Here is a 118,768-nt window from a genome sequence, read left to right on the forward strand (position 1 = left end):
CACCCCAGGATACCATTGGCCTTCTTGGCCACAAGGGCACATTGCTGCCTCATGCTTAACTTGGTGTCCACCAGCACTCCCAGGTCCTTCTCCGCAGAGCTGCTTTCCAGCAGGTCAACCCCCAACCTGTACTGGTGCAGGGGGTTGTTCCTCCCTAGGTGCAGGACCCTGCACTTGCCTTTGTTGAACTTCATGAGGTTCCTCTCTGCCCACCTCTCCAGCCTGTCCAGGTCTCTCTGAATGGCAGCACAGCCCTCTGGTGCATCGGCCACTCCTCCCAGTTTTGTATCATCAGCAAACTTGCTGAGGGTGCACTCTGTCCCTTCATCCAGGTCATTGATGAAGAAGTTGAACAAGACTGGACCCAGTACTGACCCCTGGGGGACACCGCTAGCTACAGCCTCCAACTAGACTCTGTGCCACTGATCACAACTCTCTGAGCTCTGCCATTCAGCCAGTTCTCAATCCACCTCACTGTCCGCTCATCCAGCCCACACTTCCTGAGCTTGTCTATGAGGATGTCATGGGAGACAGTGTCAAAAGCCTTGCTGAAGTCTAGGTAGACAACATCCACTGCTCTCCCCTCATCTACCCAGCCAGTCATTCCATCAGAGAAGGCTATCAGGTTGGTTAAGCATGATTTCCCCTTGGTGAAGCCATGCTGACTACTCCTGATCACCTTCTTGTCCTCCACATGCTTGGAGATGGCCTCCAGGATGAGCTGCTCCATCACCTTTCCAGGGATGCAGGGGAGGCTGACTGGCCTGTAGTTCCCTGGGTCCTCCTTCTTGCCCTTTTTGAAGGCTGGGGTGACATTGGCTTTCTTCCAGTCCTCAGGCACCTCTCCTGTTCTCCATGACCTTTCAAAGATGATGGAGAGTGGCTTAGCAATAACGTCCGCCAGCTCCCTCAGCACTCGTGGGTGCATCCCATCAGGGCCCATGGATTTGTGGGTGTCAAGTTTGCTTAAATGATCTCTAACCCACTCCTCCTCCACCAAGGGAAAGTCTTCCTTCCTCCAGACTTTCTCTCTTGCCTCCAGGGTCTGGGGTTCCTGAGGGCTGGCCTGAGCAGTAAAGACTGAAGCAAAGGCGGCATTCAGTAACTCTGCCTTCTCTGCATCCTTCGTCACCAGGGCACCCACCCCATTCAGCAAAGGGCCCACATTTTCCCTAGTCTTCCTCTTGCTACTGATGTATTTGAAGAAGCCCTTCTTGCTGTCCTTGACATCTCTAGCCAGATTTAATTCCAAACAGGCCTTAGCCTTCCTCGTCGCATCCCTGCATACTCTGACAACATTCCTGTATTCCTCCCAAGTGGCCTGTCCCCCTTTCCACTTTCTGTATACTTCCTTCTTCTGGTTGAGTTTTGCCAGGAGCTCCTTGCTCATCCATGCAGGTCTCCTGCCTCCTTTGCTTGACTTCTTACTCATAGGGATGCACCGCTCTTGAGCCCGGAGGAGGTGATGTTTGAATATTAACCAGCTCTCTTGAACGCCCCTTCCTTCTAGGGCCCTAACCCATGGGATTCCTCCAAGTAGGTCCCTGAAGAGGCCAAAGTTTGCTCTCCTGAAGTCCAGGGTTGCAATCCTACTTAGTGCCCTGCCTCCTCCTCGCAGGATCCTGAACTCCACCATCTCACAGTCACTGCAGCCAAGGCTGCCCCTGACCTTCACATCTTCCACCAGTCCTTCTTTGTTTGTTAGTACGAGGTCCAGCAGCACACCTCTCCTTGTTGGCTCCTCCACCAGCTGTGTCAAGAAGTTGTCACCAATGCTCTGCAGGAACCTCCGGGACGGTTTGTGCCTAGCTGTGTTGTCTCTCCAGCAGATATCGGGGTGGTTGAAGTCCCCCATGAGAACCAGGGCCTGGGATCGTGAGGCTACTTCCAGCTGACTGTAGAAGGCCTCATCGACTTCCTCTTCCTGACAGGTGGCCTGTAGTAAACACTCACAACAGTTTCACCCATGCTAGCCTGCCCTTTAATCCTTACCCATAAGGACAATGACTCAGGTCACCCTTTTAAACAGACCGATAATTTTTTTCCTGGATTTTCAGTTCCATGACTGACTGCAAGCAACAGCTGCTGCCGAAACAAAGAAGGGAATGGGGAACTTGGAGTGGAAGAAAGGGCAGGACCATTTTATTGAATGCTGTTGTACTTCTGCTTCTGGTGGCCTGGAGTTCCAACATGGTATCTAATGCAGTGTATACATTTATTTTTAAAAAGTGGAAGTACCTAAAAGGTTGTAGGCCTAGGTAATGGCATCACCAGGAATTACTAGCAGTGATTATACTTAGGACAGCAACAAAACATAAGCAAAAAATAATCTTCATGTGTGCTAAAGGAGAACAGATAGTTGGTAGCCCTTATAAGGTCTTATTCTCTATTAATGGGCATTTTAAAAAGCCTGGAAGTGATTTAGTAGCTCTCACATTTTCAAAAATTATTTAAGCACAGAAAATTGGTGGAATTTGGGAGCCAGATTTCAAAGATACCTCTGCACCCATCTGTGTGTCTGATAGGCACCCTATGATCTGTTCAAAAAATTGCAGCTTATGTTCCAAGATTCTAAACTTTTGGAAGTCCTGTCAGAGGACTGTCTGCATCTTTAAGCACCAAAGCATCTTTGAAAATATGACTACAAGTCTTAAATCATGTTGAAAATTGAGTTTATGTGTGTATCATTTAGATGCTTTGAAAAATTTAATTCTCCATTATTTATCTATCTGTCCACTGAGAAGGGATCTAATATGTGCAGCTTTTGCATTTACCAGTTGGGGACCTGTAAGCAGTTAGGATACATATGTGTTCAGGATCCATACACTGTGCATATATCAGATATTATTACATCCTTGTCATAGTCTCAGAAGAAGCAGGTACCTTCTGCTGTTGAAAACATGTGTATATGTATACCCCTTTTCTTTAAAAAACAGTTTGGGCTTCATTTGTTTCCTCTAAGGAGCAATTTGCTTAATCATTCTTTCAGTATATACGTTCAGAGATACAGTAAATTTTCAAATCTGACTGTGAGCACAAGTTTGAAATGGATGTAGATGTAATGAAGGGAGAGCAGTGGATCTCCTTTTCAGTCTCTGGGTTTTTTTTCCTTGGTGGCTAAACAGCCACACAGGTGGTTGCTTTGCTGTGAGATTTCAGGGGATATAAACTGCACCCCAGAAGCTAACGTTGCTGCCTCGCACAACTTCATTAGAGTGTTCTCATCAACTGGTTAAAGGTCTTGGAGGCCTTCCAGTTGAAGAGCTATCAGTTTCTTTCTCTGTCTTTGAATTAGCTCTTTAGAATATAAATAATAATTTGGAAAGAAATTAATCATTCAGAGACCAGTAGAGCTAGATACTAAACAGGCTTAAAAAGCTAAAGTGGGACTCAGATGGAAGTTATGTGCCTAAGTCTAACATGATACTCAAAACCCATTCAGTTATCGCATAATCTTGGAACTTCCACAGGCGTTTTTAAAATGCAGACCAGAAAGGAAGCACAGTATCTGTTTCTCAGGCAATAACATCAACTGAAGTTTAAACACTTGTCTGGAATGTGGGAGCTCCAAGACCAATGATTGCAACTGAAGGGAATTCAGCCTCTCCCAATTTAACGCTGTAACCAGCAACCTTTACGCAGTGCTTGGTATGGTGAATGAGTGAGGAATGAAGCAGGACACAGGGCATGACAGGGAAGTACTGTGCACTTGCTTGTTAAAGTTGCTACTGTAAAGAAAAGAAGGTAATAGCCACTGATCAGAGAGAAAGCCTGAGGGAGATTATAACTGCCTGGAGATTCAGTCTGGGCTCCCTAAACCGTTTCTCCATTTTACTCAGCAACTGTTTGACATCTGACTCTCTCCTTGCACTATACAGAGCTATAATGGCTAGACATAACTACTTGAATACCACCCCAGGATCAGGCACCTAAGACATACAGCAATGCTTGTTGATGGGATGGGCATTTGAATTTGTATATTAAGAGAGCTGATTCTATTTCAGTAGTGATGTACAGTCCTAAAACCTGCAGGAAATGATAATGATGAGAGAATGCCATAAACAGTTCCGGTGTAATGAGGTGGCAGAATGCAAACCATTCTCAAAGGAAGTAAAAAGTTTTACTTAGCAGGTAAAAGCTTGTAATTATTCACTGCGTTTTTTTCTATGGCATCACTTTTCAGTTTGTCTGCTGTTTTCAGTAAGTGGTCCAGGCAAAAAGAGACTATGAGTCTCTTCTAAAAGTCAGAGACTATGACACTTAAGCAAGCAGATGATTTTACAGATTATAATCTGCCTTTTTCTTGGTCCTAGTTACTACAGATTTACAACAGTAGAGCTAAAATCAACATCCTGGTTTGCGCTCTTCCCTAGGGCAAGGAAACTACACGGAGGTGGCCTCAGCTAAACTGAACCACACCTCTGTAGGGTACTGACTGCTAGAAGAAGAAAGCACAAGACGGAAACATCAGTTTTGTTTCTTTGGTGTGAGTAACAGAGGTTTTGAAAAATCTGCTAGAGATCAAGTTAATCTTAACAGAAGCCTGTATCTCTTTTCAAACCCAAGCATATATTTTACTTCTGTAGTCCTGCAGTTACAATCCAGTACAATAACTGGATTTCCCAATTTACAGCTGCCATCAAAGCCTTCTTAAAAGAATCTAAAGAAACCACAAGAAAAAATTATTTTGGTATGTATCAGGAGCTGAGAGAATCTGCCTCTTCCACCCTGCTAGAGAAATTCTTAAATACCTTAATTAGGACAAATTTATATACAAAATCTATTAACTAACTATGATTGAGGCATGATTATTCTCTCTCATCATGCCTCCATGGATATAATTCCATTGATTTCTCTAAACTGTTCCTAAACAGTATGAGTGAAGATCAGTATTTAATTCTGAGGTGTAGTGCACTGATAGTTACATTCACATAAAAGGTTGCTTAATGCAGTAGGGATGGGGAAAGGGTACTTCATCAGTTCTGGCACTTAAATGACGATGGAAAATGCCATCTTAAGATAAGAAGTTGCACTATTTTAGTAAATTCATTTACTGCCCGTGCTTTCTAGTGCAATCATCCATTTTCTCAGTTTTCCTATTATAGACAATTTAGTTTGTCAGGGTTTAGTGCCCTCTGGTGGTAATAGTGAAACTGGGTCATGCTGACACCTCATGCTTTGTATTTTTTTCCTGTATCTGTTGATTATCCTAGAGTGATAAATGGATAAAATAAAGTGGCATTATATTGGGTTTTTAAACACAGAGGATTGTGGAGTGAGTAAATGAGGCTGGTGTGTGAAAGCCAGAGCATTACAATGATGTGGGGCAGTAAATAGCTCTAACAAAAATACAAAAAACCTCAGTGTGTGTATTAATCAGCTTAGACAGTAGAGCAGAACTGAATTTAAAAGGGACACTGTAAAGCTACAAGAGAACAAAACAGTGCAGCTATGTATGAGATAAAGTGTAGCCTCCCACAAAACTTTGTACACACCTTTTTAATGACATGTTCATCTCTTGTACATGAATATTTGTAACTGCCCTGGTTACATATTTTATTGCAAAGAGTATTAAAATGATACAAAGAGATTAGTAGCTTTGTCAAGAAAATCTAGAAAAATGTAAAACCTTCAATATACATACTAATAAGGCAAGATATTCAAGCACAATTTATTTAGCTGACAGGCTGGTGAGAATAATAAAAATAATAATACAAGTGATTATCTAGTCCTTTGCACACTGTTGAATGTGTTCTCTGCTGTTTATAAAATTCTTAATGAAGAATAACAGTTGTTATAATAAGATCTTTAAGAAACATTTCACGTTCATTATTGTAAATTATCATTGATTCTGCACATGTAGTAGCCTCACACTTCCATTCAGTGCAGTGCACATGCACAGCTTTCCTAGAAACTGTTGATACAAAGGAAGCATCTTTGGATGTCGGTTTCTCTGACATCAAACCATCAGCCCACACCATCCTTTTCAGCCCATCTCCTTGGGTAGGTTCTGCAGGTTAGTTCCAATGCCTTGGCTGAGGATTTCCATCCTTCACAAGATCATCCAGCTTCGTACTGTCCCCTTTGCCAGCAATCTCATTTTCCACCTCCTCTGCAAAAGCAGATAGAGGTAGCTGCAAAGGCGTACTATCTTACCTAGCGGTCTAGGTGTAGAGCTGGAGGCAGCACTTCTAACCGGAAATGAGTGAAGACAGATGGGCCAGGAAAGAAGAAAACACGCAGTTTCCCATCAAGACAGAAAAGGCAGGAGAGAAGGAGAAAAAGTTAGAAACTAGCATTTATAGGAGCAAGCCAGATGAGGGTGTGTAGGGCTGTCTGCCTTAGGAAACATGCCTATGTGATGGTTATAGACAGGAAAGAAGGTTGCTCCACGGTGTTTGTGCAATAACCAACCATACCCAAGCACACACAGGTTTTCCCAGATTCCTAGAGCTGTGGACTGGCTGATACGATCTCACAACCCAACTGTTTGAAGGTGTTGTTGGCTGAAGATGTTGATTTCTGTGCTGGCCTGTACCCTGATGGATGTACATTAATACATGCTGGAAGAGAGCCTTTCTCAAAAGCGGTAAATTAAATAGCGAATGACACCAGCATTGATCCAGTGCTAATGGATACTGCCTTATTTTTAATTGTAATAAAACTGGAAAGTGAGCTGATAGTTCTTGGTTGTAGGAGCCCTTCAGCTTCCTTTTGGACCCATTTTCACAGCTGTTCCATGCGACTGTGTGAGATATAGTGATAGTATGGCAAAATGTTTCCAGACTTTCCCCAATCTCTGTTTACCATTCCCATTTTCCAGCCCTAGTTGATCCCCAGTTCCTGTCTAAATAATGAACTTGCCTTCCCCCACACAGGAACCTTGTGTAAAGCTGTAAGGGTTGCCCCAGCTGGCCTGTTCATCCTCATCACAGTTCATACTAAGCAGATATATCAGTTGTGTGAGCTCTGTGAACATGATAAGCATCCAGGATCAGCAGGACTGGTAAAACACATGGGCACCCTCAGCCACATCAAACATAATTGGGAGGATCAGGCAAAAAGTAAACTGACAAATTTAAGCAGAAAAGATGTCTCTAAAAATCAATACTGAATAAATAAGATAGAAGTATAAATAGTATCATGAAATCCATATAAACTAATAAAATATATTCTCATTCTAAACAGGAAAAATCAGAGCCTGTGAGGAAAAGAAGTGAAAAAAAAGTTAGAAACAATAGATATGAAAAATGTAGTATCTAATTAGAACTTTCCTTGCCTGGAAAGTATATATAAAATTTCAATGGAATGGAGGAAAGCCCTCAGACTACCAGGTGCTGCTTTGTTTCATCTGGCTTCAAAGAGGCATAGGAGTGCCAACAATATAAATTCTTTTTCATGCCATTTACCTCTGTTTCCAAGTAAGAAAACCAAAGTGTAATACAAATAGGCCAGGGCATAATTCTGTAATTTTTGTACAGTAAATCTGGTATTTGAACACTTTTTCTGTGGCTACCTCTAAGAATGTTACTTTTACTTTCTTGTCACACTGTTAAATTCATAACAGGAGCTATGCCATCTTTAACAAAAAATCAAGTCTGTTTTCTTGAGATCATTGCTATTGTCTATAATACAGGTCTTCTTATAAATTGTATATTGCATTGTTTATCAGAAGACAAAATAGTTGTGCCTTCTAACTATAGCCTCTTGGATAACCATTCAGGTACATAGTATATGAGGGGGAGTCTCTTCTGTCATTCCTTGTTTTCCTCACTTTAAAAATTCTATTGTTTCATACATTAGCTCAAACTTGAAAAGAGGCAAGAAGATATTGTGGTAGTTACTTATGTGGAAATTACTAATCAGATCACTTATAAAATCCGGAAAACTTACTGTCTTAATTGTGAACATTTTTCCTGATTTTTAAATTCATTACTTCTCTTATTAATCAATGTACAACATGTAGTTTTGGATGATTCCCTTTAAGTTAGATCCTCAAGCTAGGTCTTCTAAGAGGGCTGATAATAGTGTATCTGTCAAATGCATGGAAATATTGGGCTTGACCTTATCACTCTCACTGTCATATATTTTTTCCCCAATTATTATTCAGTGTCCCTGTCCCCAAAGCTCTGAAGAACACTTTTATAATTTGATAGTACTCACTTGCTTTACCTGAGTTGGTGGGAAACCACAGGCCAAAAAGACTACTGTTTTTATTCTGAGCAAGTCATTAAACATAAAGGAGGGAAATGAAGCCGTTCATTGATAGCCCTCTGTATTTTAGAGTCAGGGAGAGAAAGATAGATTGCTTAATATTTGTTACCTGATACATAAATTTTGGCACTGCAAATATATATTAGTAGATCTATTTTTAAAATATTTTAAGAACTCCTGTTGTTTTTTTCAAACCAGACCTTTAAGTCTGGATTAACCTTTCCATTTCACAGATCAAACTTGATCCTAGATTTTCTCATGTTTTGCCAGCACAATCATACTTAGCTTCTCAGAGGCACAGTCCATGCTTTACAATTTTAAATTGTTCATGAATCAAGAACTGGGCTAGTATAAAATCCATGGCACTTTCTGACCTGCCTTTTAAAGCCAGTCAATTGCACAAAGACTCAATGATCATAATACTTTCCTTCATGCCCTTCCATGAGTTACTGAAGGAAGCTGCATCATCAGCACATGCCAGTGTAGTGATCTTTCTTTGAATTGCCTCATATCCTGCCCCATCAGTTCTAATTTGCCCATTAGAGGAGTGAATTTGACTTTAAATAGGAGTGGTAGCATTGGCTCTCCCTGATCCCTTCCTACATTAATTAAGCCAAGTGATGTTACTTCCTTCTTCAGTTCAGAGCATGTCTGCATGTTTCGATAGACATCTTCAATGATTTTATTAATATGAATATCAAGGTCCTTTACTTTTCAATTTCCAAGTGATCTTTGGAAAGAGAATCAAATCCTTGTGCAGTATCTGTAAATACAACAGTTCTTAGTCCATTTTTGCCCAATGTTGTGATAAAACTTGTCTGTCTCAAGTTTAACAGAGGCAGCTTTAGTTAATCTCTCTGTTAAAATTCTGGAGAAAAAGTTTTATGAAAATTGGCCGTTTAGTAATAGGTCTGTGGTTTCTGACGTGATTTAATTTTTCTGGGTCTGACATCTTGAGAATTAAAATAGAATGACAATTTTTAAAACTGCCAGTAATCACTGCTCTTATCAATCATTAGCCAGTGAGGCACCATCTGTGTCAGCTAACTTTGGCTTGGCCTGCAGCAGCTCTTTTCTTCATTTCCTTTGTATTTTTAATCACCTCTTTCAATGTATTAAGCTTCATCCCTCCATTTCTTTTTGTAAAATTGATAGCTCCTCATATTCTTCCTGTTATGCTCGAATTAAAACTGAAACAGGTAGAGCATTTCTCTTTTCCTTGCACTTAAGAGCATCCACACTATTTTTCTTAATATTTCTGAATGTCTGCTTCTGGTTTAGTATTTAGTATTAAGAAATGCTAATGTTCTAAGAGTCCATCATTGTTTTTCTATCTGCATGCCACAGGATTCATGCTGAAAACCTCATATGATTCTTCTGTTATCATGTTGTCTTCCAGACATCTAATAATCCTTGTTCTGGATTCATTTTCAAGATCATGCTTTGATTCTTTCTATTGCTTTTCTCTCATAAGAAATACTAAGAGACAATTAGGCGCCCCACCATGATTATGTGGTGCATTGAATATAACCACCATGACTGCGTACTATATGAGAAACTAGATTTGAAGCTTTCCCTGCGTGGATCCCAAACACTTCCCATTTCACCGCTGATTTTCATTCAGATCAAAAATGGGCCCAGACAGTGATGGGATAAGCATTCTCATCAGTGGTGTGCAAAAACAGTTCTCCTTGTCACTACCTAATCATTATTTTTCAAAGAAACAGTCCAGTGATAATCTGTCACTGGATTCAAACTAAAGTTTGAATGATAAGATTATTAACATTAGGAACACTGCTCCATGTTTTTACACTATACAGCTCAGAAGTTGTTTAGCTAGCAGTTAACAAGTATGTCAGGAAGTAGGATCCTGTGTGAGTTGTATGAAAAATATGACAGAGACTTTCCTTAGTTCTGTCACACCTATACTAAGGGATGCCAACTGAACTTGGCTTTGAGCAATGTATTACTAATATTTTCCAGTGACAGGTTTCATTTTGAGATGCTGCCAATTTGCCAGTGAAATCAGTTGGTTCAGCAGAGCATAAACATATCTGAGCTAAATCCAAACAAATGGCTTGTCTGGAGTCCAGTTCTACTATTTCAAAATGGAAAGTAACCAGCAGGGATCACAAGGAGGTAATGGGGTTCACAGTTACCTCAGTGTTATGATCCATAGTAGCACTGTAGTTACTCCTGCCAAAGCAACCTGACTGCAGCTTAGTTCCTCTCTCCTACCTAAATTTCTACATTTATCTCTCAGCTCATACCTATCTAGATTATCCTAAAACCTCAACAACCTTATGTACAATCTCATGACTGCCATATATAAAAACCTAACCTATTCTCTTGCTAGTTCTTTTGTGATTTTTCACCCATGCTAATCCAAAAGACACTGCTTTTTTATGGCTTAGTTAGCCTTGTCCCTTTGGTAGCTTTAATTCCAGCATACCTTCCAGTGGGCCTGCTGTGTTGCAGGCATGACTAGAAATAAGGGCTTTTCTCATGGTAAGTGATATTTAGACATCTCCCAGTACACAGCCTGAATGAGACTTAGTTACCAGAGTTGGCAGGGAGGTGGATCTTATATACATGACAGGTATACTTAATAGTTAGGGATCATTAGGCATATACATCTAAAATATAGATTTAGATGTTGAAAGAGTAGTTGGAAGAAGGAGAAGGAACAGGTAAGACAAATCATGGAGCAAGATGTATTTGCATAAAACAGTCCTAGACAGCTAACTTAGGGTAGATGAATCCAAGTTCAAGTCATACACAGGCCTTCAGTAATGCTGTGGTACTTTGAGAGAAATAGGTTTTGTCATCTATTAACAGAATGTTCATTTGTAAAATAATACTAAGGCAGGAACCTAACATACTCTTTGTAATTTCCCACAAAATTCAAGACATAAAGCCCACTTTCTGAAGCAAATATAGCTGTGTAGAAGCTGAGTTTCATCAATTTTCATTGCAGCATTAGTAGTAGTAATAGCCGTACATAACATGAATAGTGGTAGTACATTAGAACCACAGTCCTGAGCCAGGATATCTCCGTGCTAGAAGTTGTTTTGAAAATTTTGCTTTATATCACAAATCTATATTCACAGCTGCTTCTGATTAACAGTTATTAATAGCAGGGATAATGGAAATTTTTACAAATTGTAAAATGTTCATCAAAAAGAACAGGAAAAACACATAAAAACATATTTCACAGTGTTCCAGACAATTTTCCCTGGCTACTGTAATTGTGTAGGAAGACACATATACAGCCAAACAAGTGGATCAAAGAGCGAGGTAGAAATATTGTATAATAGGAAAGATTATGGATAGTAGAAATACTTCCTGCTTCCATGGTTGGCCTTATGCTTTTCCTCCATAGCCAAATATACTTCCTTCTTCTTCTTAGCAAAAGTAGATTTCCTGCTATCTGAAACTGAGATTTCTGGTTCAAGGGGCAGGTGCTCTAACAGTAGTCTCCTGGTGTCCAGCAGTTACCTTTGGGGAGCAACTAGCTTATGCCACCTTTGAATGCATCCTTGTCTATTTGTCTACAAGTATTTTGACATTTTACATTGGAATATATAAAGTGTTTCAGCATCAGACTACTAAGGGCCAGTTTCTGATACTGCTGTCCTTTGTTCCCAGAACAGTCCCTTTGGAAGTGTTAGGATATCATTCACAGTGAATAAATATTTAACTCCTTGAATCTAATGATGATTTCTATGGACCTAATCCTGAAATGCTTAGTTTGTCCATTTAAAAATGCCTATTAAAGTTAATGGCTCAGGATTTTTGCTGTTATAATATCATTCATTTTTAGATAGCAATATTTCTTTTTCTTCAGTGAGAAAGGAGAATCAACCAGAAAACAAATATAATTGAGAAGGTCTTTAGGCATTAGAGGCATTACACAGTGAATGAAAATGCTTTTATATCAGGTTTTGATATGGCAAGTTAGAAATCATTTTCATTTCTTTTAAATTAGTGTCTTACATTCCCAGAGGCTTTGTCTTAGGTTTAAAAAGCACAAGTGAGAATACTGTCCCCAGAAAAGCTATCCTGTGTAATTTCTTTCTTCTTTGCTTGCAATCAATCATTCTTTCAGTGAGGGTGATCTTATGTGCTGCTTCTTGGTTTCAGAATACTTATTGCTGTGTGATACCCATGACTGTAGCTTTCCATAATATGATTATCCAGTTTGCTAGATGTAGTCATCTGTAGCTAGGTTCTTGAACAAAGTATTTTGATTTGACTTAATTTGAAGAAGTGTGTTCTTCCCTTGCTTCATTGTTAAATGCTTTTCAAGAAGTATCCCTGCTTTGTCTCTTTCTTTCACACAGGTATTATAGTGTGTAATGAACGGAATTGCACTAAATTACCCCAAGGAAGACTCTTGAATTTTTCTTCCTGTAAGTGGACTAGCCAAGAGTTTGGTTAGGAAGATGTGCAAAGCTCTTATTTGGGAAGCAAACTGCAATACCGTTTCTGCCTATTTTAGTTACCTTTTAGAGATTCACAATCACTCACTGACTTTTTTGGTCTCTGGCACCACAGGCATATCACTCAAATTGGACAAGGAGATTTGAACATTGATTTTCTTCAGCAACTGTTAACCATGTAAAACTGATGATTCTATCAAGAAATTTGCCATTCTTATGACTCCTTTTGTTCTAGAAAGATTTCTCTGGTTCTGGCCAAAATAAGAGAAAATTACCACAATGTAGTTGAATAGGCCAGTGATCAGGATACTAACCTGGCAATGGAGAAACATGACTTAGAGCTATTGCTTGTGACTTTCTCCCATCCCATGGACTCTCTTACAATTAAAACTGTTTAACTTTACAGACTCATTGATGGCAGAGTCAAGGAGAAGGAAAGTGACTCTACTCCACCGTTTTGGACATTCATCTGGCATATTGGAAAACCAGCTCTACATTCCAGCCCCACAGGCATAATGCCATTAGAAAGGAAAGCGTGAATTATGGATGACTCAACCACAGTACAGAAAATTACATTAGCATATATAACACAGAGAGGTTTAAGTATAATTATGGTAGCTGTACACAGCAAAGTATAGACTGGTAGGAAAATAGTGGGGCAAAAGCTATTCCTGCTAGGTAACCTTGGTTTGCTTGGAGAAACAGATTTCAGGCTTCCTTTGCTTTGTATAATCTGAATATTTGCCTGGCACACTATTGTGCCAAAGCCCAGTATATAGCACAGATGTGGGGTTAATACTAATCATGATAAATTCAAACTGAGCCTTAAATGAGCTCTAACATAAGACAGTTCGGATCTGATATGCCCCCAAATGCTCACAGACTGAATAAAGCCTTTTGCTTCCTTCACAGGGTATTTTTTCAGCCCCTCGCATCTCAGTGGTCCCAGTTTGGAATGGCAGCGATGATCAACCAGGTCGCTAAGAGGATACCTTTGCTGGGGGGGCAGGAGGATAAATATGTGCGGCTAGGGAATTTCTGGCAAGCTTGGAACCGTGGAGGAGTTTCCTAGTCTAGAATCTGTACAGTGCTGCCTCTGCAGCAGAGACTTCATCTGTGATTGAAATATCTCAGACTTTTTGAGGTAGTTTTTTTAAGGACATGTTTTAATTGCTTTTACAAAATCTTCAGCTTTTGCTTTAAGCTTTTGATGTAAGTTGATCTTTGAGTTCATTATATTCCTCCGCTACTTACAGTTTCTTGGTTTCACAGGAATATTCACCAGCCATTTCTCTCTTTGGTATTGGCTTTACAGATCCTAGCAAACCCTTTCTTTGGAGATGAATGCCAGTTTGATACCAGGAATACTACTTTACACTGTTGTGACTATCTAAAATGTGAGACTTACGGATTACTGCAATTAGCAAAAGATGTTGGTGGTGTAAACAGATAAACTTGATGCACTCCTGCTTTTCTAACAGTAGCGTAAAAAGTTCTTTTCACCAGAATACTAGAGGGATCTTGTGTCTTTACACATAGCTCTGTAAGTGCTTTGGTGTCTGGATGAATTAATTAGACCTGTGGTTTCTCCTCTCTCAGCTTTCCTAGGCTGTCTCTGTTTTTTTCTCATAATCACCCAGAAAACACAATTACAATCTTATCAGTGCTTAATCTTGTGTTTTGTTACTTGTTAGGTAGCCTTGTGTTTTGTAGTTTAGTCCCAAGAATACCTCTTAGGCTGCATGACTAATTCACCCTGTGTTTGCATTCTCAGTAGTGCTTCTATTGTTTGAATGTCCAGCTCATACAAGAATGTTTCATGGTTTCCTTATATTTGTCCTGGAAGAAAGATATCTGTTACATTCATGAGCTTTAAGAAGATAAAACTCTCCTGTCTCTCCTTCTCTCCCCACCCCTCAGGCACAATAATACATTAATGGAGTGATATTATAAATATCAAACACAGAGGTTTTAGGGTCAAGTCATGATGCTTCCTCCCCATAGTAATCCAGCTCTAATAAAATAATCCAGCTCTATATAGTAATCCTACTGAAATGTAGTGCCTCCTGGGGGGTGACAGCCATATGCACTATGAGACTATAGGTTCTAGCAGCAGCCCAAGACAGACTCCTTTGTGTATACAATTCAATGGAAACTAAATGCATCATGCTAAAATCAAATCAATGTCCTCCATATCAGTCACCAGGGGTCACTTGATCTCTTCCTAGCAAGGATTTTGTTATTCACACATTCCACAGAAGCTGTCAAATGGTCCAACTCAATAACAACTAATAAAGCAAGCACCCCCTAAAAATTTCCCTAGGGAGTCTTTTTAAATTGAACAGGGAGTAATAAATCTTGGAGTGTCAATAATGGTGAAAATGCTAATTTTGTTGACTCTACTGCATGCCTCCTCAACTGAGTCAAAGCATGACTCTCAAAGAAGTTTTTCCAGCGCAATGTTTTTCTTTTTTTTTTTTTTTAATACTGAAGGATCTTTCTGAAAATATCCATGTACAATCTCATATCTGACTGTTGCTTTGTGTTGCCAGGCGAGGTACCGACACATACACACTTGGCATTTACGCAATCTCGCTTTATGAAAGCATAAGATCACCGCGTTAACTATAAATAATCACGCCAAGTACCGACACGAGCTGGAAACCGTTGCCACGAGCAGACCCCACCGCCAGCCGCGCCGCACACCGCGAACCTGCGGGAAACTGACCGGGCGCCGCGGGCGAGGGCTGCCCACGGCTGCCCGCTTCCGAGGGAGCGGGCAACGGACCGTCGGTCCAACCGTTTCGTTAACCGCCACCGCTCCGGGACCCCGAGTCACGGGGCCGAAAAGCCCCGCCGCCGGGCGGGAAGTGGCGCCGCGCCCCGCTCCGCGCTCCCCCGGCGGCACCTACCGTCGGCGGTCAGCGCCATCTCTATGAGGGTCTCGCCCGCCTTCCTGCCCAGGCGGCTCATGGCGGCTGCCGCCCCCTCCCCGGGCGGCCTGGGCGCGGCGCGGCGCGGCGCAAGTCAGGGGCCGCACGCCACCGCGGCGGCGCTGTGCAGCCCCGCGTGCATGCGCACTGCCCGCCCCGGCGGCGGGGGGCGCCGCGGCCCCGCCCCGCCCCGCCCCGCCCCGCCCCGCCCCGCCCCGCCCCGCGCGGCGCTCCGCGGCCGTTGGCGCGGCGGGAAGCGGGGCGGCGCCGTTGCTCCTCGGGCGGGGCGGCGTGAGGGGCAGCCGGCGGGGCGGGTGGCGGCTCCCCGCTGCCGGCGGTGGCTGCGGCGGGGCGCGGCGCCGCCGAGGGCTGGGAAGGCCGCGGGGCCCCGGGCGGGAGCTGAACCGGGACTTGCCGCTTCCCTGCCGCGCTGCGGAGCGCCGAGCGCTTTTCTGTTCCCTCTCGAACGCTTTTTGTGCCTTTCTTAGCCGAAATGTTCCCGTAAAACAGGGCTGTGTCGAGACGAGCAGTCTCTCTGCAGTTTCGTGTTGTCTAAAGTCTTGAAGAGAGACATTTTGGTTGATGCAGTCTCTGGGTAAGGACTCTGTTAAAATCTTTGAATTTGTGCTGACAATACTGAAATAACTACAAAAAAACAAACAGAGAAAGCATTTGAAACATGAATGTTACACAGAACTCCAGTTTTAACAATGTGCGTTTCAACGTTGCCTGTCTTGAAGCGTTTTAGAAGAGCAGCCCCCTTTGGCGGTGTTACTTGCCAGGCTGGATCCAGCAGAGGAGTTGTCCTTCTGGCTGGAGCTTTTATAACAGTGAACCTTCCGTGAGCGAAGAGGAGAAGCTAAAGGAAGTGGGATAGAATAATATTCCCTTTGTTAGGTTCACATTTCTCTTTACTGAGGACCAGCTTGCGCTTGCTTTTGATGGTGCTGCAAGGATGAACCGTGCAGTGCACAGGGCTCTCGCGTGCTCGGAGGGCTTGTTTGTGCCGGTATCAGGCAATGTGGGAAGTTGCTATTAGATGTCCTAATGACAGATTTTCCATGTGTGAAGCAGCCTCGCTTTATCGTCATTTTCTTCAATAGCTAGGGGTGGTTTCCAATACTCTTTTCATTTATTTCATATACCTTTTGTTCGCTAACATCATTTCAGGGCAGACCCTGAGGCCTTTTCTCAGATCAACTTTGCATATTCACCTTTTATTGACTAAATAACAACTTCACACAACAAACTGATTTGCATTTCTGTTACTTGGGCAACTGATGCACAACAGCTGTGTCATGATGGGATTTCTCAAGCATGAAGTTAATCAAGTATGGTGAGTCAAAGTTACTCAAGGCGTTGGGGTTGTGTTCAGGTCTATATGTCGTATTAGGCCTTTATTTTTCATGTAATGTGTAACTGCTTCTAGAAATGTATTTTTAGTCAAAAGAAGGACTAAAAACATACTTGGTTGCTTTCCAAAGTCTGAAATGTTTAGCTTGGATTTTAATCTGAAGATACAGGGTAATGGGAACAAAGAGTACAGAAATGGCATACCAAAGGAGGCATTTATGAACTTGAAATTGCATACAATTCACTGGGTCAGAATGATTACTTTAAAATCTGCATTTCTAAGCCTTTAATTTTATCACAGCTTTATATGATAGGATAAAAGCTTTTATGCCCGTAGAAGATGCAGTTAGAAGCCAGTATTTAATAAGAGCCAGGAATAGCAAGGATTTCAGTGGCCAAGGCTAGGTTTTGCCTTCCAATTATGTGCTCGCCCTTCCCAGCTCCACCCTGCATGTGCAGCAGTGAAGCTGACCATATCTAAAGCTATAAGTACTATATCTAGAATGCTAAAGATGCTTTTGCAAATCTCTGTAATTGGACAGGCTCATAGTTTGTTGAGGCACTGAATTTGTGTAAATTACACACTGACCAATGTTAGAGACAGGTCAGAAATCTGCTGTCCCAGAAAGAGCTATGAAGGCCTTGTGCCCTTAGCAGGCACACATAAGCTGAGTACATGCAACACCCAGCTTTTAGGTTTCCTGTATATTCAGAGTTTAAGCAACTATTGTCTCACACTCTGGTTTCACAGTATGCTTAAGTGATCCAGGACCTTGCTTCCTTCAAAAGGCACAAACCTTTTTTCCTCCCACCTTGTATTTTCACTGGTGATCATAAGGCTGTACAGTCACAGAGTCACAGAATCACAGAATCGCTGAGGTTGGAAGGGACCTCTGGAGATCATCTAGTCCAACCCCCCTGCTCAAGCAGGGTCACCTAGAGCACGTTGCACAGGATTGCGTCCAGGCGTGTTTTGAATATCTCCAGAGAAGGAGACTCCACAACCTCTCTGGGCAACCTGTGCCAGTGCTCTGTCACTCTCACAGTGAGAAAGTTTTTCCTCATGTTCAGATAGAATTGTCTGTGTTTCAGTTTGTGCCCGTTGCCTCGCGTCCTGTCGCTCGGCACCACTGAAAAGAGTCTGGCTCCATCCTCTTGACACCCTCCCTTCAGATACTTGTACACATTGATAAGCTCTCCTCTCAGCCTTCTCTTCTCCAAGCTAAACAGGCCCAGCTCTCTCAGCCTTTCCTCATAAGAGAGATGCTCCAGTCCCCTAATCATCTTTGTAGCCCTTCGCTGGACTTGCTCCAGTAGTGCCACATCCCTCTTGTACTGGGGAGCCCAGAACTGGATGCAGGACTCCAGACGTGGCCTCACCAGGGCTGAGGAGAGGGGCAGGATCACCTCCCTCGACCTGCTGGCAACACTCTTCCTGATGCACCCCAGGATACCATTGGCCTTCTTGGCCACAAGGGCACATTGCTGCCTCATGCTTAACTTGGTGTCCACCAGCACTCCCAGGTCCTTCTCCGCAGAGCTGCTTTCCAGCAGGTCAACCCCCAACCTGTACTGGTGCAGGGGGTTGTTCCTCCCTAGGTGCAGGACCCTGCACTTGCCTTTGTTGAACTTCATGAGGTTCCTCTCTGCCCACCTCTCCAGCCTGTCCAGGTCTCTCTGAATGGCAGCACAGCCCTCTGGTGCATCGGCCACTCCTCCCAGTTTTGTATCATCAGCAAACTTGCTGAGGGTGCACTCTGTCCCTTCATCCAGGTCATTGATGAAGAAGTTGAACAAGACTGGACCCAGTACTGACCCCTGGGGGACACCGCTAGCTACAGCCTCCAACTAGACTCTGTGCCACTGATCACAACTCTCTGAGCTCTGCCATTCAGCCAGTTCTCAATCCACCTCACTGTCCGCTCATCCAGCCCACACTTCCTGAGCTTGTCTATGAGGATGTCATGGGAGACAGTGTCAAAAGCCTTGCTGAAGTCTAGGTAGACAACATCCACTGCTCTCCCCTCATCTACCCAGCCAGTCATTCCATCAGAGAAGGCTATCAGGTTGGTTAAGCATGATTTCCCCTTGGTGAAGCCATGCTGACTACTCCTGATCACCTTCTTGTCCTCCACATGCTTGGAGATGGCCTCCAGGATGAGCTGCTCCATCACCTTTCCAGGGATGCAGGGGAGGCTGACTGGCCTGTAGTTCCCTGGGTCCTCCTTCTTGCCCTTTTTGAAGGCTGGGGTGACATTGGCTTTCTTCCAGTCCTCAGGCACCTCTCCTGTTCTCCATGACCTTTCAAAGATGATGGAGAGTGGCTTAGCAATAACGTCCGCCAGCTCCCTCAGCACTCGTGGGTGCATCCCATCAGGGCCCATGGATTTGTGGGTGTCAAGTTTGCTTAAATGATCTCTAACCCACTCCTCCTCCACCAAGGGAAAGTCTTCCTTCCTCCAGACTTTCTCTCTTGCCTCCAGGGTCTGGGGTTCCTGAGGGCTGGCCTGAGCAGTAAAGACTGAAGCAAAGGCGGCATTCAGTAACTCTGCCTTCTCTGCATCCTTCGTCACCAGGGCACCCACCCCATTCAGCAAAGGGCCCACATTTTCCCTAGTCTTCCTCTTGCTACTGATGTATTTGAAGAAGCCCTTCTTGCTGTCCTTGACATCTCTAGCCAGATTTAATTCCAAACAGGCCTTAGCCTTCCTCGTCGCATCCCTGCATACTCTGACAACATTCCTGTATTCCTCCCAAGTGGCCTGTCCCCCTTTCCACTTTCTGTATACTTCCTTCTTCTGGTTGAGTTTTGCCAGGAGCTCCTTGCTCATCCATGCAGGTCTCCTGCCTCCTTTGCTTGACTTCTTACTCATAGGGATGCACCGCTCTTGAGCCCGGAGGAGGTGATGTTTGAATATTAACCAGCTCTCTTGAACGCCCCTTCCTTCTAGGGCCCTAACCCATGGGATTCCTCCAAGTAGGTCCCTGAAGAGGCCAAAGTTTGCTCTCCTGAAGTCCAGGGTTGCAATCCTACTTAGTGCCCTGCCTCCTCCTCGCAGGATCCTGAACTCCACCATCTCACAGTCACTGCAGCCAAGGCTGCCCCTGACCTTCACATCTTCCACCAGTCCTTCTTTGTTTGTTAGTACGAGGTCCAGCAGCACACCTCTCCTTGTTGGCTCCTCCACCAGCTGTGTCAAGAAGTTGTCACCAATGCTCTGCAGGAACCTCCGGGACGGTTTGTGCCTAGCTGTGTTGTCTCTCCAGCAGATATCGGGGTGGTTGAAGTCCCCCATGAGAACCAGGGCCTGGGATCGTGAGGCTACTTCCAGCTGACTGTAGAAGGCCTCATCGACTTCCTCTTCCTGACAGGTGGCCTGTAGTAAACACTCACAACAGTTTCACCCATGCTAGCCTGCCCTTTAATCCTTACCCATAAGGACAATGACTCAGGTCACCCTTTTAAACAGACCGATAATTTTTTTCCTGGATTTTCAGTTCCATGACTGACTGCAAGCAACAGCTGCTGCCGAAACAAAGAAGGGAATGGGGAACTTGGAGTGGAAGAAAGGGCAGGACCATTTTATTGAATGCTGTTGTACTTCTGCTTCTGGTGGCCTGGAGTTCCAACATGGTATCTAATGCAGTGTATACATTTATTTTTAAAAAGTGGAAGTACCTAAAAGGTTGTAGGCCTAGGTAATGGCATCACCAGGAATTACTAGCAGTGATTATACTTAGGACAGCAACAAAACATAAGCAAAAAATAATCTTCATGTGTGCTAAAGGAGAACAGATAGTTGGTAGCCCTTATAAGGTCTTATTCTCTATTAATGGGCATTTTAAAAAGCCTGGAAGTGATTTAGTAGCTCTCACATTTTCAAAAATTATTTAAGCACAGAAAATTGGTGGAATTTGGGAGCCAGATTTCAAAGATACCTCTGCACCCATCTGTGTGTCTGATAGGCACCCTATGATCTGTTCAAAAAATTGCAGCTTATGTTCCAAGATTCTAAACTTTTGGAAGTCCTGTCAGAGGACTGTCTGCATCTTTAAGCACCAAAGCATCTTTGAAAATATGACTACAAGTCTTAAATCATGTTGAAAATTGAGTTTATGTGTGTATCATTTAGATGCTTTGAAAAATTTAATTCTCCATTATTTATCTATCTGTCCACTGAGAAGGGATCTAATATGTGCAGCTTTTGCATTTACCAGTTGGGGACCTGTAAGCAGTTAGGATACATATGTGTTCAGGATCCATACACTGTGCATATATCAGATATTATTACATCCTTGTCATAGTCTCAGAAGAAGCAGGTACCTTCTGCTGTTGAAAACATGTGTATATGTATACCCCTTTTCTTTAAAAAACAGTTTGGGCTTCATTTGTTTCCTCTAAGGAGCAATTTGCTTAATCATTCTTTCAGTATATACGTTCAGAGATACAGTAAATTTTCAAATCTGACTGTGAGCACAAGTTTGAAATGGATGTAGATGTAATGAAGGGAGAGCAGTGGATCTCCTTTTCAGTCTCTGGGTTTTTTTTCCTTGGTGGCTAAACAGCCACACAGGTGGTTGCTTTGCTGTGAGATTTCAGGGGATATAAACTGCACCCCAGAAGCTAACGTTGCTGCCTCGCACAACTTCATTAGAGTGTTCTCATCAACTGGTTAAAGGTCTTGGAGGCCTTCCAGTTGAAGAGCTATCAGTTTCTTTCTCTGTCTTTGAATTAGCTCTTTAGAATATAAATAATAATTTGGAAAGAAATTAATCATTCAGAGACCAGTAGAGCTAGATACTAAACAGGCTTAAAAAGCTAAAGTGGGACTCAGATGGAAGTTATGTGCCTAAGTCTAACATGATACTCAAAACCCATTCAGTTATCGCATAATCTTGGAACTTCCACAGGCGTTTTTAAAATGCAGACCAGAAAGGAAGCACAGTATCTGTTTCTCAGGCAATAACATCAACTGAAGTTTAAACACTTGTCTGGAATGTGGGAGCTCCAAGACCAATGATTGCAACTGAAGGGAATTCAGCCTCTCCCAATTTAACGCTGTAACCAGCAACCTTTACGCAGTGCTTGGTATGGTGAATGAGTGAGGAATGAAGCAGGACACAGGGCATGACAGGGAAGTACTGTGCACTTGCTTGTTAAAGTTGCTACTGTAAAGAAAAGAAGGTAATAGCCACTGATCAGAGAGAAAGCCTGAGGGAGATTATAACTGCCTGGAGATTCAGTCTGGGCTCCCTAAACCGTTTCTCCATTTTACTCAGCAACTGTTTGACATCTGACTCTCTCCTTGCACTATACAGAGCTATAATGGCTAGACATAACTACTTGAATACCACCCCAGGATCAGGCACCTAAGACATACAGCAATGCTTGTTGATGGGATGGGCATTTGAATTTGTATATTAAGAGAGCTGATTCTATTTCAGTAGTGATGTACAGTCCTAAAACCTGCAGGAAATGATAATGATGAGAGAATGCCATAAACAGTTCCGGTGTAATGAGGTGGCAGAATGCAAACCATTCTCAAAGGAAGTAAAAAGTTTTACTTAGCAGGTAAAAGCTTGTAATTATTCACTGCGTTTTTTTCTATGGCATCACTTTTCAGTTTGTCTGCTGTTTTCAGTAAGTGGTCCAGGCAAAAAGAGACTATGAGTCTCTTCTAAAAGTCAGAGACTATGACACTTAAGCAAGCAGATGATTTTACAGATTATAATCTGCCTTTTTCTTGGTCCTAGTTACTACAGATTTACAACAGTAGAGCTAAAATCAACATCCTGGTTTGCGCTCTTCCCTAGGGCAAGGAAACTACACGGAGGTGGCCTCAGCTAAACTGAACCACACCTCTGTAGGGTACTGACTGCTAGAAGAAGAAAGCACAAGACGGAAACATCAGTTTTGTTTCTTTGGTGTGAGTAACAGAGGTTTTGAAAAATCTGCTAGAGATCAAGTTAATCTTAACAGAAGCCTGTATCTCTTTTCAAACCCAAGCATATATTTTACTTCTGTAGTCCTGCAGTTACAATCCAGTACAATAACTGGATTTCCCAATTTACAGCTGCCATCAAAGCCTTCTTAAAAGAATCTAAAGAAACCACAAGAAAAAATTATTTTGGTATGTATCAGGAGCTGAGAGAATCTGCCTCTTCCACCCTGCTAGAGAAATTCTTAAATACCTTAATTAGGACAAATTTATATACAAAATCTATTAACTAACTATGATTGAGGCATGATTATTCTCTCTCATCATGCCTCCATGGATATAATTCCATTGATTTCTCTAAACTGTTCCTAAACAGTATGAGTGAAGATCAGTATTTAATTCTGAGGTGTAGTGCACTGATAGTTACATTCACATAAAAGGTTGCTTAATGCAGTAGGGATGGGGAAAGGGTACTTCATCAGTTCTGGCACTTAAATGACGATGGAAAATGCCATCTTAAGATAAGAAGTTGCACTATTTTAGTAAATTCATTTACTGCCCGTGCTTTCTAGTGCAATCATCCATTTTCTCAGTTTTCCTATTATAGACAATTTAGTTTGTCAGGGTTTAGTGCCCTCTGGTGGTAATAGTGAAACTGGGTCATGCTGACACCTCATGCTTTGTATTTTTTTCCTGTATCTGTTGATTATCCTAGAGTGATAAATGGATAAAATAAAGTGGCATTATATTGGGTTTTTAAACACAGAGGATTGTGGAGTGAGTAAATGAGGCTGGTGTGTGAAAGCCAGAGCATTACAATGATGTGGGGCAGTAAATAGCTCTAACAAAAATACAAAAAACCTCAGTGTGTGTATTAATCAGCTTAGACAGTAGAGCAGAACTGAATTTAAAAGGGACACTGTAAAGCTACAAGAGAACAAAACAGTGCAGCTATGTATGAGATAAAGTGTAGCCTCCCACAAAACTTTGTACACACCTTTTTAATGACATGTTCATCTCTTGTACATGAATATTTGTAACTGCCCTGGTTACATATTTTATTGCAAAGAGTATTAAAATGATACAAAGAGATTAGTAGCTTTGTCAAGAAAATCTAGAAAAATGTAAAACCTTCAATATACATACTAATAAGGCAAGATATTCAAGCACAATTTATTTAGCTGACAGGCTGGTGAGAATAATAAAAATAATAATACAAGTGATTATCTAGTCCTTTGCACACTGTTGAATGTGTTCTCTGCTGTTTATAAAATTCTTAATGAAGAATAACAGTTGTTATAATAAGATCTTTAAGAAACATTTCACGTTCATTATTGTAAATTATCATTGATTCTGCACATGTAGTAGCCTCACACTTCCATTCAGTGCAGTGCACATGCACAGCTTTCCTAGAAACTGTTGATACAAAGGAAGCATCTTTGGATGTCGGTTTCTCTGACATCAAACCATCAGCCCACACCATCCTTTTCAGCCCATCTCCTTGGGTAGGTTCTGCAGGTTAGTTCCAATGCCTTGGCTGAGGATTTCCATCCTTCACAAGATCATCCAGCTTCGTACTGTCCCCTTTGCCAGCAATCTCATTTTCCACCTCCTCTGCAAAAGCAGATAGAGGTAGCTGCAAAGGCGTACTATCTTACCTAGCGGTCTAGGTGTAGAGCTGGAGGCAGCACTTCTAACCGGAAATGAGTGAAGACAGATGGGCCAGGAAAGAAGAAAACACGCAGTTTCCCATCAAGACAGAAAAGGCAGGAGAGAAGGAGAAAAAGTTAGAAACTAGCATTTATAGGAGCAAGCCAGATGAGGGTGTGTAGGGCTGTCTGCCTTAGGAAACATGCCTATGTGATGGTTATAGACAGGAAAGAAGGTTGCTCCACGGTGTTTGTGCAATAACCAACCATACCCAAGCACACACAGGTTTTCCCAGATTCCTAGAGCTGTGGACTGGCTGATACGATCTCACAACCCAACTGTTTGAAGGTGTTGTTGGCTGAAGATGTTGATTTCTGTGCTGGCCTGTACCCTGATGGATGTACATTAATACATGCTGGAAGAGAGCCTTTCTCAAAAGCGGTAAATTAAATAGCGAATGACACCAGCATTGATCCAGTGCTAATGGATACTGCCTTATTTTTAATTGTAATAAAACTGGAAAGTGAGCTGATAGTTCTTGGTTGTAGGAGCCCTTCAGCTTCCTTTTGGACCCATTTTCACAGCTGTTCCATGCGACTGTGTGAGATATAGTGATAGTATGGCAAAATGTTTCCAGACTTTCCCCAATCTCTGTTTACCATTCCCATTTTCCAGCCCTAGTTGATCCCCAGTTCCTGTCTAAATAATGAACTTGCCTTCCCCCACACAGGAACCTTGTGTAAAGCTGTAAGGGTTGCCCCAGCTGGCCTGTTCATCCTCATCACAGTTCATACTAAGCAGATATATCAGTTGTGTGAGCTCTGTGAACATGATAAGCATCCAGGATCAGCAGGACTGGTAAAACACATGGGCACCCTCAGCCACATCAAACATAATTGGGAGGATCAGGCAAAAAGTAAACTGACAAATTTAAGCAGAAAAGATGTCTCTAAAAATCAATACTGAATAAATAAGATAGAAGTATAAATAGTATCATGAAATCCATATAAACTAATAAAATATATTCTCATTCTAAACAGGAAAAATCAGAGCCTGTGAGGAAAAGAAGTGAAAAAAAAGTTAGAAACAATAGATATGAAAAATGTAGTATCTAATTAGAACTTTCCTTGCCTGGAAAGTATATATAAAATTTCAATGGAATGGAGGAAAGCCCTCAGACTACCAGGTGCTGCTTTGTTTCATCTGGCTTCAAAGAGGCATAGGAGTGCCAACAATATAAATTCTTTTTCATGCCATTTACCTCTGTTTCCAAGTAAGAAAACCAAAGTGTAATACAAATAGGCCAGGGCATAATTCTGTAATTTTTGTACAGTAAATCTGGTATTTGAACACTTTTTCTGTGGCTACCTCTAAGAATGTTACTTTTACTTTCTTGTCACACTGTTAAATTCATAACAGGAGCTATGCCATCTTTAACAAAAAATCAAGTCTGTTTTCTTGAGATCATTGCTATTGTCTATAATACAGGTCTTCTTATAAATTGTATATTGCATTGTTTATCAGAAGACAAAATAGTTGTGCCTTCTAACTATAGCCTCTTGGATAACCATTCAGGTACATAGTATATGAGGGGGAGTCTCTTCTGTCATTCCTTGTTTTCCTCACTTTAAAAATTCTATTGTTTCATACATTAGCTCAAACTTGAAAAGAGGCAAGAAGATATTGTGGTAGTTACTTATGTGGAAATTACTAATCAGATCACTTATAAAATCCGGAAAACTTACTGTCTTAATTGTGAACATTTTTCCTGATTTTTAAATTCATTACTTCTCTTATTAATCAATGTACAACATGTAGTTTTGGATGATTCCCTTTAAGTTAGATCCTCAAGCTAGGTCTTCTAAGAGGGCTGATAATAGTGTATCTGTCAAATGCATGGAAATATTGGGCTTGACCTTATCACTCTCACTGTCATATATTTTTTCCCCAATTATTATTCAGTGTCCCTGTCCCCAAAGCTCTGAAGAACACTTTTATAATTTGATAGTACTCACTTGCTTTACCTGAGTTGGTGGGAAACCACAGGCCAAAAAGACTACTGTTTTTATTCTGAGCAAGTCATTAAACATAAAGGAGGGAAATGAAGCCGTTCATTGATAGCCCTCTGTATTTTAGAGTCAGGGAGAGAAAGATAGATTGCTTAATATTTGTTACCTGATACATAAATTTTGGCACTGCAAATATATATTAGTAGATCTATTTTTAAAATATTTTAAGAACTCCTGTTGTTTTTTTCAAACCAGACCTTTAAGTCTGGATTAACCTTTCCATTTCACAGATCAAACTTGATCCTAGATTTTCTCATGTTTTGCCAGCACAATCATACTTAGCTTCTCAGAGGCACAGTCCATGCTTTACAATTTTAAATTGTTCATGAATCAAGAACTGGGCTAGTATAAAATCCATGGCACTTTCTGACCTGCCTTTTAAAGCCAGTCAATTGCACAAAGACTCAATGATCATAATACTTTCCTTCATGCCCTTCCATGAGTTACTGAAGGAAGCTGCATCATCAGCACATGCCAGTGTAGTGATCTTTCTTTGAATTGCCTCATATCCTGCCCCATCAGTTCTAATTTGCCCATTAGAGGAGTGAATTTGACTTTAAATAGGAGTGGTAGCATTGGCTCTCCCTGATCCCTTCCTACATTAATTAAGCCAAGTGATGTTACTTCCTTCTTCAGTTCAGAGCATGTCTGCATGTTTCGATAGACATCTTCAATGATTTTATTAATATGAATATCAAGGTCCTTTACTTTTCAATTTCCAAGTGATCTTTGGAAAGAGAATCAAATCCTTGTGCAGTATCTGTAAATACAACAGTTCTTAGTCCATTTTTGCCCAATGTTGTGATAAAACTTGTCTGTCTCAAGTTTAACAGAGGCAGCTTTAGTTAATCTCTCTGTTAAAATTCTGGAGAAAAAGTTTTATGAAAATTGGCCGTTTAGTAATAGGTCTGTGGTTTCTGACGTGATTTAATTTTTCTGGGTCTGACATCTTGAGAATTAAAATAGAATGACAATTTTTAAAACTGCCAGTAATCACTGCTCTTATCAATCATTAGCCAGTGAGGCACCATCTGTGTCAGCTAACTTTGGCTTGGCCTGCAGCAGCTCTTTTCTTCATTTCCTTTGTATTTTTAATCACCTCTTTCAATGTATTAAGCTTCATCCCTCCATTTCTTTTTGTAAAATTGATAGCTCCTCATATTCTTCCTGTTATGCTCGAATTAAAACTGAAACAGGTAGAGCATTTCTCTTTTCCTTGCACTTAAGAGCATCCACACTATTTTTCTTAATATTTCTGAATGTCTGCTTCTGGTTTAGTATTTAGTATTAAGAAATGCTAATGTTCTAAGAGTCCATCATTGTTTTTCTATCTGCATGCCACAGGATTCATGCTGAAAACCTCATATGATTCTTCTGTTATCATGTTGTCTTCCAGACATCTAATAATCCTTGTTCTGGATTCATTTTCAAGATCATGCTTTGATTCTTTCTATTGCTTTTCTCTCATAAGAAATACTAAGAGACAATTAGGCGCCCCACCATGATTATGTGGTGCATTGAATATAACCACCATGACTGCGTACTATATGAGAAACTAGATTTGAAGCTTTCCCTGCGTGGATCCCAAACACTTCCCATTTCACCGCTGATTTTCATTCAGATCAAAAATGGGCCCAGACAGTGATGGGATAAGCATTCTCATCAGTGGTGTGCAAAAACAGTTCTCCTTGTCACTACCTAATCATTATTTTTCAAAGAAACAGTCCAGTGATAATCTGTCACTGGATTCAAACTAAAGTTTGAATGATAAGATTATTAACATTAGGAACACTGCTCCATGTTTTTACACTATACAGCTCAGAAGTTGTTTAGCTAGCAGTTAACAAGTATGTCAGGAAGTAGGATCCTGTGTGAGTTGTATGAAAAATATGACAGAGACTTTCCTTAGTTCTGTCACACCTATACTAAGGGATGCCAACTGAACTTGGCTTTGAGCAATGTATTACTAATATTTTCCAGTGACAGGTTTCATTTTGAGATGCTGCCAATTTGCCAGTGAAATCAGTTGGTTCAGCAGAGCATAAACATATCTGAGCTAAATCCAAACAAATGGCTTGTCTGGAGTCCAGTTCTACTATTTCAAAATGGAAAGTAACCAGCAGGGATCACAAGGAGGTAATGGGGTTCACAGTTACCTCAGTGTTATGATCCATAGTAGCACTGTAGTTACTCCTGCCAAAGCAACCTGACTGCAGCTTAGTTCCTCTCTCCTACCTAAATTTCTACATTTATCTCTCAGCTCATACCTATCTAGATTATCCTAAAACCTCAACAACCTTATGTACAATCTCATGACTGCCATATATAAAAACCTAACCTATTCTCTTGCTAGTTCTTTTGTGATTTTTCACCCATGCTAATCCAAAAGACACTGCTTTTTTATGGCTTAGTTAGCCTTGTCCCTTTGGTAGCTTTAATTCCAGCATACCTTCCAGTGGGCCTGCTGTGTTGCAGGCATGACTAGAAATAAGGGCTTTTCTCATGGTAAGTGATATTTAGACATCTCCCAGTACACAGCCTGAATGAGACTTAGTTACCAGAGTTGGCAGGGAGGTGGATCTTATATACATGACAGGTATACTTAATAGTTAGGGATCATTAGGCATATACATCTAAAATATAGATTTAGATGTTGAAAGAGTAGTTGGAAGAAGGAGAAGGAACAGGTAAGACAAATCATGGAGCAAGATGTATTTGCATAAAACAGTCCTAGACAGCTAACTTAGGGTAGATGAATCCAAGTTCAAGTCATACACAGGCCTTCAGTAATGCTGTGGTACTTTGAGAGAAATAGGTTTTGTCATCTATTAACAGAATGTTCATTTGTAAAATAATACTAAGGCAGGAACCTAACATACTCTTTGTAATTTCCCACAAAATTCAAGACATAAAGCCCACTTTCTGAAGCAAATATAGCTGTGTAGAAGCTGAGTTTCATCAATTTTCATTGCAGCATTAGTAGTAGTAATAGCCGTACATAACATGAATAGTGGTAGTACATTAGAACCACAGTCCTGAGCCAGGATATCTCCGTGCTAGAAGTTGTTTTGAAAATTTTGCTTTATATCACAAATCTATATTCACAGCTGCTTCTGATTAACAGTTATTAATAGCAGGGATAATGGAAATTTTTACAAATTGTAAAATGTTCATCAAAAAGAACAGGAAAAACACATAAAAACATATTTCACAGTGTTCCAGACAATTTTCCCTGGCTACTGTAATTGTGTAGGAAGACACATATACAGCCAAACAAGTGGATCAAAGAGCGAGGTAGAAATATTGTATAATAGGAAAGATTATGGATAGTAGAAATACTTCCTGCTTCCATGGTTGGCCTTATGCTTTTCCTCCATAGCCAAATATACTTCCTTCTTCTTCTTAGCAAAAGTAGATTTCCTGCTATCTGAAACTGAGATTTCTGGTTCAAGGGGCAGGTGCTCTAACAGTAGTCTCCTGGTGTCCAGCAGTTACCTTTGGGGAGCAACTAGCTTATGCCACCTTTGAATGCATCCTTGTCTATTTGTCTACAAGTATTTTGACATTTTACATTGGAATATATAAAGTGTTTCAGCATCAGACTACTAAGGGCCAGTTTCTGATACTGCTGTCCTTTGTTCCCAGAACAGTCCCTTTGGAAGTGTTAGGATATCATTCACAGTGAATAAATATTTAACTCCTTGAATCTAATGATGATTTCTATGGACCTAATCCTGAAATGCTTAGTTTGTCCATTTAAAAATGCCTATTAAAGTTAATGGCTCAGGATTTTTGCTGTTATAATATCATTCATTTTTAGATAGCAATATTTCTTTTTCTTCAGTGAGAAAGGAGAATCAACCAGAAAACAAATATAATTGAGAAGGTCTTTAGGCATTAGAGGCATTACACAGTGAATGAAAATGCTTTTATATCAGGTTTTGATATGGCAAGTTAGAAATCATTTTCATTTCTTTTAAATTAGTGTCTTACATTCCCAGAGGCTTTGTCTTAGGTTTAAAAAGCACAAGTGAGAATACTGTCCCCAGAAAAGCTATCCTGTGTAATTTCTTTCTTCTTTGCTTGCAATCAATCATTCTTTCAGTGAGGGTGATCTTATGTGCTGCTTCTTGGTTTCAGAATACTTATTGCTGTGTGATACCCATGACTGTAGCTTTCCATAATATGATTATCCAGTTTGCTAGATGTAGTCATCTGTAGCTAGGTTCTTGAACAAAGTATTTTGATTTGACTTAATTTGAAGAAGTGTGTTCTTCCCTTGCTTCATTGTTAAATGCTTTTCAAGAAGTATCCCTGCTTTGTCTCTTTCTTTCACACAGGTATTATAGTGTGTAATGAACGGAATTGCACTAAATTACCCCAAGGAAGACTCTTGAATTTTTCTTCCTGTAAGTGGACTAGCCAAGAGTTTGGTTAGGAAGATGTGCAAAGCTCTTATTTGGGAAGCAAACTGCAATACCGTTTCTGCCTATTTTAGTTACCTTTTAGAGATTCACAATCACTCACTGACTTTTTTGGTCTCTGGCACCACAGGCATATCACTCAAATTGGACAAGGAGATTTGAACATTGATTTTCTTCAGCAACTGTTAACCATGTAAAACTGATGATTCTATCAAGAAATTTGCCATTCTTATGACTCCTTTTGTTCTAGAAAGATTTCTCTGGTTCTGGCCAAAATAAGAGAAAATTACCACAATGTAGTTGAATAGGCCAGTGATCAGGATACTAACCTGGCAATGGAGAAACATGACTTAGAGCTATTGCTTGTGACTTTCTCCCATCCCATGGACTCTCTTACAATTAAAACTGTTTAACTTTACAGACTCATTGATGGCAGAGTCAAGGAGAAGGAAAGTGACTCTACTCCACCGTTTTGGACATTCATCTGGCATATTGGAAAACCAGCTCTACATTCCAGCCCCACAGGCATAATGCCATTAGAAAGGAAAGCGTGAATTATGGATGACTCAACCACAGTACAGAAAATTACATTAGCATATATAACACAGAGAGGTTTAAGTATAATTATGGTAGCTGTACACAGCAAAGTATAGACTGGTAGGAAAATAGTGGGGCAAAAGCTATTCCTGCTAGGTAACCTTGGTTTGCTTGGAGAAACAGATTTCAGGCTTCCTTTGCTTTGTATAATCTGAATATTTGCCTGGCACACTATTGTGCCAAAGCCCAGTATATAGCACAGATGTGGGGTTAATACTAATCATGATAAATTCAAACTGAGCCTTAAATGAGCTCTAACATAAGACAGTTCGGATCTGATATGCCCCCAAATGCTCACAGACTGAATAAAGCCTTTTGCTTCCTTCACAGGGTATTTTTTCAGCCCCTCGCATCTCAGTGGTCCCAGTTTGGAATGGCAGCGATGATCAACCAGGTCGCTAAGAGGATACCTTTGCTGGGGGGGCAGGAGGATAAATATGTGCGGCTAGGGAATTTCTGGCAAGCTTGGAACCGTGGAGGAGTTTCCTAGTCTAGAATCTGTACAGTGCTGCCTCTGCAGCAGAGACTTCATCTGTGATTGAAATATCTCAGACTTTTTGAGGTAGTTTTTTTAAGGACATGTTTTAATTGCTTTTACAAAATCTTCAGCTTTTGCTTTAAGCTTTTGATGTAAGTTGATCTTTGAGTTCATTATATTCCTCCGCTACTTACAGTTTCTTGGTTTCACAGGAATATTCACCAGCCATTTCTCTCTTTGGTATTGGCTTTACAGATCCTAGCAAACCCTTTCTTTGGAGATGAATGCCAGTTTGATACCAGGAATACTACTTTACACTGTTGTGACTATCTAAAATGTGAGACTTACGGATTACTGCAATTAGCAAAAGATGTTGGTGGTGTAAACAGATAAACTTGATGCACTCCTGCTTTTCTAACAGTAGCGTAAAAAGTTCTTTTCACCAGAATACTAGAGGGATCTTGTGTCTTTACACATAGCTCTGTAAGTGCTTTGGTGTCTGGATGAATTAATTAGACCTGTGGTTTCTCCTCTCTCAGCTTTCCTAGGCTGTCTCTGTTTTTTTCTCATAATCACCCAGAAAACACAATTACAATCTTATCAGTGCTTAATCTTGTGTTTTGTTACTTGTTAGGTAGCCTTGTGTTTTGTAGTTTAGTCCCAAGAATACCTCTTAGGCTGCATGACTAATTCACCCTGTGTTTGCATTCTCAGTAGTGCTTCTATTGTTTGAATGTCCAGCTCATACAAGAATGTTTCATGGTTTCCTTATATTTGTCCTGGAAGAAAGATATCTGTTACATTCATGAGCTTTAAGAAGATAAAACTCTCCTGTCTCTCCTTCTCTCCCCACCCCTCAGGCACAATAATACATTAATGGAGTGATATTATAAATATCAAACACAGAGGTTTTAGGGTCAAGTCATGATGCTTCCTCCCCATAGTAATCCAGCTCTAATAAAATAATCCAGCTCTATATAGTAATCCTACTGAAATGTAGTGCCTCCTGGGGGGTGACAGCCATATGCACTATGAGACTATAGGTTCTAGCAGCAGCCCAAGACAGACTCCTTTGTGTATACAATTCAATGGAAACTAAATGCATCATGCTAAAATCAAATCAATGTCCTCCATATCAGTCACCAGGGGTCACTTGATCTCTTCCTAGCAAGGATTTTGTTATTCACACATTCCACAGAAGCTGTCAAATGGTCCAACTCAATAACAACTAATAAAGCAAGCACCCCCTAAAAATTTCCCTAGGGAGTCTTTTTAAATTGAACAGGGAGTAATAAATCTTGGAGTGTCAATAATGGTGAAAATGCTAATTTTGTTGACTCTACTGCATGCCTCCTCAACTGAAATTTCAAGTGCTGCTCTGGGAAGATGGCTGCTACTTACATTCAGCCTGCTGCTGTCTGCCTGCAGCAATGTTTTCTGAGCTGTGGAAAGGGCTGTTTCACATGGGCTGTGCAACAAAACACTGTTCTGGCGGTCTGATTTTTTTCTGAGCCTTGTAAATCTCAGCTACTGGTTTTAGTGATGCCCTTAAATATGAGTTAGATGACAGTGATAAAGGTGCAGATAAGGCTTTCTCAAATGGCTGATACGGTCCCTACCATGTAACAGAAATGCGTCCCTGTGTTTAGGATAGCATGAGTCTTATTTACCATGTCACACAAAACTGGTTTAGCATTAGTATCAATAATATAATTTTTTCCATTATACAAACTGGATAGAATAGGGCTTTTATGGTGTAAATTTAGTGTATTAAAGGCATCTCTGTGAATAAATTGTACTAGATGTTCTTTTCATCCTTTTTAGCACAGATTTTTTTTGTGACAGATGTCATTTTTGGTCTTTAGGCAATTTTTTCCTCTTACTGTTGTGAAAGTGGAACTGCAAGTACTGACATTAAACATTTGGGGAAATTTGTTCTGTTCTTTTTATAATACATGAAAGCAGTCCTGCCAGAACCCAAAGCTTCCCATGCCTTTGATCTCTGTTTTACTGAGTGTACAATTTCTCAGGTACTTGATACCCTCTTAAGGTAATTATTTAAGGGACTATTTCCAGAAGTCCCAATTGCATGCCTACTCCATGTACTCATGCTTGCACTCTTCCTCTTGTTTTTATTTTACATCCACAGTGGAAACAGGAGTGCGGGGAGCCCCGGCGGGCCCCAGTGCCCGCGTGCGCTGCAGTGCGCTGCGGTGCAGAGCAGAAGCCATGAGCTGCGTGTAAACAGCAGCGTGCACACACACATTTACCGAACGTGTACTCTTACTTGTATGTTCGTGCACCTGCAGCCTCCAACCAGACTGCGATGCTAAAACGATGACAAAGAGCAGGGCAGGGTGCAATGGCCTCATGGTGCGCACCAAGTGCCCTGTGCAGGTAGGGCAGGCAGCGCTTAGAGCCCCCCCATTGCACAGGCAGGAGACTGGAGCAAGGGCACGCTGTAAATCTGCAGGCACGTCGGTAGCATCTGGGAATGAAACCAGGTCTCTCGGGCAGCGGTTACGGTTGCTCTTACAGATTACCCTGTTAATATAGGCACCTATTGGTAGGTGCGCAGCACCAGCGGGGCTTTTCTGGCCAGCGAATATTTAGAAACGGTGGAACATGTGCAAACATACGCAGCTGTGCATACATAGAGCAGACACACTATCTACATGCGCCCCTATACGCACCTCTGCGCAGCGGGCTCCTCCTCGGCGGGGCGGAGCGGAGCGGAGCGGAGCCAGCAGGGGGCGCCGGCAGCCCGCGCTCGCCCCCGCCGCCCGCCCCCAGCGCTGAGCGGGAAGGAGACGCTCCGCCCCGCCCCGCTCCGCCCCGCCCCGCTCCGCCCCGCCCCGCTCCGCTCCGCCCCGCTCCGCCCCGCCCCGCCCCGCTCCGCCCCGCCCCGCCCTGCTCCGCACCCCCCCGCCCCGCCCCGCTCCGCCCCGCCCCGCTCCGCCCCGCCCCGCTCCGCTCCGCCCCGCTCCGCCCCGCCCTGCTCCGCACCCCCCCGCACCGCCCCGCTCCGCCCCGCACCGCCCCGCTCCGCACCGCCACGCCCCGCCCCGCCCCGCTCCGCCCCGCCCCGCACCGCTCCGCACCGCACCGCCCGCGGGAGGAGTTGCAGCGGGCTAGGTTTTAGACGAATGTTATTTAATATTACCCCGGGCTTGTTAATCATTAGATTGCAGGGCATTTTTAAAGTTTAATTGTTAATACAGTGCATGTAGTGTTTATGCTTTGCAAGGTAGAACTAAACACTCCCATTCATTTTACGTTTTCTCAAAGGCTCGAGGTGGCTCAAGGCGTATGACTACTTCTAATTGGAATAGAAACCCTTTAATCCTGCCACGTGATTTCCCGGACTGTCTGTAGAAAGACTGAACATTGATCATCATCTGCAGAGTTGATTATTTTTCCAGGAGAAGAAAGCTATGAAAAATGTCAGAGCTGTGTTCGTTTTTGTTTTGTTAATATTTGCACCACCGAAGCCCAGAGCCTCAATCATGAAGCAAGACTGCTTTCTGTTCAGTGTTGCATAATAATAATATGCAGAGCAAGAATATGGTCCCTGCCACAGTGAACTTACAAGCGCCTGCTTGCCAAAAGCGCTATGTCCCTGGGTAACTGCCAGCTTTCAGAGGAGTGTGTTGCAGGTACTGTCTCAGGTGCTTTGTTGTTTGTCTGTAGATGTCACTGACATAATACTGTCTTTGCACAATATTACCCTGAGGCAGTAAGCTGTAATTTACTACTAGTGATGTAAGTCTTTCAGGACGTACAAGTTCTTTCACTGTTTCATTATTGAAGGCTTTCTTGGTAGTGCTTGCAAGGTTTGAAACTTTAAACTTCTTCTGCTTAGGTGAATGTAAAAGTAAGTAAAACAGTTAAATGTAGAGCTTCCTTTCTGAATACATTGTGACCCTTTATAGGAATGCAGGACTAGAGAAGAGTTCCTACATCATTGGTTCCAGCTATCTACAGCTGCAAGCAGCTTTGTTTTATAATCTGTTTTACAAAGTAGTACTGATTGCTGCATGCTGGTAGTCATCTTCTTTTACAGGTGTAGCAAAAACAAAAAGAGCAAAAACACTTCTTCTAGAGCACTATTCTTGGCAAGAAATTTCTATAGTGGAAATTCTGAACATAACAAAGGAGAGTGATGGGTTTCTGCTTCGTCTTTCTTTCCTGTGCTGTTAGCTTTGAAACAGCATCAACACTGTTTGGGATGGCTTCTCCTGACCTACTATATAGTACAATACTCCATCTTTTACATGCAGCATGTTTATACAATATCACCAATATCAGCAAAAGCTTGTGAGAAAGAATGTCCTAATTTTCAAGTAGCATGATGCTACTGAAGACCTTCTGTTTGTCTCCTTCCCATGAAATCATCAGCTTTAGGTGATCATCAGTTTCTGTTCCTCCAAACTCTAGCCTTTGGCTGAAAAAAATTTCTCAGTGTACTCTCACTAAGTGATTCTCTGCAATTAGAAAAATTTAAAGTAACTCCTAGATCTAATGTAGAAAAGGGCAAAGAATCAGGGTTAATTGCTCTTCTGCCATTGTAGAAACTGGACACATATGAGGGGAAAAAGAAAGTAGTAAAGGACAAATATTTGCTTTTAGTTGGGGGAATCCTATATCTGTGCAGAGGTTCTTGCCTCTCTTGTCCATATCTGATAATTTTTGTTAGGCAATTATTTGGCCTCCATTTTAATCATATCTGAGCATTTCCCAGATTTTAAAATATATTTATGCATGTAATCTCATGGTTTTCTCTTGCTTTTGGTACTGCAGCAGAGTTTTGTCAGGTTCTGTTTGTTTTAGAGAAATCTTGCTGTGCATTTCAAAGAGGTATTTCCAGTCTTCCTCAGGCTGTTTCATCAACAGCTTGAGAAACAGCAACAGCAATGCTTACATGCTCTGATCAGACAAAGCAAGGAGGGCATATACTGTAATGTCCGAAAGGCTACACGCATCATTAAGTTCCAATACCACAGCAGTGCTTATTGATTTAAACTTACTATTGGCAACCAGTTGTTTTCACACTTACTCTTGGGAGTATTCTTCCGTAAGATACATTTGCAAGCTCAGGATCTGTATTTTTATGTGTGGGTACATTACTTAATGCTTTAAGTGATCCCGCTGGATTTGCAAACATTGTGTCCTAAGTTTCTGTTTTCCAAATTCAGGTATGATTCATGGTATTAGTTTATCACAATGTATTTGTTATATGAAATGGGGAAAGGGGGTTCTTCAACAGATTAGATGAGTGCAGCTCATTTAGATGAGGGACCTAATACGATTTGAAAATAAAACTATGAATTCATAGAACCAGATTGGTGTCACTTTCTGTGAGCTAATACATTTGTATTATTGTGTCAACTGGATCTTTAGGGATCTGCTAGATCCTTAAATGTTGCTCTGCTGTAGAGGATTTTTTCGGAATAACAGGTTGTTAAGGACTCAGCACAGATGGAAATGCCCAAGTCTGTGAAATGACTCTTTAAAGTTACAGACTTCAGAGTCAAGGGACCATTAATGTAATTAGACCCCTATTGTGCTGTACAAAAATGAAGAAAGTCTCTGCTCAAATAAGTAATCATCTGCTCCAGAACTCAGCAGATTGCTGAGTGTTAGAAGATGGCTGGGAACATTTTTTGGAGTGTTTAGCTGATGGAAAATCTTCTTTTCTAGAGGAGAAATTCAAGGCACTGAAGATACTTCTGGCTGCAGGGGAAAAGCAAAATAGAAAGGAAAGCCCCTATGTTCGGGCCGAGGAAGCAGCCAGTCTGGCCTCTTTCTGAGCAGCAGGGCAAGGGAAGGAAGAAAGGAAGGAAGGAAGGGTTTGATTGAGTGTGTTGGCTCACTGCTTCCCTTGCAGCCTGTTACCTGGCAGAAGGGGAGTGGGGCTTGTATGCTAAGATTTTGCCAAACTACCAAGAATAGTTCTTCAGGAAAAAACTGAACTTACCATTCTTTTTTCCCAGCCAGCTAGAGGGTGAGAACACAGGTATTCCCACCTTCCTTCTTTTCTGGCAATCCCTTCCTGTGGAAATAGTTCACATTTTTTAGCTATTTGACACATTCTAAATATAAACATTTTTCAAAATACAGATTTGTATTCTCTAGATTGTTTTTGATGCTCTTCGAAAAGTCTACTACAAACTGTCCACTGCAGTGGAAATGACCTTGCTCAAATTATTATAAATAAGAGGGAAAAACAACTGCCTTCTAAGAAACTGCAAGCAGATAAAATTTCAGTCCTAAAGATTAACTTTGTGTTATTTATGAACACATAAAAATAGAGTTTGTAGAAATATATGTAATCTTTTTATTCACTTGAATCTCAGCAGAAAAACAGTTCAATTTCCAAGAATTCTGTGTTTTTTTGTTTGTTTTTTTTAATAAAAAAGCTTAATTTACCTTGGTTTTGTGCATGAGAATTGGAGATTTACTATGCTGAGCTACATATATTTTCAGAAGAATTAAGCTTGTAAGTGCCCACCTCATTTTTGAAAAGGTAGTTTATGTTCCTAAGTCATTAATGTGCTTATGAAAATTTTACTATAATTGGCTTTTCCAGGAGCTCAGTGGTTCTGAAATGTGAGTGTTTCTAAGTTGCAACCATATTTCTGAAAATCCTGGAAAAATTAAAGATGTCATATAAGTGGACCCCCTACATATCTTTTCCTCCAGGAAGTTCAGTTAAATTACATTTGATTTTAGCCTTTAAAAATTTGCAGCATAATCTGATAAGTATTACTCTGAAACATTCCATATAATCATAGCTTAACTGCTAGTCAAAGTGTTTTCTAAGATAGATTTATGACTGTCCTGAAATTTAATATAGAAATATTCTGAAAATTATGTAGTTTGTACTTCGAAAAAGAAAAGTATGCCCCATTAATAAGCCAAAAGCTTTTCAGTGTTTTTCAAAGTCAGAAAAAGGAGACGGTAAGTCATGTTTTTAGCAGTGGGATCAGTTTGGCGGTACTGTTCCCAATTACGTTGAACTGTGAAAAATACTTGGTTCTGACAGCCTGCAATTACAGATTACAATTTGCTTCTTGTCTCGGGCAATGGTAATTTAAATCGCAAAAAATACCGTTTTTATTACAATGTTTTGTCCTGTAGAATAACCTGACCTCTATACCCTTCTTTAGGCAACACAGAGCTGAGACATTGAGGGTAGACTCTCAAGGGGATTCCCGTCGTTGCAGTACTAACCTACATAATTCTGAACCCTTCAAACTCAGAGGGCTAGAGGAATTCACAACCCTGAAGTAAATGTATAAATTCTGTCATCCAGTGCTTGGATCGAATATTCACCTAAAAATAGGTTTTATAAAAGTCAGCATGCAGAAACAGCAGAACAACTAGCTGATGGGGAAAGGCTAGTAGAGTGGAGTGCCCAGACTTACATTCCTTGTCAGTGCCTTTGGTGACCTCCCTGTTTCTCATAGCCCTCCTTAGCTTCCCTGGTGAAACTGTCCTACTTTTTAAGAAATATTACTTTTCCCAGGGACTTCAATTCATTTTGCCTTTATCCTGTATGAATTCCAAGAATCTATCTCAAACTAATGACAAATATTTATTTTTTCTATGCAAAAAAAAAAAAAAAAAGAGCTTCACAAGGAAAAACTGAGAACCACTTGCCTTGCAGTTTCCAGGGGGTTACTGTCCTACTGGTAAGGTTGATAGGTTAAAGTTTTCTAATGCAATGAATTTTTTTAAGCTGAATTTTCCAATACCCAAATACATCTTCTAATGGGTTTATAGAGAGTGCTTCTGCTGTCTTTCATATGGAGTTGAACATGCTCAGAACATATCCTTTAGGCCCTATCAGTGAGAAAAAAACGTGAATGTCAGTGTTGTAAATCACAGTGGTTTTTAAGCATGAAATACCATAGAATTACACTGGAACATAGAAACAGGAAAGTGGAAAGGAATTCCAACCTCAGAGAGGTCAGGAAAGCCCCATGCACCATTTCTTTATCAAGTCTAAACCTTTAGACAACTCATATTTTTTCAGTTCCATATTGCAGTGATAGAAAATGAAACAAAGCATCAAGACAAAGAATGTTTAATTATTTCAGAATGTAAGAGAATAAAAATAATATTTTTTTAAAAAAACGGCTTGCTAAATGCCACTTGAAGCCTTGTGCTTGCTAAAATTCTTGGAACTTGGTATTTTATTTGTTCAGTGAAATGGCATAGTTAAGTTATTTGTTCTTTCTCACTGTGATTGTTTTTATTCACTGGGAGCTCATATTGTTACTGTGGTGTTATATCTGAGTTTTACCAGTTAAGAATTTGGCTTGAGATTTGAATTTACCCACTTGAATCCATTCAGTATAACTGAAGTTTTATATTATTAACATAAAGGGGAGAAACCAAACTCCATGCCTGAGCACATTTCTTCATTCCTTGTAATTTAGTACCAGATTTCAATGTCAGTGAGTTCTCTATTTTTTGTAGGTAAAATCAAAAACCTGGATCAGGTTGGTACACTGCACTCATGTTTTGAAGATCTGAGATCCAGAATCAGATTCAGATTTTTAAATTAAAAAAAAAAAATCCTATCTGTAATTTTGCATCAAATTTCTTGAAGAGAAAGGACTGTCTGTTGGATATTGCTGTATATTGCTATACTGGATACATTTTCTGTGCTGTCTGTAGTGATTCCTGTGAAATGCTTTTAACAGCAAGAGATTACTCTGCAAAGTTTATGATGGTAGTCTTGCTGATACAGGCAAATGCTTTATATTACATTATTGTTCCATTTAAATAACAGATTGCCAGCCACAAACTTTATATATCTTATTCCCCATACAGGCAATATATGGATCTGTGAGTGTGGTTTTGTAGATTTATTTAGCACCTAATACACTTTTAATGAAAGATTTTCTTCAACATTTCTTTGTAAGGCTTGTGATACCATGAATTTTCATAGTGCTTCATAAAAGAGATATTTATAATTTTCAAAATAGTTATGAAAGTCAGATATTAGGTTTACTGAGGCATACTGCACTGGGCGGCAGGGGGAAGAAAAATTAAAGTGAATTAGATCAGGAAACCTTTCAAGTAATCCAGTACAGCCTCATGACATTTCATCCTGCTCTTTCTGCTGAAATGTATCAGCTAAACTGATGAGCTGTTTCTGCTGAAGAGCACAGATGCAGAACTAGTCAAATATCCTTCCAGCTACTCATCTCATCAAAATCTATTTGACAAAACAGCTAATCAAGGCGAGTGATTTCACAATTCCAGAAGAATGGAAGTAAGTGTGGAGAGAAATCAGTTCTCCAAAAAATTAATGTTGGACAGGATGCAAAAATTCATTTGCATGACAATGTTTGGCTAACCAGTAAGAAGACCTACTACTTATGTTGCAAATCCATGCTTCGTTTCTCCTTTAGAAAGCGTAATGGGGGGCTGGGGGGGAGAAATTTATCTGAGCAGAACAGCGAAGAGGAAAGGAGGCAATGTGAGGGATTTGCATCTGACTTTGGGAATCAAAATCAAAAACGACAGACAGCTGTTAAACTGAAAGCCAACAACTTGCTCTTTGAATACAGACTGTAGTTACTATGGTGTGAAATATTAGACAAAATAAGTTTAACTCAAAAAATTGATGATAATGGTTCTCCAGCTCTTTATTAAAGAAACCTCTTTGATGATAGTTTGGATATTTTTTAATATAATTAATGTATTAGATTACATTTGTTTCTGGGAGATGGAAAGAGAGCCTGTTTCCCAAGTAAAACGTGCTGGGCATGTGTGTGTGTCAGATGCTGATGAACTGGGAGAGAGCAACACGGGAGTGAAATGTTGCTTAGAAATATATGAATTGAAGTGGTCCCAGTATTATCAAACTACTAGAACTAAAATTAGAAAGAACTGACAAATATTAATGGAGTACAATATTTAAAAGATTATCAATCATGATGTTTCAGGGCATATTAGTCCTAAGTTTGGGGAAGAATTTTCTTACTGATGCTGCTATTCAAAACTTTTTTTATTAGATTTTCTTGTACCTCTTCCATCCTATTGTGTGAGAACTAACTCGTATTGACCACTAGCAAGGATAGGACATAAAACTACATGAATTGCTGGTTTGGTTCAGAAAAGAATACTTTTCTCCCCTTCAGCAGCAAATGCTTCCAGAGCATATGAAGTGAAATGGCAAGGAAGACAAGTGGAAAAATTCAGCCAAAAGTCTGTAGCAAGTAGCAGTTCTTCCTTTTCTATGAGATAAATTTATCATGTGTTTCTTTTTGTAGACCATGAGACAGCAGGTAGGTATTATTAAGATGAAATGTTTAATAGCTTCTTTCTCTATTAAGACCCTTCATAACCGTCTACAGTAGGTGAGAGTGCCTAATGACTATTGTTCCCAGCAGAATTTTGAGCCAAGATTTACCTAACATATTAACTAGTGAAACAGCACTACAGATTATACTTGCTTTGCTGGATCACACTTACTTAACAGGAAATTTAGAAGTTTGCTACTCGTGCCATTTTTATTATATATTTTCCCTTTTTTGGTTCTCTTTTTTTGGTGAGCTTAAATATGCCGTGAACTTCTTTACTTTTCCTTCTGTGTTTCAGGGTCTGAACACTGACCCCTTGGCTGCTGTTGGCTTTTGGAAGGTAGCTGCAACTGATTGTACTTCAGTATGTTTCTGTTCCCTCTTTTTCTAGAGTTCAGATTTAGTTAGTCTTGCCCAGATACCAAGCTAAAGTAACAATGGGTTGTTAACTTGGGTTTCATGGGCTTCACATTCAACATCCAGAATTTAGGTGATCTTGTGATTAAATCTCAAAAGGGATTCCATCTAGTCAGTGTCTTGAGAACTGGGAAAATTGGACAAAATGCAGTAGGGGATGTCACTATCCTTAAATAGGAAAATAGTTTCACTCTACCCTTTCTCTTACATGTAATAGCCTATAATTGTAAAAGAGCTAGGTTCACCTGTTCTTCACCTGTCCCTCTCTTACTGAATTCAAACCCACATCTCCCATTTCCTGGCCCAGTTTTCTTGCCAGTAGTTAATCTGGGTATATGCACAGGCAGTGCTGTCCAGCCATCCTGTTGAATCTGGACTGTTGTACAGAAATGAATTCAAGATTCACTGGACCAGTAAGATAATAGGAATATGATTGTAGTTTCATGGGTAGGGCACTACATTATAGATGGATGGCTTGAGTTCTGCTCTAAGGATTCATATTTTATTCAGTGCTGTTTCATCTTCTCCCCTTTCAGCTGTATTTTAAAAGAAAAAGGAATGGTCCCTGCTTAGCTGTTTCGAAGACAGGTCATAGACCCCTTCTTTCAGGAAAGGGCTAAAAGCTGTGGATCCGCTGTAGATAAAAGCATTTCCCTGCAAAATGCGAAGCATAGAATAGGTCAGGGTCACATTTCAAACACATCCTTGTGCTTGGTGTTTCCTGAAACAGCAGCTTTCAAAAAGCACTTCCTCCCTTTCCTTCCCCCATAGCACAGAATAAATTCTTGAAATATATTCTCAGGAATGTGAGAAGGCCTGGGGAAAGACCATCTGATCACTGACTCTACCTTTCCCTTTTTCCTCTTTCTTTTCCCCTGGCAACCATGTGAAAAGTGTATATACTATTCAGTGTGGGCTAGTCATTCTGGAGGAACAGGGCATGAACAGGACCCAAGGCTTCAGCATGTTCTGCCCATGCGGCAGCAGTTGGGTGAGTGCAGGCGTCTCTCCTGCCCCTCTCCAGTCTGTCTGTCTGTGTGCTGGCAGCATTAGTGCCACCAGCAGATCTGAGTTTACTGGTTAAGGTAAGACTGCAATGAAGCTGGGCTGTGAGAGAACAGTTTGTACAACAGAAAGGCAGTTTTCCAAGAAAACTCTGTATGAATGGAGACACAAGGACTGAGGTGAGTGATGGGAGGCCATACTAGTCTTTAGTGCAAGTTTGGCAGTGTTTTAGCTCCCTTGATCCCTATGTAGGCAAGCATCTCCCAGATGAGAGCTAGGTGCAAGATCTGCTCGACTGGAGTTGGGAGTATAAGAATTTTTATGCAGGAAAGAAAATAGATGGTTTGGATGGTTATGCTGGTGGAGGGCTGGTGGAATGGAAGATGAGGTGGATAGCTGCAGCATGCCTCAGAGAGAAAATATGTGAGTTCATGAGAGGGTGGACAGTGGAACACTTCTGAAGAAAACAAGAAGTATTTTACTTTAGGACTGAAGTACCTTGAGAACCACCAGAATCCTAGTGTCTAGCCTTAGTACCACCTACACATTCTAAGCTTCTCTGGATGCCTGTTCTGAGGTACTTCACGCTCCCTGTACACTGTGTGTAGAGCAATGACAGGTGTTTGGATTCCTTTTGGAAAGCTGGACACTTGTAAGTGCAAGTTTGACTGTGGAGTGCCTGACTTGCAGGTGCTTGCTCCCCTTTTTAGCTTTGGCTTTGACAAGCTAAAGGTAAAACAAAAGCCCTTCTCAGCTTTGTTAATGCACATTGTCATTGTCTGTGTGCCATTTAGTACCAGTTGCTGTTCAGCTACTGGTTATTTTCTTCAGATTTTCATTTTCTCTGATGCTTATCAAGTGCTGCTCAGTGCTTACCCTCCAGCCTCACAAAACCCAGTCACACTACCTTGTAGTTGTGTTAGATGAAGGAGAGCATCTTTTTTTTACATTTTTCCAAATCTTCCCCCTCCAAATCAGATATTCTGCCAGCAAGCAGAGAGGATAAGGCTAATGCATCAGCTTCAACCTGATAGCTGACCTACATTGTGTAAGTAAACAGAGAATATCAATTTAATTGACTGTGTAAGTGTGTTGAGGGACTCTGACTACACCACAAAGCACTTTGAGAAAATGAGTTTTACTAGTTCAGCTGACATACATGTGTGACTGTGAAGGTGATTAGGATATTCAAATGAAGGCTGAATGACTTGAAATGTGATAAATAAAAAAAGGTTATTTCAATGAGGATATTCTAACTTCACTGTGCTTTGTGTTAGACTTTAAATATTAATGGCAGGAAAAGTGGTATAGTAACAAACAGTGAAGGGCAAAACTGCATGTTTCTTCTAATTTACTTTGTGTCCTAAAATACCTGCTTTATCACACAAAACAGTGCAAGGGCATGTGATGTCCTTGAAATATTTTTCTTATACTACAAAAAATATTTTCTGATAAATTTCCTTCTTATGTATGAAGGTTTTGATCCTTGCATAAAATATAAATATATACATTCAAATATTGATATAGATAAAAGTGTGATGATCATGAAAATAACTGCCAAAGTGGACTGTGCTGTCTTTGAAAACTGATAGAACTCTGGAAAGACACTTCCGTAGCAACAGCTAACTCCTGCCTCTCTTTTGACGTATGGATGGAGAACAGTCTGAAGCAATGTAATTTTTCTAGCTGTGTAAGTAGAGAAAGGTGCTGGCACATGTTGCATATGTTTGTGAGAGTTGTGCTTGTCCTCAGTTTTGCTCCTTTGTAGGTTCTTGCCGTTATATTGGAGGGAAGGAAAAGGGAAGGGCAATGAGAAAGAAAGCTAGACATATCTAAGTCCTTAGTATCTGTACACAGTTCAGGGACACTATATGCAGACACTTTGCTCTCTGAATATATGTATTTGTATTTGTGAAGATTTGAGAAGAATTTGAGTTTCCTGTGTTCCAGTCTCCATACAGGCATAATATGTCTTTAAAATTTGGCTTTATGAATATAGCTTCATCTACATAAATAAAAATATATGAAGTCATGTTAAATACATAGTGCTAACACTTATACTGCATGGATAATCTCTTAAGTGAGAGAACATCAGCTCTGCAATCTACTGTGCCAGGGTCATGATTTTATTTATTTATCTGTCTTTTTACTTGAGGCCTTTTTTTCTATTAGGACCCTGTGTTTCAATTACTGAAATATCATGCAGTGAAACCCATTCAGTTTTAGTTTTGCGCATATTATTCACTTGATTTCCTTCTATCTATTTATAATTCCTCTCTGTGTCAGAAAGGGAAATATTTGGCCTCTTTTCTTACCCTATTTACTAACCTTTTTTGGTACTAAAATGGTAAAGGGAGTGCCAGATTTTACTATACTTCATGAATATTTGGCCTGAACCTCATATCGCAATAGCAAGATCAGAATCTAGTTTTAAGAGATTGCCAATATAAACTCAGCATGTCCTTGATCCTGTCCTTTGATAATGCAGTTGGCTCCAATCAGCAGAAGCATGTCACATCATAGTTTAGATAATATATTGTCTGATCCTCTACTTCATTTCCTTCCTGCGCAAGGACAAGGCCTCTGAAGCGCTTAATTCTAACTCAGTCTTTCAAAAGTACTATAGGACTTGTAGTACCACTGTACATAAGGTGAATATCATCTTACCTGACTCATGGAATTGAGAGAGGAAAAGATGCATTAGGTCATCTGTCTTTTCTCACAGTGAATACAATATTGCTTTCTTCCTTACAAGAAGTCTTTCTTTTAAATATTAGAATTGCCAAACAAAAATGCTTCTAACTCTTCCTTTCAGAGATTATTCCATAAATTCATGCAATTTTCGGTCAGGTTTTTTTCTCATGTTGGACCTAAATTTTTACCCATTTCAATTACATACCTTTATTCTGCCGAGTTTCCCTTTTTCTTCTGAGTAAAAATAAATTCACCCACATAATAACACTGATTTCACTGTTTGTCCATCTCCTAGTCTTTTCCCGAATCTGACAAAATGTCAGCATTTTCTGGCCTTGTTTCCTGGGCAGAACAATTTGTTCCAGTGCAGATTTCATCCTGATAACTCCCTTGGCCCCTCTTAGGACTTTGCATGATTCAAGCCAGATAGACACTTGACTTGCACTGTCATATTTTATACTTTTGAAAGTGAATCCAGCCCAGGTCTTAATTAGCAATGATGTATTCCCTGAACTCTGGGTTGGTAAGCAGAAGATAAACAACTCTTCGTTGGTAAGCAGAAGATAAACAGCAGTTGCAGCATTCTTGGCTAGGAATCATGCCCTCAATGCCTATGCTTGATGCACAGACATAGTCCCTAAGCTGCTTATGCTCATGTCCATCTGCTGAGATGGCAAAGTGCCTTCTCACAAGTTGTTTGGACTCTTGCCTTGAGGGCAGAGATGCCAGGCAATGATCAGCAGCCTGCATAACAATGCAAGTGTCCTTTCTTCTAAAAGAACAGCTCCTTTAAGCAATTACTGTAGTACAGGCTGGTACCATGAGCCTCTTAGAGCGTGATTACACCTGTTGAAAATTATGTGCCAAGAAAAGAATACATGAATCGTGCCTGAGAGCAGTCCAACCAGTGCAGAGTCATTTTCAGCTGCCAAGGAAACAGGTTGCATTGCTGCAGGGGTATGAAAACTCATCAGTGGTTCTCAGGGTTTCAAAAAAGATCTCAGCAGGCCAAAACTGCCTGGGGGCATATTTGGAACAGACAATACAACGGCCCCGAGTAACAACTGAAAAAAAATAATAGTGATAACCTCTGTGAGAGCTTTCCTCATGGAATAGGTCACCAACTCAAGAAAGGAAAGCTTTGTGCTCTACTCTTCAAAGAAAAATAGAAGACCCTGACCATATTCTTCCTGCTGAATAAACACTTCAGTGATGTAAGGTATAAAGGCACAGACACAGTAGGAGAAGGAGAAGGTAAAATGCATTTTTCCTAGGCGTAATCAGGTAAACCTACAGAGTAGGTTGCTCAATACATAATAATGCTTAGTACAGCATTATCAAACAGCGTGTTAGGAGAGCAGATCAAAGGACAAGGAGGAAATTGTGAACTTTGCTCTATTGCAAGTGCAGTAGAGGAGTGAGCACTTAACAAATCTAGGTGAAGGAAAGAAAGTCCATTTTGCCTCTCCTGGGACAGCCAGGAGGCTGAACGGCCCCTCAGTTTTCAGTGGAATAGCCGTATGACAGTAGGAGCAATTCTGTCAACCAGGATTACTAAACCTGCTTCTCTTTTGTCTTGACATGTTTTTAGACCACTGCAAGCCACTTCTTTTGGGAAGGGATCCAGAAGCAGCTTGTGACCCATTCTGCCAGCCTCATACCGTCTGAAGGTCAAATCCTCCACAAATGAGCTAGGATTTTTTGACCAACACTATTTTGGGGAAAGTGAAGTTTCAAAAATTTTTAAGTATTGTTCCAATTAGCTCATGCCAAAAATAAAGTAAAAGCTTTTATTAAAAAAACCCTGAAGTACTTCATTATTTTTCAAATCAAAATTACTTTTTTGTTTAAGTGAATAAGCAAAATATTTTATTTTTCTTTATTTTTAAACTGCAATGGAAAGCATTTTAAATTGAACAAATTTTTACTGATTAGGAATTTTGGGATTTTTTATTTATATGGAAAGTTAATGAAATGTTCATTTGAGATGGTCCTGAAACAACATTTCATTTTTATTTTTCTTACATAACAATGTAAGCATAACTGCTCAGCATTAGCTTTGAGGTAATTTTAAGTCTCCTTTGAGTTGCTGGAGTGGACAAAAGGGCTTAGGAAAGCCTCTGTGTGTTTCCAAGGAAGTACAATGAGCTGAAAGGCTGTTACCAGTCTGCCCCAGTTCATATGCAGCTGTCACTTTCTGTCTTAGGTCCAATTGCATTCAGTGGGAAGTCTGCCATTAATTTCATTAGGACCAGGATTTGCCCCAACCCCAACTGATATTTTGTGTACACCACTGGAGTTATTCAAGTTTCCACCAGCTGATCATTTTGAGCCCCAGACTAAGAGATTTCTGTGAAAGACCATTGAATAGTGTCTGATTCCTTATTATGGAAAAGTTTGCTTTTGAGAAAGGTAGTAGTATGCCTGTGGATTTGTACTGTTCAGCTGAGTTTAGAAACTAGTCTCGTGTGTGCTGACTCATGATGAATGCCAGAACCTTGGATTCTTGACATCTGCAATTAATATCATAAATGGCAAAAAAGCCTGAAAACATGTAGATAATGTAATTTAAACACAGACTGGACTTTGTGTGAACCTTTCCCTCTAATTGGAAGGAAATACAAAATGACTGCTCTATAACAAAAGAATACTGAACACCAAGCAAATAACCCATTACATTTCTTCTGTGTGCTGTCCACAAGACTCTGGAATGATTTTCAACATCATGTCATAGTTTCATTGATTGAAAAGCTAGCTTATGTATTCATCTGGATACATCTGAGTCTGGAATTGTTCCAGCTGGAAAGTAAAACTTACCCAATTCACTAAACAGCTTTACAAAATATTAATTTAAAATTATTTTGAGAAAAACTGTGAATAATTACAGTTCCTATAGCAAAACGCTGGCATCTATATTCTTCCCTTGGGTCTATATGTATAAGTCTCACTGATGGCAATATAATTTCTGTATATAGAACTAAGGATAAGAGTTGATTCAAGATACTTTTTCTTACACAAGATATATATTCCTGGAGGTCTTCTGGATGCCCATGTCTTAGGGTAGTGTAGCAGACCTAGAAGCTATGTGCCAATCTCTGTGCCGGTCTCCCAGGAATATTATTGTTACATGAGGAATTGTTGCTCATATGACTAGCACCATATTTTTTTTCTGTTCCTCTTGGGTAGTTGAAAATGAAAGGAGATTATTATATTCTGAAAAGCCTCAATGTGATCCGAAAGATAACCTTGCAGGCAGAGAAAACACTTCAGGTTCTCTCCTATTTGCTGAGTTAAAACCTAATGCAACTCTCATTTAAACCAACAAGAAAAATTGCATTGTTTATGGGAGGAAGAAAACCGGGCTTTGGCCTTCCTACTGAGACAAACCAAAGGTGTAATTTAAGGGTGAATGTGTAACATGAGGTAGTTAGGATCCACAGGAACCTCAAACAAGCATAAGAACTTAAGAGCAGCCACTGTCAGATCCATCTGGCACAGTATTTTGTCTCTGATAGTAGCCAACAATGGGTATCCAGGGGAGAGTATTAAAGATAGGGCGGATACTTCACGGGATTTTCTCCCAAATTAAAGGAGACCTCAAACTCCACTCACACAGACCACAGAAAGTAAAAACAAAACAAAAAAAACCCCAAAACTGTTTTCAGTCTCTCACCTTCTAGTTCAAGTGTGAAATAACACAACAAATGATAGCTCCATATTCCACTACCACTAGCAGCTAGTTCGAAGCCTGAGCCAGGTAAAATCATGTGTATGGCCACGCTACTACATTTTGTGGAAAGGCCACACTGAAGTGCTTTAAGATTTAGGAGGAAATTGGATGCAGATTAAAAGGTCTTTCAAACCAACAACAGAAAAATTTCCTGGGTGTCTGAGATCCTTTTCAAGTACTTCTGACACTGAGTTCCTCTCTTAAGTTCATATTTGTGGGTTGGTTTTTTTTTACTTTATGAAATTCTGATGTGTTACCATTCCAGCTAGATTCTACCTTTAGGAAACATATTTGTCATTAGAAAGAATAATTATAAATATGTTACTTTCTCCTGTTATTCAAGATTCCTTTGTGATTAATAAGCTCTGTTAGTAAAAGAGGTAGTTCTTTTAAAATGAAAACTGAAATCAGGATCAATTCAGGATCAATCAAGATCTCTTGTTTGCTAGCTTGGCTGCAATCTTCTGTTCATCTTTAGGACTCAGAATGAGTCAGCCTTTACAGGCCTTTTCTTGAGTCACAAGGCCTTTTAGCTATAAACAAAGTCATCAGCAAAGAATGTAGAGAAACCAGTGCCTTCTTAGTGTAGCTAAGAAAAACAGCAAGGAGGGAGCAATATAATGAATGATGTTTCAGCAGTGATGGTACTAATCAGTCATTGCCTCAGTCGCTACTTTGCCGCTGAATTGAGTAAGTTGCTAAATAAAGCAAGTGCAGATCATCTCCAAAATCTGGTGACAGAGCCCACAATATCTCTTTTGTTACCTGTTACCTGTTATTTGTTGTCTGTTCTGTTATCACAGGCAGAATTAGGTGCCCAGGTCCAGGAAACAGTCCGTACCGCTCATTTTCCAGTATCTGTAAAACTCTAAAAATACCGACTTTTTGAAGTGCAGCATTCCTGAGGTTTTTGAACATAAACCCCTATATGTTTGCAGCAGCCTGGTTTGCTCTGCTATGTTCCCAAGGCAAGGCGCAGAAATGCCTAGATTCGGTCTTAAGACTCTGAGTGGCATGCATAAGTGTCCTTTCAGTGCAAGGTTTGCTTAAAGGCTGACATACAATTTGTTACTTCATGTCAGACAGGGAATTGTATACTTTACCTGAGTTTGGGCTTGCTCACAGTAGGCTTTCTGTTTTCTTTATGCAGTGACTGGAAAATGTAAAATGCATAATGAACTGTGGAAAAAAAATGCAAGCCTTTTGATTTTCTTCCTAGCTGACTGACCTGTCCTCAGAATCTTGAATTTTTGGCTGCACAGTAGTCCAGCATGTATACAAGGGGTCAAGTGCACTTTCTCCTTTCTTACTGCTTTACTTAGTGATTATGAGTATATGAGCCGAGCCAGTAAATATGGATCTATGTCCGTCATATTGAAGTGGCAAGTGTACTCAGGTTTCTTGTGTCCTGGGTAGCTGCTCTATAGTATTATTCAAAAACTGGAGTCCACTATCTTTTGCCTGTGTTTTTAGATGAAGTTGGCTTTTTGAAAATTGTAATTTTGGATTACTTCAGATTCAGTGCTGTCCATGTGGTTAAGTGTATTTTGGCTGTGCCTACTGGTGACTTAGGGTACATTTACATGAATAACTTGGCTCAGGAGTCTGTTTCTAAAGCAATCCTCCCAGTCATCCCTTCTTTTACCATGCTGTGTTTTGTATCATGGGGTAGTCTTTGAGCACACAGACTACTTTTACTTTCAGATGAGACTAAACTGGTAGATGTATCCAAGTATTGCACCTAATGTACTCCAGTCATTGGGGACTGGGCATTGAAGTTAGAGTAGCTCGGAAGTAAAACTCCTGAAACTTGTGTAGTGTGGATGTTGGTTCTCCATCACCAATTGTTTCACTCTACAGATCTCTTCCTATTGTGTTTCATGGCTTGTAAATGTAGACATAGCCTTAGACTGAGCTTTGGCACTCTTCTGCCTCATTCATCTCTACTGAAGAAACCTGGGGAGGAGGAAAGAAAGAAAGAAAAGAAAATGAAAGATGACAGGAAAATATGGAAATAAGAAACAAATAACAATGGAACAATTGCCACTGACTGAGGAAGTTAAAGACATGGTTATATGACCATCTTGGAAAAACAGGGAGAAGAGAGAGAAATATAAATACAAAGAGAAATAGGAGGACAATCTATTCTGTCTTTCCATGAAACTGAATTTAAACCCTGTAAAGAATACATCATTAAATATTACTGTTTTCATTGCGCTTCAGAGAAAAAGAAGTGGCTGGAGCTAGCAAAAAAGGTTTCCTGTTGCAGCATTTGCAGATGTAATTAGGGAACAGGAAATATCCAGTTCTAAAGCAGTTTAATTAATGAGAAAACCTGATTGGATTCTGAGATGGGAAGTAGCCTCCTGATGGACCTTATAAGGAATAGCTTTGAGTCAACTGCAAATATTGCAAAAACTAGCTAGAAAGTTAGTATTGAGCTTGAATAAAAAAAATTAAAAGCAAACAAAAATGTTAGGTACTTCAGTAAACTACTTAAACAAAATATACCAAATGAGCTCTGTTTATCAGTAATCAAAGTTTTATGGCTCATTTAACTTTGCTAAGGTAGATAAACAAAGGGAGGTTAATTTTTTAAAAAAAATCTTAACTGTCATTGGAGAAAAAAATTTCACTATTCAGAATGAAAAAAAAAAGAAAACAGTGGACTCTAGAGAAGGAAATCTGTAAAAGGTTTGGGATGGAAGTGCAGTGATGTTTCCCGAGAGGAACCCTTACCAAGCAATTGCCAAGGAATCTGTGTAGTCAGGTAAGCAACTTGGGGTACTTCAGCTAATAGCATTATAGAACATTTATCTACTAGATAACTTTACTCTACTGTCTGCAAATCTCTCTCTCTTTTTTTTTTTTTTTTTCTGAAACATTCCATAATGATGTTAGTTCTAGGAGCCAGTAAAGTCATTACCTAGACAACTGGAGTGAGTTAATATCTGAAGTTTAGCTCATGCTAAAGAATCCATTTTGTGTCCAGCTGGTAGGGCTGTGTGATTTATATGAGTTACTCTAAGTGTGGCCAGAGCGTTTGGTTACTCTGCCTGGAAGGAAGAGAACTTCAGGTATTTACAATGTCTTCATTTCCTTAAAGCAATCTCAAAAACATTGGTTTTCTTCTTGTGAAAAGAGATTTGGGATTCTGTTAAAAATATCAGGGTAGGCTATCTAGTTAGATGCCTTTTCTCCTTTGCCGCCTTGGCATGCTTGGGTCTACCATGTTTCTCTTATCCTTTCTGCCACACTTCCTCCCCCAACTTATATACACATCTTTGTGAGATAGAACTGGATGTGATACTTGTGCCATCAGAAAAAGAAATTATTCCTATTTCTGAGCAGACAACAATATGCTAGTGTGAAGGAAAAAGAGGTGAAAGTAGTTGATATACCCAAAGGACATTATGCTAGCAAAGTGTATACAGCTATAAACACCTACTGGGTGACAGCATATCATCTACAAAATTACAAGTATTATCAGGACTGTTCTGTGAGCCTTTTTATCTCCTTAAAAAGTAAACACAGGTGATATGCTGGATACACACAGTGTGGATATGCTTGTAAAAATGGAAGGAATGAAAAAAATAATCAGCAACAATTAAGTTGGAATAGCTGCCATCAGCATGGCATCTTCATAAGGCAAACTAATGATATAGTTAAATTTTAAAAAAGATCACGTAGCAGAACACAAAATATAATCCCAATCATCCAGTCTCTGAAAAGACTAAGAATGATGATATTATTAAACAACATCTGTCAGAGGCTTACCAAGTCTGCATCCTTTTTAGTTACTCATTAAAGCTCCATAAAATCTTTGAGAGTTCTAGGAAGAAAAAACAATCTAATCCTATGCAAATTAAAGCAGGGAATGCCAGTATGATGGAATTACACCGTTTAATGCAGCAGTTACTGGTAGAACAACAAAGACACAGACTTGGGTGGCCTAATTCGGGTTTAGGTAAGACTTGGCCAACAATTATAGTAGAGAATTGTTATTATGGGAGTTCCTCTGGACTACAATTGTTCCTCACTCACTGTCAGACTTTAGCTAAGTTATTTAACACAGCTGTGACCACCCACATTATGCACATAGTAAAACTCAGTTTTTACCTCCATTTCCTAGTCTTTATCTGCAGTTTCCAATTCACAGCTCTAATCAGAACTGGATCTGAATCACCTATGTTATTTAGATTAAGCAAGTACACAATGTCTTCTGTCTGTTAAGAGACAGACTACATCCTGAATTGCAGAAGTTTTTCATCTAGAGAATGCTGTAGATGCCTAAATCATAATTTTATGTGAGAGCAGATTTACACGGATAAGAAGGTGATTTTCTTGCTTCACCAATATTGGCCAAAAGGGAAGAAATGAAACACATACTCTGGCTGTGAAAGCGTAGGCTGCTACCCAGCGAATTAAAAGGCCTACTAGTTTAGGTTGCAAAATGAATTGCCCCTGTAAATATTTCTGGGTGAGTGAGAATTGACAGTAGTAATAAATTCTTTCTTTTGCCACACAAAAATCTGAAGGAAATAATTTATTCTTAACATAGGTGTTCAGGGAGAAATTTTCTGAATATTGGCATGCTATACTTTCAGAAGTTCACTGTTTTTCATCCCATTAAGAAATAATTATGAGTCAATAATATTCTCCCTGCATTTTGTATTAATTGAAAATAAGAGAATCTGGAGGCCAATAATTCATGTGAATTTTTCATTTGCTTCAAGTGAATTTGGAAAATATTAGAGGACAAAAATAAAAAAAAAATTAGATTAGCCATTTGTTAAATCATGAGCAATGGATTTGTTGGTTCTTTCCCTCTGTACCCTGCAATTCTGATGCCACGCGCTTAAAGAGCAGGCACATACTCTCAGCAGCTGGGATGGGGCTTGGGCAGGGGTGACTTGTGGGTGATGACAGTGAGGCAGACGTGTGACCCTGCTGGGAAGGGATTGGTCCAGAAGCTGGACCTGTATGGCATTGCCAGCATTTGGTTTCAAATTGCCAGTTTGAAATTCCTTTCTTTCTTACAATGAAATATCCATTAATCTAAAACCAAGGTGTAATTTGTAAGACAGCACATGAAAAATAACACATAACAGTTCAGTCACTATAGCAGCAACACAAAACAAGGAAGGAATGAGAGGGATCCATTTGTTTTGAAAAGATCATGAAGGACATCATGATTCCACTGAACTGGTATGAGATACAAAATACTTTCCATTGCTTTCTCTTGTGTTGGATATGTATTGGGAAGGAAAGCCTGTAGTTGTGTGAGGTGCCTTCTCCAAAAAGATGTGTAGAAGAGGGGGGGTGATCCCATCCGTTTTAGAAAACGGAACTACCAGCGAATCAGTAGTTCTTCTCAGAGAAGTTGAGATGTTTGTTCCATGATGGTCTGCCCTGCCCCCATTTAGTGCTTTTTTCTGTGCTGGGGAAGCCCTGTGTGCTTACAGATCCTGCCCCAAGTAAGGACTTTGAGTATGTCTAGTGTCAATAATGTGGATCCTAGTTTGCTCCTAGTCCTAATTGCCTACCTTTCCTGTTTGTTGTTTGCTCTCAGGCAAAGTAACTGTCTGAGAAGAAAGTTGGATGTAGTTCCTTGGATAGTTTGCTTTAGGTAATATGCACAGGAGGGAATCAACTCTACCCTCTGCCATCCTCCAGGACTCTCCCAGTGGTTCTCCAGCATATCTTGGTGTGTCTGTGTGCTTTTGTGATTTCAGGGTGCTTTGTATTTGCCTTCAGACTCACATTCTGAAAGAGCGGCTCTGGATTGCTGCAACACAGTCCTCGCTATTTTGTCAGCTCTGAAACGAATCACTTCTTTTTTTTCTCTCTCTTTTTGACCAGAGGGGTGACAAATGGGGCTTAAAGGAGTCCCAATATCCCACTGTTACCTAGTAAAGAGACATCATGTGCGATACTGTGTTTTGATACTTCCAGTCTGCATAGGTAATTTTACAGGTAGCCTGTGACTGCGCATTCGCTTATTTTAACTGTTCTGTTCATCTTCATAGAGATATTTTGGTGTCCTTTAACACAAACATTTAAACCCAGAAATTTTGTATACCAAAGGCATCTCCCCCAGCGTTTGATGTGGAAGAGTTAGTTACAAACAGAGACTCTGTGTGACTTCAACCCTAGTGCCTTGTTTTAGAAGCCTGTCGTATCTTTCAACCTGAGAAAATCAGATTGCTTCCTTATTCAGAGCGAAGACAGCAAGACCTACAGGTAGTGGGATATACCACTGTTAACTCAATAGGTGATGATTTCTTTCTTCTCTCTCTCTTACCTCTCTGAGATAAACACTGGGTGGAAGAGCTTCTTAGGGGGCAAGTGGATCCTAACTACAGAGATAATTGAAAGTTTCCTCAGCCAGGATTCCTGATACTGAGATGTACTTTAACTGTACAGTTTAAATCTCTGAAGCATTGATGTAATCAATCATTCAACCATATACAAAATTGCTTCTTATCTCAGCATGTGAGAAGAATCTATGCAATCTGAAAGCCTTCTGACCTGATATAATTTTCACTTGGCCCAGATCAAGAAGGGAACAAGGTCTTGCAAAAAAACTTTCTGCCAGCAGCCCACTGTTTGTGACATGTAAGTCCAGACTGAGCAGGTTTCCTACTGAATGGAAATTTGGCATAGAAGATGTTTATATCTCGGTATGGTTGTAGGTCATATAAATGTTTATAGCGGTCACATGCTTCTAGCAAGATGCTCAAGGTAATAAATTGAGTTCTTGTTCAGATTTTTCTACAAAGAGTTTAAAGGATAGTCCCATACTAAATATATTTCAGTAACCTAATTTTGAACATGAGAGTGATAAGGGCTACATGCAAAGAGAGAATTTACAATGTCAAATAGAGATGCAGACGGTCAAATGATGAGGATACTGCACCATTATGATTGTCAGAAGTCAAAATCATTTCTCTGCTGTGCATTTTAGAAACTAATCAGGTCCATAGTCTCCTGCACTCAAAGGGCCTAATACAACTTTTGTCACCTCTTGCGGGTAAAAGTCCCATCGCACTTACTACAGCACTAGGGATGTTAAGGCTGCTGCCTTGGCCAGTTCAATCCTATTAATGAATTCTTGCCTTTGATCTTTTCCAAAGACTGACTTCTCAGAATTTTTTATTGTCCTGTGGTTACTGAGTGTTTACAGTGTTTAACTGCTAGTGTGGTGATCATCCTGGTGATGGGGGAAAATCTTTCTGTCCCTTAGCAACCTTATGTCATGTCATGTAACATTTGATTCTTTGATGTCGCTTTGAGATCGCTGGATTAAAGATGTTACAGAAATGCAAAGTTTGATTATAATCTGTATCATCTTCTGCCTCCCTTTTAATTGCTACATTTTAGTGTAATCTCTTGGAAACCTGAGCAAAACCTTTGTATAACAGCTTCAGTCTTGTTCTCTCTCCTCTCTATTCTTGCTCCCATGTTGTAAAATATATATATATGTATGTATATATTTATATATACACACATATAAAACTTTTTTCTCTTTTTTCCTTTCTGTGTCTTTGCCTCACATCAGTCTCGGCTGACCTCAAGGAGTAATATTTATTAGTCAGCTGTTCAGTTGAATCAGCAGGAGAGTATATCCAGGTTTAAAGGTGTGTAGGAATAGTGAATTTGTGCTTCTTTGATGACAGAGTAGCAAATTAAAAGGTGCGGAAAAAATGAAATTTAGAACATACAGCGAATTTAATGTAGGTTCAGTTTGAAAACTAAGCTATCTGGATGTTCCTTTGAGTGCCATAATTAATAGCAACTTACATTTATATGGCACTTTTCATCCAGAAGCACTTTCATGAATATACACGATACATGCAGGAGTTATTAGCCATCTCTGGAATGGAGAGGTGATTGAGGGCCTTCCTCGAGTGCAGAGAAGAGGAGATATTTTCATTCCATAATTTCAGCCCTTTCAGAAAAAGGGTCTGACATTTTTGACTTAAAGGGAGAGCTTTTGAAAACCTGGTGCTTAGCAGGGCTGATTGGTAGGGTTTTGTTAGTGCTGTTTATTTTCTTATTTTATGTTTAGAAAAGTCAGTGGGGGGGAATATCATCCAAAAGTCATTCTGCACAATACCAACTTCATCATTCTGAAAAGTATGAAGCGCTGTATAAATATTGCAGTAAACATTCAGGCTATGTTTCCATAAAAACTCAACTAGCATTTAGCTCACAAGACCAGAGAAAATGGACGTGCATTACTGTATATCGTTCTGTGTTTTGACTAATGAGAGATTTACAAACTTAACAGAAAGAAGGGAAGAATACAAAATTTAGTATGCCAGAGTCATGTCAAGTGTTCAGCACATGGAGCTGTTGTAGTGCTAGAAAACTTCACTGTCACATAAGAATTAAGATACAATGATTAGCTCAAGATTTGAGAGCCATAGTAGCTTATATGATCAAAAGAATACAGGACTATGGAGAGAACTATGTTACTGATTCTCATTGTCTCTAGTAACAGGCACCAGTAGATAAGGTGGTATGTCTAGGAAGGTCCAGTTTGTCCTCCAATCTTCCTTGTATACAACAAGAAACAATATACTTACCATCACCTTAAACCAATTTAAGATTTTCAGCAGGAAAATTTAAAGCCTCAAAAAATCACACACAGGAAGAGAGAAGGAGAGGACAAAAAGATATTCTAGCTCCCTTATTAGGCTTTAGTGATGACATGGAACTTTTTAAGTAAAATACTGAGATGATTTTGTTGATAGCAGTAGCATTTATTCATTGCTATTTCAATCAAATTCTGTAAGGCTCTGTTTATTTTCTGTACAAGTGCTGGCATTTACCAAGACTGCAAGGGTGCTGTACGAATTCTCTGTGCAACAACATTATAACAGCCATACAGCATAGCCAGCATGTTTAAGAAAGAATCATGAATCAGGATCCCCGAAAGCAGCATAAAAAATAAGATATATTTTGTGACTTCTCAGAGTGTTTATACATTCTCAAATAAGAATTTGCACTGGGAACTGTAAGTGAAAACATCAAATATGGCAAATCTTACGATAATCTCAAGAATTCCCAAAGCTTTATGAATACTATGGTTGCTAAACATGACAACATAGCCTTGCAGATCTGCCATACCTCTTTTCTTACTTGGGACCAACAAAAACATAAAGCAACACAGACAGTTTCTAGGAGGATGATGAAAATGAACAATAACTTTTAATCTTATTGTGGCAAAAATCCTTGCCTTGACCTTGTCATCACTGAAGTTTAACCTGCTATTCTTTACCTTGATTTGTGCCTTCTCTGTACTAATAATGTAGCTTGTGAACTTCTAGCTCTCTCTAAGCTACTGATAGAAAAAATTTCATGATACAATTTCAGGTTTATTTATCTATTTTTCACTTGCAAGCTCTGTGTCAATGACGTGCTTTTTCTGAGGTAGTGAGTCTGGCAGTCTTTTATCAAAAAAGCAAATCTGAAAAACAAATGAGTTCTTCAGGCATTTTTTTTTTCTGTCTCTCCTGGGTATTGTTTAATTACAGTACTCATCTCCGTACAAGTCATACAGATGATCTCTGGTCTTTCAGGAGTAAACAACAACCAAGAGGCAACAGTTTAATTGTGCACAGATCAATGTGCATGTTAATCCGTAGCTAGCTATTTTACCGTTGTGAGCATAAACACCTGCAAGTATAGTCACATAATCAAGATCAAGTGAGGGGAGTTTTCCTGTGCCAGGGAAATTGCAGCATATAGAAAATATACAAGGACTGATCCTTTAAATTGCCATAAATTCCATTACATTTCAGGGAAGATAATGACATCATGAAATTGGGTTAGATACAGCATTGGAAGAGATAGCAATCTTATCACTGGAGCCTGAATGGTTTTATTTGAACCCCTTTATCATTCTCATTACGATCACTGTAATGAGAAAGAAGCTCTGTTCTATTTATAAGCTTTCTTGTCAGCCTGAAACATACAGCATCTTTGAAAAGAAAGCAGCAAAGCACAATACTACATCTGTTTTCACTGTTGCTTCTTACAATTGTCCCTGCATTAAGAGCACACAGATACTGGAAGAAAAAGGGGAAGGGCACTGCAGCAAATGTGTGTTCTAGGTCTGTGTTCAGCATGATTCATACATGCAAAGCGGGTAACTTTAGTCCTGGGGAGATGAAATGGAGGGATGTGGACTGATAACTGACAAAACAAAGGGTTCAGTATATCACTATTGGAAGTTGCAGTCTTTTTTCCCCCTCTCATTACATTTTTAAGAGTGTCATGCTGGTGAAAAATGCCAAGTAGAGGGCAATGGAGGATGAAGTCTTTTCTTTATCCACTGACTACAGATCCTGCAGAGGAAATGTAAAGCTTCAAATATTGCCAACACAAGGACAAGCCACTTATACAGAATGATCTGCTTTGGTTTGTCATTCAGATAAGTCCAGCTTCAACTTCAGTGTAACCAAATGCAGCATTATACGTCTAGGAACAGAAAATGTAGGTCAGGTTGTCAGGCTGAGGGACCATGTTCAAGAGAATATTGCCTCTGGAAAAGACTTTCAGGTCATGCTGGATCATCAACCACCCATGAACACCTTTGCAAAGCTCTGGTATGGGAACTACTGTGTTTGGAGGGTTTATGAAGAAGGGACTTTCCTTTGGAAATTAGGAAATGCTATAACCTGTGTGTATGGCATTACTGAAATTACTGCTGGAGTATTATGTCCATTTCTGCTGCCCAGAAGGATGCAAAAATTGCTTCAGTGAAACCTGAAGAAGCGCAGTCTGTCTATCAGAGAAGTTTAAAAGGTACTTGATCAGCTCTGTGTGTTATGTGGGAAGAAGACTTTAGGAGATTGCAAATGCAGCACAATCTAATGGCTACAATTTGGTGTCAGACAAAACTCAGGTAGAAATTACATTCACATTGGTAAATGAGTTTATAAACCTCAAAAAAAATTTTTGAAAAAACTTATTCAAGGATTGGTGATTCTCTAGTGAACTGAGATCTTCAGTGAATCAGTGATCTTTTTGAAAATATGCATTTCTTCCTTAGCCAGCATAAGGGACAATCTTATGAAATGTGTTATGGAAGAACATAGAGGATTTGAGTGCTAATAGGTGGTCCCACTTCAAAACTTCTGGCTGTAAATTTACTATACTTGTCATCTGCAAGGGCCAGTTGTAGGTGGAATATGGTATAACATCATCATGCAAAATCAATGCTTGTACTGACATTAAGAACTGGTGTGAAATTTTTGTATGTGAAATAGACACCAACTTATTTAAATATAATTAAAATCTAGCAACGCCATTTCACATTAGGCCCCTGAATAGCTATCTGTAGAAATTTTTAAGCAAAACCAGTATTTCTCAGAAATTTGTCTACCATGGTCCCACCTATCAGGTAATATTAGTTTTTTTCAGCTGAGTGCTGAGAACTCTTGGGAAAATTGACAAGCAATATGATATGTGTTATAAAGACATATAAACTGAAACATAGAATTATAAGCTATTTTAGACCACAGAGTAAGGTAGTAGGTACATCAGGAACAGAACCCAAAGAACCTGACTCCCAGTCATCCCAGAAAACAACTTTAAGCCAATCGGATCTTATTCAATATGACTTTGACCAGATTAAGAGACTTTCACATTCCTAAGAAAACTGTATTTGTTGGAGAATAGCTCAAAAGTGAACATACACCCTTCTAAGTGCCTTGAGTTAGCAACTTCTGGGGGCCTACATTTCCCTGTCAGCACAATATTTGTTGCTTTGCTTTGGTAGAAATCTGCAAGAAATGATTACCTGTAGGATTTCATCTAAATATAATGCAAGCATCTATTTAAAAATACTATGAAGAATGTAATGGAAAATATTTAACATTGTATATTTATAATTTTATTCTGACAGGAAAGGTTTGTGTGTGTACATATAAGTGAAGGAGAAATTTTGCTGGTACCATGGCAACAATCTCCTTATTTTATAGAATGAAATCTTGTAGCTTTTTTCATTGTAATAGAGTAATTTTGCCTTTTTTTATGAGAACAGTAGATTCTTTAGGCTGATTCTGCTCACCCCACTCTCTACCCTCTTTTTCAACGAACCTCTCAGTTCCCTTCATGTACATCATGTAACCCTGGACAGAGTTTGAAAGACCTGTTTAGAAGACAAAGATTTGAATGAGAAGTGTTCCAGAATAGAAGCACTGAATTTCAGCTGCTTCATATACGTAGATCTTGCTTTTTTGAATTGTCACTTAAGATAATGAATATAGTAAGCTACGCAGAGCAAAAGTAGAGAAGACATAAATGTTAAACTTAGCTCCAGGTTGCTGAAAGTTGAGGGTCAAGTGCAAACAGAGAAGAACTTTATAGTGAAAGGTGTTCCTGTCACGTGAAAAATACTCTGCTTATTAAATAATTCTCTCCAGAAATGCAGAGTTATTACTCATGGAGAGAGCCCCTAGTCCAGCCCCAAACAAGCTGAGACAAGCTGGAAATCTGGCAATTGTACTAGTAATTTTGGAGGTCTGTTGGAATAGAAATCTTGACCAAAAAAGCAGCAGTTAGTTGCTATTCCAGTTTTCTAAGAATTCCTCCAGAATTCACCTGTATCGAAAGAGTATATATCTGAATTTCACAATAAACAAGAAATGTAATATAATAAAGACTAAAAGCTGAAGTTTTGTAGCAAGAATATGCCTTTCCCTTCAATTACAGGCGTACTACACGGTGTCATCATCATTCCTTCTATTTACACATAGCTGCCTAAAGATAAATTACTCCTCACCTAGAGAAACTGGCCTCCTAATTTAAATTTATGCCTACTCTTGTCCCTTTGCAGTTTGGGGGCCTGAAGTTCAGACAGAAGTACAAGAAATTGGTAAGTGTTCCTTTTGGCATAAGGCTTCAAACATTTTGATTATTCAGTTGCTGTATATGTGCTGTATACATGTCTACATGCTTTCTTGGATTGAATTTCTGAATACATTACTGGTTAATTTCCAATATAATTACTTGCTCTTTTATAGCACTTGGTACAGAGGGCAGCTGGGGTGGCTGGAAAAGGATATTACAGCTTTTCTAGAAGAAGCTTATACAGAGTTCATTTAGACCGTGTAAGTGAAAGGCAATCCTTCTCAGTCAGGGAGCTGGTCATCAAGCAGGTCCAGGAATGCCATGTAGCCTCTTGGGCTTTTCCTGTTATAAGCCAAATGCCAAGTATAGCTTAAAATTTCTTAGAATGTCCCCTTAGTCTTGCCAATTGACTTGAAGTGAGAGAGAATGAACATAATGCAGAGATTAGCCTGAAAAGTGAATATGGGGACAAAGCCACTAAGAATGGATGAAGCACAGAAAACAGATGCTGAGAAATCAGCCAGTCTCATAAACACTTAGACAGCTTACAGTGAAGCTTGCCTGGTAAAAGAAAAAGAATGTCTTTAAAAGAATATTGTTCATGCAAATGATAAACTACATGCATTTTTCTTCAAGTGAGAACCTTAAAATGTACCATGTATAATATCTCTATCCATCTATACAATGTGGCTGAAGCCAGGCGTCCATGCTTCAGAGCCACTGCAGTCCTGGGCACAGAAAAGGATATACCACTGAGACACCATGAAGCTTTTCACTTGGACTGTAACAAAAATGTTTTCTAATTAGAGTTGAAAACCTTGTTCTGAAAGGGTCATTATTTAAGGTGAAAGTCACTCATGTGTAAAAGGCTGATGCACCACTCAAGTCCCAGTGCGAAGGCTTAATGGGATTTAAGTTGTTATATAGGCCTTGTGAATTCCACAGTAAGCATATTGAGCATCCCCTGCACAAATCCAATGCTGGGGAAGGAACCAAAATGATTGAACTGAATAAAATAATGCATTCAGAGCTATTGTTTCTGATTTTCAAGTGCATCCTTGTACAAATAAGATAACGGCCAGATACTGGCTCAAGGCCATTACCAATAATGTCTCTGTCAAAGGGAGTATCAGTATCACATTATAATGAAATATGTTCATTTTAATTTTCAAATATTAGTTTCTTCCAATACATCATTGAATTTAGGAAACAATGCCATAAGTCAACATCAAAATGTCTGCACAAATGATAATCCAGTATTTCTCCATTTATATATTACTCTGTTTGGATTAAGACCTGTGCTTTCCAATCGCCTGTGACAATACACTAATTAATAGATTGAAAGCCTCCTGCTTAATAAAGTACTTCAAAATGTAATGATTACATATATTCAGCCAATTCTTCCTCTGCATCATGCTTTAGCTTGATTAAAATTAATTTGAAGGAAGAAACTGAATGGTTTTTAATTATCTTGAATTGTGGCTATTACCTAGAGTATATTCTATAACAATAATTCACAAACAATGCCTGGAGGAAAGGATGGGACATTATGACTTCACTGCTTCATTCACTATGACCTACCTATGCTGCTTTACTTCAGTAAACAGGACTTGTTTTGATCACTTGTTCATTAATAGTAGTGATTTTTCCCTGCTGATAATGCTGTTGAAGAATGGACGTATTTTTCTCTAAATTTGGCATTGGCAATTAGTTTTTGCTGTCTTCAAACATGAAGTGAGATGCTACTCAATGGTTAGAGTATATTACTGGGAATGATGATTGTACAGATCTATTCCAGCTTTTCTACAGACATTTAAGTCAAATCATTTAAGACAAAGTTTTTAAATGTCTTCTGCTGCTGGATACCTAAGAAGAGTCTTACAGGATTAAAAGATTTTCAGAAGTATTGAAAATAACCATCTGTTTACCATGGCTATGTCTACTTAGCAAGCAGAGCAGACTACAGGGAGCAGGTCTGTGGAATGGAGGAGCTGATGTCCACGCTGTATGAATTTCAGGAAGTTTTATTTCAGAGTAGTCTAATTTTGGGTCCCATGGAATGAATGCACATAGCTGGTTCTACATCATCTTCTGATTTATCTTCACCTGAAGAATGACCAATTCATGCAGTCCAAAACCACGCTGCAGTGTGAAATAAAGTGCAGTAAAAGGACATTTTAACAGATGGACATCAAATCCAGTCTCCTGATCTGCACTAAAATGCTAGTGTAGAGGTACCCTGCGCGTTAAATGTTTCTCACTGGTGGAACATTACCAGTTCAGCATAATGCTGGTGCGTAAAAAGCTACTATCTCTTTTGCTTTAGGAGTAGAAGCTTCCATTTTTGTGTTGAAGATCTTTTTCTTATAATTACTACAGGCAACATAAGCTGATTTAGAGTGGCAAAATGTTTAAGAAGAGATAGTATTTTCAATAGACTAACTGATAGAGTTGGAAAGCAGACATGTTTTCAGGCACGTAGTCCTTTATTGGGTCATATTTGGACAAGTGAGTATTCAGCATCTCTTATTAGAATACTCTAGGGACCTAAGTTTTTGTTAATTGCAATTCACTGACATTTATTGTCTTAAAATGGATCTGTTCACGCCAATTATTCCTGAAAGGTAGTGTAAACACGCTTCAGATGGCACCCAAGACACGAGAAAATCATTTTGAAAACATGGATCAGAACACCTTTGATACAATAGTGCTAGCTATAGGAAAGATTTTGAGCAAAGTACTATAGTTTTTGTGCAGCATTTTCAGAAGAAATGTGTGAGTAGCCCAAAACATTATGTATTATTTATTGTTATTAACGAACTATTATATAACGTTTTTATGAAATCACCAATGAGCAATGAAGTAGTTTGATGTATCCTTCACCTCAAAGGAAACTTGCAACCTTGTTAATCAGCAAAAGATTATGTTTACCCTAGGGTTATTTTAAATCGATGTTTACAATAAGTCAACGTACCTTACTAACTAATCAATGAAAACAAATGTGGTGCTGTATATATGTTTAAAAAAGAAAAGCAAAAAAAGAAAAGTTTGACTAGTATTTGCAAATGATTCCATTCAAGAATATACAAGGGAACTACAAAGTCTGTGTTTTTCTATATAGTTTCAATTAAAAGTCATGGCAGGGGTATAAAACTGAATTGTGGTTCAGAATTAGCATAAGCTTAGGAAAAGAAAGGACATAGTAAGTAGAAGCAGCATAAGGTGTGAAAATGGGGGAAAAATAAGGAAGTTGTATGTGGATATAAAAGGGCAGTTAGGGAACCATGTCTGATAATGAGTTAAAATGTAACTCATCTTAATAATGAAATAGAAGGTTACTGAAAAACCTGACTTGCTCACCTTCTAGTGCATGTAAATTAGGCTACCAGACCAGATAGTCTTCTCTCCTCTATTCCCTGGCAAAAAAATAAATTAAAAAAAAAAAGATGGGGGGATCTTTTTCATGATTGAAATAAGCTGATAAGATAGGTGAGTGAATTGGAGAACACCCCTGCATTAACTTTTAAGGAAAAAGTGTCTAGAAGGATAAAATGAGCACCACAAGATTGAGATGAGATATGGTGAATGGATAACTCTCTAAATCTCCTGTGTGCTTTGTTGAGATGAATATAGTAATATTCATGTACAAAATGAATGGATGAAATGTGCGACAAAAATATAGATCAGATAGCAACATTTGGGTAGATTTTATTTTTGAATTTACCCCAAAAGATAAGCTCCCTGTAAACTCCAGGTTCTATTGGCAATATTTGATTATTTGTGATCAATAAGTGAAAATTCACTTTACAAGAAGTGTATTTTAAATATTTTTCAGGTAATCAAAATTATCATTTTTATACTTTTAGATTCATTCAGGTTGTCTTAAACTGAAAGTTTGGAGTTTGAATGTATTTCTGTTTCAGTAATCTCTAAATCCATCAAAATGGCTAAGTCAAAATCCACAATATTTCAGTGGAACTCTTCCAGTATCCACAATTCGCAGTAGAAACTGTCATATTGTTTCTTCTATGAAAATTTGTAAAAAATGTGTTGTTTGCCCTATGATACATTTTTCTTAATACAGAGAAATGCAAAGAGGATAGGCATTTATCCTAATTTTATCAAGCTCATTTTTTTCATTCTGGACTTGTATAATCTCCATTTGAATAGTAGCAAAGACTTCTCCAGGAATATTTGGCATTTGCCTTTTGTCTATATTCATTATTATTAAAATGATAATATCCCATTTCATATTATTCAGTATAGGGACACATGTGAAAAAGGCATCACTTTGTCCTGAGAGCTTGTATATTGTGATTTATTTGTAGGTTCGGTAAATACTATTACATTACTAACTTCGTGCTTGCCATTCCTCATGGGAAAATGCATAATACCTTTTATTGCTGTGAGACATTCAGAGTGCTCCAAAGTATGATGCATTGTGCCAATGTATAGTATTTTTATTACTTAAACTGTAGGAAATCTTATATCAAAAGAAAATCTCAGCTGTTTCTTTGATGTTACTTTATTACAGTATTCACAAATGGTCCAATATAGTATCTTTGTTATCTAAAACAGAACAGAAATTAAATGAAGTGGCAATGAGGCTTAGAAACAATCAATAACAAGAGCTCTGATTTGTTATCGTAGTCTCAGTTTAATGTCTTTGTATGCAGATATTTACAACATATAAAACAGAGGAAAATGCAGAACAAGGCCAAGAAAGTTCTGTATATCTTTAATGACCATATGCTCCATTAAATTAAATAGGAGCATTATATGGGGCTAGTGTTAGATAAAAATCTAATTACTATTGGCAGTGTGCTGATAGCAGTAAAAGGAAATATAAACAAAATGATATGATATAAAATATGGAAGTTGGTAGCGCATCTTATTTAGTTATCCTGTTACTTCCATTATAATGACTGTTGTGATCCCTTTGGTAAGCTTTGTTACCTTTATTTATGTCAGCTCTTTGAAACTTATTTAGGGGTAGTACCACAGAAATAAAGATGTGCCTTTTATATTGTCACAGGGAATTCCGTGGCAGTTTTGCTGTGTTACTGATTATTAGAAATCCCTATTTCTTTTTCTTGCCTGTACCTCTCAGGAAGACTGGGGTGGCAGCCAAAATAATAACTGAGGTTGAACATTTTAAAGATCAGGGCCGAAACTGCTACCATAGTAATAGTGATAACAGAAGCAACAGGAGCACATCTTGCCCTTTGACCAGTTGTAAAGTTCTCATACTTAGAGCCATGTAGCTGCAACCATGGAGAAGCGAGGTGAACAGAGGTAGGCCAGATTAAATTAGGTTGACACCTCCCGTTGGTATATCCGAGCTAGATGTAGAACAGGGCCACCAACATTCTTCTGAAATGCCATATGGCAATGGAGTTTTCTAGGTGCCAAAAGAAGGAGAAAGGAAAGAAAGAATAAAGCTTTTGCTTTCCTAAACCCCCTATTCCATCTTCTCCTCCTTGTAGAATTTATAGAAGGGAGTATGAAAGGTCTGTATGTGAAAAACAGACTGGACTCTCTCCTTTAAAAAAAAAATTGCTTTCATTAAATATTATAATGAGTAAGCCCATTGGTACAAATAGTCACGGAGACAATTTTGGAATTACAAAGAGTGCATTAAAAACTCCCTCAAAGCAGGTTTTTAGCACTTGATAGTGTTAAAATAGCACTAAATCATGAGTAAAATGGTGAAAATCACAATCTTTATATAGACACATGCAGGTAATTTGTGTAACATTCCAACCTCTCAAATGTCCTGAAAATTTTCCTAAATCTTCTAGGCCTATACTTAGTCGAATTATGTTTTGCTGTACTAGAGAACTATTCCTAGTGGGAGTTTCACCATTTCATTCCAGATCTGAATTTGTTCCAGTACCTTCTGAAATTTGATCTTGTATGTTTCTTTTAATTTTCCTTTTAGCAGTCTAAGCACTGTGCCAAGAGTATTTAGTTTTATCCACCACCATGCTGCATTCCACTCCTGCTCAAAGTTTTAGAGCATATGGCCATTAAGAAAAAATTTCCCATCCAATTTTTTTCCCCACAGGCTCATTACCTTGCATTTCTCAACACTGAACCGCTTAGTCTGCCCATACTTCAAGTCAATTCAAGCCATTCCAAATTTTGTTGCCCTCCTGCTTTGTATTGACTATTTCTCCCTGTATTAGACTCCTTATCAAATCTAGTTGCCTTCCATGCCTGCTGCTTCTTTCTGGCAGCTGACATTTAAGTTGATAATGCATGTACAAATCTGCTGGTCAGCTTCCTTCAACCCACTCTTTTCTCTTGCCTTTCAAAGCCAATGCTTTGTCCATGTTCCTCATCAGCAATAATGTACTTTAATAATCTGTGGGTATTTTTCGTTAATACTTTGTAAGTATTCTTTCTCTATTATACCGTACTAGCTTTAAGTGTAACCTCTGTTGTAGTTCCATTCTGCTTGTCATTTATTACAGTAGTGCTTTTGGTAAGTTTACATGCATGTTTTCAGCATTCAGGTTTAGTGCTTGCTATGGAGGTAAAACCTGAATGTCTGAAATGGCATATGTTGGCTATCTAACTGTTGCACAAGCAGAAAAGAAAACGTAAGTGGAAGCTCTTCAAGAAAACGGTCCCTTATGATTTAGGATAGGAGCTGTGGTCATATATGTTGCTAGTTGCTTAGGGGAAGTTTTTGCAAGATATATACCTCATTTTACTGTCTTTTAGAATTCTTTTTGTGTAGGTCATAACATCTGCTAGGCCTTCTGAGTGTCTGAAAGAGTAGTAGTAGCAGGGTACTGAATCTATATCAGCTGAGATGCTGAATTTCAGGAAAAAGGAGCCGTATGATTGCAAAACCTAAACATAACTGTAAGAATAATGCTTTTTTAAATTTGTTACAAGATAATGTTACAACATTACAGCTTTTGAAAGTTCTGGGGTGCCTGTCCATATTTGGTCATTGTTTCAATTCTTGACCTCAGTGTCAACTGTTCTTTTTTGGCAATGTTATCGTTAGTACTGAAATTCTTGAATGTTATGATTATATGTTCCGCATTGATCCTGATTTCTTAAGAATTTTTTATTGTTGTGGATACAAATTTATCATCAATAATCTGTTGAACACAATTCAAGAATAAATTGAAAATACATTTGAATTTTATGGCTAGGTCAAGGTTGTGCCATTGAGTATCTTTGTTTATTATCATCATTTGTCCATTCAATTACTATTTTCTTTATGATCTTATCATTTCTTGACATTCTTACATTAATGCCTTCAAGATCTATTTAACAGTTTCAGTTCCAAATTACATTCCAGATAGCTTTTTGTCACTCAAGGATATAAAGCTTATCTTTTGGAAGAAGTATTCTTTTTTGCTTTAGCTTTGATAGATTGCACTGACTGGCACTTCAGTCCTTTGAATAGTTTGGTACTGTGATCTCTCTTGATGAGGAAATAGATGATAAACTCATGAGGCTCCTCATAGTTTCATTACTCAGCTGTTAGTAAACACCAGAAAGCATAATACAGAAACTAAGGTACATTAGAAACAGGGCCATGAAACTAACATGTTCACTTCTTCTGGAAACTTGTAATATGACATGCTTAAGCAAGGAAGCCTTTAAGGGTTAGCCCACTGGACAGAATCTATTAGGAACTATGGAGGACATGGTGTCCTCGGGACTTCCTTCACCAGTTTGTTGTTATTTTGTTAGGCCTTAGCCTAACTGCCAGCAGTTGCAATTTCATTCTGGCAGTCTAGCACCTCTTCTTTCAGGGTTGCATAATAGGTTGTCATGTATGGTATGGAAATGACCATAAAAAGTTAAGACTTAATACAGAAATGGTGGTTGGTATGGAGAAATTAATTAGTGAGGTACATAAGTAAAACTCCTTTCTCCTGATGGAGCAATAAAAATAAAAAATAAAAAAAGGAGGAGAAGAAGATGACTTTCTCTAATTTCATAATAGCACTAATTTGATGATTACATTGCAGGCAATGATGAGAGCCCCTATTATGTAGATGTAAGCTTAGCCCGTTTGTCTTTTAGCACCCTACTTATTCATGTTATCCCAGTCTGCCACTTGTTATAATAAGCCTCGTATTTAACTAACATAGCTGAGTTGCTATAATTTGGAGTCCTCCACCATAAATCACACTAACAACTGCTTAGTTCCTTCTTGTCCATGGTTAAAATTTGCTTTATGTAATTGGAAGCTGACATGTTCCATAAAAATGGTATAGGACAATGTTGCAGAGATCAAAAAAAGTATTTGCTTAACATTTTTAAAAATCACATTTGAGTCCACATTTTGATTACTATGTTTTATGGTATGTGTAAACTAAATATGGAAAATGCCTTTCTAGTGTAGCATTTTTTCTAGGTATCTGCCTGAAGAATGGAAACAAGCTAGGAAATGGCAAAATTATTATAAGTGTCAAAGTGCTTTTGAAACACAGTCTTCAGTGGATGGAAAGTCTCCAAAATTTAGTACCGTTATGTAGAATACAGACATGTCTTGAGCTCAATAGAAACACAGAAAGCTGTTAGGCCTTTTTTTCTAGTCGCTTACCTTTGTGTTAACTCTGTGAACTTGAACTGACATTGGGGAAATGAAAGATGAATCAAATGCATTTTTTGACTTTTCATCAAAGCAGTCCTTTGGCAAATCAAGCGTGGGCCGTCCTTGACCTATTTCCACTTGCAAGTTGCATCTTCAGGCAATGACTTCATGCCAGTAATATTTCAATGAATGCCAAGCTGAGAATAACTGTGATGTTCTGGAGCATGATTAAGGACTTTCTTTGATTTCCCGTGTTTTTAACTTCACTGAAACACTGGAAAGAGACCAAAAAGAAGAGCTGATACAGAGCTGACAAACTAATGAATCACCATTTCTATCTCTATCAAATTTTAAGAATTAATGATGACTGTTTGAATCCTCCTTCTAGAGAAAATGAAGCTTCAGAAGGATAGTGAGTCAGGATGGAAACTTAGAGAAGAGATTTCTGTTTTAGTAAATCTGTTCTGTAGGAGGGGGACACGAAGACATGGGTAATTTTCTTTCTGTGAAACAGCCTGAAAAATGTCATGATGCTTCATGTTAGCTAGCAGATGAGAGAGCTGTGTCATCCTGTTTACCCTGTTATAGTACAAGCAATAACACAACACATATGAATATGTCTTACAGAATATGCCGAACTCTATTGACTTGATTTGACTTGACTTGTAAGACTGGTTACAAATGGCTAAGGTTTTGACATTTGTTATGAATAGTAGGGAGTAAAAATATATAAGGCATTTAACTTAGTCTCTACTGAATATTCACCACTTGGCAGTAGGCGGTTGCTTTTATTCGGCTTGTATCTGTAAACTTTTGCACCAACTAGGATTATACGTTATGTATACTGGAGAGTTTCTGTTAATATCTAAAGTTGTTCTTTATTGATATACTGCAGGGTCAAGGACTATTTGCGAATCTTGCAGCTTCTGATTAATACTTTTTTTTATCCCTGAAGTCAGTCAACCTCTTCCAGTAGTTATGTCTTCTGACCCAAGAAAGATCTCCTTACTCTATTGATCTTTGTAGTTTCGGATCTGTAGCTCGCATGAAACAACTTCCTGGTGTTCCACTGCATTCACACTTCCTTATTGGCCAAGGTGGGACACATATGTTTTGAAGCAATTGAGGCCGACCTCCAGAGTTAAGCTTCACAAGTCTGTGTCCCTGTTTCATGTTGTGTTGTACATTTAGCCCATCCAGAAGGAGATACTCAACTGTTAACAGTCTGTATTTCTAGCTCCACAATAATTTGGTAACATCTTAAAAAAGATAGCATATATAGGAAAAGCTTTAAAAAATTAGGAAAAAAAGTCTGCAGCACTGATGAAAACATGGATTTAGTTGGTGCGAGGCTAGACCATTTGCAAGTAGTTTAATTTGCTGCATGTGAGAAATAGAAATGGCCTTTGGCATGACTAACTTGTGCCTGAACAAAGTGCAAACAGGAAACACAAGTGCTCAGGACTTGAGTTCTGACTGTTTGCATCCTCACAACACTGTGGGGTGTTGCCAGGATTTGGTCTCAAGTGTTGGCCTAGTGTTTTCAGAGCTTCAACAGAAGTTTAGCTTTCTTTAAAGACTTCAATTTATAGATACATGGAAAGAACTGAATTAGGTTTTATTTTCTTTAAATAGGTAGATCAGCAAGCATTATAATTTTCGTGTTGCTAATATGGCCAAGAAATTTAATTCAAATTCTGACAACTCTCCTCATCTTTATTCATATCCAGTTTTGCATGCAAATAAAACTCTAGGATGGACAGTCTTGAGGGTATTTCAGCATAACTTCAAAATAGCTAAACTATAACCAAACATTCAGTAACAACACAAACAAGTACACCAGGACCATGCTATGGTTCTTTCAGAAAAGGATCACACTTTGGCACTGTGTGCTTTGTAGGGGTTTGGAAGATCCCATGATTTATTTCAAAGGCTGCATTTACCCTTGGAGCAACAAAAGCCTGGAAAATGCAATAACTTAAAGCCTTCTTTGTCTAACTTTCCCTACAGTTTAGACGGTAGCCATATTTCATATATTAACCATACTTCCAGAAGGCCCACCAAAGATCCTTTCCATTTCCAAGATTTATGTTGACATAGGATTCCATGATCGTATTTTTAATGGGAAGTAGCTCAGACAATTGTAAAATCAGGCTTCCCACTAGGTGGCAAAGAGAGACAGTGATTTGCAACATTTTTCTCCAGGGGGAAAAAAGAGGGTGGAAAGCAGCCAGCTGTATAGCCAGGCTTACAAAAATATATTGTGTTCTACATATCCAGCCTTTGGGAGTGAAACCTACTTTTAATAACTATGATTCTGAAAGACTGCAAAGAGCAGATTGACTGAGGCAATCTAGATGAGGAAAAAAGCTTTCAGAGCTATCTGCACGTGGGGAAAATGATCTAATTTCAGCTTGTCCATTTTAGTAACCTATCTGACAAGTATTTACTTCTCCAAATCATTTCTTACATCCTATATTATTCAGTGTAGAGGACCATGTTGTTGTGAGCAGCTCAACTGAATTGCTGAAGCAATAAGCTTTTTAAAGAAGTGATAGTTAATGAAGAAATGCCACTTGCCACACTACAGGCTATTGTAAATATGAACTATCTCTACTGCAATTATTCGAGTTACCATAGAAATCCATTATTGCAGGCAAAGCAATATATAATCCTATGTATTTATAGCCCAGACCTGCAAGGTACTTCCTGGACCTTACAAGGTCATGTTCCAGGAGTCTGAAGTGGAAACTTTCATAATGAAAACAATTAAAGACTTTTCTGGAGCTTTTTTCCCTCCCCTTTTTTAAGTGTTTGTCTATACCAACTCAAAACTCAGCCATATTTCTGTGGGTTGGTTGTAAGGTGATTGTGACACAATATTTATTATAAAGGAGCAGCTGTATTGAGCAGTTCGTATTTGCTGTCAGCGTCTTTTTTTTGTACTGTAGTTATTTTTTTCAGGTTTGTAAAGAATTGTGACTTCTCTGGAACAAAAAGAATGAAGCTTTGTTTGTGGAATGTAAATGCAAAACAACTATTCGTATTGTTAAAATTGTACAAATTTTTTCAAAATTCAGCTTGTTTTAGGTATTCTTCTTCTTTGCAAAGTAATATTGATGCTCATGGAACTTTATTATAGGGAATGCTAGCAACCCTTTCTCCAGACTTTTTATTATAAAAATTCTTTTTGCTTATTTTGAAGAACTCTAATATCTCCATGAATTGTAGAAGGAACTTGAAATTTGAAAGAGCCAAATAGTCTTTTGTTCATTAACAACATGCTTATCAGAACAAATTTTAAGCTGGGGATTTTTTTTGTCCAATGTGTTTTGCACCTCTTGGAAAAACAAAGATGAAAGTATTTATTTTTGCTAGGAAAAAGGTTGATAGTGTACCAAGAGTAAGGAAGTTAGGAATGAGAATAGAAGAGGGAAAAAAAAGAGGGACTATGGAGATAAGAAAGAATATGAAGGATGGCAGTAAGAAATGAGAGCAGAGATGTTGTCAGCAGATCTACATATAACTTTTCAGATGAATATGAAGAGTTTGATACTGACCTGGGAAGTGTCAGAAAGCCTTTGAAGACATTCAGACAAGTCAAGGTGAAAAGATGATTTGATGGGAATGGAAGAGGCTACAATTTGAACAAAGTAAAGGAAGTAACTAGAAAAGGCAAGAGGTTTCAGCAGTTAAGGCACAAGATGATAAAGCTAGATTATAGAATTTGGCAATGGAGGAAGAGGGAGAAACTGCTTTTAAAATTGCTGAGAAAAAATTGAAATGTTTATTTGATGGAAACAATGCATAAGTGGAAGCTAAAACTCAAGGACAAAACTTCACTATGCACAGAAAAAAATTTCTACTGAAAAACTCTGCAGTACACTATGTAGAATTAACACAATAGCTTTAATCCTGTTGTGACAAAGAAAGTATGGTTATAATAAAAGAGGTTTATTTTGGAAAGGCAGTCTCAATTTTTCTTGCCAGATAGATAAAATGTATTCTTGGCTTCCCACTGCTATCTGAGCATCCAAGAGAAGTGAACTAATCAGAGAAACCTTAAAATAACAATAATAAAGCTTGTGTGAAAACTAATTTTTTTTTTTTTAATGTCACAGGGCTTTTGAGTAATATCTATAGAATACTACTAAAAACATGTATCATCCAACTGGATTCAACAGTATTAAATTCTGTAGGTTTTTTTTCCATGAGAGTAACTTGAAAAATATCTCATCTTATATATGAAAGTATGAATTGCATTTTAGAATAAACTCATTTATTTTATGGAGGTTTCTTCCTTGTCTCTATCTATTCATTGTTAGTCTTTTAGTTATCCTTCATCAAAGTTGTTAATTCATTCTTAAACAAAGTTTTCTTGTGTCTGGGAAAATCATTTTTGTTTGTTCATTTATAAGCAAATTCTTTGCTTATTTTACATGCTCTTTTACTCACTTTCACGTCGTTTGGTTCACTGGAGAACTAAAAACTCAAACCAACACAGTCAACATAACTATACTTTATACTTGTTCAGAGAATGCATGTATTGGATAATAACTGAGGTCCAAATTTTTGGCTGTTTTTTCAGCTACAAAAGCCTAGTGAAATCACATTTCATGGATCAAAAAACAATTGGACTCTAAACTTCACTTAAAATAAGTTGACTGAACTGTGTTTTAAAGTAGGTAGGCAAAGATAACTTTTCAAAATTCCCTAAAGGTGTTCAGGAAAACTAAGCATGTCAACATTTGTGATCTTAAGCAAATAATTACCGTAAGACCTCTGATGACTCTTTCCACCTCAGCTTTAGTTTTGGGCATAATTAGAACGACAACTTCAAGGGCCTTTTAAAAGCTACTAAACAGATCTAAAACTTTGTTCTGAAAACGCTCAGCTGACAATCCACTAATGTAGCTCCAAGTAGTGTTCAGGTGTATGGAAAAGTGCTAAAAAATACTGAATGGAACATTTTGGAAGAACAATAAGATAATAAAGAATTCGCACAAAAAACTGTTTCTAGATGATATCTCAGTGTCATTTAAACATTTGTACTCAAATTACAGAAGAGCTGTGACTGTAAAAATTCCATTGATCTCCATGGTACCAATTCTAAAATACTGCTGCAGATGATGTGTATATATATAATGATGACATTCTTTCCCTTACAAGAATACGTAAGTTAAATAACTTAAAATTTAACAGACTTTAACCACATGAGTTTCAAAACAGCTAGCCAAAGAGCTTTCTGGATCGTTAATATTGATTTATTGATCTTTTAATACATATTGGAAAACCAGGGAAATTTCTAAGAATTAGAATCGATTCAATGATGCCTTTTATTGTTATTATTATTATTTTTTTTTAACTTACAAAACAGTCATGATAGGTCTGCTAGTTTGAAAGTGATCCCTGGCAAAATAATGGATGAATTGATACAGAACTCTATTGATAAAGGATGGTAATATAATTAAAGCATAATATTTGATAAGAGAAGGCTTTTTAATCAAGTAGAAAATTTCACCACAGTCAAAAGGCTAAAAGTCAAGGGAGATCATGTTGATATATATTTTAAATGGTGAGGATAATTAATAATGGGAGCCATTTACCAAGAATTGTGATGCATTTTCCATCACTGGGAAATATTAATCAAGACTGGTTATATTTCTGAAAGAAGATATCTAGTTCAAACCCACTATTTGACTGCAAAGCTGCAATTAGTATATGAAAATCAGCTACTGCTAAACAGAAGGTCAGATTATGCAGTTAAAATGTTTTTTTTTCCGAGGCTGAAAATCACTGTAATGTGTGAAATAGAAGCACTGCAGTACCTAACAACGAACTCAGTGAATCAGTCCCCTTTGTACTCATGTAAGTATGTATACAGTAAGCCACAATTCTGGCTTCAGCCTCACTTTATATTCTTTTATGTTGGAGAAACTTTAAATGGTGCAGGTCTGTGTTTGAAGAGGAATGTGGGGTTTTTGAGAATTCAAAGTGTGCATTAGAAAAACTTAGGCTGGTGGTCTTGCAGTGTTTCATTTGCACCTTTTTTATGACCGATAATAAAATACTGTTTTTGAAGGGAGCTAAGCTGGATTACATTCTGTCAAGAATTGCCCTCTCAAATTTGGACTGCAAAATAATTATTGTTAATGATGCAAGAAGTAAAAAGAACACAGGCTGACTTTCAGATCTTGGCGACTCTGTATGATAGAGATGATGTTTAGAAAAATCATCTTTTGCATTGCAAGCCTACCTTATTTGATATGGAGTCACTGGGGGAGAATAAAACAGAGAACCCTACTAAGTAATTTCTGATGCAATGCTTTTCTTCCTCTAAGCATATTTTAAAGCTAAAACGTTTCTTTGTTGTGCTGCTGAAGCACTACTGCATTTCAAATGCTGCTAAGCTGTTTACTGTCAAGGCAATAGTCAAAAGGCAAAAGATGTCACTGTCTCCTAGCATGTCTTTAAGATATTCTTCAATCCTGGCAGTGCTGAACAGCTCAGGCCTTCCTCATGCCTAAGCCATGCTGGGTTTCACAAATCAGGCATTTCATTGCCTACCTTACCCATAGAAACCACTTGATGAAATTTGTGGAACAAGCTCTACCCAAAGCATGCCTGGAGGATACAGCGATAAGAGTATTCCTACCGAATATGGGAGACTCCTTTCAGCTTGATTCCCTTTATCTAAGAGGGTTGGAACCCACATTTCCAGTCACCAAGGGGGTGCCTTCCCTTCTCACACTATAGGACATTCTAGTTTATTCTCTATCTCACATGATAGTTCATACAGGGTACCGGCTTGTGAATCTCCTTTTCTTTAGTTACACACTAACCTGTGTCAGTTCACCTTCCTGAATTAAAAATAAAAAAGAAAGCACACTCACTTGAACATATGCCCTTTAAGTCCTAAAGCTGATTTAGGCCCAACATATCATTCACAAATTGCGTCTGCTGCTCAGTCAGGGCTGCGCTTGTCATTTTTCTCAAGTGCATAATTCAGTCATCCTTGCACAACTGCTGGGGTGTGTTGTGCTCGGAGTGTGTATTAGGACACTTAACTTGAGCCCCTAATTTTAAAGTCCTCACTGTTTCCATGCAACGTGTAAGGAGGCCTAGTTACTTAACTCCATGCTTTGGATTCCAGTTAAAGTAATGGCATTCCAACACCCAAGTCCTGTGGTGAGTCTAGTCCTTTAGCCTGTGTGAGCTAGTCATCTCATCATCTATTAAAAGTTCTGTCTTGTCATATAAGTGTATAATGGATGATTTGGGGAGAAACATCATAAGATACCCATTTTAAACCCGCAGACCGTAAGAGTTACATATAGAAGATTATAGTATATCATGAAAACATTTACAATTAATTAGTATAATGCAATAGACTACCTTAATTGTCATCTAGTAAATAATTAGTATTAATTACTTAGAGGATTAATTAGATTGCTTCTGAAGCACTTTGAAGATGCAAAGAAAAGAATAAATGCCAAGTATCATGATCTGTGCTGTCTTACAACAGAGTATTACATATTGTTTAAAAGGTGTCTCCTTGTTCATACAGAACTGTATTGTACTAGGCCAGTATGTGGCAGCATTATTGAATGGGTCTAAAAGAATTTCATTGTTATGAAACCCATTCAGAAAAGTACTCCTTTCTCCAGTCTTAGTGAGTGATCACAGATCTTCTATGGGGAGATCTAAGACTTGAAGAATTGAGAATGAAATTAAGATTCATTGTGCATAGGGAGTGAAATTCATCCCTGTGCATTAATCTATAATATATTTTTATACGAATACTAGCATTAAGAAAGTAATTACTACATACTGAGAGCAAAATTCACCCTTGAAGAATTAAGTATAACCAGTTCAAAGGTGCTGTTCAAGAATCCCTGTAGCATTTGTGCCTCAAAAGCCACACGTAAGAATTCCTGATTTTCTAAAGTGCCAAATGCTAAGATCTCTTACTGATGTTAGTGGGAGCAGTGATTGCTTTTCAAAACCTCTAAAAACAAGGCCCTTTGAGGCTTGAGGGACAGAGAGGGCTTTGCATGGAATCAGAGTTTATTAGTGTGAAACAGAAATTTGGGCATGTGACATATCCATTGGTTTGACAGTGCTTTTAAGCAGATGCATAAGACCATACAGAACTAAACTCACTACTTAATTGTGATTTTCTTTTGTTTTTCCTTTATGTAGGAAAGCAGAATGGTGAGCCATGCTGAATGTTAAAGACAAATCTGCAGAGGTCTGTATTTTGACCTCTAATCTAAAAGCAGTATTTTTCTGAAAATTGAAAATAATCTGACTTGTCCCTTCCACAAATGGAAAAAAACCCTAGTAATTAAATCCTATTTACATGATGGCAAATTTACTGCATTAATATTAAAGGATTAGTTAAATGGAGTTATAAATCTCCAAAACCAAAGAACGGTAAGGAAAATCCTGTGATAAAGCCTTAACTGCAGCAGCACTGACAGGCAGCATTATATCTGGGTATTGCAACAGCCTTGATCAGTTTACTGTCAAGAGGCAGAGGCCAACTGCAGTATATTCTTAAAGATGAAGGGTCAGCAAGTGACCTTCAGCTCTTTTAAACATTTTTAGAGCAATTATGTTAAATTTTTTTCCTAAGCACCAAAAATCTCTATGACAGTTTCATTTATCCTTTCTAAAATTATGTTAAAGTACACCTTTTGTATATTAATGATAGAGAAGTGATGAGCTATTCAGCAAGATCTTAAACCTCAATGAAGAAGAGGTTTAATCATGTGAATATCATTTCAGTATTATAATGCATACAATCCTTAAATCTTCCTTGTTACCTTCTTTTGGTGAAAGAGATTAAAAACATGAGAGAAGGCATACTGAATGTGGCAGGACATATGGCCCTGTGTTATATCATATTTCTAATTTCACTGAGTTATAGGTGAGTTGCAAGCACTTTTTTTTCCAAGTGAAAGTACACTATTCATTCACTGGGAGTTGTAATTACACTTAAGGACTTTTTATAACTTCCAGGAATTCATTAAAAATGTTTGTAACCCTTTGAAGTTTCACATATTTTACAATATGTAATTAGTAATCCATAAATTTAATCTTCATTCTTTTCTAGTTTCAGGAAAGGCCAGCTGTTTAGTCTCGGAGTTTAAAAAGACCAAATGACTTAGATGATGACACAACGTAGCCATCAAAAAATAAATGCTGAATATCTGTCACGAAGAGCATGTGTGCAGTCACAGTAGAAATTCTATTGCATTAAACTATGTACCACGTACTTTTAAAATAATTAATACATTAATACATCTGATTTGGCCTGCAGTTTTCTCCTCAATATAGGAGGTTGCAACCCCTTTGTTTGAACCAGCTGTTTAAAGCATAGCTGGTTGTTAAAACTCATCCTGCTTTCACATAGCTCCCAACTTCTGCTGTCCCTTCTTCCACGATCAGACCAGCTTGGCAAGTGTTTCCTTCTCTTTCTACTCAAACAGGCTTGGATCTGGAAGTTCTTTTCCCCAGATGAGGGGAAACTGGAAAAAATCCCTGCCAATACCTTGTTGTGACATCTGCCTCACTTTCATATGCCTCTCTGAAATTGTCCCACTGCTCGGCTTGGGTAAATCCCCACCATTCAGCTGGGCAGAGAGTTCCTCTTGGCCCTCCGACTCTGACCTCGAGTGTGTCGGAATCTCCTTTTCAGTCTGCTTCCTACCACCCCCCTGCCTACTCTGATGCAAATCTGGAAGCTGCCAGATGATTTTTAAAGTACAGCAGGTCTCCACTCTAAATAAGAAAGAAACTAAATCTAAAAGAAGAAATAGCAGCTGAAAGCATTGTTCACTTGAACAACAAATTACAGAAGCCCTTACATGTTCCTTATAGGTTCTCACATGTCTGTTCTTGGAGCATTTCCACCTTTTTGTTTCAAATGACAGACACTTGTCAAGTTTAGACAAAAATCTAATCCCTGTTCCAATGGCAGCAGCATCTACAGAATTAGACCATCTCTAATTAACACATTTGTTGTCAGTTTCTATAGTGAGATCCAAAACTGAATAGGCCTGAAGATGAATATATTCTGTCCTTTTCAGAATAGCTGTTTCTGATCAAGGCTGATTTGCTGTAGTGGGAAAGAAAACTGGTCCAGGTTCTGCCTATAGTGTGACAATCCTCTGGGTAAAATAAAAAATGTGTCTTCAAGACATCAGTCTGATGTCGTCAATAAGCATTTTGTTTGCTTTTTTAAACAAGTAATAAAGAATGAAACTATTTCTACTATTAACAAATTCCTTGCTATCTTAAGCATTTCAGGTTTCTCAGTGAGAGTGATAACAAAGAAACCTGTCGGACAATGATTTTCAGAGACTGCCTGCTGCTTCTGCTGAGGAGGCAAAGATATTGTACATCATATCTTTGAGTCACATAACTGCTAAATGTAAATCAGCATTACTACCTCATTCATCAGCATGATGTCTTTAATTGTGGAGCTGGAAGATTAATTTACAATGCCTAGAAAATGGCCCAATTTTCAGTAGAAGCGTTGTATTAAATGATCAGTGCAGCAATGAAGAAATGATTGTAAGTAACCCTTGAATCTTATTTTGATCCAAGAAAAAAGCAAAGATTATAGCATGAACAGCAACTGTTTTTGTTCCTATAGGTTGCTGGATCTAATAAGATTATCATGGTATTAAGTGTTACATCATTGTTTAGTCATTGTACTTGATGTCTAGTTCATTAATATACTAAGCTTTTTGTTGACTGAACAAAGAGTGCAGCATATTAAATGTTAAGATATGTTAAGAGCTATATATAATTATTTTCTTCCTTGACTAACGTCTTACAAACCTAAATGATTTGTCCTTAATTACTTAACTGTTAGTAGGATTTATCTTTCCCTTTTGTGAATCCCTAATGGAAACAGGACAAAATTTGAAGATGGATCAGCAGTAGGACACACTTTCTTTTGCGAATTAGCTGCAGTGACTTCGTCCTTCTGTCTGGTCCCGTCCATGGCTAGGTCTCCAGAAATAAATTTTACTGTGATGAAAGCATATAAAAATAAGAACTGTGTCCACAGATGACAGGAGCTGGGCACAGGAAAAGATTTTCTTTACTTTTTTCCTTTAAAAAAACAGAACAGACCATCAGGGTTCAGCTGAAAGCCTCTTTCATTTGTATTTCTCTAGTCATCCAAGCATACTCTGTTGTTCTTATTCCTATCAGTCTATCTGAACTCCCATAAGAGTATAGAGAAAAAAAGCAGAATTTTCACCCCATAAAGTGGAAGGAAGGAAGGGAGGGAGGAAGGAAGAAGAATGAGGTTGTACGAAAGAGTGAAGAGCCATGAAAGATATCTTAATCAAAGATGGCCAAACCTCCAATGACTGTGAAGTTTCTTATGATCCTTTTTTATAAACTAAAATGTTCTGAACCTTCTACAGCTGGACTGGAAGCCTTTTTCTGTCTTGATAATGCAAGACAATTAGTGACTATGGAGATGTAGGCATAGTGCTTACTGGGTAATGAACAGTATATCTCGGAAGTGAAGCCAGTTAACTTCTGTCTTCCCAGCAACTAATAGCTCTGGGGTTGGATCACTCTAACCTGCCAGCAGGATCACGCAAGACCTCGCAGTAGCTTGACTGTATGAGTCTTGAACAGGCACATTTCTGCTCTTACAGGAGTACAAAGAGTCCATAGAGCTACTACCAACAGCAGCACTGGCTCTTCCTCACAAAAGGGAAGGTTTTTGAATGCAGGTGAAGTGCTTTCTATGAATCTGACTCAGGAGAGCCCTTTTCTTATGGAAATGTAGTTCCGCACAGGGTGACCTTGTCCTGAATATCTTACTACCACCTGAGATAATGAAAAAAAAGCTCAGACTAGATATATATTTACTTTCTTTTGAGAATTGGTTGCAGTGACTTTGTCCTTATGTCTGGTCCTGCCCATGGCTAGGCCTTCAGAAACTATCTTTTATTGTGATGATTAAGGTGTCAAATAACTGGACTCAGCTCTCCGTAAACATATAGTAACCTCTTTAAGTTGGGAATAACTTTATAGTATCAAAAAATTGCTGAATCTTCAGTGCATTTCCAGAAGTGGATGCAGGCAGAATCCTGCTAGGGTAGGACTGTCTTCATACAGTGGCTCACCATAACATGCAATGCCAGGTGTGACTCTGTATCAGCTTATGTTAATGGGAGCATAAAGAGGCAGCAAAAAAGAGGGCAGTAGCTGTTTGTGAGACCATCCTTCCAATTAGCTGTTAAGTGTCTTCATCAGACAGTTAGTATGGTATGAAATCTTTCCCTTGACACATTACTAAAGCAGTATAGTAACATTTCAAGCATTCCCCTGGTAGTGAGGTTCCCAGCTAAAGCTTGAAAGTTACTTCTCCATAGTGGTTTCAGAACCACTTTCACCACATACTAAACAAATGGCACCACAAAGATCACACTTGTTTTCTCACCTTCATGTTGCCATTTCAAATGGATGGAGAATGTTAACTGTGAAGACAACATGATTCTAGCGAGTGGTAGGAAGGACATCTGTCTTTTCTTTTTCCTGTTGCTTGCCAGATGTTGTAAGCACAAAGGGTTTTTTGTGTTTTTCATTATGTCTCTGTATTATGTAGAACATGGAATTCCAACAAGTTTTAACTTCCATCTTAAGTAGATGCTTTAATTTACTTGCTTTCTCTAGCTGACTTAAAATTTTTCTACTTTTGAGGTATTAGAAAAGGGTTTTTATAAATATTTGCAAATGTTACACTGAGTACATATGGCTGGGTAACACTCTTTCACTTGTGTAATAACTGTAGATTTTATTCTCTTTTGTAACAGGTCCTGATCTTTCTATCTGTTTCTTCAGTGGTTGACACATTGTTTTGAAGGAAGATTTTGAGAAGTATTGAAGCAATCTAGGAACACAAATTACCCTGGCACTTAATGGGACTCAACTCTCTAAAATCATCAGCATTGTTTAAAAAAATTTCTGCATCACATGACGATTGAGTCTGCAGAATTGCCTACCACATATCCCAGCAAATTATTCTGAACATAGGCAGTTTTAAAAACCAACTTTTCCTTCAAAGTTCTTATATTCTCCCAAGAGTATAGGAAAATAATAAAACACAGAGAGGAGTGTAATGCTGAAAACTAAAGAAAAATTAGGAGGTTAGCCTAGTCTCTAAGATGGAGTAGTGGAGTGAAAGACAGTAGATAACGGTTTCTCTTTCTGTATCTCTGCCACCGACTTGCAGTGTGTCCCTGACAAGTGTTTTCTTTTGTATCTGTTTTTCTATGCATGTTCTACCTGTCTTGTCTTTTTAGATTGTGAATTTTTGTTGGGCATGGGCTCCCTCAGCAAAAGTGTTTGGGGGATTCTGATTTTGCTTGGAATATGTTGGGACTAATAATTATTACAATATAAAACCACTCTGTACACATTCCAAAAAATCATTAGAGGATATTTTTTCTCATCAGTAGTTGTCTGTTAACTGCTATAATTATGTGTCTATATTAAACTAAAATGATGTTCCAGGTAATACAAGCCTGTGGGCTCAACAGTTACTTTTTCTTATAACTGGAAAGCAAGTTCTCTGGCAGGATTTAAGAGAATGACTCCTTCACTCTTCCTAATCCTGAAATGATTTTAAAACAGTATAAATAGATTTAAGTCATTGCCAAAAGCTTTTTATAGAAAGCTTTAATAAGTTCTTGAATGTTCAGGGATTTTCCTCTGTCTAATAATGTGAGTGACTTCTCTGTGAGTCATCATCTGTGCTGTGCTGGCTTGGGAGAAATTCTAGATGATGACAGTCCTATCTAGTCAAATATCAAATGAAGTAATGAGGTGCCATCCTTATGCATAGTCTTCTAAAAATGAGTCAGCCATTTGGCCTTTCTGCCAATTGCTTTTCCTATACTTTCATATAGCAAGATAATGTATACAATGCAAAACAACCAATTATCACCGGATAATCCTATTTCCATAAGGATCCACATTTTCGTTTGAATCTTTCATTAGAAACATATCAGATTTTTTCATTATTATTATTAACTATCTCCAAGTTACAGACATAGTTTCTGTGCAGAAAAGATATAACTATTAAAAATGCAGAAACAAGATTTTATTACCCGAACATTGTTAGAACCAGGAGCTTCAAAACAAAAGCAGTGTTAGAGAAAATATGGTAGTAATTTACAGGAGGGGGGCTAGTCTTTTAAAATTCTTTGGCTATTCACTGTAATAAAATAAATTAATATGTGACAATTAGAGAGGATTTCATAAATTACTAAGAATTCTGCTATCATTTGACAATTACAAAACCCTCTTCTCCCACTGCAGGATATGAATACAATTCCCATGACCATCTCTGCAAATTTCTGTGTGCTCCCCTGACAGAATAAGACCTGTTATGTCTGCTTGAAATGATATTGTACCTGAGCTATAATATAGATATGAGGTCTGGAAGGTAGTGTAAACTCTGATACACAGTGAGAACCATGCTGAGCTACTGAGAAAAATAGCTAGCCAGATTCTAGACTGCAAGGAGTAGCTGTAAAAACAAACCTGCTGCCTGAACTACTTTCTGTCCAAAACAAACTTTACTTTTTCCCATTCCAACTGGTTATAGGATGTGATACAGATTGATACAGGCCTGCAACAGCTTAAACTGTGAGGAATGATCCATACTACTAAACCTATATGGAGCTAGGGAACAGGCCCAAAATCATCCATACCATTGAATTGGTAATGTGGTTCCTAATAGAGTTGGCTTAGGCCAAGTAGCACTCTTCCAGAAAGTGCTCAGCCACAGGCCAAGGCCTATTCACAATATGCAGTTTACATGTGGTTACACCATTTTGGGAAGTAAGACGGTATAGTTGCATGGACTTGAACCATGCTACGCCAGTTGACCCCATAGCCAGAGAGCAGGCCCTCAGCTGTTTCTTTAAACTTGTGCAAACATAGCCTAGGAGTCTTCACCTGACTTCAGATGGTGAATAATTGTTTTAGGAGAGTTAAGAAAGGGTGAGAGACATACCCAATAAACTTCACAGCTTTGTGCGCTATAAATAATTGCAGCTTAAATGCATTCTCCTGAGTGTTTACATACTCCCTGGATTTGTATTTTTACTTTAATAAAATCTATCACTTAGTCCTGCCAAGCATTTGTTCTGCTTTGCATCACCTATATGCTGCATTGACTTGTTGGAAGTATTCTCCATTGCAGTCAATACAATTTTACATGTTACGGATCAGAACAGAGTTAGTCTTTATGCCTGTTTACAGCCTGAATAGTTCCTACCTGATTGTCACCTACAGTGCAATTATTTTTATCCTGGGCTTCTCTAGGGTTACTTCTGTTAGTCTCACATACATGGCTGCTGCCCAGTGGAAAGTATATTAGCTGCATGATGTTCTTGAATCCTTTCACCAAGCTGCTTACAAAAACACAGGTTTCTTTCTAAATTTCTCCATGTGATATAGTAGGATGTTGTTTAGGTAATACATTGAAAATTAATCCTAAATCATTTCCAATTATATTGCTAAAGATGAAGTAATAAAATGAATATGATTTCTATTAATTCTTTGAAACAAAAAAATTTCTATTTCATGGTGATTAATATATATCATTCAAAATCTTTTTACTTCTGTAATATATCCCCACCACTTTGTTCTTTTGTTCTTTTGTAATTTCAGCCACTGTGCCTTGCATTCTTCAGTTTTTTCAGGTCTTCCAGGTTAAATTAAGAAAGTGGATAAGTAGACTACCTCTTCCAAGTATAACTTGTGAAACTATGTAAAATATTGTATTTTTGTTTTGGGAGAAGTAATTCCTGTGTGCAGTTTGGCAACTGTGAGGCACACAAAGACAACTATATGAAACTAAAAAATGGCATTTTTTACTGAAGTGCTTTCACTGTCATGTGTGCTACTGTATATTATAGGTCATTTGATAGTAATATTAAATGGAAATGCTCCTTTAACTATTTGGATGGGTAGATCCAGATTTCTATATGCTCTGTCCACGGAGATCTACATGGAGCTGATATGTTGTGAATCACTGTGAAAACCAGGTAAACATGGACTTCTTGTTTGCTCTTGAATGTTGCGAGGAGGTTACAGAAACACAATATTCTGCAGTTAAGTTTTCTAGTGTGGTAGTTGTCACAACTAGCAATAATAAAATTGCTAACATCATCTGCCGTTGAGTGGTAATATATAATGTTCCATAAAGCTTCCTAGAGAAACTGCTCAGGATATACAAACAATTCTTTTTAGCTTGACAATTATGGATTTGTAACAATAATACCACCTTTTTACAGTTTATGCAAGTAGGTTTTCTAAATTCATACTGAAAAGAGCAAGAGAATGTATTCTGTGGGCAAACTACACTTCATCTTAGGAGGTTACCCTGATGAAATATTTTCAGTAAATCACAGTCTTTGCGCTGTCCTTGGATCTTCTGCAATCTCAGTTGCCACTGCTCTGTAATGTACATTGATTTTTTTTGGTATTCAGAGGGAGAGAATGCTGTTTAGTCATTTGGTTTCTGACTTGTTAATAAAAAATCTGTCTTCTTTAATAAGTTTACTTTAGATAAAACTACAGTCTCTGCCACAATTTGACATACTTGCTTATGTTTTTTAAAGTAACAAACAATGCCAAGGATGAGGCAATGTAACTGTCATTTCTTCTTACCAAATGAAAATGCTTTTGTGATTTGCATTGCTGTTCAATATCTAGAGAATGAAAGCTACTTAATCATTCTCCATATGAACTGTAAATAAAGTTTTACACTTGCCCCACATTGAGGGAAGTGAAAGAGGAAGAAGGTGAGAGAGACCTCTGCTCATTAAAAGGACACCTTTTCTAACAGTGCGGAACGACATGTCTGTTCTAAAATGTGAACATCTTTTATATCGCTAACAGTTTTCCACTCCATCGAATCTCATTGATATTCTGCTTCATTAAAGTCTCATGATAGAAAAGTCATTAATATGCATAGGTAATTTTATATCATATTGGAAAAAAAGTCTAATAATATAATTACAGATCTTATATGATGGGAAATCACTAATATGATTAGAAGGGCCTGACAGATTATAGTAAGAGATTTGATAAAGTCCACCTGGGTTTGAGTGAATTGATCCAAGCCAACAGCTGTATTGAATAGGGAAGGCAGGAAGCAGCGAGGTTGGACTCCAATTAGATAAACATAAATCAGGACTAAATCTATTTGTTTTAATGGGTCTGCTGCTGGTTTTTACTCTCTTTTCTACATTAAAGATTTTCTTCCAGTTTAGAACTTGGTTCTGTAACAATGGTTATGATCTACAAATATGGATAACACATTATCAGTAACACAATGAATTATATTTTGAAGTACTCCAGGTTAAAGTTTTCAGCAACATTTATTGTTCTACATTTTGTTGACTACAGAGGAAAATTTAGTCCACACAGTCAGATAAATCCCTTTTTTTACTTCTACCAATGTAAACCTGGAAGATCTCCAGTGAAACTGTGGGACAGCAACCGATCTGTCTAAGGAGAGTTTCGGACAAAAGGTATTTAAAAGATTTGTTCAGTGTTAGGCACAAGGGTTTCATTGTTTTAGATGTTCAGCATTCTTCAGCTTACTCAATGGATCAGAATTCTTCAGGCATGTATAAAAATAATTTTTAGACAAAGCAGCTCAGAGTGTGTGAGTTAATAGCTCCCCAGAGGTACCTTATGCCCAGCTTCTATGTCGCATGATGTGCAATGACTTAGCTGAAAATACAGAATTTTCTAGATTTTGTAATGTCTCACAGGGAGTGAATTTCTGCTGCTATTTTCATGTAGGAGACAAAACGTTTGCTTAGAAATGTCCTAACATGTTTTATATTTATAGCTTAAGGAAGATGCTCTTTGACACTCCATAAATGTATTTGGTGTTTCTCAGTTGGAAATTTATAACACAATAGGCTTGGCATTGTGGAAAGTTTGTCAGATATATGTAAAGAAATTGTGATAGAAATCAATTAATGGACAACCAGGTTTCAAAGTATCCTTGGATAGCAAATCAGAGAGAAGCATATTAACAGGAGAAAAGACAAAACTGAAGGTCAGAATAATATAGCAAAGGAAGAAATAAGATATAGTTCTCCATAAAAGACTGAATAACTGGATGAGGAAGTTCCACATTTACACAGAACTTGATTCTTTTCTCTGTATTAGTAGAATAGATTAAGAATACCTTTTTTTCTGATCACTGACATTATATCAACATGGTTCAATTCAAAATAAGACAATATGATCTTTGACACCTTCTGCCCATACCCACCAGTTTGGTTAGAATGCCACAGACCTGGCATGATAATACAGGCCACAATACTTGTGGCCTTAGTATTTTTTTCTCAAGCAAGGTTAAGAAAATGGGTTATTATTATACCTTTGTGAACTTAAGCTCATTGGCTGCTTCTTAGTGATAAACTAAGTGGTGCCAAGGTATTGTTTTGGACTGTTTCCCACAGTTGTTTTTAGCACAGTTCTTGGCATTCTCTTGTCTTGTGACAATTAGGAATCTCCCAAACAATTCTCAGTTTCTGTTTGAGGAGTAGCATGAGTTAGGGACTGCAGTAGGCATTTTGACTGCGACATCTCTGTTTCAGAAGGTGAGAGAATTTAGCTATATGGACATGAGACTTAGTGTGCCTTATAGGTGCTTGTCTATTGTATTTACTAGTATAGATGGAGCAAATACTAGCTACAAGAGTCTGACCATGAATAGAACAGCCCAGCTTCTCATAAGCATCCGAGTCATGATTGAAAAAGCATTGTCTTCTTTGAAGATCAAAAAAGAATCTGCTTTTTCAAAGCAAAAGATTCCATAAATTAGCCATTTGCTTTATAGGGCCCATGGCATGTTTTTTTCGCCCTGGATTGAACTTCTGGTATTGGTTATCATTGATGCAGTCCATATGATTATGGATTTATTTGTATGAATTATGGAGTAGCTACCAATTGTGACATAATATGCATATGGCATACAGAAAAGATAGTACCATACCAAAAATCATTCACAGCAGTGTTTTGGACATCTGCTTAAGGGATACTTGCCTTTGATAAAATCCTCTCCTCTGCACAGTCAGTGCAAATGCTGTTCCACTTAAGCCCTCTTTATGCTTCCTGTCTATAGAGTGGATTTCAGCCTGATCAAAGAACCCTCTTTTATTTCAGAATTGTGAAAACTTACAGATATAATGCCTATTACTGTTTTTTATTTAAACATTTATTTCACCTGGTTAGTCTGGTTGCCTGTAACTGTAGAAGTTAAGTGACAGTCACTAGATTTGCTCTTCCCTGACCTTTCCTTTTGTTATCATGTAACTGTTGATTTGTTAAAACCCGAATAATGAAAAGTCTCTACCTGTGTTTTCCTTCTGCCATTTCTGATCCCACTGTTATGGCTTGATCTCAAATAGATTCTTTGGATTTAGTGAGAATGACCCTAGCTTAACAAGCAAACTGAAAATAAACCTGCATTTTTCCTGCCAAATTCAAGGTGTGAGATACTGGGGGCTTGGTACAGAGATCCTCTGAGCTGTAAAATAGTTCTGTTTTCTTCTCAAAGGTTGCAGTCTGCATCTTAACTCTGCCAGCTTGGTGGCTAGCAAAGGAAATGACCCTTCACAGTTGGAAAATGTAGCATGTTGTGAGCAAGCAAGGACTTGAAATTGAAATTGAAAACAATAATTTGCATGCTAATCCTGGAGACCTCAGAGTTTATCTCCTCCCAAAGCATAAATGGCTATACAAAAGGGCAGAAATCAGAATGTTTAGGTAAACCTCTACTGAGAAACTATGCTGACGAATGATTCCTACACTGTGTTTTTGCAAATATTATACTGAGGGAATGTGACATGAGTCTGAAGAGCAGTTATTTTGCTAAAAAATTGGTAGTTTATACCACTCTGAAATGGGTGCAATACTTGTAGATCAGATCCTCACCTAGAGACAAACTTTAGTGCACGTTAGGAGACAGGTAAGAAAGAAGACATTTTCAGGATGCTTTAAACATTTCTCAATCTGTGGGACATCTTAGGCCATTGGGTGTTCTGTCAGGGATTCCCTGCGTATAGCATTTTGAAAAGCATGACAGATTATAAAGTCATGCTTTGGTTGCCTAGCCATTCAGTAAAGCCTGAGGAAATGTGATTAATTGCTGTCATATTTCCTGCAGTAACAGATACTCTAGAAGTAATAGCATAAGTGGTGTCCATTTTCTTTCATCCTACTGCCATGCAACACTGCGAAGAGTATGGCTGTGTCTTCTTGATGACCTCTTCATAGGTATTGGAAGGTTGTTGTTCAGTCCCGCCAAAGTCATCTCTTCTCCAGGCTGAACAAGCCCAGTTCCCTCAGCCTTTTCTCGTAGGGAGAGTGCTCCAGCTTTGACCATCTTGGTAGCCCTCCCCCAAACTTGCTTCAGTTTGTTGATGTCTTTCCTAAAGTGGGAGTCATTTTATCACAGAAAGCAATCAGGTTGGTCAAGTGTGATTTACCCTTGGTAAACCCATGCTGTTCCTGACCACCTTCTTCCACTCCAAGTGCCCAGAAATGTGCTCCAAAAGGACTCATTACATGATATGTTGTGTGTGTCTAACACCATCAAAATGGAAGTTCATTTACCAGAAATGAAGTGTATGCTTAAAAGATCTAGCTGCTGCTTCTTTTATAGCATTTTATAGCAAAAGATCTTTATTATCCTAATTTTTTTCATAATTCTATAGTGTTTCTGCTTCATGTATGATAGTTTCTGGTCCAGTAGTCAAAAATAATGAAAGCCAGGTAATTGAAGCAAGTATGAAATGCCATTTGTCACTATCAAAGCTTTATAACATTGGTGCCTGGGAATGTCAAACAATCAGATGCCTTCCTGCTGGAGACAGGGTTAGAGTTTGCATTGAAATTCTAAGGGTATATGTATGGGTATCCCATTTAGTGCCAGTTCACCTGTGAATATCAACCTAGGTTCTCTTTTTTTATTGATATTTTCCAGAGGCCAAATGTAACTGAAAGTTCAGTCCATGCGACTCCAAGATATTGTGTGCCACTGTCCATCTGATGCAGAAATGGCCTGTGTCTCACTGCTTCAGCGTTTATGAAGTCCAAAGCAAATTCTATGGTCTTTTGGGCATGTAATTTCAGCCTCTGGTTCTTGAAATTAATTTCCACCATTGTAAGAGAAAGAAAGTGGTAATTTTCCTATTGTCTTCCCCAATAAGTACAGAAACACAGATTAAAGATATCCTCAGAAACCCAAATAGTAGTGTATTAGTAACTCTCAGAATCAGTCAACCAGACAGTAAATCCAAACTGTAATTTAGCACAATTTCAGGGATGTTGTAAGTTACAGTGGCTCAATAGTCCCTTGATGCAAGTCCTGTGACATTATGTTTTCCTTTTCATGGCATGTTCCTTCACTGCCATTTCCTTTTCCCGATATGATCATTTTCCCCACATGGGAAAACAGTGTGCTTTAGCATATGGCTTCCCCACTGTTTCTAATTGTCCAAGGGGCAACCAAGAATCATAACAAGTGTCCAGCCATTAGAGCAAAGATTCAGTCTTTAGTATATGCTTCTAAAGAGATATCAGTTGTGGATGCATTGTCTAAAATACACTTCTAAAGCATGGCAGACTTGCTCAACACTTTTTCCTAATTGCTGTAATGATACTTGGAGCATGTGCCTATCCATATTCCCTCTGAAATGAACTGAGGAAAGATGTTGAATGGATATACTTTGGCAATTTTGTTCTGAGGAGATTTACACTTAATGGAGGCTTTGGCTGACATAATTGCTTTTTTATGTCTGTTAAAAATAAAACCTGTGTACCATAGAATTACATATAGCTGTTTCCTGTAGCATGTAGGCTACTGGTATGTCCTGCTAGAATATTTAAGATATACAACTTCTGCCTCTTCCAGTGGGCTAAATTCATGTCTGCTATATATTCCTTACAAATATTAATTGGTGTTGAATTTGGCTGACCATTATTGGAACATGCCAGTTGTGCATCTGGATCAGTATGCTCCCTCAAATACTGGCCAGCACCTAATGTCTGAAAGGCAAGTTAAACTTTTCCTCATTATACTGTTTAACACTATCAGAGATTTGTGGGGGAAAATAATAATAGTATAAAAAAAATTCCCATGCCAGTTAGTATTCCTGATGGTTTTTTTCATATGCAAAATAGAAGTATGTATTTTCAAAGCAAAATACAAGTTGAGAGCAATTGTTCTGAACTAAATCCTTTCTGAAAGAAAGACTGGGAGGAACTGGAGGCAGCAATCTTAGAGGCAACAGTAAGAGGCAGCCATGTGGCCAGGCTTGTATACACCACTTGAACTTGAGGCAATCAGACTTTGGGAACCTCAGCGGACTCTAGGACTTGTGCACCCACCGTACTGTGTGAATAGAAAGGTAGGTTGCCTTTGTCATTATATATGCCAAACTCAGAGACTGAGTTAATGTGAACAAGAAACTACTTTTGAAAATGTGCTTCTCAGTGTTTCTTTCAAGTTCATACAAAGAGGAAAAGGAAGGAATGTACAACATAGGTTGTTACACATCAGTTCCCCTAAATACTGGCTAAAATAGTAGCTAATTTCAGTCGGAATTTCACGTGAGTCATGCATTAGTTCATTGTATATCCTTATTCTGTGAATTTTATTATTATAAATATCTGGTCAAATAGTACCAATGAAATACTGTATTCAATGATTCATGGTAAAATGCAGTGAAATCAGTGAATAATTTCCTCTAAGTAGGAACCTGGAATGATATTCATACATGCTGGGGTTTCACACAGTGCAAAGTGTGATGAGGCTGTTGGAAGTATTATCCATTAACAGCAGTAGATAACACAGAGTCTGAGAGAGAGGTGCCAGAGCACATCCGTGGGGGCAGAAGCATTACAGGGCAGAAAAACGCTGCCTTCAGGAAATGGAGGAGGGGATTTAGGAGTCTACTTCCTTAAAGGGTGCCCTGCCTTCAGGAGGGGACACAGGTTTGAAGGAGCAGGTGGCCAACCCACCAAAATTTCCGGCTGATTTGCTGTGGCAACAGCTGTCTCATCTTTGTCCGCAGCACCTGAGAATAAACTCAGGCCAGTTGGTGTACCCTGGCTTGTGTTTGCATCACTCAGTGGTGACTAGCACTGCCTGGGATGGCCTGTTCACATCTGTGCAGCCTAACAGCTGGCCTGGGTCGCCTCTGAATCCTTTTGTGGTGCAACTGTCTTTTTTTTTTTTCTTGAGGCACTTCAGTGCAGTGGACTGTTAAAGCTTTGCCACAGTTGTAGTCTTACAGTATGACTCTGGGGTTACCCAGCTATGAATCCTTACAGTAAAATAAGACATATTATCCCCTTTCAGAACAAAATCACCTCCAAATCTGTGGATGCAGTGGCATCCAGCTAGAAAATCCTGAGGCTTTGATCCTTAAGCTCTAGTTGTAATCCCAGTCTCAACACTAACTACAGCTGTAGAAAGGACTGTGCTGGGACCAAGAGATGGAATGGGTGGGTTTCTGGATTATATGTGCTGAGAGATGGAGGGACAGCACACCTTCATTTTAGTGGACTAGTTATGACTAGCTGCAATACTTAAGTAGCTTCCCCAAGGATATAGTCACTTTGTCCAAAGCCTGAACTCGGGACTATGCCCCAGCTACCATCCTCACCCTTAGACTGTTTTGTTCAGAGTTATGATACAAACATGCATCCTGAGTATGTATAACAGCACCTGGTTTTCCCTAATGTGGAACTATTGCCTGTTTCTCAGCCAAAAATGACTCAATTCAAGAATACTCCTCTTCCCAGTCTAGTGAAAAAGGTTACATTTACAACAAAAAAAGTGAAAAGCACCTTAGCAGCCAGGCAGGATCTCAGGTGGGAAGCTACCAACCATCAGTGCTCCCAGCTGATTCTAATGTCTTTTTATGTCTAGTTAAGGCCACTGTTAACACTCTTCCCTTTCATTTCAGCACAAAGTCAAACAGGTGAGTTTAAAACACTGAGTCACAACTATTACATATAGCACTCTGGGAGGAGCGGTTGCTTGTCAGCCTGCTATAAATAGATGCAAGGTCCATCACTGTTGGTGAGTTTATTTTGGTGCCTAGGTGGGGTATGTTGTAGCCTGTTTGGGCTAGGAGGATTGTTGAGATTAAGGCAGGTTTATCTGTTTGAGTAGTTTGTATGTTAAGCATCAAGCAGGAATGGAGCCATAAGTTGCATTGGTGTTGCGGTGTGATGTACTTAAGGAAGTTGAACAATGTTCTTATGTGCTCAAAATGTGGAGGTATAAGTGGATTTCTTCTGATTCTATGGTTTCCTAATTTTTTTGTGGCAACCTGATAGTGGGGAAGAGTAGAAAATTGCAATATTCTTCCAAAGAAGCCATAAAGAAAAGGCTTGTTAGCTGTTATATTAGTTTATATGTGTATTTCAGTTAGTGCAATAGCTGTTATTTTGTTCTACTTAACAGGAATTGGATAGGAAACATCTGAAAACTAGAAACAGGAATTGCTAAAACCACTCTGAGTGAGGCTGTAATATATTTCTCCCCTCTCTGGTGTAGAGAGGAATCTAATAATGTATTGTCTGTGGGTGACTGGAGAGGATTATGCCCATAAAATATTTGGGACTACAAAGATGTTGACAGCTATGACTTGATAAAGGACAAGGATCCTGCCCTTAATGTCTATTGATGTTGGCTATGTTTGTTTATTCTTGTTTGTATTTCAGTGTTACCTATTTGTCCTAGCTTTAAGATAAAGACCCAGTCAGGCTGTATGCTGTTTAAAGGAGGAGGGGGGAGAAAAAAAAAAGGTGGCAATCCCTGCCCCAAAGAGCTTGCAAACTAAATAATTCAATGTAGCATATGTTGGACATGTTTTTGGAGTATGCTAATTATTTTTCTCATCTTATGTCTTTATCTCAAGTGAGTAAGCCATTTGTGTTTTATAACACTGTAGCTTGTGAAGTTCCTTTCTGTAGTTAATGATTCATGTAAGTGCTAACATGCAATAAAATGAAAATTCTTCTCTTCAGTTCACAGTGAGCTCTGGCTATTTTCTTCTTTCTGTTCTGTAGACCCTATTTTGAAACCTTTACTGAGGTACAGAGGTTTGCAATGTGCAGCAATTCTTTATTGGTGCACACCACAAAGATTCTTTTCTTCTAAAGGCCCCTGTCCAAGTTATGTTTAGAATAAATATGATGGTTCAAAGGATGATATGAGAATAGTTTTCTGGCTTGCTTCTTTCTGATGTAAAGAGTGATTACAAAGGTGACCGTTCTGAAGAGCAGTGAAATCTTGTAATGTCCCTTTTGATATACAAAATTGTTTGGAAAGCACAAGTTGATTAGTAGAAGGAAATTCACAGTAATTGTAGTGAAATGAAAAAAGGAAACAAGGGAATAGCATTGGAAAGAATACATTTAATTGCATGTAGTTAATTGATGTATATTTCAATCAGGGGAAAAAAAGGAAAGGAGCATACTAAATAGTGTTGATGTGGCAATTGCACTAAGATGATTTGCCCAAATGACTGAACTTTGTGTTGGTTTTAAACTTAAAAAAACCCTCATGTGAGCTCTTTCTAGCTGCTTCTGAAAATGGTCATACAGAACTTCACTGTGATCAGTCAAAATGCTCAGCCCTGTATATCTACTTAAACTGCTGAGCATAGTCCTTCATGACATGTTTTTGTATGTTTAGGAAAAACAAGCTTTCTTTTCTAGCAATATTCTGCAACCATTTTATGTGCAATACAAGTTTTAAGAAAATCTGAACCATCAGTATATGAATAAAGATGTTATTCATTGCAGTTTAATGTTTGCATATGTAAAGGGCTGCAACACTCTAAATAAACTCATCTTCTCAGCTGAACAAGCTTTTGACATATCAAGTTCATTATCTGTTAACAAATTACATGTACTGTTTTTTTAAAACCATATTGTATTGCAGAGGAAAAGTAGAAGCTTGCTGGAGCCAGGATTCCTAGCCCTAATTCAGATGCTTTTGTCTATAAACTAGTAATCAGAATATGCTGCCTCATTAAAAACTTGAAGATCACATCCTGTTGCTGATATTAACCTGTGTTCTGTGCAGGTAGTAAGGTTTGGACATGAAATAACCTTTTTAGTTGCATTTTATACTGGAAAAATTCATACGGGTGCTTTCCATTTTGGATTTAGGGTTAATGCAAGGACATACTTCCAGCAGTGACAAACAAATGAGTGTGATGCTACATGATGGGTAGCTATGGGAATGCACTTTCTGAGATAGGAGGGGATTTTGTTCTTTCTGATACCATCTAATAAGTGCATCATGTGTTTTCAATGTGGTAAAGCAAAAGTATGGTACTACTACCTGGAGATGGTGGAATCTAAATGTAGTTAGATGAGTGGTTGCCTGAGTACTGATCTCGGCTTGTGTGCAGTCAAGAGACCTGGGGACTATAGTTACCTGTATTGATTGGAACATTTTAAAATTTACAATGCTTTCCTCCTCCTTGTGCCTTCTAATTGCTTTTAATCCAGAGGAAAAGCCCTCTTGAGACTGGAACAGAAATTAGATTTGGAAGGATATGTTTACATTCTGTGGACATACTAAGCCTTACTTTAGACACTGCATAGTAATATAGGTGGAGCAATGCAGGGTTCAAAAGACTGGTAAAGGCTCTGGTTGCCTGAGGTGAGCTCCACAGTTACACTGCTAGCCTTGCCCAAGCAGGGAGCAGTTTAAAACTGTCTAGGCTGCAGTAGCACTCCTAATCACAGCTGAAACTCTCCCAAATCCCAGAAGCTTTTTAAAATAGGCCCTGCTACTAAATTTAAGGCTAATCGCTAGACTGTGCAGGTGTGATTTTGATGCCTGTCCTGGCTTATGAAGGTTGAAAGTCTGGATGATCAAGTCTAATTCTGCTATAGTCCATCCCCCCCATGGCAAGTGTTTCCAAAAGGGTTGACTGTGAGAAGTTGTTTTCTTCCAATGGACCAACTGTGGTTTTTAGCAAATGCTGAACTAGACTCATTGGGGGACATACTAGGGAATATATGTGTTCTCCCCTGTCTGCAGCACAAGAATACATTGAGAATTTTTAGAAGTTGAGGAGAAGGAGTTTCTTAGCTGTGTAGCAGAGCCCTGGAGGAATACCAGCCGATGCCACCAGAAAGCATCTTGAGATGCCTGTGGCAATGTAGTTGGCTGCCAGCTGCTTCCCCTCCCACTTCCCTCCTGTTGGGCCTCTGCAGCAAACAGTGGACTGCATAAATATATGCTTAATGGAGTATTTGGTGAAGTAATTTAAATAAAGGTATGGCTCTTTCTTATCAGTTCTTTAGAGAAGAATATTGTGGAAACTTCCAAGTGTTAATAGATTTGAGAGCATGTGGGACTCTGGGTATTATTCATTAGAATGTTTCCCAGGTCAGCTAAGGCAATGAAAAAAGGAAAAAATAGCACTTAACTGTTTGCTTCAGTGTTGATATGAAATTGATTCCCTTACAATTGCTATCTTATTCTCCAGGAAAGCCTTATCTCATCTGAATATGAGGCTCCATTTTTTAAAAAAAAAAAAAGGGGGGGGGGGGCCTGCTGAGAGACCCAACAGTGAAATCTGCACTTGCAAAGCACTGCTGTGCAGGTAAGTTTTCAAAATAAATATCCTTCTCTCTTCATATCATCCTGTGATGTAGATCTGGAGGAAAACTGAAAATACCTTATGACACAGTGATGGGTTTGTTATCTTTCCCATCTGCTCAAAGAATGAAATATGTCAAAATGATACAGCTCAAAAAGAGTTAACTGATACGTCAGCCTTATATAGAAACTATATGGAAGGGCAGGTATGTTAATCCTTGTGCATTCATTTGGATGCCACCCATGTCATCTTTTCCTTATGGGATGTCTAGCTTGTGCATGAGGCAGTGTGGCACTGTGACCTCTTTTCTGCTTGGGATCACTCCTGCTGGGTGCAGCTAAATGTCTGAGCGTGCTGGTGGCCAGAGAGAAGGACATGCCACAGCAGTGCATGATCCCAGGGGAGCGTGGGCTCGCGAGCGGGATCGGGCGGTGCGTGATGTCAAGGGAACATAGACTCCGAAGCAGGATCAGGCAGTTTTGGGCTATGGCCTTTCCACCCCTCTCAGGACATGACATACTTCAAGTGGGGCTTTGAAGGGTGAAATTTCACAGCGTAAAACTTTAGTGTAAAAACCCACCCATCAGCTTTCAGCAGCAAATAGCCATTTGGATTGAACTTCTGGTCAAGGTGCCTTTTCACCCTGTAGGCCTGTAGTTCTTGTGAAACTGGACCCCTTTGTGCTGTTAAGGACAAAGGGGCAACTTCAGAAAGTAAGCCAGGCAGTTATCAAGTTCCTCAGTGAAATTGCATTTGCCCTGAGGCAGTGGGCTCAGGTTGCAAGATTTGAATAAAAATAAACAAGAAAATGAAGAATTAGATGTCAATGACCTTAAATTACTGTAGCTTCACAAAGTTGATTTGATCTATTCTTAATCAAGGTCCCACTACAGCCTCAGTAGCTCAAATAATTCAAATTATTACTGTAAAAATACTGTATGAAATTTGACAAAAACATTTTGTGTGTGTAAAAGCTTTTACTTAACCTTGCATAAAGAAATGGGAGGAATAATTGTTTTCCTTCTATCCAAGACTCTTACTGATAATCCAGACAGAACTAGGACATGATTCCTCTTGGCAAAAGAAATGAACGAGTTATTGTCCAGGACAGATAGTTAACTCCTCCATGTAAAGAAATACAGGAGGAGTTAGATGACTTTTCTTTGTGCTTAGCAGAACATACTTTTTCTTTATATCTCACTACTGCTAAAAAAAAAAATAGTTTACATTTTCCTGCTTTCATCTTTGTAATCTCAGCATGGTTTTGTATAAAAAGACTTAATAAATCAATGATTCCCATTTGATAGCAATTTCTGATAATGTCTCATCTTCACTCCAGGGGCTTCCACAAATATAACTGTGGTTTCCAAACAATGGAGATCTGATGAAATTTTGGGTTCTGTGGGTATCTTTTGGCAAGTGATGCACTATTCAAGTGTGAGTAACTGATCACATGGAAATAATGAACAAAATATTGCATTTCTTATTCTGTGGAGTATGTAAAATCTTGGTAGCTTTCAAAGGAGGATATCACTCTTCCTTGTAGCTGTGGACTTTAAAAGGTTCATTTCCTTCTCCTTCTGCCTCAAAAACCATCTTTATTCTTCAAACCTAAGGCAGATATTTATGTTTCTGGGTTCTCTAAATAGGCCTGATTCTCAGATCTGTGGCCTCTAAATTGGTGGAATGTCTGTACCTTTGAGAAATCTGCTGTTCTTATTTTAAAAAAGCTAGATAAGGACAGAAGAAACAGATACCAGCCTTCTGAGGAAGGAATTGAACCTGGAAATAAACTTGGAACTGTCTCTCAGTATCTTTTAGAAACTTATCAGCATGTCCTTTCTCACTCATGGCTATCACTTGCTGTGCTGGGCAAGAAAATTAGGAAGAAATTCTAAATGGCAAACACTGGGAAACTAGCCCAGGAATTTTAACCTACAAATACAGAGATACTATTACCTCTCTACCAGAATGTGTTTCCTTTACTATAATACTACTAAAGTTTGCCCAGGCCTACTATAATACTGCTGTAACTTTCTTTTAGTATGAAAGATCAGCCATGCTTTGGTGCTTTTCTGTTTAGGGAATTTTGTGTCCTGCTATACCAGTGTCAGAAAAGAACAAGCTCATTGGTGGAATTTGCTTCTGTAGGTGTGTTCTTCTTTTAAGGTCTAATTTGCTGCGTTTTCTTCTCTTTTTTTAGTAGAGTTATCACAGATGGACATCTAAATAGTAGCATTTTCCTATTCAAATAAGAACAATATAGGAATGTCCTAGAAAAACAGAATAATTAAAAAGGCAAAGTAAATTTGGATTCTGAAAGATAATTTATGTTCCATGCGTCTCTCTGTAACCTTTGTAATATCGCTCTGATGGCATGCCGTGTAACTCAGTGGAGTAATCTTTGGTTCAGGTTGGTATAAGTGGGTAGAAAGTGACTTATTTTGAGCTGCCCACAGAAGTGGGTATAAATCAAGGAATTATCAAGACCAAGGAAAAGAAAATTCCTTTTCAGGTCCCAGAGTGCCAGTGCTGAAAAGCCTATTATAGTGGAATTTCCAGCCATATTTTACAGACTCAAGAGGTTTAGGTGTTTTGGATACATTTCATATCAGCAGAGCCTGCTTGGCATGCTGTCTGCTCCTGTGGCAGCATTTAGTTTCATGATAGCATTTTACAGATGAAGTGAGTTAGCCTCAACAACTTTGTTTTAGCAGTATGATTTCCAAGAGGAATATCCCATTGCTATTTCCTATATCCGTGGGTCAGCGACTATGCTGAAAATGGTTCAGAGGGACGTACAAATCTATTTTCCTGTAGGCTATAAGCGTCAGCTCAACTGCTGGCCACTTTAGATAGGTGTAGTGTTACAAACACTTTAAGTTTGTGATAGTGAACTAGCAACTTGATTACTTATCTTTGACTCCTCTTTCTTTTTTTCCCTTTTTAATACTTGGAGATCATCAGTTGAACTATATGGGCTTTCAGCTCACAGAGCCTTGGGGAAGGCATACTATTAATGGAAGTTCAGCAATTATACTTTATCGTGAGACCTGGAGTGGTTCCTTTGTGGTAGTTACCTTAAGAAGGTGCTCACTAGGGGATCCACATATTCTTACTTAGACTTCTGAGGATGGTATTTGCTAACAGTGCCAAAAAATCGACAGGTTGACTGTGTGTGAGCAGAATTTCTGAACAGGCAGTGTAACCTGCTATAGTTGCATTTCTTTTTCTCTATAATCAGCAGTGTCTGCAAGCATATTTCTTTCCCAGTATTTTGGGTCAGTAGACCCACTCTGAGATCCCAGTTCTTTTCTCATCTTTGCTAGGATTCATATGGCATACTTAATGATGCATCATCATGGAAATGACTGGCCCCCAAAGGGACTGTGAAACCTGTGATTCCTTGCCTTCTTACTCCCTCCCTTTTCTCTCCTAATCCATAAAAGTGTTTAGCCATGACAGTATTTCTATTCAGTTCATGTCCCAAAAAGTCTCGTTACAGTTAGCTACAAGGTGGTAGTGCTGGAGCTGTTGACCGCACCATTATTAGGTGACCTCTGGCACTGCAAAGCTAACTGAGAAGTTAGAGACCATAAATTTCCCATGTGTTGTGAGACAAAATGGAAAATCGCTTTCAGGAACTACTGCAAAGCCTTCCACAAATTCCTTCCCTTAAAGGGAGAGGAAAAATTCAAGTAGTAGTGGCTGACTTCCAGCTGAGATAACTTTGGAAGGCTACTGCTAGGAAGAAGCAAGAGTTCAGACCCTCTACCAGATTGAAAGCAACCTGGCTGTGAGCAGCTGTTGAACCTGGAGAGAAGATCTGGGCACTTGTTAAGCTACTGAAGGGTGGATCTGACAGCTGTGTCTCATGAATATAAAAACATACAAAGAATGCAGTCTCTTGAGAAAAGGAAAGTCGAATATTCATTGGTTCTTTCTAGTGACTTTTTAGTGCCAAAGTGCTTGATATGGGATGCAGTTAGGGATATTAATAACAGGAGAGGATTAATTGCTTATTGTGAATGAAGAAGGGTTATGTTATTCAGAAATGGTTTCTGCTCAACTGCTGGAATGTGAAGATATTAATTTTTCTACCTCGGGTTTATTTCCCAAGATGATGCCACTAAAAGAGGTTTTCTCAGGTCTGAAACCAGAATGTTTTTGATCTGTTTGGTAACCTTTTATCAAGTTAATTTTAACATATATCCCAGGCCTTGTTCTTTTACTCATAGAAAGAACTGGTTGTTCTATTAAGTCAAAATCAGTCTCATAATATGATATTCTCTTACTAAAAATGTCTTCTGATTTAAGAAGTTGCTTGTTGGTTTAGTTTAGCTGCTCAGTAGCATAAGTGAGGATAGTTCTTAGATAGATGTTGGCTGAGGCTCTAGTGCCTGTCCTTCTGTGTTGGACTCAGTTGATTTCATACTTATGTGAACATTCTCTTTTTGCAGAGAAGCGCTGATGTTGTAAAGCATGTCCCTTATCCTGAGCTCCTAATCAGTGAGGAATTGTATTACTGAGGCAGAAATTAGCTAGGATTCAAGAGTTATGAAAAGGGAAATTGTCAAAAACAAGGAGGTTTTCTCTGAGCACAAGTAACTAAGTAGTGTTCATATAATAGCAATAAAATATGACCTAGTGATGATAAATCTGCAAAAGGAAATGATGTTTGGATATGTTTCCCATTTTCTTACTGTGATAGAGGAAACTGCAAGAAACTCATGGCTGTCATCACAAAATGATTCTTTCTGCTTGTGATTGCTCTGCTCAGTATTACCAAAAATTAAAATTGGTTTACTGAAAAAAACCTGCTATGAACCAGTCACAGCTCACTCATCTCCAAAACAGCATTTTTGCATAGCCTGAATCTCAGCAATGTGCACAGTAAGGGGAGGGGGAACAAGCAGGCCAGTGAGAGAAACTGCTCCATCTAATTCACGTTGGCTCCATCTCCCCATTTTTACATGGAAAGAATATAAGTTAGGATATCTTGCCTTAACCCTTACCCTTCTGTGTAGGAGTCACTTATAAGGGAGTGCAGTAGCCACAGTGATACTGACCTGGCATCAGAGCATAGGATCTTCGTGATGACCAGCTCTGCTATTTAAAATGTGTGAGGTGGCTCTGTCTTGTCTTGATAGAATCAGCAGGGAGGGATGTTTATTCAGCCATTCCTGATCTTCCTCAAGCTGCATTGCAAAAAAGAGCTTGATGAATACTTCAAAAAATAGCTACTAAAATTGCTGCCTCATAGGTATAATCAGTATACCTATGGTATACCTATACCCATATGTATAACCAATATTCTGCCAGTGGGAGAAGCCTTCCTTGCATTATTTGTAAGACACTGACTTTCTTCCTTGTGAAACCATGAAGACATGTTTCTGTATCCATCACCTCTAAATTACATATCTATGATTATAGTTTTGGTCCTCAGGTGTGCACCTACCCCTATCTACTCTGCAAGATGCAACCAGGATATTCACTGTGCCATCTGGTTTGCCATGGAATTTAACATGGGTGTGGAGGGAGGGAGCTTCTGTGAGGTCTCACAGAGCTCTTGATGCAGGTGATTAAGGGATGATGCCTGCAGGGTCCTTCATGAGTAAACCTGAACTCTGTTTCACACAACTCAAGCCACTTTTTATATTCTTGGAAGTTATGAATCTGGCCAGAGCCCTGTTAGGGCTCATTAAATTAGGGCTGAGCACAAAATGAAGAAGTTCAATCACTTGGATGTGCACAGAGACTGAACAGTTCTTAATTCTTGGTTTTAAATTATGTAAGGTGTATTGTAATGAAAAATGAGAAAGCGGAGTGAAAGGAGTTACAGCTCCCTATTTCTGATCCTGAGTTTCCTACAACAGATGAGACAAAATTGGAGAGTCTGAGTCAGGCAGTTTACTGGGTAGCTACAGATGTATGTAGAGCATTGCCCACCTAGCAAGCTTAATATAAACCTCTGCACACCATTTTCCAAAAGCTCATAATTCAGCCAAATCAAAGCCAGGTTTTTTTCCAGTAATGCTATGCTTCTCAGTAGGGACTATCATGCTGACAAATTGCGACTTTTAAATCTTTAGCTGTTTAAGTTAGAATATTGCCCCAGAAAAATCTCTGCTTCTTCTTGTAATGCAAAAAGTATTATTTTTACTCTCATCACAATAAAAAGTGAATGAAGTATTTTACTTAAACTACAGAACAGATGCTAGTAAATTATTAAATAGAAATCATCCTTGGATGGAGGCAGGAAATAGAACATTTCATGTCCTAAAAATAGTGAAAACAGTTTGGCAGCCTCAGTTATAGTAGCTACTGTTGCTCTACTGTAGCAAAATATACGTAGCGCATATTTTCATGCCCACTTGGTGCTACACATGAGTAGGGCCACTGCTTAAATAGAATTATTCTCACAAGTAAAGTAATGGATGTATTTGAATAAGGGACTAGGGCTGCTTTTTTGACTATATAAAAATCCCAATGTATTTTATTTCATACTCCCAAATTCTTTTGTTAAAAAATGACAGAGCTTGAGTATCTGTGGCACATCCTTATTGTTGTTGCTCACGCTGAACAGTGTTTCAAATAAATATTCATGGGAAAGTCTTTCTCTTGCTCACTCTGAATCCTTGTCTGTTGTTCTCGGGTTTGGTTTCCAGCATGGTTCTGTGCGAAGGCTAGTACAGTTCTCGCCACACAAACCCTCGTGTCTGTGGGAATGCAGCTGTTTTGCACTTAGTTTTTCCAGAGAAAGACAGTCCTAATGCACCATATGTGAGTGTGTGCATGCTCACATGTGCCTGCACCCACACAGAATGTGTGTATGTGTAGGGGAACGCATGCACATACATGTACATAAATGTGTGATCACTCTGTTTCCATTGGTATCTGTCTACATGTTCCTAAATATTTACAGACAGTATGTGTGAATCTACTGCATATATGTGTGGGTATGTGTACGTACACACGTGATGGGATATCTCCAAAACTGACACTTGTACTGGTGTGCAAAAAGGGAGCATCACACTTGTCCAAGGAATCCGTTCTCTGTTTCACTATTTGCACTGTCAAATGTGGTTGTGATTAATTAGGGAAACAGCACATCCTCCAGATAAGTAATTCTTACAGACTCATAGTGGACCACTTTTTTGGACTCCAGAATGCTACTATTAACATGGTTCACTTTCTGCATACAGCAACAGCTGAGTTGTAGGTTCATAATGCGATGAAATAAAAAGTATGTTTTGGTGACCAGCAATGGACAGAAAATTCCCTTGGTGTGCAGCAGGGTAGTGGGGGTAGCACTTAAAGCTAATGCAGACCTGAAATAGCTTCTAGTAATAGTGGTATTTGTACCTTTAAAAATAGCCATGGTAGTGAAAGGACCTAAGCAGATGCTCTGTAGATGGAAGTAATACAATTTAGTAAGATTTTGTTTTATGAGAATAAGCGTGATCACAAAATACATGTGCCTATGGGTATGTAGACAGATTAATTTAAAAAGTAGATAAAACAATTTCTGAAGGCAAAAAGTATAAAGTGACACTTCTATTACATTGATTGACATTTCATTATTTAAATGCCTATTATGCATTTTGTGTTTGGATAATTAGTTGTCAGTTTCCAAAAGCAATTACATTTAAAATGTTACTGCAGTCGTTCAAAGGGAAACTTAGACTTTTTATCTTGTGGCTGAATTGGTATTCAGATCTAAGTAAAGGCTTACCCAAAATGCATTTTCCCCAGAGGGAAATGTTTTCCTCAGAGGGATATGCATTAGGAAACAATGGGCAATACATGGGCAGGGATCATGTCTCTTGGAAAAAGAAAAATAAAGATTTATAATCAAGTCAGCACATGCTGCCATGCCAAGTACAAAGTGATTTTTTTGAGTTAGATTACTTTGTCTAATCTTATACTACATCAACACATTGTCAGTGTCTTAAATACCTGCAGCCAGTCTCTCTTGTATGGATGCAAATGGTTTTGCATCAGTTCTTGCAAAATGATTCCTTTTACGTGGTTCGAATGTGTCCCCAATCCTCCACCTCCATCCTGTATTTGCTTAAATTATTCTACTTTTTGGCCTTTCGTTTCTAGGGAAGACTCTTCAGTGCAGGCTTATATGTAACAATTCAACTAAAAGATACGAGAATAAATGTGGAAAGTTAAAACTATCATAATAACACTTATCTAACAAGCTGCCATGTGGTGTGTGGGCCCAATCAAAGCACAGCTGAGGTATAGACCCAAAAACAACTGCAGGGAAGTTTCTGAGAACTTACTCATAACAGGTTTTGGAAAGATGCAATGGTGGACTGGCACTGCATGCTCAGTGTTCAAATTCCCTTTATGCAGGAGTAACTAAATGACGATTGCACACTAAGGAGTGCTCGGTGTACTGGCGGCATGACCGTGAAGGTGTGTACGCTGCTCAGAAACGCCCAGCTCACTGGAACAGGAAAACAGGGAAAGTCAGAGCTGCTGTACATGCAAAATGCAGCTTTCCATCTACTATCTTACATAGCTGTGTACAGGAACAATTTTCCACATCTTGCATTTTTTTCTGAGAATTCAGAAGTTGTTCTGTACTAGAGTGGGATGAAACCAAAGCCCTTCAAAGCTTTCTGTGAGAAACGAGACAGGAAGAATGCCCTATGGTAAAGACATTCACCTACAGTGTCAGAAGTTCATGTCAAAGCCACATTCAAGTTGGACTTGTATTTGGCTTTTTTGATACAATTACACTTTTATCTCTCCTCTTGGAACTTTCTGTTTTCTGCAAACTGATATTCATTGGGCCAGAGAGCACAAGTGAGATTGGTAAGAGTGCTTACAGGAGATGTCTAATGTGAACACTCAAGTCCTGCATCCTTGAGGTATAGAAGATTTCAGGACTGTCCTAATAATTGTATGGATTTTAGAGTATTTTGAAAAGGAATTGGTTAAATATGAAGGGCCTCTGCCTATGGTATTCTTTTCACTTAACACAAAATGAGGCTGTCTTTGTAGTTGAGGGCAGTAGCTTTTAAACATCATGCAGTGCCACAGAACAGAAAATGGAAGTTTGCTAATTAAGGTTGTGGTGTTTCTGATGAATAGACTACCCAGCAGTGTAGTGAAAGGTTGTTGCTGGCTGTTATATTACCAGGCAAAATGCAGTGACATTTTTAATGTTCAGATCTGTTAGGACTTCAGGTTTCTCTCTCATGGGAAAGGTGTTTGCATTAGTTCTATGTACACTGTTGACTTAGTGCTGATTCGTAAGGATGAATAGCTGTTTTGTTGCTCCTGGATTTTCCTTGGAAATATGCTTCCTAAGGACTTGGTTGTGCAGTTGAATCTTTCTGGGCAGAGCTTTGAGCTTCCTTCAGAACTGCATGCCTGAAATCTAAAATGAAGCTTCTTGCATAGATTTTTATTGTAGGACTGTGATCTTACCTGTTTTTCTTATAATGTCATTAAGGGAGGATAGTAGGAAAGCAGGTGAATATCTAAACTGTTCTTAATTACTATTTATAGTGCCTCTGCAAATGATTTTAGCTATATTCCCACTTTATAAATGACATATGTAATTGGGTTAAATGGAGTCACACACAACATTTGTTGGTCAATTACCTCTTAAATTATGTATGTTTTCTTAATTAGAAAATGTGATTTTTCTTCCACACAACGCTCTTTTCTAAATATGTATTTAATATATCTGAAATGATTACTTGTATTTGTACACAGAAGCTAAAATGAATAAAATTCTATTAAGTGCATACGCTTCTATAATGGACCAGACACCTTTATTTCTGTCTGTATGGAATATTCTCTGAATTATGGATGGAGAAATCAATGGGTGTACAATCCTCAGACAAGGAGATTCTGAAAACCAAATGTGTTCATGCCATCAACAAAAAAACTGCATGTTTGTTAAGAGTAGAAAATGGGTGTTAAAAATATTCTTCCAAGTATCAGTTATTTATGAATTTATTATAATTCTGGTAAGAATGTTTAATTGTCTTGGAATATGCATTCTTGCATGACACCCTTGGATACATATAACATACGTGAACTTTCATTTTACAACAACTGACACCCCCTGAAGACATAAACTAAAAATGTTAGTGCCTCTAAATTTGGTTTCCCAGCAAAACAAGGTGAAAACTAATCTGAGGAAAAACAACACACATGATGTGTATGATCACTCTCTACTCCATGAATCTTATCTTTTGTAATGTCCTTGAAAAGTTGCAGAGTAAAACTCTGGATTCTTAGTTTGTGTAAACCGATGTTCCTCTATTAACAGTACTGTATTTATGCTGATTTGCACCCAGTAAGTTAGTAGTGGATTCTTATTCTGGGCAGCACTGAAACAAATGGTGAATTCATCTCTCTTGTGAACAGCATTTAAACATGTGTTCTACTTCATACCCATTTTAATGTTTTGTCCCAGATTCAGATTTAGACATGAATTGTATCACTAAATAGCCAGCAGTAAAAATTGACAAATTGTTAGTTTTACTTTGTAAAAGTTGTATAATTTTTCCATCATGCCACTTTAATTATACTTGAGTTGGCAACCTAGCCATATCCAAGCCACTTGAAGAAATATTACGTATTTTATTTTCCATTTCAGTGCAATCTATCACTTTACCAGACTCAAATATCTGCATTATTATATGAGGCAGAGAAGGGCTAAGGGAAGGAAAGCTTGCAAATTACATTTTACAAGTAAGATTCTAAATATGAAATCAAATGTTATTTGTTATTACAGGTTGACTCTTTGCCAAGAGCAAAAGAGGTAAATAGTGCCATAAAAATTTAATAAGTATTATCATAATCTATTACATTTACATAAAATACTAGGAAAGCTACAGCATGGAGTTGGTGACTGATTATGTTACCATTATGTCAGATTATTTTTTTGAGATGAGCAGGGAGTTTCCACTATACAATTTATACTTAAGTTTTTCAGTTGTTGTCTAATGCATGTCTGTGTTTAGAGTCACTCAAAATTGTACCCCCTTGGTCTCTTGATAATCACTTGCATCAGCATGTGCATGTCATCTGGAAGAAACTTTGTAATAAGTTTGCTTGGTGGTCTTTGAACTGTATTTCCTTGTTTTCTTCATTCTTTTCCTCATCCTTCTTTCTTCACCACCTCTGATAGGGTTGGGACTCATCTGTTTTAGGGCCTGAGAACAAAAGAATACTGTCTTATATCTGATTGCCTGTTGTTTTAAAATACTTTCTTATCAAGTTAATATGCCGTTTCATTATCCCATTATCCTTCCTCTACAGTATATTAAATATCTGCCTTAAAGTTTTATGGAGACAAAAGAGAAAATGCAATGAATTAGACTCCGCATTCAAACTCTTTTTTTTTCCTTAAGTGTGATATAGAATTTGTTTTACTGTAGTGCTATAGGTAAAAACCTTGTGCCTTTAAATCACAAGGAGGTCTTGCCAGTTATTTCAGTGGAACTAATATCTATCGGACTGGCCTGATTTTCAACATTTTTGTGCTGAGGAAACTTACTTACAAGGAGTTACCAGCTTCTACTGCTGAATGTGAATTTGAAAAGAAACTGTATTCAACTGTATCCAAATTCAAAGTATTTGGATAAACTTTTTTTCCTTCCTTGGATTTGCTGCTGACTTCATTGCTGCACTGTATTTTCTGCTTCCTGAGTGGATGATCAGGTCATTCTACTGAGGCTACCAATTTCCCTTGGGAACTTAAGACTGTGCTGTTAAATCCACACTTGAGTTTACTCCTATCCTGATGACGGACGTGCCTTCAAATTCAGCATCTATTTTCTTTCTTGTCTAGATTAAAAAAAAAAAAGGGGGGGGGCAGCCGTCAAGTTTCTGCATCAAATGGAAATGATTTTGTAGGATGTAGTGCCTTGTCCCATGTTATTAGAAGCACTGTGCACATAAGCTTTTTTATAATCTCACCTAAAACACCATTTTAAAAGCAGCCTGTTTTCAGGGCCTTCCATACTCCACTCTGTTGGAAGCCTGTGTCATAACATGACTATGGGAAGAATGAAAAAACTTCTAATTTCTTGTTGAATTTTATTCATGATCGTTTTGTACCTATTTACATTTGTACTGATAAAGATATTTAAGCATATAATAATATTACCCCTCAGCCTCCACTTTTACTGACTGATCAAATCAATCTCTTCTAGATTCTGTTCCTGAAGAGGTTCTCCATTCCCCTCCCCACCTAAGCAGGCCTTATCTACACTTGTTCCAGTTCAGTTTGTGTATTTGGAAAGCAGTGTGCTAGGTCAGATCTCATCAATGCTTGAGCTGTACTAGTATTTCCCATGAGAATTTGAGGCCTCTTTTCTTTATTATAGTGATTACCAGTGTGTGTAAAAGTAACAATAAATATGATATTCTAAGGAGATGATACTTTCTTTTGCATATCTGCAACCACATTGCCTTGGCAGTTTTGATTAATGAACAGTCATTCTCTACCTCAGTCATCTCATATTGATGAGTTCCCAGCATCTAGAAGAAGCTAAGGGTATTAGACCAAAAGTTTTTGACCTTGCACATGGTATGTTTGAATTCCTTACCACTTCTGTTTCAGTTTTACAGCATGATATGCTCATCCTCTTGAGTACTGACAATATATCTTACATGCTTGCTGGCTGCAAATTCTGTTAGAGCATTCCTACTTCTTGTTTCAGGACCATGAACAAAAATTTAAAGAATCTTATAAGTCCAGTCATTAAGGTCCCCATGAATAGCCTGATATTTTTCCCTTTCAGCACTACCCACTGTGTTTCTTCTTGATTATTTTTAGTTCTATTGCTAATTCCTATCATATCCAACATCATGTGGCACTGTAAAATAGTGATTCAGGCAACTACAGTGTCATTAGTGTGACCTCAATAAAATACAAGAGTTTAAAACAGATCTTGAAGGAAGAGATAATGAAAGCAGTTGTAGTGCTGTTATAATTGCTGTGGTCTAAGGATGTGTGCCAGAAAAGTTGTAATTAAAGAATTAAAGAAACAGATTAAAAAAAGGCTAGAAAATGAAACAAGGATTTTTTCCAAAGATAGACTGTCTGAATAATCAACCAGCTTTCAGTATAATTGATTTTTCTAAGAAATGTGTTAGATTTAATCTGTCTGGACTTCAAATGTTTTTTTGACTCCTCTGTCTAGAAAATCAATTGTCATTTCCAAGTCAGCCATCGGTAAAACCACAAACCAAGGAGGTTAGAATTGCTTCCTGCTTCTACCCTTGCTTGGGAATGATGGAAGCAGAAAATGACTCTAGCTTTCAACCTACCTTCAGGGAGGAAGGTCATGTCACTAGTCACTGCCACTTCTGACACGTATAGGGTCCAGGATCAGTACAACTTATTCCTGCTTACAAGTGCCCATTTCACTATTCTGGAGGGACTACTCTTAACATTTCTGGCTAATAAATATATCGTAATACCAATGAGCAACTTAATACTCCGTGCTAGGCATTTAGTCATATTCATGTCAGAAAATCTGCTTTGTAATGAAAATAGGGACTGCTGTTTCTCTATGTTTATGCTGTTGTCCTAATTTTTTCTTATTTCTGGTGTATTTCTCTTGCTGCTGTGCAAGAAAGGAGTCCTAGCATAGCCTCTGTCCCAAGCCCATCTTCACTGTGTAATTTCATTTTCAGTGTTGCTACTACTGACTCATAATCAAAGAAAAAGTGACTGAGAAAGGACTGCAGGAAGCTACCTCACCCTTACTCAGCTATAGATAAATTATTCATGGAAGTGTTTCTCTAGCCTGTTTTTTCAAAACTTCTAGTGATGAAATCTGTGTCCCACCTTGGTGAAATATTTCATTTTTTAGATACACTTATGGTTAGGAAGTTTTTTGTCTTAGCATGTAATCCAAGTGTTTACCTCAGTCTGTTCCTGTCACTTTTTGGTCTATTCCCACTGAATATGGAGAAGAGTTTATTCTCTTCCTCTTTATGGCAACTTTTTAATTGTTGAAGCTGTCCCCTTAATCTTGGGTTGTCTAGACTAGTAAGAGGTTTTCCTGTTTTACCCTGTGCATGTTCCATCTTTTCTAGACTTCCGATTCTTTTGATGCACTTCCATGTATTTCCTTAAATACATTCACATCTCTTTTCATGTGGGATGTCCAAGTCTTGACAAAGTACTTCACATGAGGCCTTATTCATGTTGTGTAGAGTAGAAGGGCTACTGTGATTGTTCTATAAATAATACTTCTGTGCCACGTTAGAAGAATTATGCTCTTCTCAAGCATAATGTTACCAAAAATAAGTAAATAAAAGACAGCTTGCTCACTATATGACTTTCAAGCTTTTTGCCAAGATTTACAAATACCACACTAGCAGAAATGACTAACATTAAATTGCATAGCCCAAATCCTTCAGATTTACCGAGGACCCCAGACTCTGTTGCTAGATGCTGTTTACAGTCCCAACAATTTGTTTCTGGTAATGAAAACATTAAGAGATGCAGTGTAGTACCAGACCTCAGTAGATAAGTAAGATTAGTTGGCTCAACATTTCCCTACCTGCCAAATCCTTGATCAATACTGTTATCAATAATTCCATTTGCTGGCATTAAAATGCAAAATCTCCAAGAGCTATTAGGACAATATAGTGTAACTTTTCACTAGCAAATACAATTAGATAATTTTATTACAAGAAAATGAACAAATACAGAAGATGTGATGGAAAAGTGAAATACATTGTATACATTGCAGCAACTCTTAAATAAACATTTCTGTTTCTTCCTTTCCCTGTTTCCCAGAGCTTCTCCGTGTTGCAACAGCTGCAGATGTAGGAATAAGTAAAAACTGTCTTGGTGAATGGTTTATTGGCAAAAAAAAAGTGGAAAAATCCATTTACGAAGGTTAGTACTTTTTTGAAGTGTACCAATGTTTATGAAAATTCTGTACATTTTTCCAGAAAACAAATTAAAAGCAATACTGTATATAGGAGCCATTATAAATTTTCCTTCTACTGTCAGGTCCTGTACTGGTCTAAGAGGAGAATTTCCTTTACTCTTAAATTTTACTTGTAACAAATTCAGTACTTGTACCAGCCACAGATTTCTTGCAACTTAGAAATTCTTTCTTTCTGTTTTATCCCTTCACAAATTCTCTATTTTGGAGAATGAAAGTTCACCAAACTATCAGGTGCATTACAGCTTGTACAGCTCAGTGGTTCTTTTGTTGCCAGTTCCTGTCTTTGCTCAGAGAAGCAGTGTTGGTTATCCACTAGAGTCCAATGAGAGTGGTTAAGTCAAGGGCTGTCAAGTGCAATGTGATAGATTATTTTCAGTTCAGGTGTTTGCCCTTGGGAACTGGAGTGAATAGAGCCTGAGCAAAAAGAAGGCTGGAGGATCTGACCCTACAGGATGCTAGCCTATCCCTGCAGAACTCATTTATTAACCTTTGGGGGGTTATTAATTTTATCCTCCTTACAGACACAGTAGTGTTAATGTGGAGGTACTTAAAACTTCTGAGTGACACTGTTAATCTACACAGTTGAAAAAAAATCCCTCTGAGTGACCCTTGCCTCCCATGACCTTTTCAGAAAGTCCACCATCTGCAGGTTTCCTACTGAAGTGGTGAGAATGTCCAAGATGTCTAAGACTTGCAGGTTTATTTACCTCTGGCTCTCCCCCAACATCACTCTCTGCAACTTAAGGTGGTATTAGTGACTAAAGTGCTTTAAAGGGGAAAGATAACAAAGGTTTTAACCTCTTCTTTCTTGGAGTACTGCAGTTATGAGCCTATAATTTTTAAATTGTTTAATATACCGAACAATACCTAAATAATTGATTAAAAACAAACCTGTTAAAAGAACAGTGTTTCAGTATGAAACCACTCTTGGATATATATTATACATTTCTTAAGCATATGTTAGTATTACTAGAATCTGTCTCCTAGAAGCAGACAATATTCTGTTTGTAGCTGTGTACATTTAGCTGGGAGTTTCTTATTCTTTCACACTGGTGGTGTTTGTAAATTACTCCATTTTTGCTACTTTTAGAGCACTGATTTAATGGGTCTCCCCTACTAACCAATCACGTCGAAGATATGCCAATATTTTTCATGTGTGTTGTGAAGAATGTTGGAGAGAGAGAGAGGGACGTGCAATGAAAATTTAGCAAAACCCTCAGGAGCACTGAGAGAAGAAATATAGTTCCTCTCCTGGCAAAAATGTTGAGCACATAGAGGATGCGCCTACACTAGCCACACAGTCACTGGGTCATAGCCTAAATCCTCAGGCAATGCTTATGTGAGCTAGTTACTACTGGACTGGGTTCCATCTCAAAACTAGGTTTTTAATCATGTTCAACTTGTGCAAAAAATAATCTGGCTTTGAGCGAATCTAATAACTCAAGTCTATTATATAATAAAGTTGTGCCAAAATATGATAGGTGCAGTCTTACAAGGTGCTGAGCTCATTCCAAGCATAGTTTACGGCTTTCAATTCCCACTGCAACCAAAGTTGAATAGCTGGGCTCCACTGAAATGCACTCTCAGCCTCAACTTACTTTTGTTGAATTTTTTTTTTTTGTTTGTGAATAACTCCATTTTTTATTCCAAATACTTAATAAACACTGTGACAGCACCTTCATTCATGGCCTCTTAATCTTTCATAAGATTACATCTTGATGTGATTCTTCAGCCTTGTTCCTTATTACATTTTATTGCATCTACTTCATTCTATGTGGACTGGAAATAAAATAAACTCAATGAGCAAGTTTCAGATAATCCTTTGCTGTCCAATCTAATATTTTGGACAGTAGATTAAAATGCATGATTTTATTATACTATTAGCTGACTTCTCGTAGCTAAGCTGAGGTAAAACTTTAAAGTGTAAATAAAATGCAAAAAATTACTATCAGATAGAACAATATAACCTCAGAAATTAGAATTTTTTCCCCCAAGTTCACTGTCTAGCAGTTGCAAGAATTCCTCATATGGAAAAAATATTCTATGTTCTTCTAATAGCTTTCAAGCCCTTCTGCAGGGAGTTTATATATTAATTTCATATTAGAATTCACAAAACCTTGCTGTATAGAGATATGCTTGTATTCTTCCAAAAAAATAGGTTAAGTAAATTTAAAGACATTTTTTATTTCTCCAGCAAAATAGTAATATCAGCAGTCTTGCTTGCTTTGTTGTATTAATGCCAACTGCCCTCTCAATCATGAGCAAATCGCTAAATGTATAACAGCATCTATTTACTTGGAATGGCAATGTTTTAGCTCAGATGGGAGAGAACTGTTCTTTATTTTTTTCCCTCCTACTGTCTGAAAAGAAATTAATTGTATTGTGTGTTGCCGTAATAGAAACACGTAAAATTACACCCAGCAATAAAGCAGTGGTGTGTTTTTCAGGCTCAGTGTAAAGGTATTTAGCTTCTAGTTTGCAAATAAATTGGTTTTCTCACTTCTGTTGCTGGATGCCAGGATTGTAACAATTCAGTCAAAACAAGGCCTTTTAATTACTGCACCTTTGCAATGATAGGATATTAGTGTCAACAAAACTCTTGACAGATCACATGAGAAATTCAATAGAATAAAAAGTTCAATCATCACTAAAATGTGAATGAAATAGATTCAAAATCTGATGGACCTGTCATAGGAAAAAAATTATTAACTTGATTTTTATAGCAGGTGCTTGTCCTTATGTTCTTACTATACTAGTGACAAATGTATCTCGCGTACCAACTACTATTCTACAGGAATACAAAGGGGAAAAGGAAGGTCTGTTTTACACTGGTTTGAAGTCTCATTTAATTTATACAAGTGCAAGGGAAGTCAGTGAGTCCAGGAAAACTCACTGTCTTGCAAACCTGTGCAAGCTTTTATTGAATATTTCTGCTGTTACTCCATATAATGAAGCAGCATCAGGATTTTAAAATGAAAGCTACACCGTACATGAGGCCAAATATAGAATGAATAAGAGCTTTAATGAATTTTGCTTTCTTTTCTGCTTTTGAAATGCCCATAAAAAATTATAATTTTGTTATATGAAATTGCTGCTCACAATGTGTGAATAATTCTTGATCTGTTTAAAAAAGGTTTTTATGAATATTCAAGACTCAGTTGGTTTTTGGATGTGTTACATGGCATATTCTCATAACAGAGTTGGATAAGCATTGGATTCTGATGTAAACAACCATGTTTACACATTTTAATTTACTGTGAATATAGACTTCTGTAATGCACTAGAATACCAAAGATAATGATGATTTTTTTTAAGTGACTACAAACAGTGTTCTTGCTTTTGGGAAGGCTACACTTGTTTAATTACACCTGTAAGAAAGCAAGAGATACTTTCTTTGCCTTTGTCAACTAGTTTTCAAAGATAGTAAAAGGCTGAAAAGAGAGAAGAGTTGCAATTTCTAGAAAGTAAATTGTACATGATGAAATTCTGGTTGTGCTGAGTAAAGGAATTTATCCTTGAAACGTATCTATGGTTTAGCCTGTCATCAGTTCTAGTGAAAACTTTCACCTAAAAGTTTGTTATATAAAGAAATCTCTTGAAGGGAAACGATTTAAAAAAAGCAATGACAGAAAAACTGTCCATTACATTTTCAGAGTGTATTACTGCACAAATATAGAGCAGTACAAGACAAGTACACCTAAATGCATTGTCAAGGTGCCAGAAGAGAAAATGAAAAACAGAAGAAAAGCAAAACTTTCGTTAAGCATGACACTTGTTGCCAATGGTACCTGCCATGTTGTATTTCTCTCTGAAATACCTACCTTATATTCTGCAAGCATACAGGGAACATAAATGCACTTGCATTGTTCAAACTGTGATGCCGTTTGTAGAGTGAAAAAGCTGAATAAACAGGAATTTGTGCTAACACTGGCTGTTGTGGAATGAGAACTAGTTCACAGTGATGGTTAACCATGAACAAGTGGGCTCATTGCCATTGCTTCTTCTCTATTTTGAAGCGCTAAGTCTTTCTCTGTTCTCATCTTGCATGGTCTGCTGAAGTCAAAGTTATCAAAACCTTCAGAATGGCAAAGAGTTGTGATATTTCAGCAAGTGTTGCTAAACAAGTGATGTTTACAGAGATGATTTTTAGGAAGCCTGGGACAGAACAGATTATTAGAGGGGAGAAAGGTCTAACATTGCAGAAATGGACCTATGAGAAAAATCAGGAGGAACTTTGAAATGCTGAACTAAGCAGAGAGTGATAGATAGCCACAGACTAACCCTTCCCCTTGCAAAAGCAGAACAAGTTTGTCTTGAAAGGATGGAAGAGGGAGGCTAACAATTGAAGCCTGGATATTTTATTGCCAATGACTTCCTTAATTTATGTTCACAATGACTTTT

The 118,768-nt window shown here is 38.5% G+C and overlaps 1 long non-coding RNA gene across 1 annotated transcript; it reads left to right on the forward strand.

Moving 5' to 3' along the window:
* The first annotated feature begins 15,947 nt into the window (after positions 1-15,947).
* LOC106498198 (uncharacterized) lies at positions 15,948-114,245 on the forward strand. The gene is made up of 3 exons (XR_001294911.2): positions 15,948-16,184; positions 63,115-63,153; positions 114,211-114,245. It is a non-coding gene; the product is annotated as an uncharacterized lncRNA (long non-coding RNA).
* Positions 114,246-118,768: the final 4,523 nt, after the last annotated feature.

Source organism: Apteryx mantelli, chromosome 4 (genome assembly GCF_036417845.1).
Source record: "Apteryx mantelli isolate bAptMan1 chromosome 4, bAptMan1.hap1, whole genome shotgun sequence".
Lineage (NCBI taxonomy): Eukaryota > Metazoa > Chordata > Aves > Apterygiformes > Apterygidae > Apteryx > Apteryx mantelli.